This window comes from Ananas comosus, linkage group 9, assembly GCF_001540865.1.
Source record: "Ananas comosus cultivar F153 linkage group 9, ASM154086v1, whole genome shotgun sequence".
Classification (NCBI taxonomy): domain Eukaryota; kingdom Viridiplantae; phylum Streptophyta; class Magnoliopsida; order Poales; family Bromeliaceae; genus Ananas; species Ananas comosus.
Genome location: NC_033629.1, coordinates 12133170 through 12235794, shown reverse-complemented (window position 1 = coordinate 12235794; position 102625 = coordinate 12133170). Strand labels below are relative to the sequence as shown.

The 102625-nt window shown below is 36.0% G+C and overlaps 14 protein-coding genes and 3 non-coding genes across 27 annotated transcripts; 9 read left to right on the top strand and 8 right to left on the bottom strand.

Moving 5' to 3' along the window:
- Positions 7668–14095, bottom strand: LOC109715636 (molybdate-anion transporter-like). The gene is made up of 8 exons (XM_020240741.1): positions 13820–14095; positions 12732–12876; positions 12002–12170; positions 10786–11056; positions 9945–10210; positions 9342–9557; positions 8335–8443; positions 7668–8203 (listed from the first exon to the last, which is right to left on the bottom strand). The coding sequence occupies exons 1-8, from the start codon at positions 13968–13970 to the stop codon at positions 8142–8144; spliced, it is 1389 nt and encodes a 462-aa protein (XP_020096330.1). The 5' UTR covers positions 13971–14095; the 3' UTR covers positions 7668–8141.
- On the bottom strand, positions 17139–22475 carry LOC109715256 (UPF0160 protein C694.04c-like). Its single transcript, XM_020240180.1, has 7 exons — positions 22025–22475; positions 20538–20684; positions 19587–19685; positions 18985–19176; positions 18666–18785; positions 18052–18123; positions 17139–17689 (listed from the first exon to the last, which is right to left on the bottom strand). Exons 1-7 carry the CDS (start codon positions 22346–22348, stop codon positions 17465–17467), a joined length of 1179 nt encoding a protein of 392 aa, XP_020095769.1. The 5' UTR covers positions 22349–22475; the 3' UTR covers positions 17139–17464.
- LOC109714811 (probable aquaporin NIP5-1) lies at positions 25386–27928 on the top strand. Its single transcript, XM_020239517.1, has 4 exons — positions 25386–25496; positions 25958–26380; positions 26844–26905; positions 27249–27928. Exons 1-4 carry the CDS (start codon positions 25386–25388, stop codon positions 27436–27438), a joined length of 786 nt encoding a protein of 261 aa, XP_020095106.1. The 3' UTR covers positions 27439–27928.
- Positions 27982–29910, bottom strand: LOC109715257 (monothiol glutaredoxin-S6). The gene is made up of 4 exons (XM_020240181.1): positions 29646–29910; positions 28794–28867; positions 28362–28460; positions 27982–28274 (listed from the first exon to the last, which is right to left on the bottom strand). The coding sequence occupies exons 1-4, from the start codon at positions 29840–29842 to the stop codon at positions 28210–28212; spliced, it is 435 nt and encodes a 144-aa protein (XP_020095770.1). The 5' UTR covers positions 29843–29910; the 3' UTR covers positions 27982–28209.
- Positions 30653–34936, bottom strand: LOC109715026 (COBRA-like protein 7). 4 transcript variants are annotated; one of them, XM_020239808.1, is made up of 6 exons: positions 34763–34936; positions 33799–33875; positions 32855–33290; positions 32545–32701; positions 31699–31982; positions 30653–31120 (listed from the first exon to the last, which is right to left on the bottom strand). In XM_020239808.1, exons 1-6 carry the CDS (start codon positions 34821–34823, stop codon positions 30813–30815), a joined length of 1323 nt encoding a protein of 440 aa, XP_020095397.1. In that variant the 5' UTR covers positions 34824–34936; the 3' UTR covers positions 30653–30812. The 4 variants fall into 4 exon arrangements, with proteins under 4 accessions (XP_020095397.1, XP_020095399.1, XP_020095398.1 ...); XM_020239810.1 differs by having other exon boundaries at positions 34717–34913; XM_020239809.1 differs by having other exon boundaries at positions 33799–33929; positions 34763–34839.
- On the bottom strand, positions 36091–36162 carry TRNAP-CGG. Its single transcript has one exon. It is a non-coding gene; the product is annotated as a tRNA-Pro (tRNA).
- Positions 43779–45680, top strand: LOC109714991 (alkane hydroxylase MAH1-like). Its single transcript, XM_020239768.1, has 2 exons — positions 43779–44282; positions 44394–45680. The coding sequence occupies exons 1-2, from the start codon at positions 43822–43824 to the stop codon at positions 45538–45540; spliced, it is 1608 nt and encodes a 535-aa protein (XP_020095357.1). The 5' UTR covers positions 43779–43821; the 3' UTR covers positions 45541–45680.
- Positions 49502–50237, top strand: LOC109714810 (alkane hydroxylase MAH1-like). The gene has a single exon (XM_020239516.1). The coding sequence runs from the start codon at positions 49518–49520 to the stop codon at positions 50235–50237; it is 720 nt and encodes a 239-aa protein (XP_020095105.1). The 5' UTR covers positions 49502–49517.
- TRNAI-AAU lies at positions 50886–50959 on the top strand. Its single transcript has one exon. It is a non-coding gene; the product is annotated as a tRNA-Ile (tRNA).
- TRNAI-AAU lies at positions 52230–52303 on the top strand. The gene has a single exon. It is a non-coding gene; the product is annotated as a tRNA-Ile (tRNA).
- On the top strand, positions 52738–54511 carry LOC109714746 (54S ribosomal protein L19, mitochondrial). 5 transcript variants are annotated; one of them, XM_020239446.1, is made up of 3 exons: positions 52738–52953; positions 53098–53166; positions 53603–54511. In XM_020239446.1, the coding sequence occupies exon 3, from the start codon at positions 53605–53607 to the stop codon at positions 54067–54069; it is 465 nt and encodes a 154-aa protein (XP_020095035.1). In that variant the 5' UTR covers positions 52738–52953; positions 53098–53166; positions 53603–53604; the 3' UTR covers positions 54070–54511. The 5 variants fall into 5 exon arrangements, with proteins under 5 accessions (XP_020095035.1, XP_020095033.1, XP_020095034.1 ...); XM_020239444.1 differs by having other exon boundaries at positions 53589–54511; XM_020239445.1 differs by having other exon boundaries at positions 53093–53166; positions 53589–54511.
- Positions 55656–58521, top strand: LOC109714892 (coiled-coil domain-containing protein 115). The gene is made up of 6 exons (XM_020239622.1): positions 55656–55916; positions 56866–56998; positions 57248–57385; positions 57478–57536; positions 57820–57907; positions 58018–58521. The coding sequence occupies exons 1-6, from the start codon at positions 55707–55709 to the stop codon at positions 58131–58133; spliced, it is 744 nt and encodes a 247-aa protein (XP_020095211.1). The 5' UTR covers positions 55656–55706; the 3' UTR covers positions 58134–58521.
- On the top strand, positions 65971–71768 carry LOC109715692. Its single transcript, XM_020240813.1, has 2 exons — positions 65971–66506; positions 69628–71768. Exons 1-2 carry the CDS (start codon positions 66249–66251, stop codon positions 71416–71418), a joined length of 2049 nt encoding a protein of 682 aa, XP_020096402.1. The 5' UTR covers positions 65971–66248; the 3' UTR covers positions 71419–71768.
- Positions 72033–80674, bottom strand: LOC109714946 (putative disease resistance protein RGA1). Its single transcript, XM_020239710.1, has 3 exons — positions 80208–80674; positions 76052–79525; positions 72033–72743 (listed from the first exon to the last, which is right to left on the bottom strand). Exons 1-2 carry the CDS (start codon positions 80526–80528, stop codon positions 76076–76078), a joined length of 3771 nt encoding a protein of 1256 aa, XP_020095299.1. The 5' UTR covers positions 80529–80674; the 3' UTR covers positions 72033–72743; positions 76052–76075.
- LOC109715262 (epithelial chloride channel protein-like) lies at positions 85081–85905 on the top strand. Its single transcript, XM_020240187.1, has one exon. It carries the CDS (start codon positions 85114–85116, stop codon positions 85903–85905), a length of 792 nt encoding a protein of 263 aa, XP_020095776.1. The 5' UTR covers positions 85081–85113.
- LOC109715260 (putative disease resistance protein RGA1) lies at positions 86550–94248 on the bottom strand. 4 transcript variants are annotated; one of them, XR_002217558.1, is made up of 4 exons: positions 93757–94248; positions 88905–92456; positions 86875–87735; positions 86550–86739 (listed from the first exon to the last, which is right to left on the bottom strand). XR_002217558.1 is itself a non-coding variant. In XM_020240186.1 (4 exons), the coding sequence occupies exons 1-3, from the start codon at positions 94075–94077 to the stop codon at positions 88929–88931; spliced, it is 3639 nt and encodes a 1212-aa protein (XP_020095775.1). In that variant the 5' UTR covers positions 94078–94248; the 3' UTR covers positions 86550–87735; positions 88905–88928. The 4 variants fall into 4 exon arrangements, 2 of the variants coding, with proteins under 2 accessions (XP_020095775.1, XP_020095774.1); XM_020240186.1 differs by having other exon boundaries at positions 86550–87735; positions 88905–90851; positions 91062–92456; XR_002217559.1 differs by having other exon boundaries at positions 86551–87001; positions 87626–87735.
- LOC109714809 (putative disease resistance protein At3g14460) lies at positions 95811–99563 on the bottom strand. Its single transcript, XM_020239515.1, has one exon. It carries the CDS (start codon positions 99561–99563, stop codon positions 95811–95813), a length of 3753 nt encoding a protein of 1250 aa, XP_020095104.1.

Here is a 102625-nt window from a genome sequence, read left to right as displayed (position 1 = left end):
GTCTAACGGAGCCGATCGTCGATTCGAATGTCCCAACATCGAAAACAACTTAGAAGCACGGAGGCCTATGTGCTTCCATAAGCATACTAGCCGCACTATATATATATATATGAATTAGGTTACTATGTTATTAATAGTACCAAGTTCTTAGTGCTATCAGTTTTTCGGCTCTTGAATGAAGATATGTGCGGTTAGGATGATAGTGATCCTCTAGGATTGAGCGGGTGGTTGGCTGAATAGTATGATCTAACGGACGAAAGTGGTCAAAGGGATAGATCTTACGGCGAAAAAAATAGCACTAAGCATTTGGTACTATCGATAGTATAGTAGCCGGACTCTATATAATATATAATTATTAAGAATTGAAGATTGAAAAAATTATACCTAAAGAAACACAATCATAATACTCATCAGACTATTTTTATATCTATATATTATAAAAAAAATTAAATATAATGCATTTAATTTGTACTTATGTGAATATTTCATATAACAAAAAATGTTAAAATTATTTTTTCAAATCAATTCTGTATCATAACAATCGGTAACTCTATATTAGGAGATTATGCGTGAAGTAAATATGTATAAACATCTCTCAACAATCAGTCATTTTGATCGACCGTTTTTAGCACAAGTGGCAAAGAGCTTAGTAGTTGATACCCAAAGTCCCAAGTTCGAATCCTAGTTGATTTACATTTCCAGCTAAGTTTATTTTTAAATAAAATAAACGAAACGAATAGCATGCTATCTATATCTCTCAAAAAAAAAAAACAATCGGTCATTTTGAAATAACATTTTCAACCTTCTTTTTGTTATTTTTAAATTTTTAATATTTTAGAATTATGTGCTTTTGAATTTTGTTGTTTTGATAGAGAGAAAAAATTATAAACATTTTAAAAAAAATTTGTGAGATTCTAAGAGAGAGAGTTGTGGGAGTGAGAGAGTTTAATAATTACCTAGGAGAGAGAAAAGAGGAGAGATGCAAATCTTATAATATATGAGAGAGAGAGAGAGAGAGAGAGAGAGAGAGAGAGAGAGGAGGGAGAATAAAGAGAGATATATGAGATGATAGAAAAATTTAAAAGAGAGAGTTGCTAGAGTGAGAGTTAGGATCAGCCTAGGAGAGAAATAAAGAGGAGAGAGAGAGAGATTATATGAGAGAGAGAGAAAGATAGGAGGGAAGAGAAGACGAGCACGTGGAGAAAACGAAGGAGAGCTCGCCGCGTGTATGGAAGGAACCATCAAATTATATATTGTACCGATAGATGATATTAGTACCATAATAGTAGCTACTTCCGCACCGAGGAGATCATGAATGAAGAGTACATGAGTGATATTGGTTCGGCTCACCTCGCAATCTGCAATCGAAAAAGATTACTTGCGCGAGATGAGCCAATATCACGCCATGTCGTCTTCTTCTTCTTCTTCTTCTTTTTTCTACTTTCTTTTCTCTTCTTCTTTGTGTCTCTTCACAATGCTTGCTTACTATAACATTCCACCCTTTTTATAGAGGGGGGAGGAGTTGAACGATAAGAGGAGATGTGAATTAATAAAGGACATAGAATCAAATAAAAAGTGATGTATTAAACACATGGAGTTAAACAAGTCGAAGATTCTTCGATAGTTATCTAACAAAAGTTGCACAAGAGGAGGAATATATGATGAGAAGGACTATAAATCTTCTGCTGTGGTCTCAACAACCATTCAGTTACCTACTTTATGTTATCCAAAACCAAAAGATCAATCTGATAAAAAAAAAATTTTAAAAAAATATCTTAACATTTTCATTGATTAAGTATCCAGTGGAGTTCGGATAAATCATACCATATATACTAACAAGAGATATAAAGAAGGTAATTAACCACAAAGATTTAATGAATTAATGATAAACTTGGGACTACTCATGATCTTACTTTCGAAAAGACATGTCTAGCAGAAACAGTTTAGAAATAGGCTTAACAAGTTGTAATTCCTCTTAGTTGAAATGTTTATTTGATTTAATGGGCTTAGTTTGCATGTATTTGTCTATTAATAAGTGCTTTTTTCCGATCGGAGTCCTATTAATATTCTAACATTTAATAAATACGAAGCCTAGAAACATCTCGAGTAAAAATTCAAACCAATTTCTTCCGAGTACTAGAAGTAGAAGTTTCAATTTGAAACGTTTAATCTATCTACACATCAGAAAGATATAAAAAAGATTTCGAATGGCTCTCATTTAGACTTTTGCAGAAGCTCCAACCGAGTTCGTAGGTATACTAACATTTATCTCGAGCTTATCGGTGGCGTCGGTAATTTTCTACTGTTGGTTGGCAGAGCTTTTCCCCAATGACCTAACTAATCGATGGATCAAGACCTAACTAATTAATGGATCAAGATAATGTTAAATACTACAAACCGAACCGGCCATAGCTTAACTAAGATTTTTAAACTTGTTCAAAATGGTCCAAACTACACCCATGCTCTACGGCTAGGGACCAAACTAGATCACGAGAGAGTATCTTTACAATTTATACTATGTCTAAATATTATAAGTGTAGAGCTATTATAGAGAATTTGATATTTTCGATTTTTTGGCTTTTGGATGAAGAATTGTACGGTTGAGATGATTGCTGTCCCCCGAGAGCTGAGTAGAACTCCTAAGGTTGAGTGGTCCTTATAGGGTAATAGTATTAATCCAAAAGTTAGAAATGATTAAAAGAGCTGATCTAAGGGTCAAAAAGTCAGAAGTACCAGATCCTCTATGATTCCGATAGTATAGTAGCTCTACTCATATTATAAAAATATTTTATTAATAAGGTTAATATATATACATACTTTGTTGTTTTATCTTTTCTATGAATGATAATTATAAAGGGTAAAAGCATTTTGTTACACCTCCAAAATGTCACATAAACTCAACAAATTAGTTAGGTCAAAGTCCTTAATTTTTTCAAATATGATAGACCATAAAAAGAATAGCGCTACTAGTTTGTGCTCACATGGTTGTCACATAATAAGAAAGTGCTTTTTACAGTAGCTCTTAATTTTTTTTTTAGATTGTTGTTTTAATAAATTTTTATTAAATATTTGATTGGTTTACGCACGAATTCAAAAATATCATAGGGATGGGAAAGGCGACACTTGGCACTTATCTAATTAAGCATTCCCCTTTTCACAGTGGGTGCATCTCAGAATACCTAACATTCTTTCTAACTAACACGTTTATGCACGAATCTTTTTCCTTTTTTTTGTAAAAATGTACTAAATTATTTGAAATATATATCTTTTTGATTCAACTACTTGATCTTTTAAAATTTTGGTTTAGCAGCCAAGCTAAATTGTTTTATTTTAGTAACTTGATGTTTTTTAAATACAAAATTTAAATTAATTGCTTAGTTTAATGAATTTATAGTTACTTAAATTGAATAGAATATATTAAAGATACGTTCAAATTTTGAAATCAAAGAGGTGCTAAGTGGCTCAGATCAAATAAATTAAAAGGTTAGTAGTAAAATTAAAAATTTTAAAAGTCAAGTAGATGTATCAAAATGGAGAAGAGTTGAACTAAATATTTTACATGCTATGTATTTTTTATATAGTTTCCCTGTGACCACATTAATAGTGGTATAAATTCATTAGTAATCTTTACTAGAACATTTAACAAACAAAAGAATTTAGAGATTATAAAATGGCGAAAATGGAAATTAAAATTGAAGAGGAAAAAAAAGTCTTTTTTTGGGACTTTCGCTTTTTCTATAAAAAGAAATTTCGTCGCAGCAACACTACTATTAAGTTTTCGACTTTCTAATTTATCCTTCTTAGAAATTAATATTAAAAATACTTTTTTTACATTTCAACCTATTTCAAATATATTCCCAGACTTAAAATCTGTTACAGCTATTATTTCTATAAAATTACTATTTTATCCTTTCTAATATACCTTTGTACCATCACCAACTTTTCTTATCTGCTCTTAAGTTAGAAGCACAAAAAATATTTTATTCTTTAGTCTTTTCAAATATATCCTTATACCATCACCAACATTTTTTATTTACCCTTAAGGGAAAAAGAGGCATTTTGATTTTTTTAACTCTAGTAGATATTTAACTAACATTTAACCCAAGTTAATTTAACGGGTGGTAACTGCGGGGGTATTTTGGAATAACGGAGAAACATATGATGGATATATTAGAAAGAAAAAAAAAAATAAATGAGATATTTTTAAAATTTTGAGAGGTATATAGATAATTATTCCTAAACAATAAGTTATAAAACAATACTGCTGCATCCAACAACAACTAGACCTAACATTTAGGCCTTAAAAAAGCATAGCAATAGTCTTTTCTTATTTTTTTTTCTTTTTTGGGTGAGACCATATCAAAAGCATATCAATAGCAGTAGCCACGTTGGGCACCATTTTAGCTCTCAAATCCGTACCATGAAAAAAAGAAGAGGGTGAGGTTTAAAACAAAGAGATGCTTGAACTATATGATTCTCTTTGATTGTTTTGGCTTAGATTATGTGTTATCTTATGGTTGCTTTAAAAACAAATCTTATCTTCAGCAATACTTTAATTTGGTGCTTTTTATTATTGCCTCCATAGTTAACCCTACCCTGATTCCAAACTAATCTACTATTAGTATCCTTAAAAGGCCTGTGGATTAAATTTCATAAATATAAATACAAATGCGGAGAGTTTAAAATTCCACCGTCTTGAAACTCTTATTTTGGATAAGAATCAACAATATAATTCTTAGGCTTAGTTTGGTATTGAGATGGATCTAACGTTATTAGATAGAATAGAGTTGAGAAAAAATATATAGGAATATGCTTCTGTATTCTCTGATGGGACCGCAGAAAATATATCGTAACCGACTATCCGTAATATGCAGAACACAATAGTACGTACGGAAGCCTTAGTGCTATTATTTTTTGTCTGGGATATTACTAATTTATATACTTTACTGGGTTTTATTTTGGCTCTCAAACTTTTTAGTTCGAAGCATTTCAATCCCTGATTCTCTAAAGTTGTTTCAATTAAGACAATTTCTAGAAAGAAAAATAATTAGTTACACTTGGTTTATTGGTACATTTATATTTAAGAGTCTATGGGTTTTTTTTATAAATGTTATTCTTTGAAGTTAGGGATCCAATTTGTACACATGTTAAAAAAAAAAATTTTAAAAAAAAAGAGAGACTACAACTCAGTGGACAGAAACTGCAGCTCAAGATTTGTGTAGGTGATAAGTTCATCCTCAGTGGTACATAAACAAGGATAGAAACTTTAGTAAAACTCTTTGAAAAATTTAGGATCTCAAATATTGTACTTCAAAATTTGATGAACACTAGAGTTGTCAACAAATCGAACATGAGTGAGCCGGGACCAGCTCGAAATTTGCTTGAAAATAATTCGAGTCGGCTTGTGTTCGGCTTGAAATTAAAATGAGCTAAGAATAATCAAACACGTTTTTGGCTTGAAATTAATTCGAGCCAGCTTGAATTAAACTTTAATAAATATAAATATTAACTATAATTAGTATTATTATTAATTTATTACTGTTGGTGCTCTCTGTTGCTCTTAGTATTACTGGTTAGTATTAGTATTTAAAAGTTATTCTCACAAAAAAAAATAAAAAGTTAAAAATAGTACTTAAATTTGCTACACATCAATCTAAAAATAATATTTATATATATTATTTATTTATTTTCAAATTATATCGAGTCAAATATGAGTGAGACAAAGTCAAACGGTGTTCAGCTCNAAGTCAACCAGTGTTCGGCTCATTTATTTTCCAAGGTGAAAAAATAAGCTCGCAGCTCGTTTATTAAACAAACAGGTCGAGTTTTAGCTAATTTCAAAGCGAACAAGAGCTGACTCCCGAACAACAAGCTAAATGAAGGGCCCTAGTGTATATATATATATATATATATTTTACTCAAAATTTTCACTCAAATCAACAAGCTTGGGCCCGTTTGGATTGGGGGATATGGGGTGGAATAACCCCTTATCCCCCCTTTATACCTAAACGCTAATTTTTTACCTGAGAATAGTAATTCTTTGGTATCTGAAATAAACAGGTATAACTATTCCCACCAACACCTCCAATTTTTATATATAACTACCCACTATTTTTCTTATTTCATATTATCTATCCAAAGGCTATTTTTTTAATCCCTGGGAACAATCCAATTTTCATTCAAATGCTATTTTTCTTATTCCCATACTTGTACCTATCCCTGTAATAGCTAATTCTTACTTATACCCGAACCAAACGGTGCCATATATATAATAGTGTAGAAGATGCTGCAAAACTAACATAATTTTCCGAGAAGTTTTTTATTTTTTTTTTACGTGAGTTTTTTTAAGTCTAATAATGGAGTATCACATTCCTGTTTTGTTTAGAGAATTATCTTAGAGAGGATATGATTTGGATACTAAGATATGCAGTGGTGATTTTGACCCAATATAAGTAGTGAGGAGTTGGTCGTTAGTGGGAGAAGGGAGAAGATGTTTGAGTCAACGTGAGTGAAAGTTGCAAAGCATCCAATAATTGTAGCAAGTTGGCTTTGTGGCTATTTTGACCCGATTTATTCCTTGTCTCTGTATCTGCTTCTGCTTTTCAGAGAAGCTGATTCTAATATAATGTTTAAAATAAAAAGATCTTCTTAATAAATAAATAAATAAATAAATAATATAAAGCTCGTACTTCAGCAGAAATCAAAAGCAAAATTTTGAATAAGTATAATTTTTTTTGGAAAAATTTCAAAAACTCTCCCTGTGATTTCGTAGTTTTTCACTTTATCCTCATGTGGCTTAAAATGTATCAAATTGCTCCCATGCGGTTTCGTTTTTATCTTTTCGATAGCTTTTTCGTTAATATTTCATTAAATTATATAAAAAAAACAACTTCAAATACCCATCTAGATTTATTAAATATTCACTTTAGCACCCTTTAATTTTAACTTTATCACTGATGTAAAAAAAAATAAATAATGTAATTGATAAGAAAAAGAAAAAAAAAAAAACCACGGGGACAAATTGATACATTTTAAACCACATAAAGGTAAAGTGAGAAACTATGAAAACACAGGAAGGATTTTTAAAGTTTTTCCTTTTTCTTTAATTTCAATAAAATACTGTAAGGATGTACTTCAAAAAATAACACTATATTTTGCTCCATTAAAATTTTAAAAATATTTTTTAAAAATTAAGACGGTAATGGAAAAAACAAAATGACCAAATAACACTTATTTGTTCCATAAAAAGCAATTTTTAATATATTTTAATTATTTTTAGAAATATTTTTAATAAATAAAAAATGAACTGAACAGTAATAAAATCCTGACAGAAAGATACTACGCATATCAACTTAAAATTTTGAGAGGATAAAATATAAATTTTAAAAAAAATGTGAAGAGAAAAGTGCAAAAGCATATATTTACCGGAGAATTTTTTATATCTTACCCAGAAAAGCGAAATCTTAGTTTTTGGACTCAAAAATCGCATTTTGGCTTCTTCCGTGCCAAAAGATAATAAAAATAAACTCTTAAAAAGAAAATGTAAGCAGAGAAAACCATGGATCATTTCAACATGAAGTTTGTAAATGTTGTTATAATTACATACGATTCCATTTAGCAAAATTGACACACCAAAGACAAAATATGGGTAACTGAAACTCTGCGAGTAACAAAATTAAACAACAAAAATAAATTCACTTAGAATTAATATAAGGAATGACTTTACCAACACTTAACAAGCTACATATCAATATTATTATTTAGCCGTCACGGAAATTACCACATGATTTCATGAAGGGAGAAAACAATTATATCTTAATTAGATTAGGATAATGCTAAACTAATAGAATGAATAGACCCTAATAAGCCTGGGCACCTAAAGAAAATTGTATGGAAGATCTAAAGACTACTAATAAAAGAGCCTTCCTGCTTAAGAAACAGATACCTGGTTTTGGATTATAAGAGTCATAGAAGGGATGCACTTTTTTTAAGATATTGTCGCGCTCTGGTGGGAAAAGAAAGCAAGGGTTCCACCTTTTATTGTCTCCTCAATAATAGCTGCAACTGCAAATAGCAAGGCATTTTCTTGCATTGGATTGCATCGTTGTGGCGTGAGAGCTCCGATGAGTTCCGACTTTAGTTTAGACGTTCAGCGGCTCCTCTTCACCATCCATCTCCCTTAAAGCAGTCCAATCTTGCGGCTCTGCAAGAAAATTATGGAGCATAACATTCAGGACCGAGAAAATATCAGACCCTTGAGTTGAACTTCGTATCCCGGATGAAATGAGCTGTCTGGTTGATGGCGTGAATGATAAATTAATAATGTTAACTAACTTGATTTGGGGCGATCTGCGATGACCATTAGACGCCTCTGCAAGATTGAGGCCATGAAAAGGAATATGGAGCACATGCCGAACATGACGGTGATGGGGAATGCATTCACCTTCAAATAAGGACGAGACAAGATTAGCCTTTTTTTGAGGAAGTACATTTTGCACATGACCAATGCCAGAGGTGTAATACATTATCACAATGTTCAAGGAATCACGATGAAACAATAAAACATCGGAAATGATGAAATGATCGCAAAATGCAAATATTGCCAAGCTGATATCATCAGATTAGAGCAAAAAAAAAAAAAAAATATAAACATCTTTAACTGCCAATTTCAATTAACTCCTGAGAGTTTCGGTCAACAATTGAGTCCTGAGATTTGTCCCACAAAAGAATTAATTTCTTCCTTTGTCTACCATCTGGAAGAAAGAAGCACATACCAGATAAGAGCTCACAATTAGGACTGCGTAAAGACCTGATTGTTACCCACATCAAACTTTTGAGGAGCAATTTTAGGACATTTAGGGCCAGTTTGTCTCACGATTTGTAACAATCCACCATATTTTTTATTGAAAATATTCAAACCATTACTATTCAACTCAAGTTGGATGGTTGTGAAAGACGTTGGTAGAGTATCAGAACCATTATAGATTCCCAAGTAGTAGGAATACTAGATTACCATGATTTGGGAGGTATTCTCATTTACACACTTATTAATGGTAATCATTAGCGGTCAATTAAGAGTATACAAGTTCTTATCTACCTCCCAAACCCAAGTGGCGTAATAAGTTAGTAACAAACTTGTCATTCCTAATATAAAATATACAACATTTCCGGGCTATTAAAACCCTCAAACTAAACAGCCCCTTAAGGTTATATACTCGAACTTCATAGACTAAGTTTGCAATCAACCCTTCATTTCTTGTTTTTGGACGAAGAGATGTATCAAAGCTAATGTGAAACTGCATTACAACTACTACAATTAAGCAAAGTGACAAGACGCTTACATTGTAGAGCACGACGCAGACAAATAAGTTGAGGGGTATGCGGAAGAAGTTCATGATTGTACTCCTAGCCTCCTCTGGTATGTACTGAGATCTCATTTTCATCATTGATGGCCAGAAAATCCCCACACATGACTCGAATATGCAGAAACCAAAGAGAAGGATACAACCGCCAAACGGAAGGCTAGAATCTTTTCCTGTAGACGGTGCTACTAAGAACTGTTCCAACATCAGTAAACAAAATTAGTATAATAAATATTACAAGGCTTCCCTAACTTTTCTATGTAATTAGATAGTTTTTCAGGGTATGTACATAGCTATCTATTTCACTAAATTCATTGGTTAAATTGGATGAAAATATCTGGATAACCAGTATGGGAACCAAAAGGTCACTAAGGTGACAGTTAGATGCAATCACGTGGCTATTTGTTTCCAGTTTGATGGAGTTGCTCAAAAGAATAAGATTGCAATGAAAAGTAAGGATTAAGGATCCAATTGTAATAATCAAAAGGTCAGAGACTGAGCAGAAAGTACAGTAGAAGGTGAGGATCTCTCATGTGCACTTAATCCTTAAAATATGAAGATGCTCTGAGTCAAAAGTCTTACATTGATAATGACAGGGAGGAGGAGAGTGAATGCAGAGACTACGAAAACTATCTGCATATAGCTTTCGACTTTTAGAGTTACACGGGCCAATAGACGAGATGCAATAGAACTCCCCAACATTGAAGACATCATAAATGTAGCAAATATAAAACCATGAGGAATTTCTTCATCATTGGGGCTTAACGCAGGAGTCCACAAGAACACAAAGGTGTACATGGAGCCTTCAAACAATGACTGTATCGCACCGAGCAAAGCAATTTTCTCATCTGATATGTTAAATAATAGTCATGAGTATTGGCATTATTCTAATGCTGTATTAGAGCTTACCGCCTATGTTACCAGCTAGAGTATTTGCAGTAAATGTTATTCGAATAGAACTGTTCGAAAAAGAACAATAGGCTTGCAGTAAATCTCCTCAACAGCTTCTCACAACAGCAGAACCAGAAGCTGCACATTGTAGCTTCTGCTTTCAAAGTTCAAACACTTACTTTAACTTCATGATACATGCAAAATTTCTAGAGTTTGTGTTAGCCAAGCATCTGGTTTCAGGAAGCTTTTACTTTCGGAGTTATGACAAGTTGTTTCAGAAGTTTGACCAATCAGACACTCAATTCCCAACGTGAGGTATTTGGCAAATAAAGAGTTTAGATGTTTTGTTTGTGGCTGAAAGCTGTGATGGAGTTTCTAGGCCTTACAAGCACAAGCTCCAGCTTGAATCTGCTTCTAGGCGCATCAAAATGCTGTTGAACAGACTTTAACAAGAGAAGCTGACAGAGCTTCTTCACACAACACTTACTGTAGAAGCTCCAAGCAGGCAAAACAGGTTATAAGTAACACGTACCAGAAGCAATGGCTGTTGCAGCAACCTTGAACTGACCCATTAGGTCTTTGCTGTCAGAAGGATCACCATAATTTTCAGTCCATGAAGATAAGATGATTGCCATGCCTATTGCTAGGAAGCATGCTGCAGCATCGAAGGGAGCAACAGGGCCAAACCCTAGGTTATCAGCCAACATATTTGCAAACAAGCCAGAAACAATAGCAATGAGACCATTCCCAAGGAATATAGCCTTGGAGAAAATTAAAGAAAGCCATTGTGGATCAAAGCCCCTCTGGAAAAGAGAAATGGAGAAGTCAGTTAACATACGTTACTAGGGCAAAGGATCTTCTAGTATGCAGCAAATACACAAATTAAAATGATCTAAGCAATCAACTGTTCAGGCATTCATTCTAGTCTTAGAAGTCAAGTTTGATTATGAACCATAAGCAACCAGAGACACCCGACATGCATATACCTGCATATCACTCTAGACAGACATGTCACGTCAATAACGCTATGGAGAACATGGTAATTATTGACCTCCTATGTGAACATCTGTTTGCAATTTTATGTAATTCTTAAATGGGCATAAGAGCAACGTAACAATGAGCTCAAAAGTTTTGCAAGCTGCTGAATCAAAATCGCTACAGAAGTCAAATCAATGCTGCTATAATTTCATTATACACAGCATAGATTTCTGGTTTTGCTATTGTTTTCGTTTTTTGGTGATAGAAATGTTTCTCATCATTCCACCAATCCTGTTGATCCTTCTTAATCAGCAAACCCTGATGATCCTTCTTAATCACAAACATTTTTTCCATTTTCGGTTCTTTATTTAAATAGAATAGTCAAATATAGAGTATACACCAAATCCTGAACATGACTATTTTGACAGAGAAGATGCTGGAAACTAGCAAGTTGAGTACTAGATACAACCCAATATTTACATAAGGCGAGCAACATAATATGACCGAAGCAGAAAATAACAAGAATGACATGTAATAGCAATGGTTAATTTTAAATTTCGTATGTTGAAATTGAGAAGAAACTAGCCAACTTTAAATATCAGGTAGAAGGCCACAAGCATAAGCGATCAACCTAAAATATCAGAAAAGTAAAAGGCAAGTGATCAAGATCAAAAGATAGATCCAATGAACCACTTTAGTTCAATAAATGACACAGCATTTATAGTGAATCACAGCAATGAAAAGTGTAGAATCAGTTGTCAAATTATGACCTTATTATGCTCTGCAACAAGCCATGACTCAAAGGCCGAGAACAGTAGAGATGTTGCTATTCCTCCCAATATACGCCCCACCATCAAAACCTTGTACTCAGGAGAATGCTTAGTGATGCAGCTAAGAATGTAAGTTATGCAATATGTAACGCAAGCCCTCTTCCTACCCCTGCAATTCCAAATAATAAATTAACAAAACTGTTATAACCATAACCACAAATTCAGCAATTAGAATGAATGAATTCAGCATAAGAATTTAGGATTAAAGATTCACAATTCAACCTAAATTCAAGAGTCATTTACCTGCTAAAATACATATTTAACCGTTCAGGTATATAAAAGTAATATCCTAAAAGGTAACTACTGACGTAATTACCTTGCTCCCCTTTCAGTTCATTAGTTCCAAAAGTTGCAAAAGACAATAAAATGATTTACTTGACAATATAATTGATAAGATTCTTAAATTACTCGAACAATTTACGGAGTACAAAAGTTTTCTATGATTTTCTTTTCAATATTTGTGCACCAATGAATAAATAGGCTAAAAAAACTGACACCAAGAGATTATGAATTATTTTCTTTAACAAATTGGAGAACACTTAACCATGTTCATAAGCAGGTTCAGTTGCACTTGCATCAGTAGGTAAATCAAAAGTAAAAAAAAAAAAAGTAATTATGCAGTAATGAAGTAATTTCACTAGGTAAATAAAAAAAAAAAAAAAAATCTCACTGTTTGTCAGCCAGAGAACCAACAATTGTCCCGAACAGCATGGAAGATCCGAAACCAGCAATGAATAGGCGACCAATGTCTCCCTTATCGAAACCATATTGGCTGTAGAGGAAGTAGACATAAGGGCCTTGTAGCCAATCACCAGCTGATCCCCAAACAACAAACAAGCCAAAGTTAGACCATTTCAAACCAACATAAGAAAATAAATAGGGAATAAAGCAAAGACCCCACCAAATCTTTAGGTTAGAGCAATTTGAGATCACAATTCGAACCTTGAGAATGAGATAAAACGACCTAAAAATATGAATTTGAGACCGACAACCACCTCCTGACTAGGTTATGTGGAGCAAAAACAGATTATTCAAGGAGGTTTACGTTGTTCTCAAAATTTGAGTGGCGATCTCAAACTGCACTACACTCTGGGTGGGTCTCAAGCATTTGTCTCATATAGAAAACACTGTGCCACAATTTTTTCTTTTTTTGTTTACATTTTTACATGTAGCCCGTAGAAACCCCAAAATCCCATATTAGCACAACCCGGACTTGAATCCGTGACCTCTGGCATCATAGTAATGACCTTATCCATCAATTCTAAGATGGATTGGCACCATCACACAAATTAGATCAAAAAAAAAAAAATCCTTTCTTTTTTTTCAAATAAGACAAAACAACCGATCTCTCCTATTATATCAATCAGATCTCAAGTCCAAACGTTGTCTTTTATAACACGAACACTACTGCGAGACCCATCTCATCCTACATTACGAAATCAGCACCCAAAACGACCACCTCATTACATAATCTGCCATAAAACCAAACAGATCAAACAAATCAGATCACCTCAATACAGATCTGACAGGAACCATACAGCAAATTAACAAAGCCGCTATCTTTTCAGAATTTTAGCCTATTCAGCTCATTTCTACACCCCTTTATGCACATTTTGCACGTTTATATTGGAATTCCTAGGGTTTTCGAGATAAGACCGAGTGTCCAACACGGATCGGACAAGGAGGGGGTTGCGAACGCGATCGGGTTCAAATGAAAGGGGGAGGAGGGGTGGGGATCGGGGGAGGGGGGGAACGAACCCATCATGAGGGAGAAGACGACGAGGTAGTTGTTCTTGAAGGAGTTGAAGGCGGAGGAGGTGGCGACGCGGTCCTTGCTCGTCTTGCTCAGCTCCAACACCGCCACCACCACCGCGAGCGCCCCGAAGACGAGGTAGTAGAACACCTCCATTGTCGCCTCTCTCTCCCCCTCTCTCTCTCTCTCTCTCTCCGCTTCTTCTCCTTTGAGATTTGCGAAGGAGATGAAGCTACGGGGGAATGGCGAAGGTGTGTTTATAGGGTTGCAGTGTGTCGAGTGTGGAGTGGGAGGTGGGGGTATTTATTTATTATTATATTATATTTATTATATTTACTTATTTTTATATTTTTATATTATTTATTTATTTAATTTAAGAATTGGTTTTGCGCCTAAAATTTGGTGTGCGTGCACGGGGTTAATAAGTAAAAGAAGGATTTAGTCAAAACCAATTGGATACGGCCATGATGAATTTTATAGAACGTCAAATTGCAAAAAACCCCTCGTCGTTTGTCAGATTATTTCTTCCATCCCTTGACATTTGAAAATATCTATAATATGCACCCCAAAATTGCTTCATTTTTTTCTTTTTTTATGTTGCACAAGCATATAATTATTATGTGGCAGTAAGAAAATATGTCTAATGACTATTTCAACTTTAGCCAAATTACATTTCACAACCGCACTTTAACCTTTGATAACATGTAAAGCTTAAAAAAATTTAATTTAACAGTCGCGTGTTAATAACAATTGAAATAATAACCAAAAAAGTTCTAATTGTATAGTCGATTTAAGTAACTTAATCATTTCCCTAATAAAAATTATTGTCAAGAACCTAAGTTTCTGATTTATTAGTAAAACAAATCTTCTTTCTAACAATTATACCGCATGGAATATATTTCATGCTAGTTTTATTATATAATATAAGACTAGAAATTTTACTTAGGAATAAAATGATACTTTCACATTGATATGATATGCTAACAACATTTAGCTTCTTATATTTGCATGTAATATTGAAATCTGCAATTAAAAACTATTATTTTTATATAGCTTAAGGGTATTGAATTGCCCTTAAAGGACAGATCTTAAGAGTTAGGTGTATAAGGGGGTGCCGCACCCCCTTAACAACCCCCGGGGAGTTTATCTTTTTATTAATACTACGCAAGGGGGAAACTTCCCCCTTGCAATCCCCCTCCTGTATTAGCTCCTCTTATGTTCTCCAATGGTCATTTTCCCCTTTAAAGTTTCCTAAAAAGGAGATTTTCTAACATTTTGACTCTATTAAATAAGTATATCATGTCATCCACGAACAGGTTCCGTAAGATTCGTAGAATAGAATAAGTGATGTGGCTTGATTTAATGTTCTATCTATTCCACTTAACTTATTTATTATAGTGTGGAAATGCATTCATTTCCTTTGAATCGGTGTATCAATTCAATTGGATATAGGAATAAATAAATTAGCGGAATCCTAACCAGCTCTGAGGTTCTAGGATCTGAACCTTAGTATCGCGAAGGCTAAGTACCTGAATTGAGAAAAAAAAGAGCTTTAGATGAATTAGCGATAGGATTACAATTTATGTTGGATTGTGGAGCAAGCAATACTCCACTAATAAATGTATGTGAATAATATATAGTACACAATAGAGCTTATTAAATTGCATATTTTATTTATTTATTTATTTATTTATTTATTTATTTTCTTCGTTAGGGAGAAGTCCATAGACAGTAAAGTACTTCAAAAAAGTAATATAAAGCATTGACCAAAAGATCATTTAGATCCTTCCCCATAAGGAGCTATAAAAGAGGCTATGAGTGGAATACAATTTAGGAGATTTTATTTTATTTTTTGGTAATTTGTTGAATAAGCTTTGGTGAATCGAGAGAGACCCCCACAGCAATGTATGGGCCCATATTTATACATCTTTGTGGCACTATCCCTTATAATAATTATAATAATATTAATAATATTATTATTAGTATTGGGGTATTTTATTTTATTTTATTATTTGAATGGTATTAATATTCGTGCAGGACGTGTGGGGTTAGATCTGGTTTCAGTGGGAATTGTCGGCCGTGCAATTTTAAAGTGTCGATGTGAATTTCCAATTTTACTCATGCTCTGTGCTTACCCTATAATGCACCCCAAAGTATGTGTAGTTGAGGAGTTAAGTTTTAAATTATAATATTTTAGGAGTAAAAAAAAAAAAATATGAGCATAAGTATTATTAAGACAAATGTAAAATTATAAGAAGGCTATCTAAATTATACATCATCAGGGGTTTCTCTGTATATTAGCCTTTCCTTTATAATGAATGAATGAGAGGTTATTTTAGGTGAGCACATCGAAAGTTGCAAAACGCGTATGAATAAATAAGACGCGTCCCAATCATTTAGTTCGAATCTCAGAACAGTATTATTATTTGTAATATTTCACAGCAATTAAAGATTTATCTTCATAAGACGCATCTCAAAGCAAAGGAATAGATAAAGTGGACCTAGAAATCTTAGCCCCCGTTTGGTTTGGGGTTAAGAAAAAGTAGCTATTCCAAGGATAGGATTAAGTTCAGAGTTAAAATGGTGTTAAAATTTTTTTGTGTTTGGTTGGAGGTTGGAGTTAGTCTAGGATAGTGAAAAAAAATGTTTGGTTGGAGTAGGTGGGATAAAAAGATAATGATTGATAAAGAAGAAAAAGGTGAAAGCTCGGGATGCGTGCGGGGTTAAAGTTGGGAGGGGGAGTGGGGTTAGTAAACCCCATTAACCCGGTTTGGGGTGGGGTTTATTAACCCCACCCCAAAAGAGTGGTGTTTGGGTATAAATTGGGGGTTAAGGGGTGGATTATTCCACCCCTTAACCCCGAACCAAACGGTGGCTTAGGAACTGATGAACCTTAATAAGACTTAAGATGTGAGTGACGCCCCTTTTGGCAAAAGTCGTTAGATTGATTTCTCTAAACTCTTCAAAAGGAAATGAAGAGTGATCGAAAAATACACATCTTTTTTTACTGAATAATTATGTTGGCTACAAACATCATAATATTACAAAAAAAAAGAGAGATCCTTCTGAACTTTCACTGGATTAGATCGAGTTGGATCCAAATACTTAGTTAGGGGTGATTAATATGTGTTTTGATTTAGGCGCTTCTGATGATTCGGCATGGACTCAGGCCGTAACAGATTTGGGTGTTTTTTCTTTTTTTTTCTTTTTCTTCCATTTACCCTTGAATTAATGTGCCAAAATTTGATGAAGTGAATACAACGAAATTAATACAAAATACACTTTTGGAATTATAAAACAGTAACATGAACAACGTTTCGCAGATTATGACAAAAAAATAACACTAAATTAAAGATAAACTTAAAGCCATTTCGCAGTTTGCGGAGTAAAAGAGCAGCAACTTCAAATAGCAAATGAAGCAGTGTTGGAGTTTTCCTTTTACAAGCTTTTCTAGCTGCCGCAGAATCGTTTTTCTCGAATGCTTTGCTAAATTAGGGGCTTTTACATATATGTGTTCCTGCAAAATCATTGATTTTCACATGTAAATACCTCAACAAAATTATGATCAAAATCAAAGACTTTGGTAATTCGGTGAAGAACATTCCACTATTTCTCTGAAAAAATGTACGGTGGCCATATTTTAGCTCGGATCAAAATTTGAGAGCAGCTCTCGCCATAGCCAAGGCTCCGTCGTAGGTTTTGTTTGCGCCGATGAATCCGCTCATATGAACAAACACACAACCCGGAATTCTGGATTCCTCGGACAGATCATGGTCTCTCAAGCCCCTCCAAGGTAATGGGAGCGGTTTCCGGCTCTCGAATTTATCAGGAGAAACTGCGACTGCCTGCACACGCCAATTTTTGCTTCTCTCATCCTGCATATTACATTACCAAAATCAAGAAATGTGTAAGTGGCAACTTCCAAGAACAGTTTCTCGGCTAGGCGCTAGACAAACAAAATGGTTAAGAGCTTTTGCTCCGAGAAGAGAAGCTGAAATGAGCTTTTAGGATCCTACGAGCAAAAGCTACAATTTGAAGCTTCTAATTAAGCAACGGAGCTCCTAAAAAATGCTCTATTCATGCAACACTTTTGTAGAAGCTCCCAGCACGACAAACAAGACATAACCTGGGGCTGAGTTATTGCTAAAATGTTTTTATAGCAAATGCCTAAGGACTCTCCATCGACCTTTTTAAGCCAATATGAAATAAATAAGAAAAATAGGCATTCGAAGCTCACCTGGTATACGACATACTTGATTGGAGGATCAATCTTCAGTTCCTCTTCAAGCTCAAATATATGGAGCTTCCACTGTAAAAGATTACGGAGATAGCTCAAGCAGTGTACGATTTAATGACACTTTTTGGGGACAACTTACATGCAAAAGATCATTTTTAACCATAAATACCATGGCTAGGACGACATAAATGAACATTCATCAGAATTTGTATATAACAAAATTAATGTCTGAAATAATTAGTGATAGATACTTAATTGAAACTCAAGTTGTACAACACTGATTCTTATCTCCAGGAGAACCACTTTACATGTTTAGACCATTGAATTCATGGGGAACCAACAGAAACAAGAGAAGACTCGTTACTAAAAGTAATTCAAACCATATGAGGCCATCTGAACAATATGTTCAGAAAAACTGGAAACCAAGAAGTAGACAAACAGAAAGTTGAAATTCTGCCTTCTAATTTATCAGAAAAAAATGATACAATAAACTAATGCTGCATTTAGAAATGCTGCAAACCAAGCAGAATAGGAGTCACAGGGATGATTAGACGAGTATAGTTAAAATTGCATAGCAGAATGTTAGAAACTAAAACACAAAGTAATACACTTACAGGGCAGTATTTATTCAGAACTACGATTTCTCCACTTGGATCAATATCTCCTCTTGATGATAGACACTCCATAACAATTGATCGTGCAGGTAACCACGAATTAGCATGAAAACGAACACTCTGGCAATTAAACCAGAAAACAAAGTTGTCATTCACGGTAATGGTGAGAAGTTCTTACTTCAATTAAAACAAATGAATATGGGTAAAAGAAATTACCTACAGACAATAAAATTTTGAGGGTAATACATGTTAATATCTCTAAAAACTGTTTGAAATAATACAAAATTTAGAGAAAGTGCAAAATACTTGTCTTTCTCACCTCCAAGAATTCAGTGCCAGCAAGAACCATTGCTTGCTGGAAAGCCGCATTCTCCTTCTCAGAGGACTGATCTGGATCCATCCAGTCGAGATTAAACCGCCCAACTCTTGAAGATAAGTGTGTGTTATTCACGTATTTCGGAGGCTGATCTGTGTCATATTGATTGATACCATTATCAATGGCGTCAATTGCCTGTTACAACAGAGAACATATTATCTATTACTGAATCAAATATGAATAATCTACACTAACAAAATAAACATAATATGATGTACTAGGAAATTTCGATCGGACTAAGGAGAAAAAAGAGATAACTGAGAGATCACAATACTTCCTATTTATGGATAAGTTACAAACAATTACCCTTGATTATGAATAGAAAGAGTGCTGTAACAAAACTCTGAAAAGCTCAACGTCTACCATTTTAGACCAAACCAAATATGCACAAGGTATGAATAATCAACTATTTGTAATAAACACAGAACCTAAAATACTTGACATCAGCAGTGGACTTCATTATTCTATTACCAAACTATAGAGCTTTCTTTGATGACCGAGGAAGAAGGACATTATTGAGCTTCCACAACATTCAGAACTAGTACCTCGATAAAGTTCTTATATACGGCAAGGTACAAGCGCTGCACATCTTGATGGTCTTCATCAAGCTGAAGCTCCTTTGCAATTATCTCCTTACCATAATGCTACGACAAAAAAGAGAGAACAAATTAGTAGGCTCCCAGAATTCACTCCTTATCTCACTTTCTTAAGCCACCCTTTCATTAATTGCTCTGAAATTGCCTACAAGTACCGAAAGCAGAAGCATATGTTCAGAGCAAATTATCAGAAGTGAGAAATAAAAACTAGAGCAAGTAAATGAACAAAAATAGAAAGAAAAAAAGAACATCAAAAAGACAATCATACTGCAAAAAAGACATTAAGCTGGCATCAAATTGCTAACAGATCAAAGTAAATTTGGGATCAAATATATGGACCCTCTGCATACACGGAACTCCACAAGCAAGACCCCCAGAATGAAGTGATCTAATCGGTAATGCATTACTGTTAAGTTTTTTCAGTGCAACTTCCAGTCAAGTCTATTTAGAACTTCTTCTCCATCATATAGAACAGATTAACTTACATTATATCACTTCAGTATTCTGCAGTGTGAGCATAGCAAGTGATAATTAGATTTAGCTAGTGACAAGAAAAGTATCAATTTTCAATTGAAATACTCTAGTCATTCTTTAGGTAGTCAATATGTAGTTGGTCACCGTGACTTCAATATCTTGGTTAGTTCCAACTTAAAAAGTTGTCTCCATTATGTATACTGTAGTACGAGAAAAATGTTTGATGAGTCAATTCCCAACTTCTAATAACTGATGATTGAAGGGTAAGTAGCATACAATGGCCAACACTATATTTACTAGTATAAGAATAAGAGTCGTACTTTCCAACATAGGATCATTATTTCAAGATGTGATAGGATATCATCTTACTTAGGTAGGTAGGTGAATCATCATTTGCCTCAAATAGTAAGTAGAGAATAACGGTACCTTATACACAAGCCCCGCACTACTAAGTTTGGTGTTGAATCCATGCCCAAAGACCTCGCTGAAGCCTTTTTGATGATGATCATAACGGCATTTGCTGGGATCATACATGCCCCCAACATCAAGCACAGCATCCAACGTATCCAGAACCTGCAAAATACCAGAAGCAACTCTAAAAACCTAAAATTAATGCATGATCATAAATGTACACGCACGAAGGAATTGATTCATGTGCATCGTAAACAATAGCATACTAGGATTACGCAGTTACTCACTGCCTAAAAGTTCAAAACTCGAACTATCCTGTAATTTCTAACTCAACTCTGATATGCATAGCGAATATAGACCCACATTGTCGTTAGTGGATACGACGGCTTCAAGATTGGAACTTGATGGCTACTGAAAATGTTGTAAGCTTTTATTAGACAGATGCGCATTCACTGGTAAGTTCCGACAAGTACTACATGGATAATTCCAAAGTTAACTGAGATTGGTTCCATTACTGAGATAGGGAAAATACATGAGTATACCTGTACTACCCTGGCGTTGCAATTTGGTCCATTAACCTTTTTTACTTAAACGCTTTAGTCAATAAACATTCACATAAATTGCATTTGAGTCCCCGAACATCAGAAGAAAACATAAATAAATAAGGCTAAATTACAGAAAACCCCCTTGTAATAACCCGCTTTTTCACTTTCCCTCCCTGACATTTAAAAACCTACACTTTGCTCCCCTATAAAATAAAAAATGTGCACTTCACCCCCTACCGTTAGGGTTCCGTTAAAAAATATATTTTTATGCCGAAAATACCCCTCCGCCATCTCCCTATTGCTTCGCCTCCCTCCGGCTCGCCGCCTCGCCGCCGCCTAGCCGCCTTGCCGCCTAGCCGTCCTCCACTGCCTTGCCCTCACCCACATCGCCTTCGCCGTCCTCCTCCGCCTCGCCTTCGCCTTCTTTGCCCTTCTCCTACTGTCGCCCACCTCGGTTTTCTCCTACTGTCACCGAAATCGAGGGCGGCGAGGATGCAGGAGGAGAAGGAGAGCAGGTGGAGAAGGAAATGGAGAAAAATCGCGACCGATTGAGTGGGAATCGCGGCCGAACGAGAGGGCGGCTGAGGAAGATGGGGAAGAAGACGACAATGGCGAGGGGCAAAATGGTCATTTTACATACCGTAACCCCCTTGTGAATACTTTTTATTTTACAGGGGGGCAAAGTGTAAATTTTTAAATGTCAGGGGGGAAAAGTGAAAAAGCGGGTTATTACATGGGGATTTTCTGTAATTTAGCCAATAAATAAAAGTCTTAAGTGAGTGAAGCCCTAACAATTGATCTTTTTATAAGAACATTAGATATTAAAGAACAGAGACCAAATCGCAATCTGCAAATAGCACAGGGACCATTCCTCGTACATTTCAGTTCTTAGAGAGAGATGTAGGGGTTCAAAACAAGATCGAATGAGAGGAAAGAGCGAAGTAGAAATTCGGCGACCTGGGGGTCTCGGGTGCGGACGACGTCGGCGGCGGAGAACGCGGAGGTGCGGCGGATGAGGAAGCATCCGAGGGCCTCGTCGCAGTGGAAGCTCCCGTTGTGGGTGCCCACCGCCACCTTCTTCTTCGTCCCCTCCTCGGCTCCAGCGCTTCGGGCCCCGTCCGAGCTCTCCGGAACCCTAGTCCTCTTCGCGGAGGCGGCGGAGTCGTCGATGCCGGAGAAGGAAGAGGCCATAGCGACGGCGATGGCGGCGCGGGTCGGGGTCCGGATCACGAGCGCGCGCCGCGGCCACCACGAGCTCCGAGCTGCTGCTGCGGCGAACATTATAACGCGGCGCGCGAGTTCGAGCCCTTTTCGAGACTTGTTGAGGGTGGCAAATATGTAAATTTGTGTGGGTACACAAGTGAGCTTGCATTGGGCCTAAGGCCTTTTTGGGCTCGCTTTTGTTTTGTTTTGTTTTGTTTTTTTTTTTTTTGAAAATAAATAGCACGCTACCCACTTCATTCATTGGGGATATAAATTAAGCTATATGGATGAGACATCCTTGACCTCGAACGAAACACGGCACAAAAAAAAAAAAAAAATTTGGAGACTAGACTCAGCTAATCGAGAAGGTTTGTTCCCAAGAGTTCATCAACAGTTTGATCTTGGGGACTAACAACACGGGTTCCATAGGATGTTACGAAATATCATATCGTTCCTAGCCTACTTTGGTTTTTGCTTTCAGTTATGTGACATTTGCTTTACGGTGAGTCGACATAAGTAAAATTATTTTTGGCCGTATTTTGTTTGGTCCATTATAAATAAAATTTGCTTGCACTTTTACATTTTTAAAACACTATAATTTGCCTCGGTCTAGGTAGTGAAGAACTCAATTACGGAAGAGAACAAGAAAAAAAAAAGTAAAAAAAATTAACTATTTTAATTTGTTTTTACCCTCATTATATTCTAGTGTGAAAATTTATGATTAAATAAACTAAAAGGTTAAAAAAATAACTTTCACCTGAAGTGAACTTCAGTTCGACTGAAAGTTATTTTCAACCTAAAAATAAGACTTGCAACAAACGAGCCCTTGGCAGAGCATTTGAAAAAGATTTTGGTTCTGCTCAAATGTAAAATGTCTTAACTAGTGTTTTTAATTCTGTTCGAGAAACAAACTTTTTAGGACGTAGAAATATAGTAATTTTCTGAATAGCAATTTTAAGATAGTAATTGAAGATAGTAGTTAGATAAACTAGGATTGGGTTTCTCCAACAAAATTTTCTATTGCACTAAACTTGGGTCAAATCAATCTGAGTTGGATTGGGTTGGGCTAAATTGAGTCAAGTTGTTCGAACTTCAGATAACAACTTTTCTCAGTGAGAAAATAGATGCGCTAAGATTCAGTCCTTTAACAAGTGATATAATCCCAAAAAAGAAAAATAGAACTAAGATGGCTTAAAGAAGCATGAGGTTCCAATTATCATGCGAGAATTGTGCGCATAACAAGTGTGTGAATCTTCTTACCACAAGTTCAATCATGTCGTATGCATGAATTTACAAATAACTCTACAGTACAGCAAATATACAGTTAGATATATATTAGACTATGCAAGAAACTAAGCAGTTGCGCTATATATCACTAAAACAATGGAATGGAAGTATCACTATTATGTAATATTTGCATGAGCAAACAATATCTGTTATTTGATTAACCGAAGTGTCTCCACTATTAACATGTATATGCAACCACCGACCGTCCCTAGAGCAAGGAGCCAAGGGCTTGGTGGTTAGTATCCGAGGTCCCAAGTTCGAGTCCTAGTTGATTCACATTTCCAACTAAGTTTATTTCTAAATGAAATAAACGAAGCGGGTAGCGTGCTACCTAATCTTTCAAAAAAAACATGTATATACAATCAAATCTATCATCAGTGCTTTGCTCAAGTAAGCAACAAATGATAGATTATATTAACACAATAAGCAACAATTGACAAATATAGCAATAAAACTGCAGTAAAAAAGTGTTCTCGTAGATAAAGATACAAGTAAAAAAATGAAAAACAGTATGTATCTTCGAACGAAAGAGCTTCAATCTAGTTCATATTCTTATTTCTGTTGAGAGTGGAACAAACAATTCAGGCAGTTGACATTTCGTCCATCTCAAAAATTTGCTGAAATTTGTCTCTGCAAAGATCTTCAAACAATGGTGTCACTCTTAATACCAAGAATATTTCGAGCCATAAAGAAAATCAGATTATTCTCAAACTCTTCTCTGTACAATGATGAATACACACAAATTCCTTCTCTACTACACCTGCTATATGTTACCTGAATCTTATTATCATACATTTGGATTTTCATGAGATCACATGCTGTAAGTGTCGGATCGTTGGCGGTAACCATTAATCCCAAAGGCTTGAGCTGTTAGAAATACACAACCAATTCACTTAAAACGTATAGATACAGCGCCCACGGGTCTCGATTGTCACTCGGCCCACCTAACCTCAAGCCACTTTGAACATGACTCGGCCCAACCCAGCCTCACGCCATTTCGAATATGACTCGGCCTACAAGGCCTCCCGCCACAGGACAGGATGCTCGCCCATTTGAGCCAACAGTAAGTACAAAATATTAAAGCACTGTTCTCTAGCAGCTAAATGTTCTAGAGAAAAACTGATTTTTTAACATAGATCTGCTATTCTCCCCGATATACCCTCAAATAGAGCAGATACAGAAGCTTCTACATTCCCTTCATTCTTGCTACTTTTTAGAAATTTCTTGTTATGGATTATAAAATAACCACCATGTCATTTATGTGTCAAAGACAAAAGAGGAAACGGTTAGCTTTTCTTGATCACCATAAAGCTGTGGTGAAGCCATATGACCTTCCCCCACCAGGCCATCCCAATATTTTCCATTCACTTCCTTCTCCAAAGCTAGATTCTCATCTTCATACTCCTAACCTCGAAAAGAACCTCCCAGGCCCTTTTAAAAGTCTTCATTCAAAGACAAACTAAAAAGAAATCCTATAAAAAAATCTCATAGTATACATACTTGGTCGTCAAGGAAGTATCCTTATTACTCTAGTTTTATTGTACTTTCATTCCACTCCTTACGATTCCTAAAAAATGGATTCGTAAACATTTAACTTTTGCCTCTCCTCTTTAATACTACAAGAAGAAACAGTAAACCCATCTTACCCCTCATTATTTGTCCTCAATTAGTCTTGAAGCGATCAGTAGTAAGCACTAAATTCTTATGCCAATACTTCTATAGTAACCACAAAGTTTTGTGATTTCTTCTGTCTCCACATTCTAAATCACTATTTCTTTCTGATTTAAACAAAAAAATTGAAAAGAAAATAAATTACAAACCTGGAAGGATGTCGGAGATGGAGAATGGAACTTCAAACGGCGAGGGTACGCCGCGGTTCTCCTATGACTGGAACTTGACACCGATCTGCAGCAGGTGCTTCCCAGCCCTCATCAAAAAGGTACACATGTGCAGCCCGTTTCACAACAACATATAACATGTATAACACTAGTTACATAAGATATTCGCCAAAACTTACCAACTTATGAATCCAACATATATCGAAACTGCATGCTTGTTTCGTGTCATTTAGTGCAATCTGAAGTTAACATCTACTACAAAGATGATAAACAATCAGGACTGATGTTAATGCCATAATATAGGCAATTAGAGGTTTATTTAAGTATTTAGGTTTATCCTTGACAAAATCTCATCAGTTGTTTATCCTAATGGAATTCTGAGCTCATTCGGATACATTTTCTATCATACAGGAAGTTTGACCCAAAAGCTCTCACCTTTATAGTAAAAATCAGATCTGTCTATGCATCACAGGGATAAGATGCATGGTACTCCATGAGTTTGAAATAAAAATTTAAAAATTCCACTTCATGAAGACATTACTGATCATTTTACAAAAACTAACAGCTAGGGGCAGAGTTTGTGGGCACCTTCATCCTAATCTTAGCTGGGACTGCAGCCCCAATTGTGAACCAGAAGTACAGCAGCAGTGAATCTCTAATTGGCAATGCCACTGCCGCTGGACTGGCGGTCGTGGCGGTAGTCCTATCAATAGGTCACATCTCTGGTGCCCACCTTAATCCGTCACTCACTATCGCCTTCGCAGTGCTCCGTCGCCTCCCCTGGGGCCATGTCCTCCCCTATATTGCCACCCAGGCTGTCACGTCCATCACTGCAGCCTTCGTCGTGAAGGAAATCTTCGACTCCTCCCTCTATGCCGCAGTCACCATCCCTACTGTTAGTATCCAACGAGCATTCGCCGTTGAGTTCATCATCACCTTCAACCTAGTGTTCGTCGTCACAGCAGTCACCACAGATACTCGAGGAGTGAGTATTTCTTAAGGAAGATCCTTGCATGCTGCTATTCAAGGTTTTTGTTTATTCAAGAGAATACCCTCACTCAAGTAACTTTACTTGAACAACCACTACCCATCAACCCACCTATTTTAGAAAGTTCATTGCTGGATACTTAGGACTTAGGAGTGCACTAAAGGGCACAGGTTTTAAGTGCCTTAACATGGGGCGTGGATCCTTGCTGACCATGACATGGATCAATAGGGTTCCATATTGACATGTTCGGCGTCCACTAAATGTCACCAGTGCAATAACCCTGTGCTGACAAAACTCCAGCACAGGGACTTTCAAATTTTAGCAACAATGCTAACCTTGTCAATACCTTATTGGCACAGCAGGACCCGCCTATGCCGGCTAGCATTAAAATCTTTAAGGTTATCTGCGAGTACTTCTTCTTGCTTTAGCTAAAGAATTGTTATTCATAGAAGTTATTCAGGTGAAAGAATTGGCGGCAATAGCAGTTGGAGCAACCATAATGTTTAATGCCCTGATCGCTGGGTAAGCAGGCTATCTTTCACATACATATGTACATATTAATGCGTAAACATGTGCATATGAAATATCACTATACATAAATGAACGTACTGACCTACGAATTCTGACATTGTATAGATATTAGTTAAAATCAGCATTTCTTACAACGAGTCATAAATTAACACGCAACATCTGAATTTGAATTAGAAAGTCTTTCATAGGTGTCATGCTTGTAAGAAACTAAGCTTATTGAGTATTTATGTGAAAGTTTTGTTGAAACAAATTTCTTTCGCGTTACGTGGTTTTGGCACCTTGTAATTATATAAATTAGAAAAAGTGTTATGAGTATATAGTTTTGTTTGAACAGGCCACTAAGTGGAGCCTCAATGAATCCGGTGAAGACGCTCGGGCCGGCATTGGTTGCTGGGATTTACACCCAGATGTGGATATATTTCTTGGCACCAACACTTGGGGCAGTCACGGGAGCTCTTGCCTACAAGCTGGTACAGGTCAATCATGAGGACGCGGTTGCACCTAGGTCGGGGCAAAGCTTTTGACAGCTGATGCCAGAGACAATGTGGTATTTATGATGATGTTAGATAAAGCAGTCATGCCTATAGGAAGTTAGGGGTTTGGTACTTGTGCGAAGTTGGGAAAATATGCAGTAACCTGACTCTCATTTTTCAGGTTGAAACTGTCTATATAATGGGATGACATAGATCTAATAGATATGAATTCAGTCACAAAATGAAAAGGAAAAAGAAAATCCTGGAGTACAAGGACTTAATTGAATGCAAGAAACTGAAAAAGTCCAACTTAATGTGCCCCAAATAAAAAAGTTATAGTGCAAAAATATACTTGCAGTATAATCAACTGCATACAGCCAAACAGCATTGATGCAGTTATAATTGATACACACAGCATTTCCAACTGCATGTAAACAAACAGCCCCTGTCGTATAGATAGACCCAAAAAGATCATACTATATAGGAACCTAACTAATCCAAAAGGCTCTTTCTACATCCTATTTGATTGATCAAACTTTTTTTGTTGATTATCCTTCAAAAACATATGACTGAATTCAAATTTTTAAAGTGAGATTAGCAATCACAAGCAGGCTAAATTTCTAATATTACACTAGAAAATAAGCAACACGCTATGTATCCACTAAATTTTTTACACTTCATGGCATCAAAAACAAACGTTTCTTCAAGTATTAATACCAACAAACGAAGTCTTGTCAATCCTAACCACCATCAATCCTACCCACCATAATCTTTTAAATTCCAAGAGAACATTTTATGTGCTCATCACCTTGAAACCACGTTTTAGTACGATCGACTTCTCCCAAGAAGTTTCTCAAGTTGCCCATTCTTGAGTGCCTTGACTGTTTCTGAATGGTTTAAAACGACAAAAAAAGAGGATAATTAACCAGCAGTTTACTAAAATAAAAGTGCAAAGGAAAATGTTCAACACAAACCATCTGAACCACCAATATACTGGCCGTTAACAAAAACTTGCGGGACGGTGCTTCGGCCAACTAAATCTAGAAGAACATTTTGGATCTCCCATCCATCAACTGCATCATTAACATCGAGTAGCAAGTGAGTTTAAACCATCAAAAACTAAAACCAAAGCACAGCTAACAAAAGTAACAAGTTTACAGAATTCGATCTGTTCGGAGAAAAGGTGCAATACATCATAACTGGCAATGCATATAAAACCGACAAAATTAGTACTACAAAAGTTTGTAAAATCTTTTCAATAGAGGGAAGGTTATAGCAAAAATGCCTCAAAGCTAATCCAACACTCACATCTTAAAAACATTTAGAAAGAGTAAAAAGTACAAGTAGGTAGTAGTTTCCCAATTGTTGCATCATTAGCAAAAAAAGAAAACAGGCAGATCAACTACCTCTGCGATCAAGTTCTACAACAAATGGCTTCTCCTGCAGTTGACGAAATATGCGCTTAGCGCGGATGGAGTACCTATATTAAAAGACAACAGCTATCATAGTAAGAACATTTACAACTTAATTTTAAAAAAATAGCAATCACCACATTCAGAAATTTAAGTCTAACAAAACCAGATAAGGCGCCAATATCATCGTATTCTTAAGTTATTTGAATGAGTTTGTACTCTCAAACTCAACTTAAACCAACTTCTTTTCATATATGTGTATATGATCCTGCAATGTGCCGAACAACTTCTTGCTTCAGCATTATCAGAAGCTTCAAATTAGAGCTTATAATTTTAGATCTTTGCAATATTCGCTTTCCATTGCAGTACATTAGAAGCTACCGACTTTTATATCTGTCAAAAGCTCTACTAGATGAGACTGCAGCTGAAAGCAAAAGCAGAGGCGGGACCAAACATCTACTATTATAAGAATAACCAAAAGTAAAAACGTTGGATACAGATACCCACTCAACTATATTTCTTTGATCGATTATCGCCCATCAATTGCATAATTTTACTCAAACTAATTAGAAAGTTCATCAAATTCATCAACAATGCCATCAAATTTAATACTTTTAACCATTTTTTTTGATCAATAAGTTAATCAATTGACCCATTTTAATCGCTTTTTTGCAAAAAGAAAAACCAAACTGTACAGATAATGGAACCGGTAAATTCAAACAAAATGCTCGATCTAACTAACCAGAACAACTCAAATCAAAAAAAATTACACGTTTAAGGTGATCAATCGAAAAAGGAAAAGTTAAGGGTGCCTCTAGAGAGAGAGAGAGAGAGAGAGAGGGTTACGGGCAATAGGATTTGGAGAAGATGGCGATGCGATTGGAGTAGACGGCGTTTTGGACGAAGGCGGCGGCGGAGTTGACGGCTCCGGCGGGCTCCGGCGAGAGCCACAGCAGCATCACCAGCGCCGCCGCGGAAGCGAGCGGCGCCGCCGTGCGGCGGCGGCGGAGAGCGGCGGCGCTCGGCGCACCGCGCGGCGCCATCGATCGCGGTGGCGGCGTTGGAGGGTATCGTTCTCGTACGCCTCGGGCGAATGTACCGGAAATTTAGATATGGGGTGGTAAAATGTATGGATTAGTCCCTGTACTGTGATGATTTTGCGACTCCGTACGTGGACTTTTCGTCAATTTCTACGCTTGTTAGACGGAAATTTAATGAGGCCCAACAACTATCGGTTGTTTTGAAAAAGGCCCCTCAAGGCCCGAACTTTATTTTTTTTAATTGTTTTTTTTTTTTTTTTTTTTTTTTCTGTTTTTTTTTTTTTTGCTTTTTTTCTTTTGGATGGCCAAACCAACTGTTTGACAACAATTAGCAATCCACACAACAGCAATATACATACCCATTAATAANTTTTTTTTAGAGACATGTAGCGTCCGTTTTTTTCATTTAGAAATAAACTTAGCTGAAAATATAAATTAATTAGGATTCGAACTTGGGTCTCGAGTATTAGAATTAATACATTTAAAGTTGGAATGTTTTGTTCACTTTGATAGTTTCCTTAGCTATTAATCATTAATTATTTTAATTTTATTTAAAAAATAATTAGAATTATGAAATTTGATTGAATCTCTGAATATTTCTGGTAAAATTGTTAATTTTATTCAGTACAAGCACTTAATTCTAAAAAATTTTAAACCTTCAAAAGGTGACAATCATATTAAAAATCGTATGTTAAAAGGGGAACAAATTTCTTATGAATAAATTAGGAAATGTGATTAATATACTTGCAACAGTGAAACAACTATGGTAACGAGGGAACAATTATTGGTACATAATTAATAATGCCATAATAATTAGAAGAAGCAAATATGGTGATTTTTTCACCTAGAACCTTTATTCCTCTATATTTTACATTCACTCTATGTCTCTAGGGATTTTTGCACACATATCCCTGAAATATTCAAAATTGTACAAACAACATTCAAAAGTGGAAGAGTGAAACTTAAAAATCTTCTACAACAAAAGCACCACAACATACAACACCAATGGAGAAAGACCCATGAACACCACTTGATGTACTGCTGCTGAGGTAGGGAATTTCCTCGGGCTTCCGTTGGGCAGCGCAGGATAGGCGTCCGGCGATGGCATGATGCAATCGTGGCCGTTGAATGACACCCTTCGCGGGAAGCCCCAGCCGCCCTTGAAGGTGAACTCGCGCGGGTCCTTCTTCAGTAGCATCTCCGACTGCACGTTCCCACTCGCGCCCGACTGCAGAAGCATATCGTTGTATCGCTCAATCCCCCATAGCATAACTGTGTCATCTGCAAAACGAAGTAGGAATAAGACGTTTGATAAAATAAACAGAGGGCCGAAACATTTGCAGAAGTTGTAATTCTGAAACTTTCGGCTTTAAGACTTTCTTGAACTTCCCAAATATCATTAAGAATCTCCAAATTCAAACTCCAATATCACCCGCAATGGAATGTTGTTAGTGAATTTAGATAAAACAAGAAGCTCTTAATTCTTCGAACAGTTCTACTCAAATAGCTTTTTCATAAAAGCTCTAGTTGAGATCAAACAGGCCCAAATTGATAAGATTACTTACTACTTGTTTCCTATTAATTATTAGTTAAATATGTTCAACTTACTGAACCGTAATAATAGGTCTAAAAGATTAATAACTTGAGTTGGGTGAGCCCAATAAATTAAGTAGGGCTGCGGTTTACAACAGACATAACGTCCAACTAGATTGAGCCAGGTCGAAGTCAATAAGCACTGTAGTTGAACCCTAAGTGCGATGGATGCGTCATTCCTATTAACGTGTGCTTTTCGAATAATTGGTTAGTGCTTACGATCCATACTACTAACCACCAAATTGCCAAAAGAAAGGAAGGCTCACTGGTTTCGCCAATCTGAAAAAGTGGCTGGAAGTTGAAGCTGAAAACTTGAGCCAAGCTCCCAAGATTGGGATGCTGCATCACCAAACTCCAATCACTGTAGTTCTTAACAAAATTCAGGTTGGTAATTGTCACTTTAACCCTCCAATAATCCTTGTAGTTCGATTTCAGGTGCCAGTGTACTCGAATTGGGCACATATGTTGTGTGCACATCACAACTGGGGATATTGGCTCATCTTGACTCTTTGCCTTTGGTATCTGTAAATAATTAGGCTGTTGTCCTTCACTGCAACAAATTAACAAAACCATATTTAAGAACTATTAACTTTGGAGTAGATATAGAACAAGGAACAAAGAAAAAAAAAAATGTCCTTGTACGAAAGCCTTTGAATATTTTGATGGCCAGAGATTATCGGATCGTTGGAAATAACAATTAATCCTAAAAACTCGAACGGTTAGAAATACACAGTCAATTCATTTAAAGCATACAGACACAACCCCTATGGGTTTTAATTATAACTCAGTCCAATTAGGCTCATGCCATTTCGAACATAATTCGGCCTAATCCGACCTCCCACCATTTCAAACATGATTCGGCTGAACCTAACCTTCTGCCACAGGGCAAGATACTAATCTCTTTAGGCCAACAGAGATGAGCTTACAATATATGAAAGCTTAAGATTATGCGGCTACGTCTTAACATTGATAAATTGCATTGGGTCCCTATTCCTATCCGCTGCTTGATTCTTCTACAGCACTCATACGGGGACCAAATTGTAATTTATCGAAAGTCTAGGGACTACCAATGTAATTGAAAATGATAGTGAAAGAGTTCATCAGAAGCTTGCCTGATGCATTGTGATGCAGCAGGTGATCCTTGGCACCCACAGCTGCAATCTGGGCACGAGACTATGGACTGGTAATAGAAAGCAGATAGAGAAACACAACAACTGGGCATATCAGATTCCCTGAACTGGGAGTAGGAGCATGTAACTTGCCATGTCTCTGTCACAAAAATTAACAAAAAACAAATCAACTTATGTTGATTTTAATCTTTTTGATTGACACCACTTTAACTTTTAACCCCATTCCATAAACATGTTTTACATGTATCAGAAAACAGGAAAGAAAAGCAACCGAAATTAATACCTCACTTACTTAGAGCTTGCGTATACCGCTGACCATCGAACCGATACTTGCTCGGCGGTACATCGACTGGATCGCCGCATGTGTAGCCCGCAACTCCTATGCTGAAATTCGACGGCTTGGACCTCATCGGATTCCGCACGATCATCTCGAACGCGGACATGTACCGAGTTGGGTCCTGAACAATTGAAGTTAACACCCCTCCGCGGCAACAATTCCCTGCCTGGGCATTGTAGGGAGCATCTGCAGGTAAGTCCACAACAACAGGGTTTTTTTCGCAGCTATGCGGGATGGTGTCTCCTCTGTATGTTGAACAATTGCCTTGTTCAGTGGTTTCTGCACCCTTCATGTCCCATATTACTTCACTCCCTGACCATGTCCAACTCAGTTTCCAACCAGGGGGCTCAATGTGCCTGTAGAGTTGGTAGTTGTGGATGCTCACAATAACCTATTTAGTTATTTATTGTAGCATTACAAGAGGAGTTAGTTCATTTTGTAAAGAAATAGGATTCGCTATCGTAATAAGGGTATAACATTAGGTACGACGAGGAAATAGAAGATTCGACTACAGATCATTCGTACTTAGAAAAGTATTCTTACCAACTCTATTGCCAACCGTTGAGAGAGTGATATTTTTGGAGAGCAATCATTCAACATAGAAGGAATGCAAAATGGTCATCCAATTTTACCTTTTTGTAACTTATCTGAGGGTAAAATGTATGGATAGTTCACGTACGTACTTAAACTCTGAACTTATTCCTATAGTGAAGTTTTATTACTAAAGCAGAAGTAAAAGTAGGATCAAAAAGCCACTAAATACACTTAGATTCCAATCAAATAGGTAACGCATATATTTTGAGAATAAGTTTCTGTATATACTAAAACCTTATTTCATTTTTCGATCTAGCAAAATGATGAGAACATGTTTTCATAAGAAAGCGAAAGCAAATACGCACCGTGTAAACATCAGTGATAGTTTTGAAGTCCCAGTTAATGGTGATGTTCCCCTGGGGGTCCATGGGATCGTAACCATCTGTTTATGTTTCTCCAATTTGAATAAGAACACCACAATTAAGTCATTAATGTCCTAATCCAAATATAATCACAAGCATAATTAATGAATGAAATTAATCAAGCAAAAAGTAGAACACAATTCAATGACCAGTGAATTTGAATATATTAAATAGTCTGAAGCGACTGTTATTCTAGAAAAAACTTTAGCTACTAGAGGAAGTAGGCTCCAAAATATTTTATAGGCTCAAGATGCAGGCTTGAATTAAATGAGAATCCGGGTGCAGTGGGATTCGAACTTGGAATCTTCTGACTCCGACAACATGTTAAACAATACAAAATGAAAATTTAAGGGGCTAGAGAACGAAGTTCACAATCGCGGAAAAATAACGAGTGTTCCCAGCTCAAGCGGCAAAGGGTTTGATGGTTGGTATTCGAAATTTTAAGTTGAAAATTTATTTCTTTAAAAAAAATAAAGTGGTACGTAGCATGCTGTCTTTCTCTTTCTCCCAAAAAAAATACGTTTTTTTATTTCTTTTTCTTTTTTTTCTCTTTCGAGGCCAAGGTTGTCTCGCTTCTGTAATCTTGTTCATAATTTCAATGAATAAAGCGGATAGCGTGTTATATTTTTCTAAAAAAAAAAAAAAATCTCGGGGCAACCAATTTGTGCACGGTAATGATGTGTTAGAGAGAGAATTAGGACAATATGCTTCAAATTGAATACGAATTATTACCTAAAAATCGATCTAATTAATAGGAAGTGGTCCAGAATAAATTAGGTAAATCATATCACATAATTATAAAAGGTAACGTACTTGCATAAAAAAAATTTCCAATCCAAATAAAACTAATTAAAACCATACCTGATGAAAGAAACCAATCAAGCAACGTAAACAATGAATCAAATACCTGCGACTTCGAATAAGAATACGAACACGAGGAGCATTAATGGCGAAGCCCATTTGCTCATGGTAGTGAAGTGTTAGAGAGAGAAAGAGAATAGAGGAGTACATTTTGCCTCTCAATTTCTCTCTCTAGCTTTTGTTGTGAGGAGGGGGGCGGCGGAGGAGAGAGAAAGGACGAGGAGAAAGGCGATAAAAATTATAAAAAAAATAAAAAAAAATTGGGAGGAGAAGTGCGAGAGCGGTGACGTCGTACACGATGGCTCTTTGCGTGCATCCGAAAAGTAGTAACAAATAAATGGGAACATATTTTTTTCCTTTTTAATTATCTTGGAATTAAGTGGGTGGAACGTATAATTAATTTTAGAATATAGAGATCTAATTATCTATATATCTTTTAAAATTTTAAAAATATTTAATTTATTTTTATTTTTTTGTTTTTAATATATTCTTCATATGTTTTTCTGTTATTCAAAAATACTCCCGTAGTTATTATTTTTAAGTTATCTCGAATTAAACGTAAGTTAAATGTCTACCAAGGTTTTTAAAAAATCAAAATATCTATTTTGCTCTTAATTTAAAAGTAAATCAAAAAAATTGGTGATGAGAGAATGATATATTTGAATTTTGAAGAAATAAATAATAATTTTACAGAAATAACAACTATTTGTAACCGTTCGAGTTTAACTATAGTAGTATATTTAAAATAACTTTGGAACATAAAAAAATATTTTTAGGAATAAATTAAAAAGTCCGAAAATTTTCAGAAATATAATTTTAATCGCCCCTAGAATATATATATATACACACTCACACGTGGCATTGCTCTTAATTTTTATTTTATAATTATTTGCGCATATGTCCCTACAAAGTAATGAAATTGAATGCTTATTCTTATAAAATTCAGTTGTCAAATATATCTCTTTAATGTTGCGTAGTTTGCAAATAGACCCTTTCTGTGGATTGACTTGTTAAAATTAACTTTTTATATATATATATAAAATAACCAATCTACCTTTAGATAAATAATACTTATTAATTTTAATATTTTTATTCAAACTTTAGTGCTAATTCTATAGAAATCCTAAGTTATGATTTTTTAAAAAAAAATTATAAAACTATTAAAAAGTATATAAACTAGCTTTTAAAAAGGAAAAAATAACTTTTTTTCTGAATAACAGATCTACCTTTAGATAAATATTATGTGTTAATTTTAATATTTTTATTCTAAATCAATTCTATAGAAACCATAAGTTATGAATTTTTTTAAAAAAATTTATAGAACTGCTAAAAAATATTGAAACTAGTTCTAAAAAGAAAAAAAAAAATATTTTAGGGGTGTTGCGAGAATCGAACTCGCGACGTCTCGCACCCGAAGCGAGAATCATACCACTAGACCAAACACCCATTATGAATATAAAATAAATTTATTCTAATGTTAATTCTATTTGTAGGGAGATCAATTTAACCTGCTACACAAGTTATAATGTAAAACATATTTAAAAATAGAGACAAACTATTAACTGGATTTTGGACACCATAAAGTTTAATTCAACATTAAAACAATTCATTCAATTTTCGAGTCGTGTTCGGTTCGTTAGTAACCCTACTCAATATATGGTTTGATCTCTAATAAACCTAAATCTTTGAGTTAAACATTTCTACTCAAATCTTCAGGGTTTTTGTAATCCCCTCCCACTGGCACGATCGAGGATCTCCAATGTAATGGCGTTCCTAAGACTATTTCTGAATCATTTCCTGATCTTGCATGCTTACATATAATTATACAACGTACAATTTTTACGTTCCGTAACAATCACTATTAAGAATTCTTCGGTCTGATCGGCTTCGCTGTCGCGCGAGCTCGACTCCTTCTTCCTTTTAATCACTTGCCTTCCACTAGAGGGGCCTTCACCGCCACCGCCGTCATTGTCGTTGGCAAGGATCCAGGATCCGATAAATATGGAGAGAAACCCTAGAGAGGGACCCGGGAGAAAACGATTAAAAAAAATTAATTAATTAAATAAAAAAGAACAAAAATAGTATTGTTCTCCCATTTTAATCTAATTTGAGACATGATTGGAGTTTCATCCGAGATGACTTAGCAGGTGCCAAACAGTAATAATAGATTTTAATAATAATAAATATTTATAGAAATATTTTTAAAATAAAATTTTTTTAGATATTTGAATAAGATGTTTTGAGTATTTTAAAGATAAATATTGTTTATTTTGCATTTTTTAATATAGTTTTAGAATAAGAAATTTTAAGTTCAAATTCTATCAAACTCTTAAATCTTTTTCAATATTTTTTTAAATATCTCGAACCCAAATGTGACGATTAATTCTCTAGCAGTTTAAGCTTATTAACACACTATTTTTTTCAAATTTTTTTTTTTCAAATGTCTAAAATGGATGGTTTTCTATGGCAACTTAAGCTTTTAAAAACACTTTTTTTATTTTTTCCATTCATTAACAAGTTTAAGCTTTTAAAAGCACTTTTTTTTTCTTTTTTTTTTTGGTTACAAACACTTTTTTTTTTATTTATTTGGTGAAGAAATATTTATGGGTCTCGTTGACAATAATAATAGTAGCCTGATAATATAGATACACGTAACATCACAGTAGTTAAGCATCCTTTATTTCCACGTCAGCGTTCATGCTGACATTATTGAAGCCGCTTTTTTTTGGATATTACGAAAATATTCGGAAGTTTCTTCTCAAACAAATAGATTGAAATAAATATACAAATGTACAAGAACGATATTTTCTAAGCTAATTATTTTAATAAATGCAAATATAATTATAATATAGTGTTATTTAAAGGCACCATTTGACTATTATGATAACGAGAATTAATGTTCTCACAGCTATTTTTAATATTATAAGAATAAAAAAATTTCATTTAGTCAAAATTTAAATTATGACTAAATATAATGCATCTGTTCTGATAATATTAAATATATATAGCTTTGTAAATATTAATTTTTTATGATAAATTTGAGATATATCTAATGTGATGTATTTTTATCTTCCGATTAATTAAGATTTTAATTTGTAGAATTTAAGTATGTGTGTTTTGATTCAGCACGTAATATTTTTGGCACGATATTTCGAAGTCGGTGATTATACAGTAAATGATTTTCTTAATTTTTTTATTATTTTTTTTAAGATCAGATCATGATGATGCATGTGATTCAAGTCCTTTTAATTGTAGCCGCAATTAGGTGGAAGTGTCTTAATTAATAAGGGGCTGTACGTAAAAGTGGGCACAACATGCATGCAAATGTGTTCGTTTTATAATAAAATATTAATAATATAACAAAAGGATTCAAGTTGCCGCATTATAAAAATTATTATTAATATATAAGTGTTAAATATAAAATATTAAAAATATGTATTTTTTTCAGTTTTTTTTTACAATAAATACACCATAAATATCAAAATATAATTCTTAATTAGTAAAGAGTATAAGTGGGTTTTACATGAAGTAACCCACTTATTCAACTAAAAAAAATATTTAATTTAAATTTAATTTTTGAAGTTGGCATTGTAATGTAAAATATTAATTTTGAAATTTATATTAAACTTTTAAATTGAATCTAAATTGAACTTTTAATCTTAAAGACAAATTTTAATTTTTTGATTTAAATTGAAATTTTAATTAGAACTAAAAATTATTTTTTAAATTTATGTTTATATTTAAAATTGAATTTGATTTATAATTAAGTTTTAAATGTGTTTTTGAATTTAATTTACAATTTGGTTGTAATTGAAATCCAACTATTATTGTAAGCATTTGAAAAGGTAACAGTATTTTTAGTTGGAAAAATCGGTTTTGTAAACCAAAAATTTTAGACAAGGCCAATATTCTTTAAATAGGACCTAATGAATGTAACTATATTTCAATAGTAGTCACTCTAAATTTCTTATTAAATCTAAACATCTATTAAGAAAATAAATGATCAGATTTTATAGTATTGAAGTGTTACTCAAAATATTAAAATTATTATTTTGAGTATCTTTAAGTTTTTAATTAATAAGGCATATAATTCTCCCCTCTTCTACGAAAATATTATGACTTATTTACTAATTATTTGCAAATCACAATTATATTATTGTCTTAATTATTATAATTTACTAGTTTATATGCTCTCTTTTTGACATACAATATTGATGTATTGTAATCCCTGCGTATAGAGGCATTTAGCAAGGAACAAGATGTACATAAATTTCATATTCCTTTTAGGTGACATGGATTAGAGCTAATCCCAATCTCTTGCTGTTACATATATAAGTCGTTGATTCGATCCTCCAAGCTTTGGTATTATATTCTAATGGGTTTAATTTAAGGCCAATTTGAATAAAAAATTTATTAGCTTATAGATTTTGTATAAATAGGCCACCGGTTTAGATTTTACATATTTAGATTTTCAAAAAATTGACTAAAATAATCTTCATTCTTTTTCTCTCTCTCTCTTTTTTCTTTCATTCTTTTTTTTATTCTTTCTAAAGAGGGAGGAGCGATTTTCAAATTCTCTCTCTCTTTTTTTTTTTTTCTTTCATTCTTTTTTTTATTCTTTCTAAAGAGGGAGGGGGAGGCAGAGACAGAGACAGAGACGGCCCGCCTCGTCTCTACCCCACACACCCTCGCGGCCCGCCTGTGCACTCTCTGCCCTCCTCGCCTTTGACTTTGCCAAGGCGGCACCACGGCCCCCTTTTTTTTTTTTTTGTCTCTCCAACCCTTCTCCACCATCTCCGTGACCTTCCATAACGGTATGGCACCACGTTCTCTTTCTCTGCCTTCACCTTCCATCTCCATTGCAGTAAATTTTTCACCCATCAAATCTACTTCTAAGAATCTGCCGTCTTTACCACCGCCGTCGACGACAAAGAGAAAGTGCCTCTGCCTCACCACCCTCTTCGGAGAGAATAAAAAAAAGAACGAGAGAAAAAAATAAAAATATTTTGGTCAGTTTTTTGAAATATTCGGACCCAATCTGCAAAACTCAAAATGATAGCTTATTTTTGCAAAATCTAAAAACTAATAAACTTTTTATGCAAATTGACCTTAATCTCATGTGGACTCAATTATAGATATCAATGGACGTGGATACCCGAAATATTATCCGAATCCAAACCCGAACCCGAACTCGAACGGGGCGGGTTTACTCGAGCTAAATGAATATGGATTCGGTTATGAGTATAGAAAATAAAAACCCGACGGATATGAATACAAGTATGAATTTTGTATTTACCCGATCCGAATCCGAACCTGAACCCGAACCCAAATAAATTATATATATACATAATTTATATTTATTTATTTATATAATATATAAAATATTTAATAATTTTTATTCATTAGATCTTCATCTAACGATATGAATTTTTAAAACCCGCCGGGTTCGAATTTTAATTTCATTTCTGTGTTCGGATTTTCAAAAATATGACCCGTTGACATCTCTAGATTCAATGCACTAGTGTTAAATTCGCACTGAGTATGATGTTTTTTTTTTTTGTTTGAGAGAGAGAGAGATAAAGATAAGTAGCATACTAACATGCCATCTGTTTCGTTTATTTTTTAAAATAAATTTAGTTGAAAATATAAATTAAGTAAAGATTTGAATTTGAAAATATAAATTAAGTAAAAATTTGAATTTAAAATTTTGAATACCAACTATTAAATTCTTTGCTACTTGAACAAGAAACAGCAGGTCACTGACTACAATGCTATCACAAGTCTTGAGGGAGTACATGCACGTGTTAGCACTTACCTATTAAATATTAAATATAATAAATAAAAAGGCCCCGTTCAAAAGCTTAGTTAGTGCATGAAAACACGGTTGGTTGAGCATAGCACCGTTGTGCGCCATTTATTACAACCTACATAAATTGTCCACTTCGATACAAAATAAAAAAAAAAACTTAAAAATGTCTCTTCCTACGATATCTACAACAGAATTAGATTATAGGGACACATGTTTGGAACACTTTTAAGTAAGTGTTTCATTTATGCTAAAACTTAAAAAAACATCTACTAATGCCTAAATATAAAACCCAATCCAACCAAAAATAAAAGATTACTCTACTCAACCCACCATACCTAGTCTATTTGGCCCGATTACAAATAGAAAAAAAAAAAAATCAATTATCATCTTTTCTTCTCTCTTTACTCAATCCATTGAAATTCTAGACGAAGAGCTTTTCCTGTCGTCCTCCTTCGCCACCGCAGCCAACGAGATAGAGTTTCGACGGTTGCTAAATGCTTAAATAAGTGTTGGTAAATTAGTAGCACTATTTTAGGTTATAGCGACACTCTTTAACTGTCACTATATACCTAGCGACCTCACATATAGCAACACTTTTTAAAAGTGTTGGTAATTTTAGCTAGCAGCACTTTTTTGACATCTACCTATATTTAAAAGTGTCGCTATAGACCGTTTTTATTGTAGTGGATTTAACATATCGATAATTTATATTTTATAGTTTAGTGTTATATCTATTTGTAACTTCCGTATAAATTAGTTCTATCGTAAAAAATATAGCAAAGTATTATATTTTTATAAATTATAAAGATATATATATTTAAAAATCCTATCATCTATGAAGTACTTATGGAAAACTTAATTACAAATTAATCAAAATTGCTCGTGATTTTTGCATGCATGTGAATGTTGTCACCTGTCAAAATTATATATGATGCATGGATCTTAAGATGATCCGGCGGTTTTAAAAATATAAAAGCTCAATTCAATATATATATATATATATATATATATATAGTTAGGCTACTATACTATCTATAGTATCGAGCTCCGGTACTATAGTATTGGTTTTCGATCTTAGGGCGTTCAAATCAATGATCCACACCGTTAAAACTAATCTAGGGTATTTAAAGTTACTAGAAATAAAATTTTATATTTTTTCGACATAGTTTACTTTATGATCAAACTATTTCAAAATTGTCAATTTTCAATGGCTATTATGACAAGTTTGGAGTTTAACGGTGTAGAAGAATCTAAATTTCTTCAAATTTTGATAGAAAATACTTTAAATATATAGATTAAGGTTAACATTCTTGATTTTGAATTTAAAAGTCCTATACTTAAATTTTAAAGATTATTCAATTTTCACCGTCCATTTTGATATAATTTATTTACTAAGTAAACGATATCGAAAAAAACTAAAATTTTATTCCTAAGAAATTCATATACCCTAGATCATATTTAACGGTGTGGATCGTTGATTTGAACGCCCTAAGATCGAAAACAAACACTATAGTACCGGAGCTCGGTACTATAGATAGTATAGTAGCCTAATTGTATATATATATATATATATATATATATATATATATATTACTATACTATCAATAGTACCAAGCCCTTGGTACTATTGAGTTTTCGGCCGTTGGATAAAAGGATGTGCGGTTAGGATGATAGTTGTCCCTTAGGGTTGAGTGGGTGGTTGGTTTAATAGTATAATTTAACGGGTGGAAATGATCAAATGGTAGATCTAATGGTAGAAAACTTAATAGTACCAAGGGCTTGGTACTATCAATAGTATAGTAGCCGGACTCTATATATATATATATATATATAAAACTATTAGGAGTACAGAGATCTTTGCGCTCCTAGGCCATTTTTATAATAGAACTTTTGAATCAATTATCGATGAAACTCCGATAAACTTGATTTAACGTATTTGAAGTATTTAGAGAATATTTTTTGTGATTTTTCGATATTATTTATCTAACGATACAAAAGGACTCAAAATTAATAATTAAAAATAAAAATCTCACAAAAGTTATAATACAGCACAAATATTTTCGATAAGAGATATTAATTTTGTTGTACTTATATGCAACGTATGTTTGAGTACAGCCTGAATGAATAGAGATTTGTACTAATTAAATATTCTGAATTAAGAATAATATAACAATAACAAATATTTTTGCAATTTAATGAAAAGTATGATCTTTCGATTGAATCTTACTGTTTCTACATATATGAACATTATAAATGCGTAAAGCCTTTGTATTTGTAGATTGCCATTTCCTAAATTAAATTTTCAATTCTGATTTGATTAATTGCACTATTAACTATTTCTTCAATTCCCAGTATAATTATCTCGACTACTTTTTATTGAGTTCCCAATCTTTTATTTCATGCGACTAAATCTATTTTTGTTTATTTTGATTAATAATTTTTTGTCATTAGAAATTTGCTAAACTGGACGAATGTATATTAAATTAATTGCATGCGCATTCGTCTACGTTATCACGAATCTAGCTAGAAGTTGGCTGGTTCACCTGATAGAGAAGGGACAGCTAATTAATTTATTTAAAGCATATGGACACTGCACTCAACTACTCATTTTAATTGTAACTTAATTATATAATATAAAACTTCAACCAGCACCTCTATATATCCGAATAATAATAATAATAAAGGGATCTATTTCAACATGGCTTAAATATATTTGACGTGGTCTCTGCAGGCTCCACATGGCATTTGGATAGCTTTTGTTACGTATGAGTCACACTACAAGAAAGTTAATATTTAAAAGCATTCGTTTCGCTATTTAACCATGCTTAAAAATATTTTAAAATAGTTTACCGTTATATTTAAAAGTGTAGGTAAATGAAGGGTCGTGATATATATATATATATATATATATTGACGTTCATGCAAAACGTCAGTAAATATATTCTGGTATTTTGAAATATCAAACATTTTTAAAATGTCGAAGCTTAGAGTGTCGAAAAATTAAAGAATAATAGTAAAGTTTATTATTCAATAAATTTATTTGGTAATTAGACAGTTCATGATACGTTTTAAAATGTTAGTATTTATAATATTATAAAAATATTTGGGCTCCCTGTTATTTTTAAAAAAACATTATTATAATGAAATTTTCTTGCAAAGAGTAGTAGCTTTTAGTTGAGGAGTCCCTAGCAACTACAATTTTCATCTATATATACCACCCTCGCCCAACTCTTTGTTCCTCACCCTACTCTACACTTAACCCTCTCCCTCTTCAACACACACACACACACACAATAATGGCTTGGGCTTGGTCATGTGTGAACTCACTTAGCTTCTTCACTAGTACTACTACATGCGCTTCACTGGTCCTCCTCCTTATCCCCCTCCTCTCCTTCCTCTTCCTCCATCTCCGCCGCGTCAACCGCTGCAGCGTCGTCCCCGTGAATTGGCCGGTGCTCGGCATGCTCCCCGCCGCCCCGGCCCACCTCCACCACCTCCACGACCACGGCGTCCGCGTCTTCGCAGCGACGCGCTGGTCCTTTGCCTTCCGCGGGCCCTGGCTCCTCCGCATGGACATGCTCTTCACCTGCGACCCCGCGAACGTCAACCATGTCTTCAGCACGCACTCCGCCATCTACCCGAAGGGCCCGGACTTCGCCGACAACTTCGAGATATTTGGCGAGAGCCTGATCAACACCGACGGCGAGACGTGGCGCGCTCAGCGGCGGATGATCCACAACCTCATGACCAGCCGCAGGTATTGCATGCATATGCAACGTCAAAAAACACGGTCCTCTAATAACTTAAACCTGTCTGTCATAGACACCAAGTGTTTCAGATAGTATAATATTTGGTTGTTTCACAACAGGTTTAGATGTTACGAGCTCCGCGCCAGCCGCGACAAGGTGGAGAACGGCCTCATCCCGCTTCTCCGCCGCTTCGCCGAGTCGAACGCGGCGGTCGACCTGCAAGACGTGTTCTTGCGGTTGACTTTCGACACGACATGCGCGCTGGTCCTCGGCGTGGACCCCGGCTGCCTGTCTGACGGCTTCCCGACCGTCCCGTTCGCCAAGGCGCTGGACGTCGCCTCCGAGGCCATCTTCTTCCGGCACGTCGTTCCGAAAATCGGGTGGAAAATATTGAAGTGGCTTGAAATAGGGAGAGAGCGGAAGCTCGCGGCGGCTGCGAGAGTCATGGATGCCTTCGTTGACGAGACGATCGCGGCGAGGAGGAAGCAGGTGGAGGCCATGAAGGAAGGCGAGGCGGTCGAGCAGGCCGATCTCCTCACAACGTACATGCTGCAGTCGGTCGGCAACCGGAACTCGGTCGAATTCGTCGAGTTCGATGGTTTCCTCCAAGCCAACGCGAAGAACCTCCTGCTCGCGGGGCGCGACACCACAGCTGCCACCCTGACGTGGTTCTTCTGGCTCCTGTCGAAGAACCCCGACGTCGAGGAGGCGATCGTCGAGGAGCTGAAGGCGAACTGGCCCCGACCGGCTTCGGAAGAAAGCACTCCGTTCGACCGCGAGGCGCTCGGAAAGCTCGTTTACTTGCATGCGGCGCTGTGCGAGTGCCTGCGGCTGTACCCGCCAGTGGCGATCCAGCACAAGGGGGTGTCGAGGGCCGACGTGCTGCCGAGCGGGCACGCGGTGCGGCCGGGGACGATGCTGATATTCCACCTGTATTCCATGGGGAGGATGGAGGGGATATGGGGGGAGGATTGCATGGAGTTCAGGCCGGAGCGGTGGATCGTGCCTGGGGGCGGCAGCGGCAGCGGTCGCGAGATAAAGCACGAGCCGGCGCACAAGTTCTTCGCGTTCAACTGCGGGCCGCGGTCGTGCCTGGGGAAGGAGATGGCCTTCAACACGATGAAAACGGTGGTGGCCGCGATGCTCTACAATTTTCACGTAGAGGTGGTGGAGGGGCATGTGGTGGAGCCAAAGCTCACTATCATACTTCACATGAAATATGGGCTCATGGTGAGGATAAAGAAGAGGGATAAGAGTTCGTGGTAGAGTATATATTTATATAGAGTTAAGCGCGCTTTGGTACGTACTTTTAACGGCATAGGAGTATTTGTGCTTGTAAGTTTTTATCTGTCAAGTTGTCTCAAGATTCATATAAAGTTATTAACGATATGTTCTGTTAAATCTTCTTTGTTAGTAATATATGAATTTTGAGACGTTCGTAATGGTTAAAAAATCACAAACACACTCTCTCTCACTAGACTCAATGCATGCATGCATGGGTATATGTATATAACGTAAAGCTAGAATCTTTCTAAAAGTAAATCAGACTATTTGCTTGTGCTCATTTCAATCCACATGGTATTAGAATCCACGATCAGTATCGTTAATTATAATAAAAATTATTCGAGCTTCGTAGATACCAAAATTTATAATTTTTTAATATTATGTGTTTATGTTGTGATTAAGCATTCTTAAGTTTACTTTACGATAGCCAATAAAAATTATTAATTTTTAGACTCTTTGAATATCAGGCAGATGATACCGTCAAATTATGAAATTTGAAAACCTAAAAAGTTCACATACCGTGAATCAATTTCCACAATGCCGGTCAATGATCTCGATATTCTATTACTAGAAATGACGCAGATGGTAAATGAACATATTGTTGTTTGTTGTACGGTATTGAATATATTTTCTAAATATTACTAAATATAAAAGAATATTCTTAAATATTAATTTTCTTGTAGTGTGTAAAGTGCCATATTTTACAATCCTCTCATCTTCGAAGTACTAACGGAAAACTAAATTACAAAGTAATCAAAATATGACCATGATTTTTTGCATGCATGCATGTTAAATTGTGAGCTGTCAAAATTATTGTGTGCTGTCAAAATCAGCTGGTGAAGGAGTGGGATTCACTGCTCTCAGCTACCGTTAAATTGTGACACATTGTGAGCTGTCAAAATCAGCTGGTGAAGGAGTGAGATTCACTGCTCTCAGCTAGCGTTACGTGATCTCTACCTGTACTTTTTTTTTTTTTTTTTTAGGGGCCCGAGTTGCCCCACTCTTATAGCCTAGTTCATCTTCCCATTGAATGAAGTGGGTAGCGTGCTACCTTTATCTCAAAAAAAAAAAAAAAAATTATTGTGTGGTTTCTAACTAATTAAACTCACCTACATGACTTTGGATGTTTTTTTTTTTCCTTTTTTTGAAAGATTACTCTGAGCATGTGTAATGTGTGTACTGTGGTACTCAAAATTGGGTATATATACTCAAAACTCATAAGTGGGTGTGTTAATTATGAGCACTTCCCATTAATTATTTTCTTGTTGTGCCATGCAGTTCTAAGTACTATATTAATTAGATCTTAGATATATATAATTTTATTTTGCATGGGTTTTTTTAAAAAATTTCCCTTTTTTCTACAATCAAATTGATTCATTAACTCATCAATTGTACGTGCGTTACATACGTACCAATTTAGAAGGTTGAACGCTAGCTAGGTTGAATGCATAAGAGATTTGCACTAATTAAACTGTCGTATCATGTGAGATGATTAATCGAGAATATTCTACATTAAGAATAATATAATATTTTTGTACTTTAATTCGAGATATGAACTTTTGATTAAATGTTCCTATTTCTACATAAGAAAATTACAAATATTAATTATAAGCAAGACTTAATTTCTCGAATTATTGATGTGTTCATTAACTAGCTTACATGTGCATGAATCAATTTAAGCTTAATTATTGCATATTTGTGCATTAATGCTTTATTAATGTATATTTGACATTTCCTCAATTTTTAATTCAGATTGATTAATTGCACTACTAATTCCCATATAATTTTTTTTTTTTTTTTTTTGAGAGATAGGTAGCACGCTACCCGCTTCGTTTATTTCATTTAGAAATAAACTTAGCTGGAAATGTGAATCAACTAGGATTCGAACTTGGTACCTCAGATACCAACCACCAAGCCCTTTACCGTTTGCTCTAGGGACGGTCGGTATTCCCATATAATTATCTTGGCTTTATATTGAGTTCTCAATCATTAATTTATTTCATGCAACAAAATCTTTTTTTTTCATTCTGATTATAATTTTTTGTCATTAAAAATTTGCTAAACCGGACGAATATTAAATTACGATCGTCGACGTTACCACAAATCTAGAAGCTATAGTTCATCTGAATGAGAAGGGCAACTAATTTATTTAAAGCATATGGATACTATACGCAACTACTCGTTTTAATTGTAACTTAATTATATATTTCAACCAGACCTATATATCCTAATTAATATCAGCAGAATTATGGAAATAAAATAATAATACTAATAATAATAATAATAATAATAATAATAAGATGTATTTCAACATGGCTTGTATATATTTGACAAGGTCTCAGCCTCCATCTGGCATTTGCTGGTAGGTTCTACTACGTATAGTAAAAAAATACAATTAGAAAAATATGATGGTTGTATTTAAGAATATTTTTTGGGTATTTAACGATAGTTAAAAGCATTTCAAAATAATTAATTTACTATCATATTTCAAAGCGTGAGTAAATAAATATTACCATACCGATGCTTATGCAAAACATCAGTAAAATATATTCTGACATTTTAAAGTATCAAAATTTTTAAAAATTTTGACCTAAAATGCGAAAAAATTAAGAATAATAATGAAGTTTTTTATTCAATAAAATTGTTTGGTGAATAGACGGATTATATAACGATGCTTTTAAAATATCAATATTTATAATATTGTAGGAATATTTGGAAACACTTTTTTCTGAGTGTTATTTAAAAAACGTTATTATAATGAGATTTAATTTCTTGTAAAGAGCAGTGGCTTTTAGTTGAGGAGGGCCTAGCAACTACATTTTTTATCTATATATACCAACCTCACCCAACTCTTTGTTGCTTACCCTCCCCTAAGCTTGAGCTAATCACTTAAACCTCTCCCTCTTCAACACAAACACACACACACACAATAATGGTTTGGACTTGGTCATGTGTGAACTTAGTTAGCTTCTTCACTAGTATTACTAGTACATGCACTTCATTGCTCCTCCTCCTTATCCCCTTCCTCTCCTTCCTCTTCCTCCACCTCCGCCGCGTAAACCGTCTCAGCATCCTCCCTGTGAATTGGCCGGTGCTCGGCATGCTCCCCTCCGCTTCCGTCCACCTCCACCACCTCCACGACCACATCGTCCACGTCTTCGCCGCAACACGCTGGTCCTTCGCCTTCCACTGGCCCTGGCTCCTCCGCATGGACATGCTCTTCACCTGCGACCCCGGGAACGTCAACCACGTCTTCACCACGCACTCCGCCATCTACCCGAAGGGCCCGGACTTTGCCGACATGTTCGAGCTGTTCGGCGAGAGCCTGCTCAACACCGACGGCGAGACGTGGCGCGCGCAGCGGCGGATGCTCCACAACCTCATGACCGACCGTAGGTACTGCATGGATATGTAACATCAAAAACACGCGGTCCTCTAATAGGTTAAACTTGTTATAGACACCAAGTGTTTCAGATAGTATAATATTTTCTAGTAGCTTCAATATTTAGAGTAATTGGTTATTTCACAACAGGTTTCGATCTTATGAGCTCCGTGCCAGCCGCGACAAGGTGGAGAATGGCCTCATCCCGCTTCTCCGCCACCTCGCGGAGTCAAACGCGGCGGTCGACCTGCAAGACGTGTTCTTGCGGTTGACTTTCGACACGACGTGCACACTTGTCCTCGGCGTCGACCCCGGTTGCCTTTCTGATGGCTTCCCAACCGTCCCGTTTGCGAAGGCGCTGGATGACGCCTCCGAGGCCATCTTCTTCCGGCATGTCGTTCCGAAGATCGTGTGGAAGGTACTGAAGTGGCTTGAAATTGGGAGAGAGCGAAAGCTCGCGGCTGCGGCGAGAGTCATGGACGCCTTCGTCGATGAGACAATCGCGGCAAGGAGGAAGCAGGTGGAGGTTGCGAAGGAAGGCGAGGCGGTCGAGCCGGCCGATCTCCTCACGACGTACATGCTGCAGTCGGTCGGCAACCGGAACTCGGTCGAATTCGTCGAGTTCGACGGTTTCCTCCAAGCCAACGCGAAGAACCTCCTGCTCGCGGGGCGCGACACCACGGCCGTCACGCTGACGTGGTTCTTCTGGCTCCTGTCGAAGAACCCCGACGTCGAGGAGGCGATCGTTGAGGAGCTGAAGGCCAACTGGCCCCGACCGGCTTCGGAAGAAAGCACTCCGTTCGACCGCGAGGCGCTCGGAAAGCTCGTTTACTTGCACGCGGCGCTGTGCGAGTGCCTGCGGCTGTACCCGCCGGTGGCAATCGAGCACAAGGGGGTGTCGAGGGCCGACGTGCTGCCGAGTGGGCACGCGGTGCGGCCGGGGACGATACTGATATTCCACCTGTATTCCATGGGGAGGATGGAGGGGATATGGGGGGAGGATTGCATGGAGTTCAGGCCGGAGCGGTGGATCGTGCCGGTGGGCGGCAGCGGCAGCGGTCGCGAGATAAAGCACGAGCCGGCGCACAAGTTCTTCGCGTTCAACTGTGGGCCGCGGTCGTGCCTGGGGAAGGAGATGGCCTTCAACACGATGAAAACGGTGGTGGCCGCGATGCTCTACAATTTTCACGTAGAGGTGGTGGAGGGGCATGTGGTGGAGCCAAAGCTCGCTATCATACTTCACATGAAATATGGGCTTATGGTGAGGATAAAGAAGAGGGATAAGAGTGCTTGGTAGAGTCTACTTATATAGAGTTAAGCTTCTGTGATTTTAATTGCACCGGTGCATTTTATGCTTATAACTTTTTAGTTGTTGAATTGCTTCAAGATCTACGCAGAAATTTTAATCTTTTTTTTTTTAATACTGCATGAATCTTGAAGCATTACGAAAGCTAAAAATTCACAAACATGTTAAAAGTCGAGAAACATGCATGCATGCATGTGTGTACTTGTGTATATGTATATAAAATAATGTTAGAATATTGTTAAAAGTAAATTAGACCATTTGTGTGCATTTTCATCAAATTTAATGATGATATAATTCGAAATAAACTTAGCTGCAGAAAAATGTAAAGTAATCAAGTTTTGAACTTGGAAACAGTTTTCCTAGAGACCGTTGATAATATAGTTATAGCCACTTCGATATTTAGAACAGAAATTGCAAAAGGATGAAAAATACCGAATCTGATATAGTAAAATACTTGGAAAAAATTAAGATTAAATGTGATTTGAGTCAAAAAAATCCCACTCTATCTCACCATACTCACGCCAAATCATAACTCTCTCCTCTTATTCATTTAGGACTCTAAATTTTCGAGTCAAAATTACCAAAAAGGCTTTATAGTCTTATTATTCATTAACTTAGTAATAAATATTTTATTAAATTGGCCTATTAGCTCAGTTGGTTAGAGCGTCGTGCTAATAACGCGAAGGTCGCAGGTTCGAGACCTGCATGGGCCATTTTTAAAATTTTTTTCCCTTCAAAAGTGTTATCTTAATTTTGATAGTATTTCATTACAACATTTAAATGTGCCATTCAATTTTCTACCCATTATTTATCTTATCATTTTACCAGAATTTTTTTTGTAAATCTCAACCTTCGTGCTTTAATGTTTGGGCAAAATTTAAGGTAATCCTTTAATTTAAAACTGTACTAATTATAATAATGTTAGAGTCTCTAGATTAAATTTCACTAAATATAACAACTTCAATTGAATGAAAAGAGAAATATCATTTTGCCACTCCGTGGCTCGAAAATTGTATTTAACTACTATGTAGTTATCAAAAAAATTTCTTTTACTATTCTACTTNGATTGTGCCGGCGGGCGGCGGCAGCGGCAGCGGTAGCGAGATAAAGCACGAGCCGGCGCACAAGTTCTTCGCGTTCAACTGCGGACCGCGGTCGTGCCTGGGGAAGGAGATGGCCTTCAACACGATGAAAACGGTGGTGGCCGCGATGCTCTACAATTTTCAGGTAGAGGTGGTGGAGGGGCATGTGGTGGAGCCAAAGCTCGCCATCATACTTCACATGAAATATGGGCTTATGGTGAGGATAAAGAAGAGGGATAAGAGTGCTTGGTAGAGTCTACTTATATAGAGTTAAGCTTCTGTGATTTTAATTGCACGGATGCATGCATTTATGCTTACAACTTTTTAGTCGTTGGATTGCTTTAAGATCTACGCAGAAATTTTAAGTTTTTTTTAATATTGCATGGATCTTGAAGCATTATAAAAGCTAAAAACTCACAAGCATGTTAAAAGTTGAGAAACATGCATGCATGCTTGTGTGTACATGTGTATATGTATATAAAATAATGATAGAATATTTTTAAAAGTAAATTAGACCATTTGTGCGCATTTTCATCAAATTTAATGATGATATTAATTAGAAATAAACTTAGCTGGAGAAAAATGTAAAGTAATCAAGTTTTGAACTTGGAAACAGTTTCCCTAGAGACCGTTGATAATATAGTTATAGCCACTTCGATATTTAGAGCAGAAATTGCAAAAGGATGAAAAATACCGAATCTGATATAGTAAAATACTTGGAAAAAATTGAGATTAAATGTGATTCGAGTAAAAAAAATCCCACTCTATCCCACCATACTCACGCCAAAACATAACTCTCTCCTCTTATTCGTTTAGTACTCGAAATTTTCGGGTCAAAATTACCAAAAAGGCTTTATAGTCATATTATTCATTAACACAGTAATAAATATTTTATTAAATTGGCCTATTAGCTCAGTTGGTTAGAGCGTCGTGCTAATAACGCGAAGGTCGCAGGTTCGAGACCTGCATGGGCCATTTTTAAAATTTTTTTCCCTTCAAAAGTGTTATCTTAATTTTGATAGTATTTCATTACAACATTTAAATGTGCCATTCAATTTTCTACCCATTATTTATCTTATCATTTTACCAGAATTTTTTTTTGTAAATGTCAACCTTCGTGCTTTAATGTTTGGGCAAAATTTAAGGTAATCCTTTAGTTTAAAACTGTACAAATTATAATAATGTTAGAGTCTCTAGATTAAATTTCACTAAATATAACAACTTCAATTGAATGAAAAGAGAAATATCATTTTGTCACTCTGTGGCTCGAAAATTGTATTTAACTACTATGTAGTTATCAAAATAAATTTCTTTTACTATTCTACTTGATGAAAACTTTTTTGATTTTAAAAAAGTAAAATTATAGAATATTTAAGTGTATTTTTTTGAACCACTAACGAGCAAACTAGTGCTTCTGAAATATTAAAAGTAGTTATTTGATGCGGGTCACGGGGCTCCTTGAACAAAATTTTCCGGTTCAAATGGTTTAGGCCCTTTAAACCCCTATCTAGGGTTTCTACACGAGAGCGAACGAAACCCCGATCCCCTTCGTGCATCTCTCACCTCTCTTGCGAATTCGACGGCGCCGAAACCTCGCTTCTCGATTCCAATCTAAGGAGCTTGAGGTAATTGTAGTTCTACTAAGAATTTGATTCGATTCATATTAGGTTTAAATCCCCAATTCCCATTCATGTAACCTTTTTTTTTCTTTTTTTTTTTGTTTTTTTTGGTGATCTGCTTCCTATTTGATGTGCAATGCGTAAGCCAAGTGTACTCTGTTGGAGTATAGAAGGATTAGAATCATCAAGATTGGATTTTGCACATTAGAACAGGGATTTGTAAGCTTTTACGATCTAATCTCATGGAATAAGCTCTTACGAAATGCTCGAATCGGTTTCAGTTCGATTTACGTGTAGTATTGCTTCGGAATCAGTTCGAAGAGAGATTGAACTGGCTTTAGGTTTTGGTTTTTATCTGAAAACCAAGAGTGCCCGCCACCAGTTCGATTAAAAAACTCTACCAAAGAAAACTACTTAATTGTTTTTAAAAAAAATTGTAATATTTGTTAACCCTATTTGCTGTAAATTTGTGATGTGCTGCTATCAATCTGAAGCGCAGAGTTACAAATTACTCATAAATCTTTCGGGCTGTTACTTTCATTCTTGAGTAAATTACCATGTGAATGGATAGAATTTTGATCTGTACTTAAAAAAAAATGGTGTGGAAATGGAGAATTTTGATTGAAGTGTTTTGAATCTAGGTTTTATAAATCAGCTATGGCGACTCTCAAAGATGTTGTTGCCCGGCGGCCCATCGCAGCCACGATACGGCTCACCGTGCCAGCCGGAGCTGCCCGGCCAGCCCCACCTGTCGGGCCTGCGCTCGGTCAGTATCGGCTGAACCTAATGGCCTTCTGCAAGGACTTCAATGCGAGAACTCAAAAATACAAGCCGGACACGCCTATGGCCGTCACCATTACGGCTTATAAGGACAATACATTTGAGTTCACCGTCAAGTCACCATCGGTCACGTGGTTTCTTAAGAAGGCTGCGGGGATCGAGTCAGGCAGCGGCCGGCCGGGCCACACGGTCGTCTCCTCCATCATGCTCAGCCACGTGTACGAGATTGCAAAGGTGAAGCAGTCCGATCCGTTCTGCAAGCACATGCCGCTCGAGGCCATCTGCAAGTCGATCATCGGCACGGCTAATTCGATGGGCATCCAGGTCGTTAAAGATCTTTAAAAGATGCTGTTTCGGATTATTCCTCATTAAGTTATTTGCATCTCTTGGTGGTTTTGTGTTGTGATGATCGAGAGAAAGAGATGCTCCATTTTCTAGTTGTCGACAATCAACTAATCAATATATATTGCTCATGTGATCATGTTGTCTTATGAGTTTGTGTATGTTACTGGAGTTGGTATTAGGAGTATGAGAAATATGAGTCAATCGAGCAAATAGCGTCTTGATATATGAAAACTACACTGAACTTTGAATCTTCGAAACTGGCTCATAATTTGACTGAAAATATGGCGGGTCTGTATTCGAATATTCATACATTACTGCACAAGTTAATCTTTTGTTAGTAACCTTGAACAAGTTTTTGAGGTTTTCTTGTAAATTTCCGTTGTAGCGGATGATTCTGGTTTGCTAGTAAAGCTTTATCCAGAAGTGTTTTTCGACTCTTCATGCGACATTGCTTCTCTTCACACTTCATAGTTGTTTGCTTTCCCTTTCATGAATCCTGTATAATGTATTATCATCCTAGTATCTCTTGTCGGAAGGGTGATGAATCTAGTATGGGAAATGCTATAAACTAAGAGCAAGAGAAAGGTAGAAGCTTCTGAGGGCATGTTTGGTTCACTTATTTTAGATTATGAAATCGAAATGGAATTTATTGATTTCGATAGTTGCCGTTTGTTTTATAGAAATTCGATTTCGATTCCCATTCCACTCCGGAATAAGAATGACCAAATTTATTTATGATCAAATCCGACTTTGAATCCTGGATTAGCTCATTCCAAAGTAAATTATTTAAAATTTTCTTTCACCACCACCCACCCTCCTCTCTCTTCGTCACTTTTTTCTCTCTTAATCAAGATTTTCATTTCAATAATAAACCAAATATTTTTAAATGATTCATCATTTCATTTTCCATTCCAAAACAATCCAATGTCAGTTTTCATTCTATTCCAATCATGAACGGAACATGCCCTAATTGTTTGCAAGCCACATGTTAATGGATCTTCATAATCATTTGTAATTTGACACCATGTCCTGTAAAAGATGTTTGATCAGATCTGTTTAGTTCTCCATAGGTGTGCATAAAACTGCTGCAGAACTGTTTTCTGCAGCCAAATTCTTTCTAATGGAAGGAAAACTACTGTGGTATAAATTTAGAAAAAGTTTTTTTTTTGGTGTTGTAGAAGGGATCAAAATGGAGAGAAAAGAGATTGAGAGATAGAGGGGACCTCGCAAAAAAAAGTTGGGGGAAAAAAAAAAAGAAACAGCATCTTGCTTCCTGATGAGGGATCAGTTACTTCCACATCGTTTTCGGCAATGGAGCATCTGAATGAAAGATTGATTCTTGAGACGTTTATATTATCGTTTGCCTAATGACCAAGTATTGTCAAAGTCATTTTATATTAGCTACTTAAATGGTAGATAAATAATTTTTAAAAAAAATCATGAAATCTAAAATCTAGAAAGTTTAAATTTTTGCTGATTGTTGCTGGTAAATTATAACTCCATAATAACTTGATTCCATAATGGGCCCTGTTGCGGCCCACTTTGGCCCATTTTCTAATTTAGTTGTGATAATTACTCCATTCACGCACACTCCACCTCGCACCTCGCACACGCACCGCACTTTTCCGATCTGGATGCCGGAGATGGACCAGATCGTCCCCGTCCCTCGCGAGGACGAAGACGAGGATGACGGCGCCGAAGAAGAAGCTACAGAAAAAGTCGGCACCGAATGCAAACCCGGCGCCGACTCCGAAGAAGGGGAGGATGAGAAGGTTTTGAAGTTTCTCGACTCTTTCGACGCATATCTCGTTCTCATCGATTCCCTCTCTTCCGCTCTTCGCCAGGTACAAAAATTTTTAAAAATTTAAAATTAAAAAACCCTAGTTTTCGGGATATCTTTTCCCCCAAATTTTCATGTAATCGCGTTAATTTCTCTTTTGCAACACCCAAATCGCTAATTTGGATGGAGTTTTAAGTCAAATTTTCCTTTATTTGCTTTATAAGTGATCTTTTTGTTTTTTCATGCTTTAGATGCAATTAGTTACTTGCATAATGCAATTCCTAATGAAATATTCGAATTTTGTGAAAAAAAAAAATCATTTTGTGTTGTTTATTATGTTTTAATCACATTGCGTGGTTTTGTATTGCTAATTAGTAAGATTTGTAAATTGCGCATAATCATAATTGAGGCAATCATTTCCTTTGCGGCGATGCAGTGACGTAGGAAGTAAATTTATATTTTAGGGTAAAGAAAGATGCATTGATTGGTTTAGTAATCCATAACTTAGAAATTTTTCACATCAAGTTGTATGAATTGCGTCAAAATGTGAGCTTTTTTGGGGATTTAACAACCTAAGGAGAAAAAAGAGTAAAAAATAAGATAGTAGAATGTGGCATGGTAATGAACATTTGATGGTGTTTATATTGACAAAGGTGAGCTCTTAAAGGTTCGTCATAACTGTGTTTATGGTGGCGATTATGGTGGCGGCGATGTTATTTGGTTGATTATTACGGATATATTGCGATTAGGGATTCAATGGATGGCATAGGAAAAAGACCTAAACCTTTGTCGCGGCGCCAATAGTAACCTTTTTCAAATGTAAATATCCAGTCTCTTTTCATAGTTAAATTCCTCATTATTATCACTTGTTTATAAAGTTGAAGCCATGGTGGATTTTGTAAATTTCCAACTTTTTAATCTGGAATGTTTTAGCATGTGAAAAAAATAAAATAAAAAATGTTATGTTCCTTTTCATGGCTCCATCAAGAGGCTTCAATTTTCTTTGTTAGCAGGGATGGCTGGAACTGGCCTGTGCTCGCCATTCTATGGGTTCGTCACGCATTTCGAGCGCATTATTTGATCATAAAGTACGATCTGCTGCCACCACCCTAAAAGTAACCGATTCACTCGATAGTTCTCTTTCAGGTGATTTATGGTTTTTTTTTGGGCCTGGCTTGAATCTCATCCTGGTATCTTCAATTTCGGCATTTTAGTCCGTCAATTTGTATTTTGATTGTTTCTGTAATATCGATTGATTTTGAACTTGCTATTTCTTCTCATTCAACTTTCTAAAATCCTCTAATAGGTTGCCGTCAGCGCTATAAAAAAATTAGTCAGACTATAGTTAATGCACCCATACTATATAACTTACGAAGATCATTTGTCATGATTCAGAACCAAATCCACATTTTACTCTTTCTAAATGGGGTACGCAAGAAGATAGGTGTTCTTCTGAGGAGATAGAGCTAGATTCAATGCAAAAGAAGTCTAATCAGTCGCAACTAAGGCATCGGGCAGCATCCAATATCTTGGGTATTTTTGCAGTTTCCTTTTTCAATCTCTTTCAGAATCTGATTGTCGGTAGTGTTGATTTATACAGATTATTGTGTGTTCTTCTGTTTTAGGTGAAAGGGAGGAATCTAACTCGTCTGGAAACGGACCTCAACTTTCTTTTTCCAAAGATGTGAGTAGATCCTTACTTTTTTCTTCTTTTTTTTGGGGGAAGGAAATTGTATCAAAACAAGAAGTAAATTCGATGATAGTTATATTATGGAATTTCTCAATAATAGATATGAACTTTATAAAATATGATGTATCCACATTAGTGGTTTAGTTTGTTGTACATCCCCGAATCAGTCTACTTCCATTTTCAGCCATTTATAATCCACAACATGCATGATCATAGTTTCTATGCAATATGCCTTTTTCTCAATATATTTTCGTAACACTTCTTATTTTGTACCCAGGTCCAGAAAGAGAGGGCTAAATCCCTAGCAGTATTTGGAACATTGGTTTCTCCAAAACTTCGCACAGCTCAATCTTCATTTGAGACAGGTTTTTCTCCCTTTTTCTTTTGGTATCCTCTCAAAATTTGTTCTTTAATCTACATCTTATGTAGTATTCTCTCTCTCTCTCTCTCTCTCTCTCTCTCGCGCGCGCTGCAGCATTGGAAAGGATAGTAGAGATGGCAAATGCGAGATCAGCTATGCTCTCTGCTTTCACTCAATTGCAACTAGAAGTGAAGGGTTCTGAAGATACTACTCGAGAAGATACTGTTTAAACATTTTTGTCCACATTTGAATTAAAAGAATCATACACACATTGCTAAGTAAATTTGTTGTTGATGTAACTTCACTACCCTCATCCGAAGCCTCTCTATCATTGATCACTTTGTTCGATAAGATGATTGTAGAGTATTTAAGCCTCTACCCAAATCTATTTAGGAATCCTTCGTTGTATTTTTCAGTTCGTAGAGAGTTGCAGATAAAGAGTTGTAAGTTTGTGTCCATTTGACTCTGCTTCTGAAATATGCAGAAGTTCTGCATTTGGCAAACAGAATAATTGGATTCTCTTCTGGACGTCATTAACATTGGCAGATTTAGTTGTTGAGGGTTTCTTCAAACAATGATGAGCTATGATGTCAAGTTGCCGATGTGCCCTGAAGATCACTCATTGTCTCTCTCCTTAATTGCTTTTTAGGTGGTCAAATGTCATCTTATAATCTCCTTATTGTAGTTTAAGATGGTTGTTTTTGTTATATTTAATGTTCTTCACTGTTGTATTCTTTGTTGAATGACAACTTTAATCTAAATCATTAAGGCCTCGTTAGATGCACCTACTTTAGACTCTAAAATCTGAATGTGTCTCACTAATTTCGGTAATTGTTGTTTGTTTTACAGAAATCGAATTTCGATTCTCATTCCACTCTAGAGTAGAAATGATCCAATTCATTTCGGGCTGAAGTAAACTAAAAATCCTCTTCAAAATTCTTACTTACAAATACCTTCTCCTATCCTTTAAACAAAATTCTCTCTCAAAATCTTAGGTGTCAATTTTGATTTATATTTTAATAATGAACCAAATGTTTTTGGATGATTCGTTATTTTATTTTTTTATTTCAATACAATCTAATTTTATTTTTTACTCTCGTTCCAATCAAAAACCAAATATACTCAAATTTTGAAGATCGATCCCACCGTTAGGTGGAACATATAAAACAAAAGAAAGCAAATATTAGAGTAAAAAGTTTTAAAATTCAACTATTCCTTATTTTGTTTTGAAAAGTAATACTTTAATTTCCACATAACAACAACCATTTATTGGAATTCAAATCATCTCACAAAAAAAAAACCCCAAAGATTTTTCATTGCGTAACTTTAATATCACGCCAACTTATAGTCCTAATTTAATTTTGCTCTTATTCTCAAAGCTAAAACAATATAAATCAAAAGCTAAAGTAAGTGATTAATGGATAAACTTGTAAGAAGGATAACATATAATATGTTTGGCATACAATTTATGAATCCATCCCCATAATTTGGGGTTTGATTGTGATTAACTAATTAATTAAAGAATTAGTGGTGGCTAAGAATAAGAATTTGGTTATTTTTAAATTTTCACTAAATGATGAGTTTGGCAAAAAGAAATTCCCATGGGTGCTCTATTAATTTGTACTATCCTACTTGGGCCAATATATTAAAGTGTTGCAACATTAATTAAGACTTTTAAACTAGAGTTGTACTACAAAACCCCCTCAACTATTACCTTTTTTGAAAAAGATCCTCAACATTTGTTTTAATTTTTAAACAATACCTACACAACCTCTAATTTCTTTGATTTAAGTTGGGGTATAAAAGTGAAGAATTTACGTATCTAAACTATATACCATTTTGATTCGACTATTTAATCTTTCAAAATTTTGATGTTAGTATTCTACATTTCAATTTATTTGATATAAATTATTTGATGACTTTTTCGTCACAAAATTTAAACTAATAACTCATTTTAACAAACTTATAGTTACATAAATTGCATAAAATATGCTAGTTAAGCTCCTGAAGATATATAAGGGATTCAAAATTTGAAGTAAAAGAGTTATTAATTGGCTCAACTCAAATAAATTAAAGGGAAAAAAATCAAAATTTTGAAAGGTCAGAATCATTGGATCAAAATGACCGATAATTGTGGTAACTTTATACATTTTTACTTTAAGTTATATGACTAAATTAAGAATTCGAGTATTTTGTTAAGTTAAATTATTCTATTCACTATTAATTATAAATTCATTACAACTTTACTTACTAAATAGAGATCAGAGTCATTAAATTTAGTAAAATTATAATAAAATATAGTAAGAAGTGATTAGAGTCACTAAGACTAACCAAATTAAACTACAGTATGTCTCGATTTTTAGAACCGCAAAATTTTCTAACTCTATTCTATTTTGGTTATCTTAAGTTAAGTTTAGATTATGTCTAACCTAATTAAGATATTTTTTGTCTTAGTGGATTTATATTCCTACTTGTATTAGGATATAACCGCTATCATAAATATATCATTTATTCTATTAATTTAGTGCGGCAGATGATAAGAAGTATATATGTATTTTTTGAGACAAGTTTTGAGAAAGAGGCATATTATGTACACTACTTTGATTATAATGAAGATTTCAGCTTCGTTTTCGCCTGTGTGCATAGTCCTGTGGCCGAATCACGTGAATTTTATGTGATTTATTATTCTTTCCTCCTTCTCGGATATCTTTTAGTATATTTGTATTCGGCGAACTAAATATTTTTTCGCTTTTATCATAACAAAAATTAACTAAAAAAGTGATCAGAGTCATTACAGTTAATGAATATATTCCATTCCATACCCTACTTTCCAAATGTTAAATTTTCAACCATGATTCCACCTGCATATATGCTTGTGCAATAAAAGAAGCATTTTTTTAAATCTCAACAAATCAATTTATGAGTCAGTGGGCATCCCCCCCCCTTCTCTCTCTCTCTCTCTCTCTCTCTCTCTCTCTCTCTCTCTCTCACATATTTTAAACTCCCCACTAAGCAACCTAGGCTCTCTCTCTCTCTCTTTCTCTCTCTCTCTCTCTCTCCCTCCAACACTTTAGTAAGTAGACAAATTTGAGGGCCATATTATTGCATGGTATCTTGACAAAAATGAGTGGTGCTTTGTGTTTCCATTTAAAAAAATTTAGGAACCATAAAGGCATCTTTTTTAAAAGGAAAAGCCCATCACTTTTTCCTTGGTGGGAAAGTTATTGTTCTCCACTCCTCCACAAGGGGACATGGATAAGGAACCAAGGAGAGTGTGTGTTCTTTCCCTTTCACCTTGCTTTAATATTGTGAGAGCACATATGCTCAGCTCCAAGTGTCCTCCTCCATTGTGGGCTCACTCACATCTTTGGTGGAGAACCTTATGTTAGGTAGCATATTTCTCATACTAGTCTACTAAACTTTGGTTGAGAACCATGCAGCAACATACGTGGCTTAGTATTATTTAATAAAATATTATTCGGACGTGTTACATACTGAGAGACGCACGACACGTACCCATGCATGCACAGTATTTCTCTCTACAGCAAAAGCCCAGGTTCAACTAGTAGCTTTTACTTTACTGGAGCGGGATTGGCACACAGAAACGTTGTGGAAGTAGCGGGGACGTTAAAATTGTATTTCTACTTCTGATTACCGCAAAAATTCTAGATAATTTTTGTCGCCAAATATAAATTACAGGTTAAAAACTAGAAGCAGTTCGTAGGGCCAAACTATAACACCCTAGCTAGTAGTCTTATATTGGATGGAAATGCATTACGGGGATACAAAAAGACTAAGTATATACGCTAATACTAATAATCTAAGAACAAATATTTTGGACCAGTACGTGTTGGTCTGAGACTAATTAATAAGTTGTTAGTGCTAATAGACTGAATCGTTGCACAAAAAGAATCTTATACTAGTTCGGATAAAAAAGAAGCAACCAATAATAGAGGATTTAGGTGCGATATTCGAAAACTAAGAAGTGTAATGCACAAAAAGCCCTTTGTTAAAAGGAACTTTCTTGGAGGGGTCTTATAATGCCCTTTGCTTGGCCTTTGAGAGCTTCACAGGCTTTGTAGAGAGCAAGTCAACATAAAAGTTTATTATTATATGACAGGCTTTGTAAAGGGAACTTAACTTTTACAAAGAGATATGGGTCCTCTCTCATAAGAGAAGTTGCTTAGAAATTGTTCTCTAAAAAAGGATCATTGCTAATGGAGGTGATGATTATATAGAGCTCATGAATATTTATTTCTTCTCATTTTTTTGTTTTATTTCCTCTTCATCTTTTAACCTTTTCTCTCTCTGCATGATTATTAAGCTTAGCTGTGAAACCGTGTGGAATCAAAAGGGGGTATGGGACATCAAGTTAAGGGTTTTGAGTGGAGAGAGAGAGAGAGAGATGATCCTCTCTCATCAGTGTGCCTTGGAGAGAAACAAAATAATTACTCTTTTAAATACCCAAAATTAAACCATTTTTTATTTTCCTTGCAAATTTTTTAAATCAGATTATAGAAACACTAATACACGATATTCTTGCATATAAACGACGTAAACATGTTAAGCCTCTATCTAAAACCATCAATAAAATACATTCTGTGCTAACATGAAATGTAATAATAAAAAAATTTTATTTATTTTCGTAAGTAATAACACGTTATTCAGATCACACTAGTTTGCTTAGAATTTATATCTCTATATTTTATCAACTCAGCTTTTTCTGACTTAGTAGTGTAATGTGGGTCCTCAGCGGCAGATGATCTTTAATAAGTGACTTAGAAATTTAATAATAAATTTTTAACATGATAAAAAAAAAATGTCATACACCAAAAAGTTGTAGGGGGTTTTGAACATTTAACCTAGCTGTATGTAGGGCTGGCAAACGAGCGAGCCGGCTCGTGTTCGACTCGTGTTCGGCTCGATATTCGGCTCGCTCGAGCTCGACTCGAAATTAAATGAGCCGAGCTTGAACAAAATAAAAGGCTCGAAATTCATTTCAAGCCGAGCTTGAGTATTACTCGGCTCGTTCGAATTAAGCTCGAAAAGCTCGAAAAGCTCGAATATATATATAAGTAATAATATATAATATATATATATTATATTATATATTATATATATATATATATAGATATAATATATAATATTGCTGGGGTTTATTATACTCTTATGAGTATAGACCCCCTTGTACTCATAAATTTTAACCGTTGATTGATGGAATGTTGTTTAGGATGATGGTGGCCTCATTTAGAATGATAGTGGTTCTCCTAGGGTTGAGTGGTAGTTGGTTAAATAGTATGCTCTAATGGATAAAAATGATTAATTGAATAAATCTAAGGGTCGAAAACTTATGAGTATAAAGGAGCCAATACTCATAAAAGTATAGCAGCTGGACTCTAACTATATATATATAATATATATATATATATCATACTATATATGAGCTAGGCTACTATACTATCGGTAGCACGGAGCGCTCCGTGCTACCAAGTTGTTTTCGATGATGTGGCTTCCAAATCGACGATCGGCTCCGGTAGAGTTGATCTACACTATTGAAAGTATTTAGAAACTAAATTTCATAATTTTTCGATATCATTTACCTATCAAACAAGTAGTCTAAAATTGAACGGCTGAATACTTTTACAAGTATCACCCAAGTGATACTTGTGTGTTTTTAGCCCTTGGATGGAGAGATGTGAGGTTGAGATGATGATGGTAAGTGGTGGTAGGTGGAAAAGTGTTTGATCCGAGGGCTATTTGTAATAAAAAAGTAGATCCAATGGCTAAAAACGTGATAGCAACATGGGGATGATATTTATAAATATAATCCATTTTAATTATATATAGGCTTTAATTTAATTTGGGCCATTATTGTTGGCCCATAAAATAAACCCAACAAGTATAATCGTACAATTGAGCCCAACTCTAAATTTACATAACACACTCTCTCTTTCAGACTTTCACTGTTGCACATAACCCTAAAATATGATAACATTCAAATTTCCAAATCCCTACTTTTTTTCCTCTCTCTCTCTCTCTCAGACCCTCATCTAGTCAGGAAGTCACCCTAACTCACATTTCTTATAATTATTTTGTATTTTGAACTATTGGACATGTTGCATCAAATTGTAGGTAATGTTCTATAAAAATTAAACTATTGATTATATAATGTCAAGAATTTCAATCGGCTCGTTTAGAGCTCGAGCTCGGCTCGACTCGAAATTAGGCTCGCTCGAGCTCGGCTCGAATTGATTTCAAGCCGAGCTTGAGCCTAGATTTAGGCTCGAAATTAATTTCAAGCCGAATTTGAGCTGACATAAGCTCGCTCTAGCTCGTCTCGTTTCCACCCCTAGCTGTATGTAATATTAGTACAAGTTATGGGCTCTCTGACAACCTCAAAAGGTGGCATAAGATGCGGTCGTGGGCTTCCAGTTTTTTTTTTTTTTGTTTTTTTAGCCGAGAAAGCCTGAGAGAAGTTCAGCAACTTATGATCCTCCTTAATTCTTGTGTTTTGATTCCCTCTTTGTTTTTTATTTGTTTTTTGTTTTAATTTTATTTTTCATTTGAACTGAGTTTATATAGAGTTTGATAAAGGAAAAAACAAATTACACTTTTATTTTGGGAAAGGCTAAAATAAGATAAAATGCTCAAGCAAATTGTTTGTGCTTATCTCTGTATTTGAGATGCAGATTCTTTCTTAGAATTTAAAATTTGTAATCTCGTCTTTTTTTTTCATGCCTCATCATTAATCATTAAAGACAATTACTTTTATACTCCTGAAATTTTTTAATTTTTTTAACTTATCCTTCTTAGAGGGAGTTTTTTGTAATCTCGTCTTTTTTTTTCATGCCTCATCATTAATCATTAAAGACAATTACTTTTATACTCCTGAAATTTTTTAATTTTTTTAACTTATCCTTCTTAGAAGGTTAAAGACAAAAAAAATATTTTGATTGTTTTTAGACTAAATTACAAAAAACTCCCTTGTAATAACCCGCTTTTTCACTTTCCCTCTCTGACATTTAAAAATCTATATTTTGTCCCCATGTAAAATAAAAAATATGCACTTCATCCCCTACCATTAGGGTTCCGTTAAAAAATATATTTTTATGCCGAAAATACCCTTCCGTCATCTCCCTGTTGCTTCGATTTCCTTCGGCTCGCCACCTCGCTGCCGCCTCGCCGCCTCGCCGCCTCGTCGTCCTCCACTGCCTCACCCTCACCTACATTCCCTTCGCCGTCCTCCGCTGCCTCGCCTTTGCCTTCTTTGCCCTTCTCCTACTGTCGCCCACCTCGGTTTTCTCCTACTGTCGCCGAAATCGAGAGCGGCGAGGGTGCAGGAAGAGAAGGGGAGCAGGTGAAGAAGGAAATGGAGAGAAATCGCGGCCGATTGAGGTGGGAATCGCAGCCGAACAAAGGGACGGCTGAGGAAGATGGGAAAGAAGACGACAATGGCGAGAGGCAAAATGGTCATTTTACACATCGTAACTCCACTGTGAATATTTTTCATTTTACAAGGGGCGAAGTGTAGATTTTTAAATGTAAGAGGAAAAAAGTGAAAAAGCGGGTTATTACAGGAGAATTTTATGTAATTTAGCTTTTTTTTAACTTCCTTTCCCCGTCCAGTTTAGAAAGTCAAAGACGATAAATTAGTCTAATTTACTAATTAGTCCCTATCCTATTTTAACCCTTTTTGTCACCTAAATTTTTATATTTTGTTACAACTTATAGTTTCGATGGTACGAATATAACTGTTATTGTAAAGTAATCTTTCAAATCAGTGGAACAATGACCATCGGGTTAGTCGAATTGTTGTTCATGAGATTGGAATTCGATCTACGAGTAAAATTATATGCAAAAAAGGTTATCATTTTACGAAGAAAAAGTTTGAATTTTGTGGATAGTTAGTGACCAAAGTGCAATATATTAGGGTTTAGAGAGTAAATTGCAATTGAAAAATTACGGAGAGTATACGGTAATATTGGATAGTACAGGGACTATTTACACATTTTTCTTTCCCATTTTATATACAAACTTTCGCCCTCCTCCTCCTCCTCCTCTCCCAAATTAAAGCCGCTTCAAAAGGTCAAATCCACAACACTCTCTCTCTCTCTCTCTCTCTCTCTCTCTCTCTCTACAGTGGCGGCGTCTCCTCGTGACCCATTCACCCTCCTCCCACTCGCCGAATTCTAGGGTTTCTAATACCCCCCAATCTCTGCTTACTCTCCGCTGAGATCCCCAATTCCCGGGTAAGAACTCCGCCTTCAAGCTGTTCGACGCGTGGACTCAGTGAAACGAGCCACAGAATAAGAGGCTCCCGCTTAGGGGTTCTTCGATAAGGGAGGATGGAGAGCGCGTGGGTGCGCGCGAAGAAGGCGCTCGGGATGAGCCTATGCGTCGCCGTCCCGGCGATTTTGGACGAGGACTTCGGCGGCGCCGGCGCCTTCGACGCCGCGGGGAGGCTCTCGGCGTCGTCGTCGTCGTCGGTGGCGGGGGAGGAGGAGGCGTCGGCTGAGGAGTACCGGGCGCTCGTGGGGCCGATGACGCCCACTCCCACCTCTTCCGGGCTCCGCCTCTCCAGGGCGCGGACCAGGTCCTCAAAGGTGGCGACACCCTAATCCCCCTTTCAATTCTATTCTTCGTCTCGTTGTAGTCGGTTGATTTCGTGTTCTTTTAATCCTTGCTGAATTAGACGATAAAAATCGTATTTTTGATGCGATCCCTAAAAAGTTCGATTTAAAATCCTGAGAAAATAAAAAAGTTTTCTTCTTATTTCCTTCTTCTTTTCAATTTTTTTTTATATTTAAAGGCCAAATTTCTCGTTCGCAGCGTCATTTTTTTTTCTCTCCCTTTTTTTTTATACTCTATCTTTGCTAGTAATTTCCATATACGATCATTCGATCATTTCCCACGGGATTCAAATCGTTTTAGGTTTTCTTTTTCCCCTTTTTTTGTGTGCATTTTGTTCCTTTTTTTTTGCTCCGTGCACAACGTACGTTACCTGTCCCTTTGTTTTTCTATATATTTTCTATTTTGATTTTTAATAAGAACGTAATATTAGAGAGATAATAAAATATTATGTGTTTTAAATAACAGTATGTTAAAATATAACAGTTCATTGTTACGTGATTTATATTTTATCCCTTTGTTCCGTTGTTCACATAATACATTACTATTATTTTTTTGCGATATTTTTATAAAAAATTATAGCAAAAATTACAGAAATAAAGTCCTATACTTTGTTTGAAATTTTTGTTTTTTTCTTCCCTACTGTGTAAAAGAGAGGTTTTTGTTGTTGTTTCATGCCAAGGACTGGTTTGGTGTTTTGTTTTGCTACTTTTCTCTCACTTTTCTTAATTTAGTAGTATCTTCTTTCATGAAAATGCTAGTTGAGTTATCAAAAAGGGTAAGCTTTGAATAAACTTTGAAATTCTTTAATCTCTGCGCCTCCCTGAAAGGGAAAGTCTCTTCTTTGGTCATCAAAACATCTGTTTCATGTGAAGTAGTGCCTCCTTTTCTTTTCCTTTCTTTTTTTGTGTCCTTTCATTTTCTCAACATGTGCCCTTTGACCAATTTTGGCAAATAGTTCCTAGGGTAAGCTTTGGAGGGAATTTAAATATAGTGGTCATGAATTTTCCCCAACGTTTGTTGGGTAGATTAGTCAAACCTCCCCTTTATTAGCCCATAGTATTGTGGAATTTTAGACAGATAGAGGGTGTTTTATGGATAGTTGATGTTACTAATAGAGCCATTTAGAAGGATAAAATATAGTCATGCTTACTAGGTGTAGTAGATTTAGGGCTAGTTTGGTATTGAGACTTATCTAATGTTAGTTGGCAAAACAAAGTTGTGGTGTGAGTATGTAACAAATATTACTCCGTTTTTTGGTGGAACAATAGAAAATATATCGTAATCGACTTATTGTGACATGCAGGATACGATATTACGTGCGGAAACAAACAGTATATATTTTCGTCGTAATTTCTAACCGCATATACCACATTCTCCCCACAATCCTAAATGAAGTCTTATAAATTTGATCAAATCCAGTTGAACAATTTCAATGAATCTTTTTCTTAGTATTAAATTTTACTCTGGTAGTAACACCACCATCGTTTTTTCATATTTGGAGAAGAGGGAACTTTCCATTTGGTAACTATGCCTTCTTTTTTTCTTTTTTAATAATCAAAACTTTGTTTATTAATTGTTAATGTTTGCTTTGCTGAAATGGCGAGTCAATTCAAATTTAAAGTGCAGCTGTACCCCAACTGTTGCTTTCTGTAGCTGCCATAAATTGATGAGTTATGAGTTGTATTATTGACTATATATATATATATAAAAGTAGGGCTACTATACTCTTATGAGTATAGAGTTTTGTAGGGTCACGCAGCTGATGAAAAGAATGAGTCATATTTACTCCTAGCATGTGTATTAGGAAATATTCATATAACCACCTAATTTGGTATGTATGGTTAAATATAATAAAGTGACTGTAACTCTCTTATTTTAAATATTTGGGTGTGCATAAATGTTAGAAGCAATCTAAAAGTAAATTTAAATTTGCTGATGTACACCATACTAACTAAAACCAACTCTTAAGGCCTGAGCCGTTTACTTAATGATTATTTGTGCAAAGTTCAATAAACTATATAAAGCTAATATGGTCATCTAGTATATCTGACCATATTTTAGATCTAAACACACTTTTAATGCGGTACGGGTCTTATCTGGTGTTTAGGGAAAGACGGATAAAATTATAATAACATGTCAGGGGTTATCTGACCACATTTCAGATCTAAACACACTTTTAATGTAGTAGGGGGCTTATCTGGTGTTTAGGGAAAGATGGATAAAATTATAATAACATGTCAGGGGTTATTATTATTTTTAGTTTCTCCCGTACGCATGTGTCCTGGAATTCTCTATGCAAAACAGAAGTCTATCCACCTGCTACTTAGCAAGCAGGAGTTAAGATGTCTTAGCATATTCGCTTAGTCTAATACTGTAGGATATTGTATTCTTTGTTGATGTTAATGTTTAAGAGGATTAACTTGTGTTGTATACTTACTTTTAGATCATCTCTGAGTCTGTTATATGGCATAGGATAGTTAAATAACTCATACTTCTATCTTGCAGATACTTTGCTTTGTTATCCAAGCCCTTTGTGACCGCCTGCTATTTATCTGGCTATATTTAAATGTAATCAGACACATTTCTTTGTATGTATAATATGTATGTATGCAGTGTACAATTACATATAGGATGCAAGTGCTTATCACTAGTATTCAGTTGAGTGAAAGGCCCTGGAACTCCTTTTGGTAATCTGTTTAATATGAGACAAAAAAACCTTTCGGCAAATTTCAATACCAGAAGAAGATTTTGGATCTATCATTTTCTAAAATTTTTAGTATATATTTGTGTTTGACTTTGCTGATGATGAAATTCCTAGTAACCATATTAACCTTCTTTTGGTGCATTATTGCTTTAATTAGCACTTCAATTTTGTACCTTGTTCTGTTCCGTAAGCAAAATTTGGCCTGTATGATAAATTTTTTATATATTTGTTATCTAGTTTGAATACATTTGTTGAATAGTTCACCCTTCATCTCTAAATATGTAACCTATTATACCAGATGCAATCTTGTTATTTTTGTCACTTATTTTCTATTACACATATTTATACAAGTTCCCTAAGTAAGTCTCATTAAAAAATTTCATTTTCAGAGAATATGTGCCATATGCCTTTGTGCCATGAAACCGGGCTGTGGTCATGCGCTCTTCACTGCAGAATGCTCGCATATGTTCCACTTCCACTGCATCTCATCGAGCATAAAGCACGGTAATTCTCTGTGTCCAGTTTGTAGAGCCAAGTGGAGTGAGATTCCCCTCCTCAGCCCCCCCACCTTCGATGTAACTCTTGGACAAGCTCAAGCGAACCCAATCGTAGACTTTGTGAACCAGGTACACCGGTACCTTCCTCTCTACCGTGATGAAGAGCCGGCCGCTTTCAATGATGATGAGCCTATAGTTTCGCAGTCCGAAACAGTTCAAATTCCCCAAACTGAATCTGATAGAAGAGTGGAGATAAGGACATATCTGGAATTCTCTGCGATTCCGCAATCATCATCGCACGAAGACTTTACTATATTGATACATGTCAAAGCCCCTCATCCTACTTCGACGAGCGTGCAATCTTCGCGTGCTCCTATTGACCTCGTCGCGGTCATTGATGTAAGTGGCAGCATGGCGGGAACGAAACTTGCACTTTTGAAGCGCGCATTAGGGTTTGTGATCCAAAATCTCGGTCCGTCTGATCGGCTCTCCGTCATTGCATTTTCATCCATGGCCCGTCGGCTCTTCCACCTCCGTCGTATGTCAGAGATTGGTCGGCATGCAGCCCTGCAAGCTGTCAATTCGCTGGTTGCTAACGGCGGCACCAACATAGCAGAGGGATTGAAGAAAGCTGCCAAGGTGTTCGATCAACGGCGTCTTAAGAATCCAGTTGGTAGCATCATCCTCCTTTCCGATGGACAAGATACATACACCATCTCCTCTAACAATACCGGAGCCTCTATAGACTACAGGCCGCTTATCCCGTTATCCATTCTTCATGGTTCAGGCCAAAGAATTCCGATCCACGCCTTTGGATTTGGCACCGATCACGATTCAACTGCCTTGCATTCGATCGCGGAGACATCTAGTGGAACCTTCTCTTTTATTGAAACTGAGAGTGCGATTCAGGACGCGTTCGCACAGTGCATCGGCGGGCTCCTTAGCGTGGTTGTGCAAGAAATGCAAGTAAAATTGGAGTGCTCGGATGCTGGCGTGCTTCTCTCTTCTCTTAAGTCGGGAGGGTACGATAATCAGGTGGATACTGATTCTCGAAGAGGATCGATCAAAATCGGTGACATATATGCTGACGAAGAGAGGGATTTTCTTGTTTTAGTGAACATTCCACGATCGCAGCAAGAGACTACGATGTTAGTGAAAGTGAATTGCGCCTATAAAGATCCGAGGACGAAGGAGTGTGTAGAATTGCAAGATGAAGTGACAATCCAACGGCCAAAGTTTTGTGCAGATCAAGAAGTCTCGATTGAGGTCGATCGAGAGTGGAACCGGCTGCGAGCCGCAGAGGCCATGTCAACGGCCAGGCTGGCAGCCGAAAGGGGCGCACTTACTGAGGCGGTGTCCGTGCTGGAAGAATTCAGAAAGAAATTATCAGAGTCCAGGGCGGTAGTATCGGGTGATCAGTTTTGTTTGGCGCTCGACGCAGAGTTAAAGCAGTTGCAGGAGAGGATGGCGGATCATCAAAGGTACCGAACCACAGGCCGCGCGTACATGCTTTCTGGTCTGAGCTCGCATTCTATGCAAAGGGCGACAGCACGGGGGAACTCGACCGACAGTGCTAACCTTGTTGGTGTCTATCAAACGCAATCCATGGTCGACATGGTGCGCCGATCGCAGATGTTGGGTCCGCCCTCGCCTCGAGGCCCGGTCCGGCCACAGGGAAGGTAACAACATGGTTTTCTTCAGAAGACCTATAAAAGGGAGCAAAAAGGGTGAAACTTAATTTATAGTAAATATTTTTTCTTCCTTGGTCAGTACCTGTATGTTTCTTTCTTATTGTTAGTTTTAAGGTGGTGGGGGGTATACAAAAGAATAAAATCTGGGGAGGTGGAGAAGGAATGGGTTGTTAGATGGTGTTTAGTGTTGTAATGGGAAAAGTGTAGGTGCTTCTTTTTTTCCTTTTTTTTTTCCCTCTCTATTGCTAAGCATTTTGTGTTGTGGTTTTGGTGTTGTATATAAGGAATTTTTGCTTGGTATGCTTGTAACGTTGAGGGCATTTATTGAAGAACTTTTGCTCAGTGTCGCGCGGCTTGTTTATGATTGAGCCAATCTCGAGCTTTGCTTATTCAATTTCGAATCAAACTCGAGCTACTTGTGAATGAATACCTTAGGTAAAAGGTTACTAAGGTTACTAACACACTATCTTCTTCAAACGCAACATCACATATTTATTGTATACTCACTTTAGCTTTTAGATCTGGAGCCCTTGCTAAGTCTTGAGCAGGACATGAGATGTGCACAAACAATGAGCTCAATTTTGGAAGTAAAAATAACACCTCAATTTTACATTTATTGTAAATCAAAGTGACCAAATTTACAATACAGCACGACTTCGCTTGGAAAAAACTGTCTAGATCCTTGGGTTTTTCTGTGTTGTATTACAACTTACAAATCAGTTCCACTGCATTAAAAAATAAAAAAGTAGTAATTATAGTAGCAACAACAAGCGCGAACAAACAACAGTAGAAATAGCTAGCAATGATACAGAAAGAGCTCCTTCATGCTTTGTCCACTAAAGCCAACTGCAGAAGAAAGCAAGTTAATAAATCTGCTATCAAACATAGTACCAGAAAATCACAGTAACGGAACTTAAGGGAAAAATAAATATATAAAACGTAATAATGAACTACTTTGAACTTCATCAAGCAATTACAACATGAAAGGTGAACTTTGTCGAAGCAGAAATCCGCCGATGCTTTCATATTTTCTGTTCTGCAATCAGCTCCACTTGATTATAAATTTGATCGAGCTCCTAATTTGAAGACAAATTAAGCTCAAGCTGTTCTGTTCTGGCATAGTAGAGAGATCTGATCAATTTGTACCAGTACAAGTTTGGCTCGTTAAAGAAGCGCCATCACCATTTAGTCAAGAGAGCCGTGTTCATCGATTCCATGTCCTTGATGCCTAGTCCGCCATCTCTCTTGCTTTTGCAGATGGCTTTCCAGTTGACAAGACAGGTGCCCCCGACGATTTTGGAGCACCATTTCCAGAAGCTGTTATTGAAACGTAAACATATCAATCATGCATTCCATAATGTAAAGGGTTGTACAAAATTTTCGTAGCTCAAAGGTCTATCAATCTGGAAAAAAATATTTTTAGAATTTCAAACAAATATATTGTACAGTGACCTACACAACTACCTACTTTGGAAAAAACGCTGATGCAACTTATATGGCAGCATAAGATCAAGCAACTAGAAAGCAACTTAATGCAGGTACACATGCAGAAAATAAAAAAGAGAAAAAGAAAAAAACTTTGTATCATCTCTAAAAAAGAATATATCTATCACAGATGTATAATGAAACGAGAACACTATATAATACAAATTAACTTTATGATTTATGCAAAGGTACTAAATTATTAGATAAAAAATGTGAAGTATTGAATGATTCAACCAATCCTCTTTCTTTTTTTCTTTTCTTTTTGAGGAGAAAATTCAACTAATCCAACAATCCAACTTGTAATATTATTGATTAAAGTGTCACTTTTTCATTTATCCAAACGCGCCGTTAATCTGTTCACAATCAATTCACTTAAAAACATAAAGATACGACGCTCACGAGTCTCGATTATGATTCGGCCCTTTAAGCCAACAAAAATTATCCAAGTCCAAAAACTAAAAGTTTATGAAGTCTCTATACATTTTCACCCAAAAAAAAAAAAGGTAAAATTTGTGAAGACTACCTCTACGATTATGACGCTTTGAAATAGACCCCGCAAGTTTATTTTTTTAACTAATTCATTTTTAAGATTTTATGATTAATTTTTGTTAACTAGACAAAATGTTTATTAAATTTTATACAAAATTTGACCAAATTCAATTAATTATTTTTTTACAAAATAAAATTAAATAACTAATAACGAACAGTTAATATATCTATTATTTCTAAATTTTAACTTTATATAAATTTTTTAANAAAATTATTTTAATCATTTCCTCTCTCTTTTTTTTTTCATACATGTCTTTATAAAATAATTTAATTATTAATAAGTTTTTACAAAAATTTATGTTGTACAAAAACCAATTTAAATTATTTTTATTATTAAATTTTTTATTTCAATCTATTTAATTAATAATTAAGGTAATAAATAATATAAAAATATACGTATGTAACAATATATATATATATATATATCTTGATCCGACCTTATGATAATTATCGTGGTTCGTTAACCACGATAATCAAATATATATATATATATATCTCTCTCTCTCTCTCTCTCTCTCAACTCGATCTTACGATAGCCATCATTTGTCTGAGGCAACGGTGGGTAAACAAAAGCTACTATTTCGGAAATTTAGCTGCTAGCCGTGGCAACTTATACTAGAGATGGTGAACTTCATACATCTTTAGTATAAAGTTTAGAAAAATTGTAGTAATTGGTTTACTAGTTTCCCAAAGTTTTAAAAATTAAAATTACCAGCTATACTCCACAAAAGAGTAAATTGCCACATTTTGATAGGTTTAGTTAACTTAAAACCAATCTTTAAAAAATTTTAATAAATCTTATTCTAGATATGAGAGCTAGAACTAACGTTTTAAGGATAGTAATGAAAAATCTCCTATAAGTAAAAGTCGGCAAGTAAAAATGCGGGTGAACTATTTGTTCTTTTGTTATAGCTTTTTCGTACTTTCAACTAAAGAACTATGAAGTTCACCATATCTAGTAAAAGTTGCCATGGCTAGCAGCTAAACCTCCGAGGTAGTAGCTTTTGTTTACCTACCGTCGCCTCGGACAAACGATGACTATCATAAGGTCGAGTTGAGAGAGAGAGATATATATATATATATTAANTATATATATATATATATATATATATATATATAGTTGGACTGGGCTACTATTAGTAGCAAAATTTCATTGTTGCTACCAGTTTTTTAGCATTTGGATCAACTCTTTTCATTATTTCTAACAATTGGATTAAATAATATAACCTAGTGGGGACCACTCAACCCTACGGGGACCATTCAATTCTAACCGACTAATATCATCCTGACCCTATAATTTTTCATCCAAGGGTTAAAAACTTGATAGCAAAAAAAGTATTTTACTATTAATAGTATTCCAGGCTAATTATATATATATATATATATATATATATATATATAGAACTAGGCTGGAATGCTATCAATAGCACCAAGCAATTGGTGCTATTAGTGTTTTAGCCATTGGATTGAGAAATGTACGGTTAGGATGATATGGGTCTCCGAGGATTAAGTGGGTGGTTGGTTGAATAGTATAATCTAACGGGTAAAAATAATCAAAGAGGTTAATCTAATGGCAAAATACTTGATAGCACCAACCAAGTATTTGGTGCTATCAATAGCATAGCAGCCGGACTCATATAGATATATATATGCCAATGCCAAATGCTTTATTAGAGGCTGTTATTGCTGAAACTAGGCAAAAAAAAAAAAAAAGACAGGGTCAGACAAGCCTAAGATGCAAATAATATTGGAAAGAAAAAGTGCATTTACCCAAGCTTTTTCTTAAGGAAATTTTTGACCAACCTGCAAACAACGAATACTGGCGAATTTTCCAGAGCCTTCAATGTAGTCCTTCAATTCGGGGAGACAGCCGGTAATTCTTAGAAATGTCACTGAGGTGGGCAGCTCCGGAATCGTCCNCTATTAGTAGCAAAATTTCATTGTTGCTATCAGTTTTTTAGCTTTTGGATCAACTCTTTTCATTATTTCTAACCATTGGATTAAATATTATAACCCAGTAGGGACCACTCAACCCTAGGGGGACCACGCAACTCTAACCGACTAATATCATCCTGACCCTACAATTTTTCATCCAAGGGTTAAAAATTTGATAGCAAAAAGAGTGTTTTACTATTAATAGTATTCCAGGCTAATTATATATATATATATATATATATATATATATATATATATATAGAACTAGGCTGGAATGCTATCAATAGCACCAAGCAATTGGTGCTATTAGTGTTTTAGCCATTGGATTGAGAAATGTACGGTTAGGATGATATGGGTCTCCGAGGATTAAGTGGGTGGTTGGTTGAATAGTATAATCTAACGGGTAAAAATAATCAAAGAGGTTAATCTAATGGCAAAATACTTGATAGCACCAACCAAGTATTTGGTGCTATCAATAGCATAGCAGCCGGACTCATATAGATATATATATGCCAATGCCAAATGCTTTATTAGAGGCTGTTATTGCTGAAACTAGGCAAAAAAAAAAAAAAAGACAGGGTCAGACAAGCCTAAGATGCAAATAATATTGAGAAGAAAATGTTGCATTTTAGAGATAGTAAAGAGACGGGACATACTCGATCTTTTTCTGAAGGAGATTTTTAAGTAACCTCCACACGAGGAATATTGGCGAATTTTCCAGAGCCTTCAATGTACTCCTTCAATTCGGCGCTACAGCCGGTAATTGATAGATATTCCATTGAGGTGGGCAGTTCCGGAATCGTCCGAAGCAAAGGAGCATCATCTATAAACAATTCACACAGGGCTTGAAGATCCATCATACTGGTTGGTAAGGATTCAAGAGACGAGGCCTTAATAATTGCAAAGCTCCGGAGGGAGTTTCGGTTTTGCAACAGCCCTTGGTCGTCGAGGGATGTGAGTTCGGTACCATCAATTATTCTTAACTCGGTAACAGAGTTGTTGAGGTTTCTCAATGGTTCGACGCGCAACAGAGCTTGCCGGTCGATTTCAAGAATAACAAGCTCCATACCTGTGGGACTGGTACTGGTGAGGCCTAATGGTGGTTGCAACAGTGAAAGTTCGATGAGCTTGTCGCATCCTTCAATGTACAAGTAATTGAGCGAGGGGAGAGCTTGTAGCCCATCCAGTGACGACAGTTCTTTACAGTTCGAGATGTGGAGTTCCGACAACTGTGGAAAAAGTTCCGCCGGAGGAAGGGACGTCATGCTTGCACATCCATCAATGGCCAAGTACTGCAGAGCGGTCAGTTTTGGCAATGACTCCTCGAGTAGGGAAAATTCGAGATCGCCGTTTGATTCAAGGGTGAGCCTTTCTAGTGTCTCGGGAAATCGATTGTCTGGAATCCCGTGCGCCATGAGATTGGGGCACAGTCCTATAAGCAACTCCTCGAGGGAGGGAAGTTTTTGGAAGAATTTTCCCGGCAAATGCCTTAGATTTTCACAACGTCTAGTGAATAAACACTTGAAGGCTGGAAAATATTGTTGCTGTAACATGAATCCATCTAGAGATGTGAGGTTTGGGCACTCACAAATGCTTAGGTGAGAAAGTGCCGGATGCGACGATGATGAGCACGATGCTCGTCCTTTGTCGCTACTGCAATCTTGTTGCATCGTCGGAAGAGAAGTCAATCCGACCATAAAAATCCTCAGTTCATTTAGAGTGAGAGGCAAAGCAGGCAAACTCTTCAAGCTAGGACAAACATCTATTTCCAATTTTTTAAGCAGAGGAAACATGTGCTCGCCTTCGAACGACTCCAAGTTTCGCATGTCAGACAATCGTAGCTCCTGTAGTGATGGGAAGGCGCAACTGCCAACACTTGTTGAGCACCATAATAATTTCTTCACAGCCTTCATGCTATGTAAATTAAGGAACTTGAGCGAACGAAGTTGCCCAAGAGTTGGGAGGTCCTCGCATCTCTTACAGAACCGTAGTTTGATATCCGTTACATTAGAAAGAGATGTCGCCGTCATCCAACATGGAGATCTAACTCCGGCATATTCTACAATTCCTAGTTCCTTGAGATTGGTATGCGGTCTTAAATTATCAAGAAGTGGCTCATCTACCTCTAGACCACCAGAGCGATTCGTAGACCAAACGAGTGACAATTTATCAAGATTTTTTTTCTCAATCAAGTTGGCCTCCGCAGCCTCTTCGGAACTCCTTATATTTTCCAGACCCCCAATGCCTAGTTTTCGGAGGTTTTGCAGGTTTTTTAATTGATCTATCTTATAGCCGCACTCCTCACGGACACGGAAATTGTCTAACTCCTGGAGTGATGTTAGTTTGCCAATCCAAGGAATCTTGTCCATATGATTAGGAGTATGTAGCAGCCTCAATTTAACAAGATTGCTCATTCTATCCAGTGTCGAATCATCTATTTCAATCCTTCCCTGAAGCTTTATTACTTCTAGGTGATAGAGTCTACACATAGATTGAGGTAGAATAGATCCCTCATTTCCCATGGAAAGAGATGAAGAGAGGGAGAGGTAGCGGAGGTGAATGAGGTTACCAACTTCAATCAGAAACTTATAGTTATCTGCAGTCAGTTGCAGTAAACGTAAGCTTTTTAACTTTTTTAGAGCCTCATTAAATACCAGTACATAATCCTTATTTAAATGAATAATAAGAGTGCACAAGTTCTTGAGATTGGAGACCATATGAGGGTTTACCCTGTTGAGATATAAGTGGCATATTGTTTTGGGAATTTGTCTGGAACCGTCACCTTCAACTCCCAAACATTCCCCTGAAGAGACAAGTTGAGCTAGATCATGCAACAGATCATGCATGACATAATGTTGTTTATGGTCATAACCATGCTTGATTATTTTGATATCAAATAGGGATTTTCTTGCTAGATGGTTTAAATACTCCTCTCCGATATCCTCTAAGCTTCGCCTTTCATGCATTGGTTTCTTGATTAACCCAGAACCTGTCCACATATTGATAAGTTCATTCTTTTCAAACTCACGATTCTTAGGAAATATACTGCAGTATCTGAAGCAAATTTGCAAGCTTGTCGGCAGATCATGATAGCTCAATCTCAGAATCATCCTAATGTTGTCCTCACTTTCTTGCAAATTTAGAAAATTTTCATTCAAAATTCTTCTCCAGTATTTTTCATCCATGCAAGAGTTCAAACATCCGCCCAAAATTTTTGCTGCCAACGGGCATCCCCCAAGCTTCTCTGCTATTTGCTCTCCAATCAATTTTAGGTTTACATGATTGTCAATATTCGCTCCGGCAAATGCATGCATATTGAAAAGATGCATAAAATTAACTTTTTCTAACCCACTCAATTTTAAAAATTCTCTTTTACATTGTAAAACATTGGCTACTCTTTCCACCACTGAATTCATTCGCGTTGTCAAGAGAATCTTGCTTCCTTTCTTTCCCCATTTTAAAGGAGCCACCAATTTATTCCATTCAAGTATTTTATCATCATTCCAAACATCATCCAACACGAGAAGAAACTTCTTGGAGATCAGATTCTTTTTAAGAATCTCTTGAATTGCATTAAGGCTCTTGTCGCGAAGATCTTTCTCGTCAATCTCTGCTGCTTCCAACATCTTTTTCGTCAACTTCGCCACATCAAATTGATCGGAAACACACACCCACAAAACCAAGTCGAAGAACTCCCGCACTTTTTCATCGCGGCAGATGAACTGCGCGAGAGTGGTTTTTCCCAACCCACCCATGCCAACGATCGCAAAAGCCGAGACCTTTCCGACAGTTGCAGAAGCATTCTCCGGCTCATCGCTTGTCGGTTTTGTTAACCATTCAACTATCCTTTCCTTCTCCGTGTCTCGACCGCAAATCGTATCCTCAGTTAAGAAGGAGCTAGTCTCACGGGCATTTCGTATCTCATCTTCATGTTGACGCTTAACATCCGAATTGTATAGCTGCGAAACAAGCTGAAGTAAAACTTCACTTATAGCAGCAACATTATCTAACGCCTTCACGGCCTCCCTCACGGCCTCCCTCAACCTCGTCAGGGCGTCGTCATTTCCGAAGATATTGTTAGCAAAATCAGCAAACTTCCTTTTTAAGTTGAGTGCAGAACCTTGTTTTACCTGCCGGAATTAGTTTAAGTTAAAAAATTTAACTTAAATCAAATTAGATAATTAAAAGATTTAATTTAAAATTTAATTTATACACAATATATTTAATATAAGGAAGTTACGCGACGAGATGGGGGATCGTATATTCCTCTTTGGCGAAACATCCTACAACATCCTTTCGTCAACTTTATATATTTATATAAAAAAGCAATAAAAGGGAGATATATACAATATCCTAACTAAAAAGATTTTTTTACTAGAAAATTTAAGATTTTGAAAGCCAAACCGACTCTCTCTAGTGTAAGTGGCAACAAATTTCGTGATTGATATTCGAAATTCCATTCCAGCTAAATTTTTTTTTAAAAAAATAAAAAAAGCAAGTAGCATTATCTTTCTCTCTAAAAAAAAAAAAAGAGCCAAATTGATATTAAATCAGGCACTTTTTTGAGACTGTACAATCAAGCAGATCGGAATAATTCAAGGTGTTGTGTTGCTAGAGCAACCAGCCGAAGACAAGAATGCAGAGGGACTAAAATTACTCTCGGATAGTGCATTATACGTCTCATCTAGCTATTTTTCGAAACCCTTTATCTTTTAATTTAATTTCGTCTTTAATTTAATATTTATTTGTTAGTTGACTTAATCAAAAATCTGTAAAATTAAATCAAATTCCAGACTTTAACCCTAATAGTACCTTGTTATCTCCAGCTTGCGCTGCCTTCTTCAGCTCGTAGTACTCCATCTCGTCGTGCACGTCGTCCGCCTGATCGACAGCGTCTCTGAGTTGCCACAGCCAGGCGTCCAGCACGTTGTTTTGCTTCGTAGTGACAGTCTGCCCCCCCTCGACGACAGCCAAGATCGTTCGAATCCGCAGAGAAGCCAGCTGAAGCCTCTGGATCTCGTCCTGCATGGCGCTCGGCCTGGCGCCGCACGTCCCGACGTAGGATACGGCCGTGCTGATCAGCTTCTCGATTACGACCGATGCCGCGGACTCAGCTACCAAGGCCAAAGCCATGTTTCATGTATATATAGCTAGCTCTCTAGTTCTTCCTCAGATGATCAGATGAACACAATGAAAGACTGAAAGGGATGACCCAATAGTTTTGAACAGCCAATATTGTAGGAGTTTCTGCGTAACTTCTCAGCAACTCACAAAGTAGTTTTTCCACCGTGTTGGGTTGGGCCCGTTGAAAATCGCATTACCCATCCGAATCCTCATCTTAATAAAAGCTGAAGATACCGTCTGTTCCTAGAGCAAGTGGCAAAGAATTTGATGGTTGGTATCCGAGAGTCTGAGACTCAAGTTTGAATCCTAGTTGATTCACATTTTCAGATAAGTTTATTTCTAAATGAAATAAACGAAACGGATAGCGTGCTATCTATCTCTCTCTTAAAAAAAAAAAAAAAAAAAAAACTACTCAAGATTCCAACTTTATTTTATCGCAATTTCGAACTCAAATTATAAGACGCGTGATGTTATAATTCTCAAACTTTAATTAATTATAATTTTTTATTTGAATTATAAGTTATGTGATATTTTAGTTCTCGAATTTTTTCAAATTATAGTAATATTCTATTTGATGATGCGATAATAATTAAAATACTATATTTATTCGATATTAGTAATTTATTAATACTTTTTTAATTTGTAGGACTAAAGTGAATTACTTTTTATAGTTTCTAAGTTTTAAATGTCATGCTTAAAAGCTTGAGAGCTAAATAAAATGTAATCAAATGTAAACAAATTATATGATAGCACAGTTTAACCAAGCCAAAAAAATATAATATGTAGAAATTAAGTGGATTCTTTTCCATGTGACAAACGTATTGCTATTCCTTTTTTTAAATTTCNATCAATGATCGGCACCGTTGAACATAATCTATACTACTTGATATATATATATATATATATATATATATATATATATATATATATATATAAAGATATTTTATTAGTGAAAAAAATACACATCACGAGAAGTTAAATATAATTTATAATTTTAAAATTAGAATCTATCTATTGAATTGTATAATTTGTAAAATATTGTAAAATTTGTTTGTGAGTAAAAAAACTTTCAATTGAAAAAAAACTAAAGTGATGGGAATGGTGCTGTGGTGGGCGAGTGACATGGTGCACTGGGTGCAGGGAATTAATTTTTTCATACTATTTAATTTTTAAAAATTTTAATTATAATAATTTTTTAATTTTAAACTATATAAGTAATTTCACGACTATTTTGACATAAAATTCAGACTTATTATTTATTGTGTTAAAATGATAAGTTATATAAATTATGTAAAATAATATATTAATCAAGCTGGTAAAAGTAAGCTATAAGTTAAAGTTTTTATAATATAAATATTATTAAATAATTAAAATTAAATAAATTTAAAAAATAAATAATAAAATAAATTAAAGCTCGACATGACTGCACCAATTTGAAAAGCTAGTTCAAGCCAAAAAAATACAACTAATTAAAATTGGAAGATTAAAATATCACGTATTTCATAATTCGAATAAAAAATTACAATAAAGTTCGAGAACTAAAGTATCACACTATCATTGTTGGAGGACCAAAAGTGGAATTTACCTACATCCACTGATATCACTATTTTTACAAAAAAAAAGGGTTAAATTATAAAATTTCTTCTTATAAATATTTATTTTTTTATTTTTTCTTCCTAACTTTTAAAAAAATTTACCAAATTAATATTTCAAGTTATTATATTTAGCCTCCTACGTTAGGATTTTATCACTATACTATTTATTTTTTATAATTTATATCAAAAAAATCTTTCAAAATAATATAAATATATTCAAATATATTTTTTAAAAGTAAAAATAATTTAATCATTCTGTCCTTCCCGTTGGATAACGTGAAAAATAGATATATTTACAAGAAAATTTTTTCAATATTTTAGCCCCAAAAAAAAGGAAATTTCTAGCTTTACGCTACTTTCCGGGAATGCTCAAGTTTCCAAAATATATTCTAAAAGATAATATTTTTGTTTTTTAGAAAAAAAAAATGTTTTTTTTTAAAAGGGTTTGAAAGTCAGATTTAGTGAAAAATTTACCTTTCGTTTTTGTTTTTCGAATAATTTCTCCGGAAAACGAAAACTCTTGAAAAATGATGTTTTTTGATGGAAATATTACAACCGACTCCCTCAACTAATCCCAAATCGAGACACGAGGAAGGCCCAATTCGCGGATCCTTCGTCACCCCGATCTTTAGGGTTTTCGAGGTTCTACGCCCCAGTTATCATCCTTGTTAAGGTTGAGCAACAAGCACATGACAAGAGAGAGAGAGAGAGAGAGAGCCCGATCCTTTGAACGACGAAGCTGAAGCTGAAGCTGCAGCGGGGTTGTAAATTGTTTTTAATTAAAGGGTTAATTACATGCACGTCTCTGCAAATATGGTAAATAAAGGATTGTAGATTGCTTTTAATTAAAGGGTTAGAGCATTTGACAACTTTTTTTTAAAAATCTAATTTTAATTTTTAAAATCAGTTTTATGATTTTTTTATGTCTAAAATCGAAAGCAACTAAAATCTACTTTTTGAAATCTGATTTTGATTTTAGACTCAAATTTTAAATTTTTATTTTAATTTTTTATTCAAAATTTAAATTTAATTTTTGATTTTAAATTTATTTTTGAATTTTTAAATTTTAACTTTTAAAATATAAATTTTAAAATTTAGATATTAAATTTCAAATTTTAAATTTTAAATTTAAATTTTAAATATCAATTTTTAAATTTTAAAATTCAAATTTTCAAATTTAAGATAAAATTTAAATTTTAAAATTTTAGAATTTAAAATTTCAAATTTTGAATTTTAAATTTTAAATTTTCAAATATACTTTTTAAATTAAAATACCAAAATTTCAATTTGGTACAAATTTTAGATTTTAATTAAAATTTTAAATTATTTTAAAATAAAATTTAGTAAAAATATTATTATATGCAAACATTAAATTTTGTTTGCCAAACAATTTTACAAAATCAATTAAAAAAAATTACTTTTATCTAAACTTAGCCAAACGTTTTACAGCTTTTAAACAAAGTTAATTTTTCAAACTAAAATTAATTATATAAAAACATATCAGGGGTTATTATTATTTTTAGTTTCTCCCATATGCATGTGTCCTGGAATTCTCTATGCAAAACAGATCTAAGTGTATCCACCTGCTACTTAGCAAGCAGGTGTTAAGATGTCTTAGCATATTCGCCTAGTCTAATACTGTAGGATATTGTATTCTTTGTTGATGTTAATGTTTAAGAGGAGTAACTTGTGTTGTATACTTACTTTTAGATCATCTCTGAGTCTGTTATATGGCATAGGATATTTAAATAACTCATACTTATATCTTGCAGATACTTTGCTTTGTTATCCAAGCCCTTTATGTGCTTCTTTTTATGACCGCCTGCTATTTATCTGGCTAAATTTAAATGTAATCAGACTCATTTCTTTGTATGTATAATATGTATGTATGCAGTGTACAATTACATATAGGATACAAGTGCTAATCACTAGTGTTCAGTTGAGTGAGTGCTAATCACTAGTATTCAGTTGAGTGAAAGGCCCTGGAACTCCTTTTGGTAATCTGTTTAATATGAGACAAAAAAAACTTTTCGGCAAATTTCAATACCAGAAGAAGATTTTGGATCTATCATTTTCTAAAATTTTTAGTATATATTTGTGTTTGACTTTGCTGATGATGAAATTCCTAGTAACCATATTAACCTTTTTTTGGTGCATTATTGCTTTAATTAGCACTTCAATTTTGTACCTTGTTATGTCCCGTCGTAAGCAAAATTTGGCCTGTATGATAAATTTTTTATATATTTGTTATCTAGTTTGAGGAGCAGGGCTGCTGTGCTCTCAGGAGCATGAGGCCTTCGTGCTCTTGAGTTGTTTTCGATGATGGAATTTTCGAATCGATGATCGGCTCCGTTAGACTTGATCTAGCGCATTTGAAGTTTGTAGAAAATAATTTTTGCGATTTTTTAATATCATTTACCTAGTGATCGAAAGGATTCAAAATTCATAATTTTTAATGGTTGATATCTGTCATTTTCAAGTTTAACGATATAGAAATATTCAAATCAGAGAAATTTTGATAGAAAATTCTTTATACTATCTACAACAAGATCAATATTTCTGATCGAAAATTTTAGTGCTATATCACTACTTTTTATAGGATTTTTATTTTCCGCCGTTAAAAATTATTGAATTTGAATCATTTCGATTGCTAGGTAAATGATATCGAAAAATCGCAAAAATTATTTTCTAGAAATTTCAAATACGCTAGATCAAGTCTAACGGAGCAGATCGTTGATTCGAAAATTCTATTACCGAAAACGGCTCAGGACCATGGAGGCCTCCGTACTCCTGAGAGCGTAGCTGCCCTGCTCCTAGTTTCAGTACATTTGTTGTTTTTAGTTCACCCTTCAGCTCTAAATATGTAACCTATTATACCAGATGCAATCCTGTTATTTTTGTCACTTATTTTCTATTTCACATATTTATACAAGTTCCCTAACTAAGTCTCATTAAAAAAATTCCATTTTCAGAGAATATGTGCCATATGCCTTTGTGCCATGAAACCGGGCTGTGGTCATGCGCTCTTCACTGCAGAATGCTCGCATATGTTCCACTTCCACTGCATCTCATCGAGCATAAAGCACGGTAATTCTCTGTGTCCGGTTTGTAGAGCCAAGTGGAGTGAGATTCCCCTCCTCAGCCCCCCCGCCTTCGATGTAACTCTTGGACAAGCTCAAGCGAACCCAATCGTAGACTTTGTGAACCAGGTACACCGGTACCTTCCTCTCTACCGTGATGAAGAGCCGGCCGCTTTCAATGATGATCAGCCTATAGTTTTGCAGTCCGAAACAGTTCAAATTCCCCAAACTGAATCTGATAGAAGAGTGGAGTTAAGGACATATCCGGAATTCTCTGCGATTCCGCAATCATCCTCGCACGAAGACTTTACTATATTGATACATGTCAAAGCCCCTCATCCTACTTCGACGAGCGTGCAATCTTCGCGTGCTCCTATAGACCTCGTCGCGGTCGTTGATGTAAGTGGCAGCATGGCGGGAACGAAACTTGCACTTTTGAAGCGTGCGTTAGGGTTTGTGATCCAGAATCTCGGAACATCTGATCGGCTCTCCGTCATTGCATTTTCATCCATGGCCCGTCGGCTCTTCCACCTCCGTCGTATGTCAGAGTCTGGTCGGCATGCAGCCCTGCAGGCTGTCAATTCGCTGGTTGCTAATGGCGGCACCAACATAGCAGAGGGATTGAAGAAAGCTGCCAAGGTGTTCGATCAACGGCGTCTTAAGAATCCAGTTGGTAGCATCATCCTCCTTTCCGATGGACAAGATACATAATCCTTCAGTTGGTAGCATAATCCTTCTTTCTCCTCTAACAATAGCGGAGCCTCTATAGACTACGGGCTGCTTATCCCGTTATCCATTCTTCATGGCTCAGGCCAAAGAATTCCGATCCACGCCTTCGGATTTGGAACTGATCACGATTCAACCGCCTTGCATTCTGTGTTGCTACTTTGACTGTAGGTGCTTCTTCTTCTTCTTTTTTTCCCTCTCTTTATTGCTAAGCATTTTGTGTTGTGGTTTTGGTGTTGTATATAAAGAATTTTTGCTTGGTATGCTTGTAACTTTGAGGGCATTTATTGAAAAACTTTGCTCGGTCACGCTCGGCTTGTTTACGATTGAGCCAACCTCGAGGTTTGCTTATTCAATTTTGAATCAAACTCGAGCTACTTGTGAATGAATACCTTAGGTAAAAGATTACTAAGGTTACTAACACAGCATCTTCTTCAAAAGCAACATCACATATTTATTATATACTCACTTAAGCTTTTAGAACTGGAAACCTTGCGTAAGTTTTGAGCAGGACATGAGATGTGTGGAAACAATGAACTCAATTATGGAAGTAAAAATAACATCTCAATTTTACATTTATTGTAAATCAAAGTGACTAAATTAACAATACAGCACAACTTCGCTTGGAAAAAACTTTCTAGATGCTCCGGTTTTTCTGTGTTGTATTACAACTTACAAGTCACTTCCACTGCATTAAAAAAAAAAAAAAAAAAATAGTACAGCTATTATAGTAGCAACAACAAGCTTGAACAAACAATGGTAGAAATAGCTAGAAATGATACAGAAAGAGCTCCTTCATGCTTTGTCCACTGAAGCCGACTGCAGAAGAAAGCAAGCTAATAAATCTGCTATCAAACATAGTACCAGAATATCACAGTAAATTAAGGAACTTAAAGAGAAAATAAATATATAAAACATAATAATAAACTACTTTGAACTTCATCAAGCAATTACAACATAAAAGGTGAACTTTGTCAAAGCAGAACTCCGCCGATGCTTTCATATTTTCTGTTCTGCAATCAGCTCCACTTGATCATAAATTTGATCGAGCTCCAAATTTGAAGGTGAGTAAACGCTCATGCTGTTATTGAAACATAAACATATCAATCATGCATTCCATAATATAAAGGGTTGTACAAAATTTTCGTAGCTTAAAGGTCTATCAATCTGGGGAAAAAAACATTTTTAGAATTTCAAACAAATATACTGTACCGTGACCTACACAACTACCTACTTTGGAAAAAACACTGATGCAACTTCTATGGCAACATATGATCAGGCAACTAGAAAGCAACTTAATACAAGTACACATACAGAAAATAAAAAAAGAGAAAAAGCAAAAAACTTTGTATCATCTCTAAAAAAGAATATATCTATCACAGATGTACAATAAAACGAGAACAATATATAATACAAATTAACTTTATGATTTATGCAAAGGTACTAAATTATTAGATAAAAAATGTGAAGTATTGAATGATTCAACCAGTCCTCTTTCTTCCTTTTTTTTTTTCTTTTTGAGGAGAAAATTCAACTAATCCAACAATCCAACTTTTAATATTATTGATCAAAGTGTGCTATCTATTTCTCAAAAAAAAATATATATATATTATTGATCAAAGTGTCACTTTCTCATTTATGCAAATGTGCCGTTAATTTGTACACAACCAATTCACTTAAAAACATAAAGTCGGAGTTGGCTGACTGTCAGTCTTGTCGGCTCCCTCTTCTTCTAGAACTGGTTTCGGATCACAGTTGCTGACAAGCGGATGGGCGTTCAAATCCAGCAGGCAGTAACTCGCTCCACGGCCATTCCTGTTAAGAATAACCGGGCCAAGGGCCGATAGCTCGACTAAATGATTAAACCAATCTTTTACATAAAAAAAATGTACTAAACCAATGCTAAATTATTAGATAAAAAATGTGGAGTACTGAATGATTAAACCAATCTTTTTTTTTTCTCTTTGATGAGAAAATTCAACTAATCCAACAATCCAACTCTAATGTCATTGACGGAAGTGTCACTTTCTTGTTTATCCGCACTCGCCGTTAATTTATACACAATCAATTTAGTTAAAGCATACATATAAAGCACCCACGGGTCTTGATTGTGACTCGATTCAACCAGACTCACATTATTTGGAACATGACTCGGTCCAACCCAGTCTCATGCAATTTCGAATGTGACTAGGTCCAATCTGACCTCCCACTATAGAGTAAAATGTTAGCTCTTTTAAACCAACAAAAATAACTAAAGTCCAAAAACAAAAAATTAGGAAGTTTCTATAAATTCTTACAAAAAAAAAAGGAAGGGTAAAAACCGTGTGAAGAACACCTCTACTATTTAGGATGCTTGAAATAGGCCCCTCAAATTTATTTTTTCGACTGATTTTTTTAAAGATTTTATGATTAATTTTTGTTAACTAAAGAAAATGTTTTTTAAATTTTATATAAAATTTGACGAAATTCAAATAATTATAATTATTTTTTATGAAATAAAATTAAATAACTAATAACTAATAGTTAATATAGATATATTAAATTAACTAAAATTTAAATTTATATATATATTTTTTAAAAATTATTTTAATAGCTTTCTCTCTCATTTTTNTTTTAAATTATTTTAATCATTTCCTCTCTCCTTTTTTTTTCCATACATGTCTTTATAAAATAATTTAATTATTAATAAGTTTTTACAAAAAATTATGTTGTACATAAACCAATTTAAATTATTTTTATTATTAAATTTTTTATTTCAATCTATTTAATTAATAATTAAGGTAATAAATAATATAAAAATATACTTATCTAACAAATGCTTTATTAGAGGCTGTTTTTGAGAAAACTTTATTAGAGGCTGTTATTACTGAAAGTAGGCGAAAAAAAAAAGAAGGCAGGGTCAAACAAGCCTAAGATGCAAATAATATTGAGAAGAAAATGTTGCATTTAAGAGAGTTGGAGAGAAGTAAAGGGACGGGACATACCTGATCTTTTTCTGAAGGAGATTTTTAATAAACCTCCACGTGAGGAATATTGGCGAATTTTCCAGAGCCTTCTATGCACTCCTTCAATTCCCGTGTATGGGCCCAAATTGTTAGAGATTCCATTGAGGTGGGTAGTTCTGGAATCGATCGCAGCAAAGGAGCATTCATTATAGTCAAATGACGCAGGGCTTGAAGATCTATCATACTGGTTGGTAAGGATTCAAGAGACGAGGCCCGAGAAATTTCTAGCTGTTCAAGGGAGTTTCGGTTTTGCAACAGCCATTGCTCGTCGAGGGATGTGAATTCTCCAGTGCCATCAAATATGCGGAGTTTGCTAACAGAGCTGAGGCTCCTCAGTGGTTCGAGACGCAAGTAAGCATGCCGGTCGATGTGAAGAGCACTAAGCACCATATCTGTGTGGCTGGTACTAGTGACGCCTAATTCGATGAGCTTGTCGCATCCGTGAATGGTCAAGGATTTGAGCGAGGGGAGATCTTGTAGCCCATCCAGTGACGACAGCTCTTTACAGTACCGGATTTTAAGATCACGAAGCTTCTCCATTGGAGGGCGCAGCACCATATCTGTGTGGCTGGTACTAGTGACGCCTAGTGAAAGTTTGATGAGCTTGTCGCATCCTTCAATGTGCAACTCAATGAGCGAGGGGAGATCTTGTAGCCCATCCAGTGACGACAGCTCTTTACAATTCCGGATGCGGAGTTTCAACAATTGTGGATAAACTTCCAGCCGAGGACGGGACGTCAGTTTTGGCAATGACTCCTGCCTTACAAGTGTCTCGGGCAATAGATTATCTAGAAGCCCGAGCGTCGTGAGATTGGGACACATTTCTATAGTCAAACGCTCGATGAGGGGAAGTTTTTGGAAGAATTTTCTCGGCAAATGCCTTAGATTTTCACATCCTATAATGGATAAACTCTTCAAGACTGGAAAATATTGCTGCTGCGACATGAATCCATCTAGAGATGCGAGGTTTGGGCACTCACTAATTCCTAGGTAAGAAAGTGCCGGATGCGATGATGATGAGCACGATGCTCGTCCTTGGCCGCTACTGCAGCTGTCTTGTTGCATCATCGGAAGAGAAGTCAATCCGACCTCAAGAATCCCCAGTAGACTTAGAGTAAGAGGCAAAGCAGGCAAACCCTTCAACCTTGGACAAAAAGTTATTTTCAATTCATTAAGCCGAGGAAACATGTGCTCGCCTTCGAACAACTCCAAGTTTGGCATACTTTTCAATTCAAGATCCTCTAGTGATGGAAAGGCGTAACTGCCAACACTTGTTGAGCACCATAATTTCTTTACAGCCCACATGTTTTCTAAATTAAGAAACTTGAGTGAAGGAAGTTGCCCAAGAGTTGGGAGGTTCTCCCATCTCTCACAATTGGATAGTTTGATAGACCTTATATAAGAAAGAGAAGATATCGCTGTCATCCAATGTGGAGATCTAACTCCGGCGTATCCTTCAATTTCTAATTCCTTGAGATTGGTATGTGGTCTTAAATGATCAAGAAGTGGCTCATCTACCTCTAGACCACCAGAGCGATTCGTAGACCAATCGAGTGATAATTTATCAAGATTTTTTTTCTCAATCAAGTTGGCATCCGCAGCCTCTTCAGAACTCCTTACATTTTCCAGACTCTCAATGCCTAGTTTTCGGAGGTTTTGCAGGTTTTTTAATTGATCTATCTTATAGCCACACTCCTCACGGACACGGAAATTGCGTAACTCCTGGAGTGATGTTAGTTTGCCAATCCAAGGAATCTCGTCCATTCTAGCATAAGGAGAACTTAGCAGCCTCAATTTAACAAGATTGCTCATTCTATCCCATACCGAATGATACATTTTAATTGATTCCGAAAGCTTGATTACTTCTAGGTGATAGAGTCTGCACACATATTGAGGTAGAACATATATCTCATTTCCTCTGCAAGCCTGTGAAGAGAGGGAGAGGGAGAGGTAGCGGAGGTGAATGAGTTTACCAACTTCATCTGGAAACTTATTGCCATATAAAGTCACTCTTAGTAAGCGTAAGCTTTTTAACTCTTTTAGAACCTCATTAAAAGCTACTGAAGTGAAATTCTCATTTAAATAAATAATAAGGGTCCGTAAGTTCTTGAGATGGGAGATCATATCAGGGTTTACCTTGTTCATGCGGACATATATGTGGCGGATTGTTTTGGGAATATCTCCAGAACCATCACCTTCAATTCCCAAACATTCACCTGAAGAGACAAGCTGACCTAGATCATGCAATAGATCATGCATGACATAACGCTGTTCACAATCAGAACCATACTCCCTTATTTTGATATCAAAAAGGGATTTTCTTGCTAGATGGTTTAAATACTCCTCTCCGATATCCTCTAAGCTTTCCTTTTCATGTGTTGGTTGCTTGATTAACCCAGAACCTATCCACAAATGGATAAGCTCATTCTTCTTGAACTCATAATCCTTAGGAAATATACTGCAGTATCTGAAGCAAATTTGCAAGCTTTCCAGCAGATGATCATAGCTCAATCTCAGAATCATCGTAATGTTATCCTTACTTTCTTGCAAATTTAGAAAATTTTTATTCAAAATTTTTCTCCAGTATTTTTCATCCATGCGAGAGTTCAAATATCCGCCCAAAATTTTTGCTGCCAACGGGCATCCTCCAAGCTTCTCTGCTATTTGCTCTCCAATCAATTTTAGGTTTACATGATGGTCAATATCCTCTCCGGCAAATGCATGCGTATTGAAAAGATGCATAAAATCATCTTTTTCTAACCCACTCAATTTTAAAAATTCTTCTTTACATTGTAAAACATTGGCTACTCTTTTCACCACTGAATCCATTCGCGTTGTCAAGAGAATCTTGCTTCCTTTCTTTCCGAATTTTAAAGGAGCCACCAATTTATTCCATTCAAGTATTTTATCATCATTCCAAACATCATCCAACACTAGAAGAAACTTCTTCGAGATCAGCTCCTTTTTAAGAAAATCTTGAATTGTATTAAGGCAGCACTTGTCGCCAGGGCTATCCCCAACCTTTGCCGCTTCCAAGATCTTTCTTGTCAGCATAGTCACATCAAATTGATCGGAAACACACACCCACATAACCAAGTCGAAACAATGCCGCACTTTCTCATCGTGGTAGATGAACTGCGCGAGAGTGGTTTTTCCCAACCCACCCATGCCAACGATCGTAAAAGCCGAGACCTTTCCGACAGCTGCAGAAGCATTCTCCGGCTCATCGCTTGTCGGTTTTGTTAACCATTCAACTATCCTTTCCTTCTCCCTGTCTCGACCAAACATCGTATCCTCAGTTAATAAGTAGGTAGTCTCACGGACATTTCGTATCTCATTTTCCTGTTGACGCTTACCATCCGAATTGTATAGCTGCCAAACAAGTTGATGTAAAGTTTCACTAGCAGCAGCAACATTATCTAACGCCTTCACGGCCTCCCTCAACCTCGTCAAGGTGTCGTCATTTCCGAAGATATTGTTAGCAAAATCAGCAAACTTCCTTTTTAAGGTGAGTGCTGTACCTTGTTGTACCTGTTGGAATTAGTTTAAGTTAAAATTTTAATTTAAATCAAATAGATAATTAAAAGATTTAATTTAATACTTAATTTAAATACAATATATTTAATATGAGGAAGTTACGCGACGTATTCTCTCTCTCCTCTATCCGAAAAACGGGGTACACCGTTTTTTACGAGATGCGGGATCATGTATTCCTCTTTAGTGGAACATCCTACAATGTTCTTTCGACAGTCAACTTTATATATTATAAAAAAGACAATAAAACAAAGATATATACCAGATCCTAACTAAAAAAAAATGCCGACTAAAAAAAAATGCTGAATTGACAGTCACTCGAGCACTTTTTTGAGACTCGTACAATCAAGCAGATCGGGATAATCTGAGGTGTTGTGTTGCTAGAGCAACTATAGGGATGTAAAACGGGCCGAGCGGCACGTGGGCCGTTCAACCTAGCACGGCCTCGGGCCGGGTTACAGCTCGGCACAGATACGGTAGCCCCTGTGCCGGACTAGGCCGGCCTGAGATTTTGGGCCATGCTGGGCCTCCGCTCTGAGTCCCCACGGCCCAGCACGGCTCGGAATGGGCCTGGGCCGTGCCGGGCTGAGAAGACGTAGGCGGTAAGACACGGCACGGCCCGCGTGCCAGCCGGGCCAGCTCGGCTGGGACCCCAAGGCCCTTAGGGTCTGAGCTCTTCCCGAGGACCTCTCGGGAGTTATTTGGTCCATTGGACCAAAACCCATCTCTTTTTTTTTTTTTTCAGAAAAATAATATAATTTTATTTATTTTTAAAAAAAATTAAAAATTTACAATGTTATAATTATTTTTAATGATTTAATTAAAATATTAATTTAAATTAAAATATTTATTGCTTATATTTTTATATTTTATACTAATTTTTTTAAAAAAATTTAAAAATAAATTCTTTAAGAGGCAGGCCAGAAGCACGGTCCAGCCCGAGACGGCCCGTGCGTCCTGGGCCAAAGGGGCGGTCCGGGCCCGAGGCTAGGTAGCTCGGGTTCGGGCTAGGCCAGGCCGGGCCCTAGCCTGTTTTGGCCCGGTTAATGTGAGCACGTAGAGGGACTAAAGTAAGGGCCCGTGCGTCCTGGTCCATATTACACCCCTAAGCAACTAGACGAAGACAAGCACGTAGAGGGACTAAAGTACTCTCGGATAGTGCATTACACGTCTCATCTAGCTATTTTTCCAAACCCTTTATCTTTTAATTTAATTTCGTCTTTAATTTAATATTTATTTGTTTGTTGATTTAATAAAATTTCTGTAAAATTAAATAAAATTCCAGACCCAACAGTACCTTGTTATCTTCAGCTTGCACTGCCTTCTCCAGCTTGTAGTACTCCATCTCATCGAGCACGTCCTCCGCCTGATCCACAGCGTCTCTGAGTTGCCACAGCCAGGCGTCCAGCCCCTTGTTTTGCTTTGTATCGACTGTCTGCCCCCCCTCGACCATATCCAAAATTGCTTGAATCCGCGGAAAAGCCTGCTGAAGCCTCTGGATCTCGTTCTGCATGGCGCTCGGCCCCGCGCCGCATGTCCCGACGTAGGACACGGCCGTGCTGATCAGCTTCTCGATTACGACCGACGCCGCGGACTGAGCCACAAAGGCCAAAGCCATGTTTCCTGTGTAGCTAGCTCTCTAGTTCTTTCTCAAATGATCAGATGAACACAATGAAAGACCAAAAGGGATGACCCAATAGTATTGAACAGCCAATAATGTAGGAGTTTCTGCGTAACTTCTCTGCGACTAACAAAGTCCGTTGTTTTTCACCGTGTGGGGCCCAACACGTTGAAAATCTCATGTCACCCACCCAAATTCCTATCTTGAAGACGTCTTTTAATTCTCAAACTTTAATTAGTTGTAATTTTTATTTACGTCTTCTAATTCTTAAACTTTAATTAGTTGTAATTTTTATTTTTTAAGATTTTTTAAGTTTTAAACGTCACGCTTAAAAGGTTGAGAGCTAAATAAACTTTAATCAAATGTAAATAAATTATATGATAGCACAGTTTAATCAAGCCAACAAAAGATAATATGTAGAAAGTGGATGCTTTCCCATGTGACAAAAATATCGCTATTCAACAGGCTGTAAAGCAATAGCATTATTTCTCCCTTGTCCTTTCTCTTTTTGGCGTGAGTGTGGATTCTTCCAAGTATACAGCGGTTCGTACTCATAAATTATTTTTTATAGTAAATATTTTGAATTATTAAACGAGTAGTCTAGAATAAATAATTAAAAATAAAAATTTTATAAAAAATAATAATAAAAGACTTGAATTTAAAATCAGAGATACTGATGTTAGTCTAAATAGTGAAAAAAAAATTTTATATAAATTTTATCAGATTTGGATTCTTTTACACCGATAAATTCATAAACGCATCACATCTACCATTAAAATTATCAATTTTAAGACCTTTCGATAACTAGCCAAATAATGTCGAAAAATTATAAAATTTAATTTTTAAATATTTTTAATAGTGTAGATCAAGTCTAAGAGAACCGATCGTCGATTTGAAAGCTGCGTCATTTAAAACAACTTAGCCTCAAAATAAACTGCTGAAAATAAAAATTTTATAAAAAAAGTAATAAAAAACTCAAATTTTAAATCATAAGTATTGATTTATTATTGGTGTTAAGTAGAATTTTCTATTAGAGTTCCAAGTAATTTTGTAAAAAACAGTGATAAAATTTTCTATGGTTAGAAACCTATCAAATCTGAAATAATCATTTTAGAATATCAAACAAATATACAATACAGTGGCCTGCGCAACTATCTAGTTTGGAAAAGTAACACTGATGCAACTTAAATAGCAGCATAACGTCAATAATAAATAATAAATTAGAAAGCAACTTAACACGAATCAACATACGAAAAAGAAAAAAAAAAATATAAAAAATAAAAAAGTTGTATCTTCTCAAAAGAGAATACAAGATGAATTTATCCATTGTAGATGTATGAGGAAAGGAGAACACTCTATAATACAAACTAACTATAGGATTTATGCAAAAGTGCTAAATAATTAGATAAAAAAAAAATGCAGTAGTGAATGATTCAACTAATCCTTCGTTTTTTATTTCCTTTAAGAGAAATTCAACTAATCCAGCAATCCAACTTCTAACATGCAGAGGTGGCCCTCACTCCAACCCCTCTTAAGAAGGTTATCTGCCATGAGTGCTCTATTTCGCATAAGCAGCCAGACGAAGATCTTGACCTTCACCGGAATTTTGAATTTCCAAATATGAGTGCTCAAGTGATCTCTAATCGCTCCGTCCTTTAAGAAGTTGTAGAGAGATTTGACCGAGAAATTATGCTGGGAGTTAGAGATAGTAGTAAAGAGATGTGACATACTCAATCTTCAGTGATCCTCACATAAGGAACATTGGCAAATTTTCCAGAGCCTTTTATGTACTCCTTCAGTTCAGGTTGACAACCTGTAATTGTTAGAAATTCCATTGTGGCGGGCAGTTCTGGAATCGACTGGAGCAAAGGAGCATCATATATGCTCAGAGCACACAGGGATCGAAGATGCATCAGAATAGGGGGAAAGGATTGAAGAGATAAAGCTTTACATATCTTTAAAATTTGAAGGGAGTTTTGGTTTTGCAGCAGCCATGTCTCGGTAGAGGATGTGAGTTCTGCACCATCCTGTATAATGAATGAGCAAACAGAGTTGAGGCTTCTCAGTGGTTCGATGAGCAACAGAGCTTGCTGGTCGATTTCAAGAGCGCGAAGCTCTATTGAAGGGCGCGACACCATATCGAGGCCTATTGGCGGTTGCATCAGTGAAAGTTCGATGAGCTTGTCGCATCCTCCAATGTACAAGGATTCGAGCGAGGGGAGAGCATGTAGCCCATCCAATGATGACAGTTCTTTACAATTCCGGATGTAGAGATTCATCAACCTGGGCAAAACTTCTGCCGGAGGAAAGGATGTTATGCTCGCGCAACCGTCAATCTTCAAGTCAGTCAGAAAGGCCAGTATTGGCGCCTCGACCAGCGACAAACCGAGATCACCGCTAGATTCAAGAGTGAGCTTTTCAAGTGTCTCGGGGAATCGATTGTCTAGAATCCTGTGTGTCGTTAGATTGGGACACATTTCTGTAATCAAATACTTGAGGGAGGGAAGTTTTTGGAAGAAGAACTTCGGCAGAAGCCTTAGATTTTTGCATTCTTTAATCGATAAACTCGCCAAGGCTGGAAAATATTGTTGCTGCAAAATGAATCCATCCAGAGATGTGAGGTTTGGGCACTTACCAATACGTAGATAAGAAAGTGCCGGATGTGATGGTGAGCAGGATACTCGTCCTTCGCCACGACCGCAATCTTGTTGCATCATCGGAAGAGATGTCATTCCGACCGTCCAAATGTCCAGTTGATTCAGAGTAAGAGGCAAAGCAGGCAAACCCTTCAAGCTAGGACAAGAACTAATATCAAACTTATTAAGGTGAGGAAACAGGTGCTCGCCTTCGAACAGCTCCAAGTTTGGCATGTCATACAATTTTAGCTCCTTCAGCGATGGAAAGGCGCAACCACCAACACGACTTGAACACGATAATTTCCTTATAGCCGGCATATGTCGTAGACACAGAAACTTGAGCAAAGGAAGTTGCCCAAAAGGTGAGAGGTTCTCCCATCTCTTACAATCGTGTAGATTGATAGATGTTATGTTAGAAAGAGATGGCGCTGTCATCCAATGCGGAGATCTAACTCCGGCGTATCCTTTAATTTCCAGTTCCTTGAGATTGGTGTGTGGTTTTAAGTTATCAAGAAGTGGCCCATCTACCTCTAAACGACCAGCGCGATTCTTAGGCCAAACTAGTGACAATTTGTCAAGATTTTCTTTCTCAATCAAGTTGGCATCTATAGCCTCTTGTGGACTCCTTACATTTTGCAGACCATCAATGCATAGTTTTCGAAGATTTCGCAGGTTTTTTAATTGACAGATCTTGTAGCTACACTCCTCGCGGACATAGAAATAATCTAAGTTCTGCAGTAATGTTACTTTGCCGATCCAAGGAATCTTGGCTGTTACACGAGCGGGAATGTCTAGCATCCTCAATTTAACTAGATTGCTCATTCCAACCAGCGCTGAATCATCTATTTCAGTTTTCGTTGCTGGGAGCTTCATTACTTCGAGGTGATAGAGTCTACACACAGATTGGAGTCCACATATAGATTGAGGTAGCGAATATCTCTTAAATACTTCGTCGATCCATGGAGTGAGAGAGAGGTAGCGGAGGTGAATGAGGTTACCAACTTCATCCAGAAGCTTATAGTTATCTGCAGTCACTTGTAGTAAACGTAAGCTTTTTAACTTTTTTAGAACCTCATTAAATACTATTACATCATAGTCCTTGTTTAAATGAATAAAAAGGGTGCGTAAGTTCTTCAGGTGGGAGATCATAAGAGGGTTTACCCTTTTGACATATATGTGGCGGATCGTTTTCGGAATTTCTCTGGAACCATCACCTTCGATTCTCAAGCATTCCCCTAAAGAGGCAAATTGAGCTAGATCATGCAACAGATCATGCATGACATAACTCTGTTTAAGGCCAAATGCTCCCTCACTTATTTTGATATCAAAAAGGGATCTTCTTGCTAGATGGTTTAAGTACTCCTCTCCGATATCCTCTAGGCTTCGCTTTTCATGTGTTGGTTGCTTGATCAACCCAGAACCTATCCACAAATAGATAAGCTCATTCTTTTCGAATTCATGATCCTTAGGAAAGATACTGCAGTATCTGAAGCAAATTTGCGAGCTTATCGGCAGTTGCTGATAGCTCAATCTCAGAATCATCCTAATGTTGTCCTCACTTTCTTGCAAATTCAGAAAATTTTCATTCAAAATTCTCCTCCAATATTTTTCATCCATGCAAGAGTTCAAACATCCTCCCAAAATTTTTGCTGCCAGCGGGCATCCCCCAAGCTTCTTTGCTATTTGCTGACCGATCAATTCTAAGTTTCTGTGGTCGTCAATGTTCGCTCCGGCAAAGGCATGCTTATTGAAAAGCAGTATAAAATCATCTTCTTTTAACCCACTCAATTTTAAAGATTCTTTTCTACCTTGTAGAACTCTGGCTACTGCATTCGCCACTGAATCCATTCGCGTTGTCAAGAGAATCTTGCTTCCTTTTCTGCCGAATTTTAAAGGAGCCACCAATTTATCCCATTCAAGTATTTTATTATCATTCCAAACATCATCCAGCACAAGAAGAAACTTCTTGGAGATAAGCTTCTCTTTAAGAATCTCTTGAATCGTGTTAAGGCTCTTGTCACCAAGACTATCCCTAACCATCGCCGCTTCTAAGATCTTTACCGTCAGCATAGCCGCGTCAAATCTATCAGAAACGCACACCCACATAACCAAGTCGAAGCACCGTTGTACTCTTTTATCATGGTAGACGAACTGCGTGAGCGCAGTTTTTCCCATCCCACCCATCCCGACGATCGCAAAAACCGAGACATTTCCTGCAGCAGCAGAGGTATTCTCCAGCTTGTCACGTGTCGGTTTAGTTAACCATCCAACTATCACGTCCCTCTCCTCGTCTCGACCGTAAATAATGCTCTCAGTTAAAAAGGAGCTAGTCGCGCGAGCATTTCGTAGCTCGTCTTCTTGTCGACACCTAACATTCGAATCGTACAGTTGCGAAGCGAGCTGCAGGAAAGGTCCTACAGTTGCTGCAACCTTATCTAACGCCTTCACGGCCTCCCTCAACCTGTTCAAGGTGTCATTTCCGAACATATTCTTAGCAAAATCAGTAAACTTCCGTTTAAAGTTGAGTACACTACCGCCGCGCGCTTGCACTCTCTTCTCCAGCTTGTAGTACTCCAGCTCATCGAACACGTCCTCTGCTCGCTCAGCGGCATCTCTGAGCTGCCACAGCCACGCGTCCAGCACCTTGTTTTGCTCAGTACTGACATTCTGCATCCCCTCGACGGCGGCCGAGATCGCTTGGATCTGCGGAAGGGCCTGCTGAAGCCTCTGGATCTCGTCCTGCATGTTACTCGGCCCGCCGCACTCCTCGTCGTAGGATAAGGCTGTGTTGATCACCTTCTCGATTACGATCGACGCCGCGGATTCAGCTACCAAGGCCAATGCCATGTTTAACGTATACCGAGTGCTCTAGCTCTTCCTCAAATGATCAGATGAACACAAAATTAAAGAAGATAGGAAAGTGAAGCCTCAATCAAACCGAAGCTTATTTGTCGTGGGTTTAGCTAGAAAGGGTTGACCCGGCAATATTGAAAAGCCAATAACGTAAACGTAAGAGTTTTTACAAACCCTCTCAGCAACTCACAATGTAAACGTTTCCACCGTGCGGACCATCCCAGGAACTCACAATCAAACCGAAGCTTATTTGTCGTGGCTTTAGCTATCAATGACCGAAAGGGTTGACCTGGCAGTATTGAACAGCCAATAATTTAAGAGTTTTTACTTTTCACAAAGCCTCTCAGCAACGAAAAATTCTGGAATACAACATTTATGTGGGTGATGTGGTGTCATGAGTCAGTCAAAAAGTTTTTCTAAAATTCATTCATTCCATAGTAATTTTTTTTGAAAAAATATTTGTATTATATTTTTTGTCTCCAAAGAAAAGATATGATTGACTGGAATAGATAATGTGGTGTTAATATTACACAATAGATTTTCCCCTCGGCAAGTCACAATATAAACTTTTCCACCGCGTGGAAACGTTTAGATTCATATTGCCCATCTCAATGACTATTTTATAGCTCGTTTGGCCTATAGATTGTAGAAAAATGATTTCTTAATTTAAAATTTTAATTTTGGTTCCAAGGTGTGAAGTGTTTGACTGAGTTTATATAAGAAGTAATTTTTATGAATTAAATCTGTTTAGCAAAAAAATTTCACTATTTGCAAATAATAATATTTTACTGAATTTTATTTTAAAATTTTTTAAAATTTAAAATTTAAATTTAAATTTAAATTTGAGTTTAAATTTAAATTTTAAATTCAAATTTAAATTTAAATTTAAATTTAAATTTGAATTTAAAATTAAAATTTGATACTTCAATTTAAAATATAAATTAAAAAATTTAAAATTTAAAATCGAAATCTCAATTTTTAATTTCAAATTTAAAATCTAATATTTGAATATTTAAAATTTAAAATTTAAATTTAAAATTTAAAAATCAAAATTAACCTTGATGTTGGTGCCTGACAGACGCAATCCATGGTCGACGTGGTGCGCGGATACGCGGGTGCTGGGCGCACCCTCGACTCGAGGTCCGGTGCCGGAGGGAAGGTAACAACATGGTTATCTTCAGATGACCAACAAAGGGCAACGAAAAGGGCAAAACTTTATTTACAGCGAACATTCTTCCTTCCTTGGCCAGTATAAGGGGCTGTCTGGTTCCTCGTAAAACTACAGAAAAAAAAAATTTCGGTGGAAACAAAATTTTTGGAGGAAAATAAATTTTACGTTTTAGCGTTTGGTTTATAGGAAAAGAAAAGTAATTTTTCGTTACGATTGTTTGGTTGAAAAGAAAAGAAAAAAAAAAGTTATAAATAAAAAATTATTATATATATAGGCCGTGGCTATTATTCTATTATGAGTATTGGAGCCCCCGTACTCATAAGTTGTTTTTGATAATGGAGCTTCCGAATCGACAATCCACTCCGTTAAATATGATCTAGAGTATTTGAAACTTCTAAAAAATAAATTTCGTAAATTTTCAAAATCATAATAAAATTCATCAAGCAAGCATAAAATAAACGGTCAAAATTGAACGACGTCCTAAAAATAGATGATCGTATCCTTCAATTTAAGATCGAAATTATTGATCATTATCTTGGTAGTGAATAGAATTTTTTATCAAAAATTCAACAAATTCCAATTCTTTTACACCGTTAAACTAGAAAGTATTCCATACCGGCCGTTAAAATTATCAATTTTGTGACCTTTTGATCGTAAGGTAAATGATGTTAAAAAATTATAAAATTTGATTTCTATAAGTTTTTAATGTTGTAAATAACGTTTAACGATATGAATCGTCGATTTGGAAGCTCTACCATCGAAAATGATTTATAAGTACGAGGGCAATCGTACTCATAAGAGTATAGTAGCCGGACTNATTAGACTTGATCTAGCGCATTTGAAATTTCTAGAAAATAATTTTTGTGATTTTTTTATATCATTTACCTAGTGATCGAAAGGATTCAAAATCCATAATTTTTAATGGTTGATATCTGCTGTTTTCAAGTTTAACAGTGTAGAAGTATTCAAATCATATGAAATTTTAATACAAAATTTTTTATACTATCTATAACAAGATCAATATTTCTGATCGAAAATTTTAGTGCTATATCACCACTTTTTATAGGATTTTTATTTTCAGCCGTTAAAATTATTGATTTTGAATCCTTTCGATTGCTAGGTAAATGATATCGAAAAATCGCAAAAATTATTTTTCAGAAACTTTAAATACGCTAGATCAAGTCTAACGGAGTCGATCGTCGATTCGAAAATTTTATCATCGAAAATGGCTCAGGAGCACGGAGGCCTTCGTGCTCCTGGGAGCACAACAGCCCTGCTCTATATATATATATAGAGAGAGAGAGAGAGAGAGAGAGAGAGAGAGAGAGAGAGAGAGAGAGAACTAGGCTAATATACTATTAATAGCACCAAGTCATTGGTGCTACCAAGTTTTTGGCCATTGGATTAAGAGATGTGCGGTTAGAATGATGTGGCCCCCTACGGCTGAGTGAGTGGTTGGTTGAATAGTATGATCTAACGGGTGAAAATGATCAAAAGGGTAGATCTAACGGCGGAAAACTTAGTAGCACCAAATGTTTCGTACTATTAATAGCATAGTAGCCGGACTCTATATATATCTATACTATATATAAAAGCACGTATTTCAAATTTCGGTCTGTCGATAGACCCATTTTTTAGCGGGATTTGAAAAACAACTTGATTCCTCTTTCCGTACGTAAAAAAATAACAGAATTAAACAACTTTTAATCCCTCTTTATTTCTACAACAGAAAAAAAATTTGCCAACAGGAGAATATCTATTGTGAATAATATAATATCATATCTTTAAATTTTATGTACTAAAATATATATCATATCTATCACATCTATAATATAATATCTATCTCTATTTTTTCTTAAATTTTTTAAAAGCTTAATTTTATATT

Bases quoted from the DNA above. Each gene is read 5' to 3' on its own strand.
- LOC109715636 (XM_020240741.1), bottom strand. From the start codon at position 13,970: ATGGAGGTGTTCTACTACCTCGTCTTCGGGGCGCTCGCGGTGGTGGTG. The intron at 12,877-13,819 runs GTTCGTTCCCCC...TTTGGGGATCAG, and splicing joins CGTCTTCTCCCTCATGATGG to CTGGTGATTGGCTACAAGGC. The intron at 8,204-8,334 runs GTTAGTTAACAT...ATTTTCTTGCAG, and splicing joins CGCAGATCGCCCCAAATCAA to AGCCGCAAGATTGGACTGCT.
- LOC109715256 (XM_020240180.1), bottom strand. From the start codon at position 22,348: ATGTTCGCCGCAGCAGCAGCTCGGAGCTCGTGGTGGCCGCGGCGCGCG. The intron at 18,786-18,984 runs GTGAGAAAGACA...TTTAATTGCCAG, and splicing joins CTGGCACTGAATTCTTGGAG to AGTGTTCGTTTTCATGCTAA. The intron at 18,124-18,665 runs GTAAGTGTATTA...AATCTTTTACAG, and splicing joins TTCTGAATAAATACTGCCCT to TGGAAGCTCCATATATTTGA.
- LOC109714811 (XM_020239517.1), top strand. From the start codon at position 25,386: ATGTCGGAGATGGAGAATGGAACTTCAAACGGCGAGGGTACGCCGCGG. The intron at 26,381-26,843 runs GTGAGTATTTCT...GAAGTTATTCAG, and splicing joins TCACCACAGATACTCGAGGA to GTGAAAGAATTGGCGGCAAT. The intron at 26,906-27,248 runs GTAAGCAGGCTA...TTGTTTGAACAG, and splicing joins TTTAATGCCCTGATCGCTGG to GCCACTAAGTGGAGCCTCAA.
- LOC109715257 (XM_020240181.1), bottom strand. From the start codon at position 29,842: ATGGCGCCGCGCGGTGCGCCGAGCGCCGCCGCTCTCCGCCGCCGCCGC. The intron at 28,461-28,793 runs GTAGTTGATCTG...TTAATGATGCAG, and splicing joins TGTAGAACTTGATCGCAGAG to TTGATGGATGGGAGATCCAA. The intron at 28,275-28,361 runs GTTTGTGTTGAA...TAAACCATTCAG, and splicing joins GTATATTGGTGGTTCAGATG to AAACAGTCAAGGCACTCAAG.
- LOC109715026 (XM_020239808.1), bottom strand. From the start codon at position 34,823: ATGAGCAAATGGGCTTCGCCATTAATGCTCCTCGTGTTCGTATTCTTA. The intron at 33,876-34,762 runs GTATTTGATTCA...AAACATAAACAG, and splicing joins ATTCTTATTCGAAGTCGCAG to ATGGTTACGATCCCATGGAC. The intron at 31,121-31,698 runs GTGAGCCTTCCT...TTCGTTTTGCAG, and splicing joins TTTTCAGATTGGCGAAACCA to ATGACACAGTTATGCTATGG.
- LOC109714991 (XM_020239768.1), top strand. From the start codon at position 43,822: ATGGCTTGGGCTTGGTCATGTGTGAACTCACTTAGCTTCTTCACTAGT. The intron at 44,283-44,393 runs GTATTGCATGCA...GTTTCACAACAG, and splicing joins AACCTCATGACCAGCCGCAG to GTTTAGATGTTACGAGCTCC.
- LOC109714810 (XM_020239516.1), top strand. From the start codon at position 49,518: ATGCTGCAGTCGGTCGGCAACCGGAACTCGGTCGAATTCGTCGAGTTC.
- LOC109714746 (XM_020239446.1), top strand. From the start codon at position 53,605: ATGGCGACTCTCAAAGATGTTGTTGCCCGGCGGCCCATCGCAGCCACG.
- LOC109714892 (XM_020239622.1), top strand. From the start codon at position 55,707: ATGCCGGAGATGGACCAGATCGTCCCCGTCCCTCGCGAGGACGAAGAC. The intron at 55,917-56,865 runs GTACAAAAATTT...CTTTGTTAGCAG, and splicing joins TCTCTTCCGCTCTTCGCCAG to GGATGGCTGGAACTGGCCTG. The intron at 57,386-57,477 runs GTATTTTTGCAG...CTTCTGTTTTAG, and splicing joins GGCAGCATCCAATATCTTGG to GTGAAAGGGAGGAATCTAAC.
- LOC109715692 (XM_020240813.1), top strand. From the start codon at position 66,249: ATGGAGAGCGCGTGGGTGCGCGCGAAGAAGGCGCTCGGGATGAGCCTA. The intron at 66,507-69,627 runs GTGGCGACACCC...TTTCATTTTCAG, and splicing joins CGCGGACCAGGTCCTCAAAG to AGAATATGTGCCATATGCCT.
- LOC109714946 (XM_020239710.1), bottom strand. From the start codon at position 80,528: ATGGCTTTGGCCTTGGTAGCTGAGTCCGCGGCATCGGTCGTAATCGAG. The intron at 79,526-80,207 runs GTACTATTAGGG...TAATTCCGGCAG, and splicing joins CGCAAGCTGGAGATAACAAG to GTAAAACAAGGTTCTGCACT.
- LOC109715262 (XM_020240187.1), top strand. From the start codon at position 85,114: ATGAAACCGGGCTGTGGTCATGCGCTCTTCACTGCAGAATGCTCGCAT.
- LOC109715260 (XM_020240185.1), bottom strand. From the start codon at position 94,077: ATGGCTTTGGCCTTTGTGGCTCAGTCCGCGGCGTCGGTCGTAATCGAG. The intron at 92,457-93,756 runs GTACTGTTGGGT...TAATTCCAACAG, and splicing joins TGCAAGCTGAAGATAACAAG to GTACAACAAGGTACAGCACT.
- LOC109714809 (XM_020239515.1), bottom strand. From the start codon at position 99,563: ATGGCATTGGCCTTGGTAGCTGAATCCGCGGCGTCGATCGTAATCGAG.